At 31.9% G+C, this 144,179-nt stretch overlaps 9 protein-coding genes and 8 long non-coding RNA genes across 37 annotated transcripts; 9 read left to right on the top strand and 8 right to left on the bottom strand.

The window, feature by feature from the left end:
* The first annotated feature begins 1,051 nt into the window (after positions 1 to 1,051).
* Positions 1,052 to 8,081, top strand: LOC107370204 (protein amalgam). The gene is made up of 4 exons (XM_015938193.3): positions 1,052 to 2,174; positions 3,152 to 3,543; positions 3,976 to 4,171; positions 7,939 to 8,081. Exons 1-4 carry the CDS (start codon positions 1,463 to 1,465, stop codon positions 8,034 to 8,036), a joined length of 1,398 nt encoding a protein of 465 aa, XP_015793679.1. The 5' UTR covers positions 1,052 to 1,462; the 3' UTR covers positions 8,037 to 8,081.
* Positions 8,082 to 8,230: 149 nt separating this feature from the next.
* On the bottom strand, positions 8,231 to 11,124 carry LOC107370208 (cytochrome P450 3A8). Its single transcript, XM_015938196.3, has 5 exons — positions 10,658 to 11,124; positions 10,494 to 10,590; positions 9,714 to 10,269; positions 8,899 to 9,446; positions 8,231 to 8,487 (listed from the first exon to the last, which is right to left on the bottom strand). Exons 1-5 carry the CDS (start codon positions 10,873 to 10,875, stop codon positions 8,413 to 8,415), a joined length of 1,494 nt encoding a protein of 497 aa, XP_015793682.2. The 5' UTR covers positions 10,876 to 11,124; the 3' UTR covers positions 8,231 to 8,412.
* A 566-nt stretch (positions 11,125 to 11,690) lies between these two features.
* On the bottom strand, positions 11,691 to 12,412 carry LOC107370162 (uncharacterized). Its single transcript, XR_001570547.3, has 3 exons — positions 12,272 to 12,412; positions 12,032 to 12,094; positions 11,691 to 11,904 (listed from the first exon to the last, which is right to left on the bottom strand). It is a non-coding gene; the product is annotated as an uncharacterized LOC107370162 (long non-coding RNA).
* A 5,479-nt stretch (positions 12,413 to 17,891) lies between these two features.
* On the bottom strand, positions 17,892 to 20,797 carry LOC107370209 (cyclin-dependent kinase 16). The gene is made up of 5 exons (XM_015938197.3): positions 20,516 to 20,797; positions 20,007 to 20,101; positions 19,767 to 19,829; positions 19,141 to 19,656; positions 17,892 to 18,707 (listed from the first exon to the last, which is right to left on the bottom strand). Exons 1-5 carry the CDS (start codon positions 20,688 to 20,690, stop codon positions 18,417 to 18,419), a joined length of 1,140 nt encoding a protein of 379 aa, XP_015793683.1. The 5' UTR covers positions 20,691 to 20,797; the 3' UTR covers positions 17,892 to 18,416.
* A 15,460-nt stretch (positions 20,798 to 36,257) lies between these two features.
* On the top strand, positions 36,258 to 39,116 carry LOC107370159 (uncharacterized). Of its 2 annotated transcripts, none has more exons than XR_001570543.3 (4): positions 36,258 to 36,494; positions 36,570 to 37,060; positions 37,519 to 37,768; positions 38,005 to 39,116. It is a non-coding gene; the product is annotated as an uncharacterized LOC107370159 (long non-coding RNA). The 2 variants fall into 2 exon arrangements; XR_001570544.3 differs by having other exon boundaries at positions 36,268 to 36,494; positions 37,519 to 37,859; positions 38,005 to 38,873.
* A 2,253-nt stretch (positions 39,117 to 41,369) lies between these two features.
* Positions 41,370 to 43,070, top strand: LOC149094631 (uncharacterized). The gene is made up of 3 exons (XR_016198176.1): positions 41,370 to 41,617; positions 42,116 to 42,539; positions 42,917 to 43,070. It is a non-coding gene; the product is annotated as an uncharacterized LOC149094631 (long non-coding RNA).
* Positions 43,071 to 43,319: 249 nt separating this feature from the next.
* On the top strand, positions 43,320 to 48,633 carry LOC107370210 (uncharacterized). The gene is made up of 6 exons (XR_003083664.2): positions 43,320 to 43,826; positions 44,037 to 44,173; positions 44,337 to 44,395; positions 44,543 to 44,695; positions 46,793 to 47,022; positions 47,414 to 48,633. It is a non-coding gene; the product is annotated as an uncharacterized LOC107370210 (long non-coding RNA).
* A 592-nt stretch (positions 48,634 to 49,225) lies between these two features.
* Positions 49,226 to 55,784, bottom strand: LOC107370174 (putative fatty acyl-CoA reductase CG5065). 3 transcript variants are annotated; one of them, XM_015938164.3, is made up of 7 exons: positions 55,643 to 55,784; positions 54,551 to 54,929; positions 54,383 to 54,455; positions 53,170 to 53,276; positions 51,461 to 52,042; positions 51,105 to 51,362; positions 49,226 to 50,642 (listed from the first exon to the last, which is right to left on the bottom strand). In XM_015938164.3, the coding sequence occupies exons 1-7, from the start codon at positions 55,680 to 55,682 to the stop codon at positions 50,501 to 50,503; spliced, it is 1,581 nt and encodes a 526-aa protein (XP_015793650.2). In that variant the 5' UTR covers positions 55,683 to 55,784; the 3' UTR covers positions 49,226 to 50,500. The 3 variants fall into 3 exon arrangements, with proteins under 3 accessions (XP_015793650.2, XP_015793652.1, XP_015793651.1); XM_015938166.3 differs by lacking the exon at positions 55,643 to 55,784 and adding an exon at positions 55,371 to 55,492; XM_015938165.3 differs by lacking the exon at positions 55,643 to 55,784 and adding an exon at positions 55,092 to 55,428.
* Positions 55,626 to 61,141, top strand: LOC107370173 (uncharacterized). 2 transcript variants are annotated; one of them, XM_089267680.1, is made up of 4 exons: positions 55,626 to 55,729; positions 55,789 to 55,837; positions 58,462 to 58,518; positions 58,961 to 61,141. In XM_089267680.1, exon 4 carries the CDS (start codon positions 58,985 to 58,987, stop codon positions 60,854 to 60,856), a length of 1,872 nt encoding a protein of 623 aa, XP_089123806.1. In that variant the 5' UTR covers positions 55,626 to 55,729; positions 55,789 to 55,837; positions 58,462 to 58,518; positions 58,961 to 58,984; the 3' UTR covers positions 60,857 to 61,141. The 2 variants fall into 2 exon arrangements, with proteins under 2 accessions (XP_089123806.1, XP_089123804.1); XM_089267678.1 differs by lacking the exons at positions 55,626 to 55,729; positions 55,789 to 55,837 and having other exon boundaries at positions 58,281 to 58,518.
* LOC107370156 (fatty acyl-CoA reductase 1-like) lies at positions 56,207 to 58,183 on the bottom strand. The gene is made up of 2 exons (XM_015938141.3): positions 56,786 to 58,183; positions 56,207 to 56,688 (listed from the first exon to the last, which is right to left on the bottom strand). Exons 1-2 carry the CDS (start codon positions 57,340 to 57,342, stop codon positions 56,421 to 56,423), a joined length of 825 nt encoding a protein of 274 aa, XP_015793627.3. The 5' UTR covers positions 57,343 to 58,183; the 3' UTR covers positions 56,207 to 56,420.
* Positions 57,699 to 58,183, bottom strand: LOC149094630 (U6 snRNA-associated Sm-like protein LSm6). The gene has a single exon (XM_089267702.1). It carries the CDS (start codon positions 58,099 to 58,101, stop codon positions 57,865 to 57,867), a length of 237 nt encoding a protein of 78 aa, XP_089123828.1. The 5' UTR covers positions 58,102 to 58,183; the 3' UTR covers positions 57,699 to 57,864.
* A 488-nt stretch (positions 61,142 to 61,629) lies between the features above and the next one.
* Positions 61,630 to 124,841, bottom strand: LOC107370176 (G protein-coupled receptor dmsr-1). 2 transcript variants are annotated; one of them, XM_015938167.3, is made up of 4 exons: positions 124,241 to 124,841; positions 66,677 to 66,922; positions 65,571 to 65,721; positions 61,630 to 62,576 (listed from the first exon to the last, which is right to left on the bottom strand). In XM_015938167.3, the coding sequence occupies exons 1-4, from the start codon at positions 124,438 to 124,440 to the stop codon at positions 61,692 to 61,694; spliced, it is 1,482 nt and encodes a 493-aa protein (XP_015793653.1). In that variant the 5' UTR covers positions 124,441 to 124,841; the 3' UTR covers positions 61,630 to 61,691. The 2 variants fall into 2 exon arrangements, with proteins under 2 accessions (XP_015793653.1, XP_015793655.1); XM_015938169.3 differs by lacking the exon at positions 124,241 to 124,841 and adding an exon at positions 67,712 to 68,310.
* On the top strand, positions 63,500 to 66,683 carry LOC107370183 (uncharacterized). The gene is made up of 5 exons (XR_016198817.1): positions 63,500 to 63,629; positions 64,176 to 64,392; positions 65,191 to 65,826; positions 65,906 to 66,196; positions 66,339 to 66,683. It is a non-coding gene; the product is annotated as an uncharacterized LOC107370183 (long non-coding RNA).
* Positions 68,395 to 75,138, top strand: LOC107370177 (uncharacterized). 5 transcript variants are annotated; one of them, XR_016198814.1, is made up of 6 exons: positions 68,395 to 68,677; positions 68,753 to 69,434; positions 69,868 to 70,256; positions 70,428 to 70,660; positions 70,900 to 71,189; positions 71,271 to 75,138. It is a non-coding gene; the product is annotated as an uncharacterized LOC107370177 (long non-coding RNA). The 5 variants fall into 5 exon arrangements; XR_016198816.1 differs by having other exon boundaries at positions 68,396 to 68,677; positions 68,753 to 69,282; XR_016198815.1 differs by lacking the exon at positions 70,428 to 70,660 and adding an exon at positions 70,689 to 70,809 and having other exon boundaries at positions 68,398 to 68,677; positions 68,753 to 69,421; positions 69,868 to 70,242.
* On the bottom strand, positions 74,627 to 101,382 carry LOC107370181 (uncharacterized). 2 transcript variants are annotated; one of them, XR_016198763.1, is made up of 5 exons: positions 101,074 to 101,382; positions 94,495 to 100,351; positions 94,125 to 94,297; positions 90,477 to 93,649; positions 74,627 to 79,029 (listed from the first exon to the last, which is right to left on the bottom strand). It is a non-coding gene; the product is annotated as an uncharacterized LOC107370181 (long non-coding RNA). The 2 variants fall into 2 exon arrangements; XR_016198762.1 differs by having other exon boundaries at positions 94,495 to 99,388; positions 101,074 to 101,381.
* On the top strand, positions 95,340 to 99,868 carry LOC107370178 (uncharacterized). Of its 11 annotated transcripts, XR_016198810.1 has the most exons (8): positions 95,340 to 95,480; positions 95,623 to 95,857; positions 96,042 to 96,232; positions 96,328 to 96,964; positions 97,053 to 97,545; positions 97,698 to 98,125; positions 98,400 to 98,609; positions 98,860 to 99,868. It is a non-coding gene; the product is annotated as an uncharacterized LOC107370178 (long non-coding RNA). The 11 variants fall into 11 exon arrangements; XR_016198796.1 differs by lacking the exon at positions 97,053 to 97,545 and having other exon boundaries at positions 96,746 to 96,964; XR_016198794.1 differs by having other exon boundaries at positions 96,746 to 96,964; positions 97,053 to 98,125.
* Positions 124,842 to 125,232: 391 nt separating the features above from the next.
* PlexA (plexin A) lies at positions 125,233 to 143,557 on the top strand. Its single transcript, XM_015938185.3, has 6 exons — positions 125,233 to 127,813; positions 131,037 to 132,288; positions 132,984 to 134,155; positions 139,550 to 141,661; positions 142,413 to 142,487; positions 143,363 to 143,557. Exons 1-6 carry the CDS (start codon positions 126,374 to 126,376, stop codon positions 143,447 to 143,449), a joined length of 6,138 nt encoding a protein of 2,045 aa, XP_015793671.1. The 5' UTR covers positions 125,233 to 126,373; the 3' UTR covers positions 143,450 to 143,557.
* The last annotated feature ends 622 nt before the right edge of the window (positions 143,558 to 144,179 follow it).

Below are 144,179 nucleotides of genomic sequence, written 5' to 3'. Positions count from 1 at the left end.
ACAAGATACCAGACGATCCTCCACAATCATGTGAACCAAGCATTTTAAGGAGTGCTGGTGAAACGGCAGTTAATAAATTTTTGTGAAAACATCGGCTGGCTCCATCGGATGAATATAAACGACAATCTTCTGGAGACCTGGGTATGGATTTCAAGCAATGAGAGGGAATTTCCAGCCTTGTATACATAGCAGTATCCCAAGAATTTAATAGTTGAAGAACAGGTTGATATATATTTGGTTGAATATAAATGTATATATAAATATAAATATAGTCAAATATAATATAAAATATAAATACTTATTTTTAACAAATAAATGATATTAGCGAAAGGGAAAACATTCAAGTTGGACGAAGGTTAATAATAAAATAAGAAATACGAATCAAAAGATACTGAAAAAAAAGATGAATAGCATAAACAAATAGGAAAAAGCCTGGGTGGGAACTCAGGTTCAGTAGAAGAGAAGCGCTACATTCAAAAGAATAATATAACTCAATAATATCCTTGATAAAACCAATTAACAGCTTAACACTTATAATTCAACAGTAATAATTGTCTCTAAACAATAACTATAAGGAGTGAATTATATCACTATTTCCTATCCATACCATTTGGATTAATTAGACGCAATTACAAATTTAAGTTAACCCAAACCAGCTTAACCAATAAAACTAAAATTAACATAATTTGTGTGAAATTTCGTATTTAACAATTGCACAAGTCAACCAAAGCAACTGTACATCAGTCTAAATTGTTGAAACATTGTTGGCAGGAATTAAAACTCTTGTTTAAACATTAAATCTTGCTTTGAATTACAATTAATCCAATCGTATGATTACAATAAATGGTTAGTTTTTCCGTTTAAAGATGGAGCCATCTTCGATAAAAATGTAAATTTCATCTCAAACGGTTAATAGTTTGCAACGTCAATAGATGGCAATCTTGAATCAGTAATCGAATTGAAAATTGCTAATCTTTGGTAGTTTTCAGACAACTGCGCTTTACAATTACGTTTTACTTACAAAACTCAGCATCTTGTCTCAGTTTATATTTAAAAGTTAATTGACACAGTTAGGTCTAAGAACTAAGCTTTACCGGAATGACTCAAATAAAGTAATTATTTGTTTCTATTGATAGTGTCTTCTTTTTGTTTAACTGTAAAAATATTCACCAAATGCCTCTTGTTTGAGTTGGAGGAAAAATTGCAGAAAGTAAAAGTTGTGTGTTTCAATACTTTTACTTTGATCTCAACTTGTTTTACAACAACAGCCAACAACTTTAACAACAACATTATTCAACGTTACAACAAAGTGTATAAAGACTGGAATAATTATGATGTTTAAGTGAACCTTAAGAGTAAAAAGAAAAGGACAAAAAATTATATTTCAACAAATTTTTCTTACCTTCATATTCGTTTGTTTTTTTTCCATGAAAATTAGTTTCTACAACCTGATGTGATAACAATGCGTTATACTTCGGGATTATTTGTGACATTATTTGTTTACCTTTTAACCACACAATCAAGTGTAAATGGTTACCCAAATAAAAAAACCTCTTTACCTGAAACTGATACATTATCTGATGGCAGTCAAAGAGAAGAGCTTGCCAAAAATCTTCCGAAGATGAAAAGTACCCCTTCCACTAAAGCTGCGAATGAAGGTGATACTGTAACATTCCCATGTGAAGTTGAAGATCTGGGTAGTTTAAGTGTGGCCTGGAATAAGAGAAAGGCTTCAAAGTCGGCTTCAATTTTCTTAGGAGCTTTTCGTTTATTAAATGACGACAGGATTTACCTTGAGAAAAACAATTTAGTGATCAAAAATGTTAACGAAAGCGATTCAGGAACTTACACCTGTAAAGTATCTACCGATAAAGATATTTCAGTGGAACACATTCTCTTAGTCCATAGTGTACCCACCATTAAAGTTGAACCTGCCGATAAAGTGGTCGTTCTTACCAAAGGACAAACCTTACGATTAAAATGCAAATCTAGTGCCGAGCAAAAGCCAGATATTAAATGGGAAAAGGATAACAATAAGTTAACAACCGCCTCTAACAATCAAGATACATTGGAAATACCAAATGTATCTCGTGGTGATGCCGGTAAATACAAGTGTGTAGCCTACTCCTTTTATGGAAGTGTTAGCCAAGCAGAATTTGATGTTGCAGTTGAAGGTAAGATATGTTTTCATGAGAAAAAGTGAATTAAGAAAATAATGATCAGAGAATGGTGAAAATGGCCAACAACAACAAAACGTTTATCATTGAAACAGTAGTAGCAATCAAAAAAGGCTATCCAATTACCTTGCAACTCGCCAACTTTGATACCATGATTACCTTCATCATTGTTATCATTAGCAAGATGGTTTGATTAGACTGTTACTTACATTTTTTTACCCTCCAACTATTTTAGCCACCCTAATCGATTTAATTAAACTTATATCTCACCCTCTATCTCATGGTACATCTTGAACAGGCTTAGTCCGTCCCGTTCAATTATCATCACCATCAACATTAACATTATTACAACCTCTCTAATTTTTATGTGTTTTTTTGTTATCTACAAAAAAGTGCCTGTTCCTTGTCTTGGTTGCCTCAACCGTATTCAACTCACGACACCTTGAAATATATACATTTTTAGTGTAGTCTCTTTTTTTTCTGGTAAAATGGCCTAAACCAATTACCATTGAACTTTTTGTTTTCCTCTTTTTACCTACAGTTAACCGTTAGGGTCATTTAGCTTGGGTCAAAGGTGCAGTTGGGTAAAATTTTCACAGTATTGAATTATTTATTAGGCTTTACTTGAAAAGTGTTAAACTAAACAGAAACATAAAACTGAGTAACATTTTTATATTTCAAACAAAAACATAAATTAAACATATATAATATATATATACACGTTTATGTTTACAATTGTGCTCGATGATACTCCGATTTACTTGTAATTATTATGATTAATTGTTGTTACTGCCGTTATTATATTAAACCTCTGTTCATTATTACATTTCACGCAAAAAAGGCTGCAACTACCAGCCAAAGCCAATTGGTTTACTTGAATAGATTTCATGCCTGTTAAAACTAATTATATATACGTTTGTTTTTTTCTTCCATTTTTCATGTTTTCCATCTCATATTACTCCATTAATCAACAGAGGGCCCGGAAATTGAATTACCTGAACCAAATGTGTATACCGGTATTGGACAACAAGTAAAGCTTCGATGTAAAGTCCATGGAACACCAAAGCCAAGCGTTACTTGGGAAAACTCTAAAAATGGCCGATTACCGGGTGAATTTGATACACAAGAATATTTTGCTCTCGTAAATATACGAGAAGAATCTGATTTTGGTAAATACCGGTGTTCAGCTTCCAATCGATTTGACAAGGCAGTCGGTGAAATTGAAGTCTCTGGTCGTCCCTCCAAACCAATAATCTTGAACTCGGATGATGATTTTCCATCTTCAGGAGAGGAATTTGAATTGAAATATCAAGTTACATCCTATTCGCCAATAACTAAAATTATAGTCAGTTATCGTTATTCAAAGGTAAATGTCTTTCCAAGAGTGCTTGTCTCTCTCTGCTCATGTTTCACTGTAAATCAAACACGTCTTCTGTGTATATCCATGAAAACCCCTGAAAATAGCAAAACTTGCACAATGAGTAAATTAGGGCGTGGTCATCAACACAGCATGACATTGTTATCATGCTGACTTTAAGCTTTTGTACGCTATTTGTGTAAAAAAGCCTTTGTTTGCTCTTACTTTTTGTTTCTTTCCCTTTACAAACATCTTTACTCACTTTCTTCTCTTCTTTTTTTTCTCTACCTTTTTCTCTTTACCTTTCCTTCCATCATCATCATCATGGATCATCTGTCTTGCCATCATGACTTTTTCTTCTTCTCACCTTGATATTGTGTTTACACCATTTGGCTAAACAATTGGAAACTTGATTGAAAATTGGAAAACTGGAAAAAACAGAACTTGGACAAATTTTCCGACTGGAATACAACAGAGGTTAATGCCGGCGACTCTATTGGTCCAACTTATAATTTAAAGCATGTACTGTCAAATATGGAGCGAAATACCTATGAAGTTAAGGTTTATGCTGAAAACAAATATGGTCGTAGTGAAGGTAGCGATATACATTCAATTACAACGGATGGTGAAAAAGAACGTAAGTTTTTCTCTTTTTCAATTTCAGTCAAAATAAACCCAAAAGACAAACAAACAAACAAAATATTTTGCCATCTTTTTTGTTACTTTTTTGGAGTCACAACAAAAAAAAGTGTCTCTTGATGCAAACAAAAATTTAATTCATTTTTTTCAATTCGTTGAAGCAACACTGGGATAGGCTGAAAATGAAAGGCAGAAAAGGCCAGACAAATTATTGATTAGATTGTCCTTTTTTTGACACAACACTCTAAACAGTCCTTTGAGACTGTCCATTTAGCATTTACACATTTCCACTCTTCCCTCCTCTTCCTCCTCCTTCACCATCGCCTAACCCAAGACATAACTCTCAATATCCTTTGGTTGTTCACTTGGAACTAGGGCGATCAACTGATTGCTGGTTGAAGGTGACACCAGGAGGTAAAACCTAACAGGGGAAAGAAACCTGAGTCAGACACAATGCAAAAACATTGAAGATGACGAACAGAGTAAAAGGTAAGATTGATGAAAAAGCAAGAGTAAAACTCGAACAGGTTGTTACTTGGTTTCGATAGTGTTAAGGGCTGGGTTGAATGTTAAATATTGGGTTGGGCATAACCATTACTCTCTCTTTCCCCTCTGTCTATCTTTGGTTATTTATTTAATTAGATTGTACAAGTTAATTGTTAAATGGTTTCAAATGGGATTTGCCCTTTGGAGGCGATTTTTTCTTCTCTTCATTTATCTCTCGGTCTCTTTTTTTTTGCCTTCCTCGTCTATGATCACTGTTTTTTTAGCAGTCTGTATGTGTGGTGAGGCCCGTTGATAGTGGGTTGTTGAAGGAAAGGCAAAATGGACGCGGTGGGTGGTTTTATCTTCACTCTCTTTTCTTTCTTCCATAATAATGGTTATCATGTTAATGATATTGTCCTTTGAACTATCATTGAATCCCATTGCCTAGTGGCTATAGCATTTACCAGTTATTCATTTACAATTGTTATTCTTACAAAATACTCTTGAATCATTACGATTCTCATCATTAACATGTTTTGTTATGATTTGTTTCATTTTTTTGCTGCTCATCGATCCTCCATTTTTCAATGTAAACCCAAAATTGTTTCGTCTTTTTTTACATCGATTTATAGCCTTTACCTTTTCTGGTTCACTCTTTTAATGACTCCAATAAATTCAGTGTTTGCAGTCTATCATTATCATTACCAAGATTATCATTATGAAAATTATCATTTTTACCTTTTTTAAATGTTATTGAATGGGCGCGGAAATTATGTTGAGAATAACCTTTCAACATGATTTTTCACGATTTAACTCATTTTATGATATCTTGATTTTCTTGTTGACTTGTTTACCTTTACCTTTTATCATGAAATGTTATTGCAGCAAGAAAAACAAAACAATAATCTTAATGAATGATTCAATATTTATCTCAATTGAAGATTAGTTTTGCCTTTTTCATTTCCTTATATATTAAGATGAATAATGAGATAAACTACTTCATTTTTTTCATCAAACAATATAACTGATTAAGAAGCATTTTTAGGCCAAACTATCCTTGATTCAATTTTACACATTTTACCATTTTTCTACATGTAATTTCATCGTTCATTTGATCGACAGAATCTGACTCACTCTTCCTTATTATAACAATGAACTTTAATAATCTTGCAGTTGATTCAAACACTTTATCTTGATCATCTTTACTGTTTTTGTAGCTACTTTTCAATCTAATGGTTTTCATTTATCAAGATGGACATTGCGTGCTTAACATACACAGGAAATGATGTTACTCTATTGATCTAAATGTAGAGACAAGGGGAAAAAAGACTGAATATGATGATGAAGATGAAAAGTTACATTTAAAACAGTAAAGAGAGAGAGAGGAAAGTGAGTTACATATCTATTTATGGAATCCATTGCGAGTTATCTCAAGATAAATGCATTAAGAGTTAACATTTTGTCTAGAAATGCCTCAAAATTTATGGATATATTTTTATGTCAATGAGTTGTGTCTGTAATTTTTATGGAAAGCAGGAAAATTGATGACTGTTGGTTGATATAAAATTGACTCGACAATGAATTAGATGAACTTCAATCAAGATTGAAAAGTCAATGTCCTTAATCTTCTGTCTTTTTCATCCCTTTTCCCTCTCCTTCCACGCCCTGCTGTAAACACTGATACCTATCCATCTTTGTCTAACTCAGTCTTGTCCTCCTCCTCTCCTCATCTCATTCCCTAATCATCCTCATCATCGTCATCACCCTTCTTTAATCCTTTCCTATTTCCCATCCATTCCCTCGCTCTCTCTCTCTCTTGCGTGCAATATCATCCCAAAACAATGTATTAGACTAACCAGAAAATTTGAATTGAATCTAATTTTACAATCAACCCAATAAAGCCAACAATAAAATGGCCCAAACCACAAGCTTACAATGAACCAGAAAATGATGAGATATTTATACCTACTCTTTAAATAAAACCATATGTCTTTTCAAGGCATCAATCTTGTTACAACATCCATAATATCATCATTACAATCACTATTATAATATCACTATTATATTACTTACCTTTTATTAGTTATAAAAAGCAACATAATGTGCTCACCTAATTTGAGTAAAACCTAAATCGAATGTTTATCAACTCCTTAAAAGTGTTTCCCTAACATTGAATATAATTTTGGCGTATCATTTAAAACGTGAGTAAACATGGGCTCAATCCCACTTTATTATGATCCAGAGAGAGAAGCGAAGTGCAAAAAAGTGCGAAATAAGATTGATTATGAGAAATTTGCTTTCTTTTTTCTTTTGCTTCATGAAATGGTTATTAGTGGATTGGGTTGAAAATCAGGAGTCTCTCTGATTGAGTAACAAAAAATTGTTAAAAAACTAGCCAGGTCACAGTGGGGATTGAAATGAGGCTCCGCCCGAGAAATGGACGATTTTGTTGAGTTCAATGTCAGAAGTTTACAATTTTTGCCTGAGAAAATGCTGTGTAATCCCATTTAGAGTGACATCCTCTTGCTTTACTCTATCAGTCTCTCCCTCTTCATCTTCACCTTTCCTTTTCTTCCCATTGCATGACTTGTCACAGAATCTCGTACTTGCTTGTCATTCCATCACCTCCTCCTCCTCTCTCCCTTTTTCAAGACCTCTCATCCACATTACTGACTCATTCATTGAAAATTGAGAGGAAAAAGTGATCAACATGCTCTTCAAAATCTCTTTTTTTCTCTTCTTCTTCTTTGCTTTCTTACCTTTTCTTTAAAATCTCAAGCTTCTTTTTTTACCTTTTGTTATAAGAAGAACCTGTTTAACTTGTGCTTTAAGATGAGGACGAAAGATGAAGATAAGATTGAAGTGTTTTTTGGTCATCGATGAAAATCAATTGAAAATGTTCTTTTTCTTCTTTTCGCATTTTTAACCAACAAATTGTACTTTGACGATTTGTATTACAAGATTTTGATAAATCTTGACAATTTTGCTTTTTTTCTGTCCAATCGCCTTTTCCAGCCAGTTGTTGCACATTACATTGAAAGATGCAAAAGTAAATGTGAATTCACTTTATAACGTTAATTTCCCATTGAAATACTTCTAGCAAATAAAAGTGAATTGATTGAGGCCAACCACTTAGACATTATTTAACTAATTGACTATTCAGTTTGTTTGTTTTCATTGGGAAAAGTATAAGATCGAGTTTGTTTGCTCCAACCAGACAATCTATCGTTCACATCGTGATGATGATTTATTAATTGTTTTCATTTTTCTTTCTTCCAGATTGGAAAGCTGCAGGATCAAATTCCTATGGAACAAAATCAAGTATTTCCTTGATAACTTGTATGGTGATATTAATCACATTCTGCCTTTCAAGTTAATGTTTTTTTTTCATTCATTAAAATTATCATCACTTATAAAATTCACTCGTTATCGCTTATTCCATTATCGGACCTTCTATCCTAATTTCATTTCTCAAGAGCAAACCCAACCACAAAAGACAATTTAATAATATTCATATGATTCAATTTCAATCATCGCGTAAGAACATGAAAAATCGTAAAATCAAAGTCATGACATGAAAGGTTCATCAAATAATTTTAAATCGTTTGGAAGGAAAAGTTGAACAATTTATAAAAAAAAGATACATTTCGTTACATATTTTTGTCTATGGGTTAAGTATATTGTCAGGATATTTCATTATCTTACAGGCACATCTTGAGTAAATGATATTAAATATTTAATATAAATTGAAATTTACAATTTAATTGGACGGAGTATTATTTCTTTGGCTGTTGTAACCAATTGTCCTCGATAGTACTCGAGTTCATCCTGGTAAAGACAAAAATCAAAAACAAAAAGTTAGAAGCAGAAATTAAAATGTAAATTGAAGGAGAGACTTGAATAATTGATTAAATTGCAATTGATAGTCATTGGATTAAATTGTGAAGCCGACTGAAGCAACGGAAACCTTCTAATAGGATTAAATGTAATTGAGCTGATTAAAAAAACTGAGCATTTCTTAATTAAATTAATCATGTGCAATTGACTAACATTTTTAATGTGAAAAACAACATTGAGATGCCCAGATTCAATGGAAAGAGTGAAATTTGAGGAATCAGGATAAATTGATAACTGTGAGATTCTCAACGATTCTGTGTGTCTTTCATGCTATTAAGTTACTTTTCCCTAATCAAATTTGCAATCTATTGTAAACATAATCAAGTTGTAAGTGTAAATTACCTTTGCTTGGTCACTTGGAACGAATCTAAAGTTTCGGAAAATTTTGACCAAACATATTTTTATCTCCATGAAGGCAAACCTTGTCCCAATGCAGCTTCTTGGTCCATAAGCAAAAGGCAGGTAAGCAGTCAAGTTGTTTTCATCTTTAGATTCAGGCAAGAAACGTTCAGGTTTAAACTTTTCAGGTTCGGGAAAGTATTCAGGATCATGGTGCATTGCATGAACTGGAATGGTAATCAATTGTCCCGCTTTCAATTGGATACCACCGAGTTGACAGGGCTCTGCAGTGCGCCTTTCAACTCGAGGAACTGGCGGACAGAATCTCAAGATTTCCGAAACAACCGCATCAAGGTAGGGTAAACTTTTTATCTTATCCCAGTCTGAGCATTCTTCATCAGTCAGGGTTGACAATTCATCAATCAATTTCTCTTGAACCTCTTGATGCCGAGTAAGAGTATAAAGCAACATTGACAACGTGGTAGCCGTGGTATCATGGCCAGCAATCAGGAAAATCAATGCTTGATCAACAATCTCATCCAAAGTCAATTCTGTTGGATGAATGACAGAAAATTACAAGAAAATGATTAAAATTTTTTTTTTGCAAAAAAATAACAACTTCGAATGTGTTTTCAGTTTCAAGTTTAAAACCTCATTGATATCATATCTATTTTAGATATTTATTATATAATAACTCTTTGAAACCTGAATAGGAAACGGTTATTGAGGAAACTATTAACACGCGTCGATCATGAGTATTTATCATTTTCAAGTTCCTGGTAATGTTTGGTTTTCGTAAAAAAAATGTTCGAACTCACTTCTTTTTGCTAAATGTTCAGCTGCATCTGAATCAATTATTTCCGCATCTTGAAGTAACTTCACAAAGTCGACTCGATCTACCTGCAATTCGTGTCTCTTTGAGATTAGGTTGAGTATCAATTGACCGAAGTAGTTTAATGCCGAAGAGTCGAAAATGCTGAGATTAAAAAGAGATCCAATTGGAGCCATGGATGGACATTGAAAGGCTATCAATGATAACCAATTAATGTTGGTGTTGAACAGTTTTTTTGAGTTGGCGACCAGAGGGTTGTAAGGGTCACGTAAAGAGTCAACTTTGACACCGAAAGCACATGAGGAAAAGGTGTCAAGAGTAAATGAGAGTAGAAATGTTTTTACATCAATTGATTGGTTTTTAAGGGCAGCTTCACCAATGTTGTCAACCAAGGTGTCGACAGCTTCACTGATTTGACTTTGCATTCCTTTCAGTTTGGATGCGGTAAAGGTTGGACTGACTATGGACCGAACTCTCTTCCATTGTTCCAGTTTAAGTACAAATATACTTTTACCTCCAATTTGATTGATGCCACCATAAAACTGCACATTAAGATAATTACGATAGAAACAGATAAGCAAAGTTTCCATTTAATTTCATGAAACACACAATCATTCAATTATTTCAATCATCGGAAAAAAAAACATGGAAAAAAGCTTTTCATGAGAAGTCTCATCCCTTCAACAAGCTCTCCTGATCAAGGCTCATCGCACTGTGTTAAGGGTACACGCACCGACATTATGATTCACTAGTTCCTGGTACTTACTCTATGGTTTGGAAAAAGGTTGAATCTTTTAACCAGAATCTCTTTAACCAACTCGGCATCGCCACACATGAGGACAGGTTGAAGAAACTCATACATTCTGATAAAGGAAAGTTAAAGGTTTGTCATGACATTTTTGCTTTACAATTGAATTGATTTGTATTTACCCAACAACTCGTCCATATTTCTCGTAAGCCTGAGTATCGGATTCGTGGAAAGGTTTAGTCCAACGGTTCCATAAAGAGGCAACATCATTGGGTATTCCTTGACGCTGCCAATGAGTAAGCTTATAAATGAGCCAAGAAATGGCGGTTATAGCTATAAATAGCCAAAAGTTGACATCGTTTGATGCAAACGGTGAAGTTAACGAGGTTAAAAGAGTCATTTTGATGATTTTAAATTGACTCTGGTGGGCACAATTAGGCAAACAATTAATTTTATTAGAAAACAAAAGAAAAATTTGATTCCAATTTGGTTAAACCAGTAAAAAAAAGAAACTAAAAGAAACCAGAAAATGTGTTGTTTTGGTTAAAGTAGTTGGGTTACAGTAAAAACATATTGAAAATAGTCGAGTCTGGTTAATCCTTAGTTTGTCAACAGCGCAAGTGAAATTGATCAACACAATTAATGAGCTTGAATCAATTGACTTACAGATTATTAATAAACTCAATGATATAATTGACAATCATGATAATGATAATTACAGAGTGAAAATGAAAAAGAAGATGAATTTCATTGTATAAAGTCTAATCAGTTGATCAACATTTGCCTTCCCTTTTTGTTTCAATTGTTGATTGTAACACAGATTCAGTTTAATAAGAAACCATGAGAATCTTCTCAATGTTTTGTTAATGGCAATCAAGTTTCGTCTTTAAGATTCTTTTCGTCTTCATGATTTAAGTTGTAATTTGATATCAAAATATGAATTTCAATTTCAATTGTTTATCATTTTTATTGACCGACATTTTATTCAATAACAACTCGATTGGCAATGACTCCATTTTTTGATCAATTTTAACCTAAAAGTCAATCTTCATTTTGGGTTTTGTTTGGTAACCTTTTCAAGTGGATCCACTTGTTCAACTCAAATACTGATTAAAATATAACAATTAATTGATTGTTTTCTCATTATTATTGCTTGAACGTTTCTTTTATTTGATTAACCGATCATTGATCTTTAATAATTGTTACAGCTTTAAATTATTACCAAGCAAGTTTAATAGATTAATTGTAATACAAAAGCGTTTCAAGTTGTGCAGTACTTTTTTCAGGTTGGTTTGTTTGCCTTTTCATTACTTTTCAATATTGTCTTTGAATTTATAAATTCAATTTTAATCACAATCAAGAGATCTCGGTGTAAAATCTGTCTCCGATGAATGCTTGGAGGTCCTCTTGCCATTTGGAAAGGAAATATCTGAAAACGAAATTTTTCGGGTTCGAGTGCATAGTTAGAATAGGTAATCATTTTTTCTCTGAATTTTTTATTCTTTTTTTAATTTCAATGAACACTTTTGTTTTATTGTTATCCATTCAATTCTTACCTTAACATTATTTTGGCTCAAAAGATTCGCACAATGATCCATGTATTGCCTCAGATCTTGCTCCTGAAGGAAAGACAGAAAAGGTTTTTCAATGAATGACAAAAATGAACAAATGTTAATTTGGATGATAAAGGGACGCATAAAAGATTGATTTCGCTTGACACTCGAACAATTCATGTTTTCATTTTAAATTACAAGTAAAATATTAAAAGTATCAAAACATGGATATAAGCAACTAACCAGATACTCGAACACCAAGGTAAGAGTTTTATCAGTGTGTATGATATCGTGAAGTGTCACGATGTTATTGTGCTTCAATCCTCGTAGCAGAGAGACTTTGGTTGATTATATGTGAAAAGGTATCAATAAAAGAGAAAAGAATAGAGAGAAAAAGGTTTAGATATAAACAAAACGATGATACAGAATGAACGTGAATCAGATGAGGCCAGAACATAAAGCAGAGGGGAAAGGACAGAGAAATAAGTAAAGACAATAATGAGTTAAATAAACCAATAAGTTGAATTAAATGAGTAAAAAGACAACCGGATAAGTAGGACACGATTACAGTCTTAAGGTTTGACAAGAGCTACTTTTCAAGAAAAAAAAACTCAAAATGCTTTTCAACATTGACAAGATTATGGCTTTGATAAAATTGATACAATTGCACCAAAACAAGTAAATGCTATCATAAGTACAATGGGAAAAAAAGATTGAATCTTCAGCTACATTTTGCGTTCATTTTTGGTTCACAGACTTTACTAGAAGTTCAACAGACTTCATCTGATAATTTTAAACTTGGAAGCTGTGATAGCAAAAAAGCGCGAGTTAACAATTGAACTTAATCAAGGAACCAATCTGTTAATTGTTGGTTGTAAAACAAGACATTTAACAGGTTTTTCAATGATTATGAGAATTTGTTTGTTTTATCAAACAATTTGATGAAATTGTTTATTACCAACTTTGTAATCATGTAATCATCAGGAAGCAAGTTAATCTTCAAATGCTGTTGATATGCAAAACTATCAGTTTGTACTTACGATTAAACTGAAATGATAATATTCATCTTGAGACCAACGATTATCAATTTAATCGAAAAAATCTTTTTGATAATCATGAATGATTCAACTATCAATGTTCAAAACAAAATCATTTGAAAGTCAAATCTTTCAACTTGATTGGCGGACCTTTTACTAGCGATTACTCCATTAAAGATCGTTTGTCAAAAGCGTGATTTCGTTGTTCAAAGGTTTGTACATTTATCGTTTAATTGACTTTGATTACTTTGTTTATTCGTTGACATTTGATTAACCCCACTCTTAACCAGACTGATAATTCATTTTATGATGCTTTCATCTTATAAAATTATCCCTCACAAACTAATGTTAAATTGACTCGACAATCAAAGCAATGAAATAGTTCATTTTCATAATTAGACAAAAATTTGAGTTTAAAATATCGTTGAAATTAGCTTGCAGGCCTTTTGAGCCCGAATTCACGAAAAAAGCAAATCTTTGTCGATCATTAGTTTATGATTATTGTACAGCAAATTGGATTGACTGGCAAGTGTTGATCACGAAGATGATAAAGTTTATAATTAAAATTGATTTAATTTTAATAACTTTTCATGTTCTTCCAAGACATTTCAAGTGACATTTATTGCTCAAGCTGAGCAACGATACATGGTTTCAATCTTTACTTTCACCGTTAATCCAATAAGTTGATCAAGGTTGCCATTATCTTAATCTCAACATAAATCATGGTTATCATGAGAATCATATTAACAAGGTTACAGTTGGAACAATTGAAAATGAAAAGTTAAAACCAAAACGAATCATTGAATTGAACTGAAAAATTAAAAGTAATCAGTAATTCACAGAAAAAAGCTCTTGACAGGATTAAATGTAAATATATTTTTCATTGTTAATCAGATAAGATGATGATTTAAGTTGTATAAAGAGACACAAATACGAATAAAAAAGGGTTACTTTGTCATTCAGCATTACCATTAACCATTTATCCATATTATATTAACTTGTTAACCCTCAATGGAACCTCTCAAGTCTTGAAAAGCAAAGTAAAGATTATGATGATTTGTAACTTTCCAAACATGGTAATGTTTCCATGATTGTAACCTGAGAAGTTTCCGAAAACTTGAATAGTGTAAAATTGATGAAACAGTGTAAATGTTAACAAGAAATACAAAGTTGAATAATCAGGTAAAGAAAGGAAGAAAAAATGTTCCAATTCTTTATTCAATTTCTCATTTCATGATATCATGTATAATTATCATCACAGAATGTGAGTAAACAGTGAATGACGAAACTTGCCTTAGGGTTGAAGTGATGTTGATGATGCCACAAATTAAACACAGAATTTAATTTTTCTTTCATTTCTTTTTTTTCATTGGGTCGTAATAATTGCTCAAACTCAATACACTTTAATAATATTTCTCATCATTATTAGCCTTTAATCGTTTAGGAGAGTCTAAAGAAGATTAAATGTCTTTAAGGAGGAAAAGGTAAAGATGATGAGAATAATGATTACATTTGTATTGCGTGTGTAACCCATCTCATATTAATTATGATTAACACAGTTGTGTTAAATTGATAACCTTATTGACCTTGTGGGATAACCTTAAAGGTGATTTAATCAACAAATAACTCGAGAAACAATTGATCAACTTTTTTCGATTCAAGTCTTTTCCGTTTTTTAATCAAATTGTTATCAAACAATCATTGAGCGTACACAATGTCCTTTTCAATAAGAGCAACAATGAATCATGTTTTATCATCATAAAATCAGCTTTAACCGTCAAACGTTTACATCATAATCAATATCGATTTAATCAATTTCGCGTCAAAATAATAATGTAAATCCAATGAAATGACAGTTTAACTTGAGGTCGGTTAGGGCAGCTTTAGTGTTGAACTAGAATGGTGTTATCGGAAGGGAATCTTAGAGATCAAAGTAACGGTCGTTCAGTTTAGGCTACAATTGTGAAGATCACACTTTGTGAAAATGAGTGTTGAATGTTTTGGGTTCAAGTTTTGGTTAGTTTTAAGTGAATGTTTGATTTACATTTGGATGTTAGTCATCGTGAAATCATGAGTTTGCCTTGAAATTTCTTGCATAATTAAAGGATTGAAAGGATTCTTAAAATTTTGTTTTTAATTGAAATTTTAAACGCTAATCAAGAGTTTTAAGACTTTCAATTTTGATAAATTGTTGATTTAATCAAAAGAAAGTAAAGGTTTGGCTATTTCATTGATATTGATCAAAATGCGTTCAAATGATTCAAGAAATGTTATCATTTTAATCATGGCTTCAGCTTGAATCTCATCAAGTTTGAAGCTGAGTTTCAAAAAAAAATAACGAACCTTAAACTGTAATCTAAGGGAAAATTGTTAAGGTTGAATGAAATGTTGCACTTTAGCTTATCAACAAGCTAACATTGGTTCGTTTTGTAGGCTCAAAAGGTGAAATGAATGTTAATCTCTGTTCTCTGAATTAATTGAAATGATAATCGTTTTGGGTAAAAATGTAAAGAAACGCTTTAAAGCAAAAGCAAAACTTGAACCTCATTTTAGGCTCTTTTTTTGTTCGGGTGAATTGCTTCTGTTGTTACTTTGAATTTGCCTGTTTAACTGTTAACGTCCAAAATAAACACATAAATATGTTTGTTGGACGTTTTTTTGCTGCTTTTCCATCATGTTTTCATCCTCATCATTTGCAGCAACCAAAGAAGAGTAAGAAAAAACTGTGTAACTATGCTTTTCTCGGAAACAAAACAAGCCTATTTTCAAATGATATTTCGTGTAAGGTCATCATCCTTTGTAAAGTGAAAAAAGTCGAGTTTGTGGCAACATTTTTCAGATGAAAAGATCAGCAAGAGCATGATGATGTTTCAATAGAAGACAAAAAAAAGATGTGATTTACTGTTTCAAGATGAAAAGAAATATGAAAGAAAGAAAAGAATGAAAAGAAGAAAAAAAAGTTGATTCAATAGATGATGAGATTCATGTAACATGATTGCTTCAGAGCAAATTATGATGGATTGGGAGAGTTTCCCTTTTTTTCAAGTTTACTACTTTCTCATCAAATTAACACCTATTATCGTGCAATGATGATCAACATAAAGCCGACACTGAGCATTGTTCATGATGAAAGTGGAGAAGCTTCAACGATTCATTCAATTGGCAACATTTACCATTGTTTATCATCCATTGACTTTAGGCAAATTTGATTGCTAACCATTTAACCTTTAAGGTGATCCAACAGTTGACCTGTGCAGTTGCCGTGTTCAATCATCTTTTTTTACCCTCAAATGACCTTTCGCCAGTTAACTTGATATATATTTAAAGACGGGCCAAAGGTAAATGATGTAATTTGACAAATTTGTTTGACATTAATTTACTTTGCTTTTTAAAGCCGAGAAGATGAAGAAGTTGGCTAAAACTAAAAGGAAAAGCAATTTTAACGTTTTAAATGTTGACTTCATCTGCAAGTTCAACTTTTTTTTCCTGGCTTATCATCAACTTTATGCAAGGTAATCAGACTCGGAATTTAACCTTTAACCTTCCAGGTTTGGTGAGAAGAGTCAAAACGCTAGTTGGCCTTATCAAACATTGTGGACCATTTAATGAGAATGATGGTCAAGAGAAATGTAATTAACAGCAAGACAAACAGGGAAAAGATGAGCAAAGTTGACATTTTCAAATGCTTCTGATTAACTGCATTTTAACGCTTTGTACATTTAATTTTTATGCGTTGGTTGAACCTCTTTACCAACCTGACAAAGTCAAGGGTCTTGCATTAACTCACCTAATCTCTTGCCTCTTTATCTGGTAATTTATCTGCTTTTTTTCAATCAGATATATTCAAGCCAAAAGTGCAACTGATTTACTTTGTATCTTTGCCCAAGCAAATACACATCTTTATCCTCGCCATTCACCTCTTCATCTCACGATTTCATCAAAAACTATTGTTATTCCCATTGCTTATTGTTGTTCACCTCTTAATACTCTCATCACATTTGACTGGGAAAAGGTCCATACTTCAATTAAGTTATTTACTAATTGTTTCAATTAATCTGTAGGAATAGAGTTTAAAAGTTAAATTAAATTGAGTTACTTAACCAATTATTAGAATAAGGTTGGTAAGAAAAAGATGTTTTCAGCCTTAAAGGCATATTTCATTACAAAGTTACCAGAAAAAGAGGAAAACATTTGCAACTTTTGATCACTAATCAACTTGAAAAATCTTAACAAATCACAAATAAACATCTTCTTTTAACTTGAATTTTTCATTGTAAATTATCTGGTTAACAATCAACAAAGCAAATGATTAACGCATTCAAGTTAATTAGTTTTTTGTTAACCAGAAACAAATCAAGTTTAATGTTAAATGTTGCAGCAAATAAAAATGAAATAAAGTTTAATCTAACCGCCATCAAATTACAATTAAAATGCTTCAATAAAATGATGATCAAGACTTTAAATTAGTTAGTTAACAGGTTAAACAAAGAGTCAAAAACATATTGACTCGAGTCTGGTTAATCCTTAGTTTGTGAACACAATTAATGAGCTTGAATCAATTGACTATCATGATAAGGATGATGAGTGAAAATGAATTGTATGAAGTCTATCGATTGGCAATGAAACCATTTTTGATAAATTTTAACCTAAAAGTCAATCTTTATTTGGGTTTTGTTTGGTAACCTTTTCAAGTGGATCCACTTGTTCAACTCAAATACTGATTAAAATATAACAATTTATTGATTGTTTTCTCATAATTATTGCTTGAACGTTTCTTTTATTTGATTTACCGATCATTGATCTTTAATAATTGTTACAGCTTTAAATTATTACCAAGCAACTTTAATAGATTAATTGTAATACAAAAGCGTTTCAAGTTGTGCAGTACTTTTTTCAGGTTGGTTTGTTTGCCTTTTCATTACTTTTCAATATTGTCTTTGAATTTATAAATTCAATTTTAATCATTAAACCAATTACATTGATTATTAAATAAGCAAAATAATTTTGTTTCAAACAAATGAAATGGCAATCAAAAGTGAAATTGATTGTAAACATTTACAGTTTAAACGTAAAAATTGATGTCTCTTTTTTTTGAGGCTTTTTCTTGTCTTTTTATTTGTCATCATTGACGATCTTTGATGTTGCTGGAAATTAATTTTGGTTACAATTTGGTGAAATCAAAAAATAACATTAAAACTGGTAAAAGCTGCAAAAAGTTGCAGGAAAAATGAAGTATAAAATGAGAATATGATAATCTCTTGAAAAGTGGTGCATTCAGATAGTTAATGATGAAATGGAAAGTTCAAGTCACAATAAATCAGCTAAATTTGTTTTGTTGATTAGGATGGAATTTAATTGATTGTAGCAAGAGATAATTTAAATTTATTGAATTTACCATTCTTTGCAGATGAATTGTCGTCCTTCACTTTGAATTGTTGCGACTGTGACTGTGAGATTTTAATTTTACTATCCGATTGAGAGGTTTTAATGAATTTAGGTGTAGATGAATTGAAGCGTAATTTTATTCCCGGTATTGAAAGGATTGAATCAGTATCTTTTAATTCATGTACTTGTGGACCGAATGAATCAAAATACCTGTGCCTCATTGCGGCATCAGCTGTTATCCGAGAAGTTGGTTCGTACTGTAATTAATAAGAGATCAGGGAAAGAAGAAAACAATTGATTAATAAGGTTATCAGAATCAAGTAGCTAACAGAGTGAAATTGATTTGGGAAAAGCATTTCAACAATTTGATCAACAATTCAACTGTAAAGTCAACAACAACAATTTCGATTAAAATTTGTCGATCAATCGAAGTTATTTCAATTTGATCAAAATCTAGATTCTGAAGATTGAAAATTCATTAAAATCGTTGACTCATAAAAAATTGAAAACGATTACTAATCAAATAATGATCAACACTTTTAGATTATTGCAATTCACTTTTAAAAAATTTTGAAGTTCAAGAGTTCAAGTTTTCGCTCCTCAATAAATCAAGTTTTTGTTATTCAATGAATAATTAGCTCATGAAATAATCAAAGTCTAATTTGGTTAATGTAATGATTATATACGAACCTCTAAAAATTTGAAAAGCAGATCAAATCCATCGGCATCTAATCGACGGATTCTTTCCCCAAGAGATCTTTTATGATGAGAATACTTTATCCGCATGGAATCGGGTAATTCAATATTGGAGTTTACTTTAATATTTTGAAACAGTGAGTTCCATGTATCTTCACTTGGACTGCCCATTATTTTGAAAATTAAATTAAGCTGATGTTCAACATTATTACCCATAAACATGGGCTTGTCAGTAACCATTTCATGAAAGATACATCCAACTCCCCACATATCGATAGAGGTTGTATAATGTGTTGAACCTAAAAGGACGTCCGGTGGTCTATACCAAAGAGTTACCACTTCATTGGAGTAAGTTTTGGTTGGAACAGATTTTGCTCGCGCTAAACCGAAGTCGGCCAATTTAAGTTCACCTCTATCGTTGATTAAAAGATTTTGTGGCTTTAAATCTCGGTGTAAAATTTGTTTCCGATGAATGTATGAAAGTCCTCTTAATAGTTGGAAAAGAAAAATCTGAAAAGACGAAAATTGTTTTGGGTAATCAATTTTTTCTCTGCATTTTTTTATTCTTTTGTTAATTTGAATGAACACTTTTGTTTTATTGTTATCCATTCAATTCTTACCTTAACATTATTTTGGCTCAAAAGATTCGCACAATGATCCATGTATTGCCTCAGATCTTGCTCCTGAAGGAAAGACAGAAAAGGTTTTTCAATGAATGAGAAAAATGAACAAATGTTAATTTGGATGATAAAGGGACGCATAAAAGATTGATTTCGCTTGACACTCGAATAATTCATGTTTTCATTTTAAATTACAAGTAAATGATTAAAAGTATCAAAACATGGATATAAGCAACTAACCAGATACTCGAACACCAAGGTAAGAGTTTTATCAGTGTGTATGATATCGTGAAGTGTCACGATGTTATTGTGCTTCAATCCTCGTAGCAGAGAGACTTTGGTTGATTATATGTGAAAAGGTATCAATAAAAGAGAAAAGAATAGAGAGAAAAAGGTTTAGATATAAACAAAACGATGATACAGAATGAACGTGAATCAGATGAGGCCAGAACATAAAGCAGAGGGGAAAGGACAGAAAATGAGTAAAGACAATAATGAGTTAAATAAACCAATAAGTTGAATTGAATGAGTAAAAAGACAACCGGATAAGTAGGACACGATTACAGTCTTAAGGTTTGACAAGAGCTACTTTTCATGAAAAAAAACGCAAAATTGTTTTCAACATTGACAAGATTATGACTTTTAAATGTGATAAAGGTGATACAATCGTAGGTTTTGTTTGGCAACGAAAAGGGCCAAATACAGAATTGAATAGTTGAATAATTGGTTGGATAAAGGAAATTTCTTACCTTCTCTTATAGCAGTACAAGGTGTTCCCTCTTCATGTGCAAATCTAATCTCTTTGAGAGCAACCAAAGCACCATTTGCTCGGCTTTGTCCTTTATAAACAGTTGCATAGGTTCCTTCACCGAGTTTGGAGATTTTTAGGTAACTTTCTAATTTACCAAAACCTGGTTCACTCATTATAAAATATAAAATAAACAAGTAAATGACAAACAGATATAATACAAAAAAACAATAAACAAGATTTATAATAATAAAAATGTAATCACAGCTATCTTGTTCTTGTATAAGATATTACCAGCTGGTTAGCTGCACAGCCATCTGGTGAGACTTTTAGGCGACCCAAATAATCTAAAAGCATTCAATTTTAAACGTTATTTCATCTCTTTTCAACTGTTGGTTGTCATTTCAATTGAGTTTGCTGTTCAATTTTGACTGATTTGTGTAAACACATGGAAGCTAAAGAATTTTATGAAAAGGTTGGTTAAAAATGTAACGATTTGGTGAATGAATTTCAACAATTTGAACCAAATATGTTTAAGTAAATATCTAAAAGTGATTCTGGTTATTAGCTATTTATGGATGAAACCACTGGTTACCTTGCAAATCATGATACTTGAGTGATTATTAATTGGATATGAATTCGTGTCTTGTCTTTATTGTGCCATATGACATGACAGAAGTTGACTTTTGATGAACATCATCGGGTTATTTTGCATTATTATTGTGACAAGTAACTGATTAAATCGATATTGATTATGATGTTTGACGGTTAAAGCTGATTGCGATGATAAAACATTCATTGTTGCTCGCATTCAAATGGACATTATTCAATGTGTACAATGATTGACTCTTGTTTGATGATAACAATTTGATAAAAAGAAAAGCGGAAAAGAATTGATAAATGAAAAGTAATTGATTCTGATAACATTTTCCAGAAAAACAAACATCACAAAGAAACAGTTTAATCTTATTTTTCCAATCAAATGAGGAAAAAAAATTCCAAAATTTTTCAACTTTCGTTTCCTCACTTAAATCATGAATTAATTTTACAGCAACTCACATAAGAAGCATTTAAAAATAGAATCGATCAAATTTCAATAATTTGGTAAATAAATGCAAACAATCGTTTCGCATTTCAAGATCTTTTGTTTTTCTGGTTCTTTGTAAGGAAAGCTCTGGTTCATTCATTTATTTAGCTTGATATTTATGTTGATGTTACTGGCTTAAGAATCGGAAGTTATCATGATTTGAGTGATGCTACTGGCACAATGTTTCCGTTCTGTGAAGCATATGATTGGGACTAAAGAATCATGAATTTTTGATGTTATTAACTGATGAGTTCAATACTAGAAAAGTAAAAATGAAAGAATCTGGTTTTCACCCAAATTTTTGGGCTAAAGGTTACATTTGAAATCTCAATTTTCCGATACTTTAGCAGCTTCAGAAGCAAACCTTTCCGATCACCTTTCAGAAACTGTTATCAAACGATTATCACGATCAGTAATTGATGATTGTAGTTGATTCTGATAACATTTAAAGCACTTAATTACTGTTGAGATCCATTTTCACAACCTAAAGACTCGAGTCAAAGTTCAGTTTGTTTTTACTCAAATGTCATCGGATTATTTTGCATTATTATTGTACCAAGCAATTGATTAAACATGAAGCAACAGATGATTCATCGCATGAGACAATATTGTAAGTTGATTTCCTGGGAAATCTCGAGATGTTTTGATAAAAGTAAAAGTTTTTTGCTCATTTTTTGAACAACTTCAACATTTACTCAACAGTCTAACAGCTTGGATGATTCAATATCGCGTCATCAATTTTAGCTTTTTTTATGCTTATTTGAGATGGACGTCAAAAGGCCCACTGATCACAATGGCAACCTCTTTCGATGACTAATATTTATTCAATCATAATTCAAAGTCCATCTCAATTTATCAGCTCAATCAAAGCGTCAACCGACCGTCCATTTTTATACCGGATCACCTTTGACACACTAACCATGGTGACAACAATTATGACTAGAGTTGATTTGATGCTAATAAACATTGTGAGGCATGAAAAGCACGAAACATTTTATGAGTCAACCAAAAATATATTGTTTAACCATTCAAGTTTGTTAGCTTCATTCACTTGAATGATTATAAAAAAAGAGCTCATTTTGAGCCCAAAAAAGCTGTTTATTTTGCTGTTCAAAGATGTAATACTTTTTTTTAACAAGAAGCTGAATAAACTTTAGCTGTAAGGTAAACCTTGTGATGCCAACTGTTAAGCGTATCAAGTCATCTAGTCCTGGGCTTTGGGTAAAAATATATCGATAATCATTTGTCCATTTTGTGCTTGTTGCACGATAAATCACTTGAAACTAAGAGGCCAATGAGGCGTGTAAATGGTTTCCCTCGGCCCATTGGAACCACTAAACCAGTGGCGATCAAGATGATGAGCTAGCTCAAGATAACCTTAAAGAAGGGAAAACCTTATTCACCATCTTTAACATCATCTCCTAACCATCATCTCCTTACCTAGTTAATAGTTGATCATGATTAAGGTCCAAACATTTTTAATTAATAGCTCTACTTGCATTTTGTGGTGAAAAAAAAGAAGTCGAAGATGAAAGTTGAAACAAAGTTTTCATCTTTTCTTCATCTCTAGTCTTTCAAACAACTTATCAAAACCCTTAATTGTTGTCCATTGATGAAGCTTATTAAACGTTTATCATTTGAGAAATATTAATAGGCAGTTAGTGAAGGAAAAAGTTTATCAGAAGGAAAATAAATGACAGATTCAGTAGAGATGATGAGGATGAAAAATCGTGTTAAATCAGGTAAGACGATGATGATGCAGAGAGAAGGTAATTGATGAACATTTGGGAGGAGGAAAAGATGAAAATATTAAAAAGATGAGTTGTTTACTCAGAAAATGGAAAAGAAGAAATTTCATGGAGAAAAAGGTAAAAGTTATTTTGAATAATAAAATATGATAACAATAAAGATTAAGTTTATTATTTTCATGGTTACCCTAATATTTACCCGAATGTGATCCGCCCAATGAAATGAATTGCAACGTTTGTACGCTCATTTCATCGCCTTGAGCATTGGGTTCAGGATTATCATTATTCACCTCAAGATTATCATTATTGAGCTAAAACCTGTTCATCATCAAAAAATATTGTAAAATCAGGTTAACATTGTTACAAGGGTTTCAATTTCTTCATGGGTTTGGTTTTTTTTGTTTGAGCTTTTTTTCACCCAAAATTTGCTCCTTTTGTAACAGATAACTTTAATTGGTTTGAAAGTCTCTTGAGTCTAATGGAGCAAAATTTCAATATTTTGTTTTCACATTAAATTCACTTTTAAAATTGTTGATTAATTTTTCCGTTGATTGTGTTAATTGTTCACTTGTTTTTGTTTTCGTCTCAGAGTGTGCCTTAAGTGTGCCTCAGCTTCAACAATTAGCATACAGAAATCATTAACTGTTATAAATTAAGTTATTAATTAACAATTATTTTAATTTTGAAAACGATGAATAGCAATGGTTACAGGAAAGCTTTACGAGTGAGGTAATTGTTATTTACATTTTAAAGTGATTAATGCAATCGAGTTTATCCGGTTGATCGTGGTCTCATCTCAATATCATTCAACTGACTCGATGAAAGTTCTGGCTTCTGGTGGTCAGTTTCGATGATATAATTGACCCTAATAAACATGAGTTTTGATCAAAACTGTGTATGAAGGTTTTGAATCAATACTCAAAGCATGACCTAAAAGCTTGTCACTAAATAAGTTTCACTTTGTTAAACAATAAAGTTATTGTTAATAATTTTCAGATTCAACTATTGAATGATCAAAGAAGGATATCAAAAATGATCTAAGCTCAGAATTTTTTCAATCATATTTTTGGTGTTCTGAATTTAGTTGTGCTCAGAAGAATCAGCTTGCTTTAAAACCTATTAGTTGTTCAGCAATTGGAATATCTATGATAAATACAATGAAGTTTGAATCAATGTCTCTTCGGCAGGTTGCTTCTCTAGTCATTGTCTGACAATGTTTGAAAAACTGATTGACGACAAATTTTTCAGGTCAAAGTTTAGTTCAGTCCATCTTGAAAAATTATCGGTTCATTTGAAATTATTATTGTGATAATAAATTGAACTTGAGACTAATATGAATAATTGGTGGCTTAGTCGTGAAAATGTTGCTTTATAAGCTTTCCATTAATAGCATTATTATCACTAGTTTAATGACAGTTTATTCAGAGACTTGACTGTTCCGAGAGGCATTAGTGATCGGGTTATTTTCATTGTATTTTGTATTACATTTAAGTTGAAGCAACTTACAGCTTACTTTTTAGTGATAAGTAAAAATTTAATCTGATGAGTTGCATGACTCGAAACATTATCGATTAATTTTGAGCAAGAAACTGATATCAACTGTCCAAGTGCTTAAAAAATGATCATTAATTGGTGACTAGAATTGAGTTGATCAATATTACCTTGCCCTTTGAATACTCAAGACTGTTCCAACAAGCTGTTAAGACTGTAATTTGAGTGAAAACAGTCATTGGGTTGTCTCAAATCTTTCCTTGCTTTTAAAGTAACCAAACCCAAAAATTCCTGTATTGATCATAAGGTTATTTATCATTTTATTCAAAAGGTAATGACATAAAGATGTAAAGTTGCGTATAATCATTGGAATAATTTTTAACCATCAATTTGATAGCAAAAGTTAATCCAACTGTATTGATCTGAATGGTGCATAATCATGTAATCATTTGATTCCAATAAACATTTCACATGTATTACCAGAACCGCACTTGAAACGGTCAATTATTGGTAAAGACGGAAAAGTAGTTAACAAAATGGTCTGTAAAGATTGAAAATAAACTTGAATAATTCCCAATAATCACCTTTAATCATAATCATCAACATCAGAAGCTTTAATCTCTCCATGAGTTATTCCATAATCAAGTCAATCAAGTCTACAAAAAACGTTTCAATTGAAAAGCTAACCACTGGTTAAGTTGATCATTTTTAAGGATAAACTTTTTTCTTCTCATTTTACAGTTTTATTTTCAATGCTACACTTGGCTTTATCATCAACATCACAAGGCAACACACAGCAGGTAAACTGAATCACTAGAAGTTGATAACTTGCCCTTTGACCTCGGGTTCCATATGCTTTCCCAAAAACTGGTAATACTTGATACAAATAATTGAACCTGAAGACAACAATGAAGAAGAAAAAATAGTTTAAAGATAAACTCAATGGAACGGAAACTCGCGATTCCATCAACAAGTGCAACTTATTGTCCAAATTACATTTGCAATCTAAATGATAATCGCTGACCATTGACCTTAGAGGATCCATCTTGTCCAACCTTTTTTTGCTTCATTTGGGCTTTCACCAGTAACCACGCAAATTAGAAGTCAATAGTTGAATCTAAATAATAAGATGATAAAGATAACTGGAGAGTGTGATGATAGTGTATAATTGAAGAGACTAGTGACATTTTATCATTTCAATTGAATAATGAATGAAACTCAAGTTATCATGATAACACTCACACATCTTGTGCATCTTATTATGATGATAATAAACGAAATAATAACCTAACTCAACATGAGATCGCCATTGAACCTTATTATGCTCTGTGTGGGCTTGAGGATGGGAAGAGATGAAAAATGGTTTCAACTCAACTGGTCTACATTTTTCAACCTTTAACCCAGGTAGAGATGAAAAAAGGTATCATTCTGTTTTCACATAACTTGCAGAATAATTTCAACTTCATCTTTTTTTGCCTTTTCTTTGTTTCTCCTTTCATTGTGCAAACAAGGTAAACACAAAGTGTTAAAAAATAGACATTTCATGTTGATTCACTTGAAGTTTGTTTGAGATTAAATTAGTTGCTCAAGTAATCATTTACTTTCCCATCTTTACCTTTGATCATTATTTACACCTTTTTTTGCACTCTTCTTCGAGTAAGAGGTTTGACCTGATATAATTGAAGATGAACACCATGTAACAAGACGAACCAATCAACCTGAGAAAATTGTGATTCACCTTGATGGTCACTTTGCTTTTTGTTACCTTTGTTAGTCAATTGTTAACCTTTTTTTGTTGTCAGTGTATTTGTATTGTTATCGTGATTGGGTTGAATATGGTGATGAATATGAACGAATGATGAGATAAAAATAATGTGTACTGTTGAATGGCGTGGGTTGACATGTAAATAGACTTTAACTTCATATTGTTGCTCTTTTCATTTGTTTACCTGTTTTTCATTCAATTAATTATTACCTTATTTTTTGACCCTTTTTAACCAACAATTCAAGGTCAGACCTTGATATTGAGTAAAACATTGTTTACTCGGAAGTTGAGCTTGATAAGGTTCATTGTTGTCAACCAATGTGATAGCCTTTCAGTTGAGTGACACAAGGAAATTGCAATCAAATGAAAGCCACAAAAGTTTAACTGAATGGTGATTAAATTGATCAATTAAATGTTCTAAACACTGAATTCTATTCATTTTGCATTCATATTGTTCCAAGTAGACTGATGATATTTAACAATATTGACTTTTCACAGGCTGCTAACCACTGAAGATCATTTTATCTTTTCGCATTTCCATCACAAGAAGATGAATTTGCATAGTGAAATGATTGAGTGATGAGTTATCAATTTATAAATTACTGACCAGTTAACTGATTCTTTTCATGCGAAGGAGTGATTGAAAGTGGAAAATATTGTTCTTCTGTTGTCCAGCGGATAATACAGGGAAATCAGCATTATCCTTCTGATTACTAATGGCTAGGCTTTCATTTGTAAAATTACTCGATGAATGACAGCTTACTTGAAGGTTCAATGGACTGTTCATTGTAACTAGTGTGCTTTTTCAAACTCTTCATGGTCCAAATAGACTCATCAAGTGAACTTCTGTGTTCATTAATGGTGAGTGTTTATGCTGTTGAATAATTTTCCAAATAACACTCAACAATTGTGATAGAAACTCACATTGAGAATTTCAGGAAAAATCATATTCCAATCATTCTACCAATGAAACTGTTTCTTGTCACAGTAATATTGTCTTGTTGGTCCAGCATTTCGACAACCTTTCAATAAAGTTTAACGACGACTCATAGTTTTGCAGGTTAAATTGTTTTTAGCACCCAGACTTAAGATTGTTCACAATCTGAAATCAGTTTCAGTTTCACTCAACATTTCCAGCAATCCAAATCAATAAGGTTTTTGATCTTTCAGTTTCTCAATGTTGAAGCTTAAATCTTCACAATCTTGAGCTTTCTATTGATTTCACGATCATTAACTTTACAGACAAAAAACGATTGTTTTCAATTAAAACTCTGAAAACAATTCAATATCAGGATCGATGAATCTATTGATATTTCAGATGAAACTACTTCTGACTAATGAAAATCATTACAAGGTATCAACTACCTAAACCTAGAACTCAGTGGGTTTCAACCCAAATGGTTAAATTGTCTTCTATCAGAATAATCATGCAAAACGTTAACCTTTCCAAGAACTTGAAAAAATGTAAATCAACTTTGAACAATTGCTATTATTGAGTGAATATTTTTTCTGGTTCATATTTTCCATCCACTGGCTCATTGTGAATTTTGCTTCCTTACATCATGATTATCATTGGCAGAACACTTCTGGTTAATTTGGCGAAACAATAATTAAACAAATTTCAAGAAAATTTCTATTCTAACAGATAAATTAATCTTTTTCATGGTCAATTTAGCAAAGGGTAATTTACTTGATGATCATCTCTTCACAAGAAATGATCCTTTCTTCAACAGCCAATGTTTACCAGTTTCAAGACCACAGAGGAAGATGCAGTTTGTATGCAGTGAAAACCAATGAATCAACAATTAACAATTGAGGTATAATTCAATTAATTAACACATTCATTGAACTTTATTCTTATTAATTAAAGCGTTTCCTGTTTTACCAGCTTTCATGTTCACTATCATCATCAACAAATCTTGTAACTTTTCATCATTAACAGTCAACAAGTATCTATCAAACAATTGTTTCCTGTTCAACCATGTTCATTCAATAATCAAATTAAATTGATAATCTAACTGATCACTCAACTCGATGTTAATGAACGCGACCGAGAAACAAAAAACAAAAATACTCAACTTTTTTAATTCATTTAGCTTTTACCAATTAATTGTTGAAAAGCCAACCATTTAGTAATCAATTATTGTCCAGTTAATTATAGATATCGATATAATTGAAGCTCAAATTTGCTCTTTAATCAATCATTAAAGATTGATTATAATGATTACAAAGTTTAACCAAAGTTAATTAGATTTGGTCAAAGTAAAGTTTAAAACATTCATTGAGCTTGAACAATACAAAGTTAACAATGATGAAGACGGGAAAGAGGCTCTCATGGTTGTTGCTTTTAATGGGTTAAGACTGAGTTGCTCAAGTCAAAAGGCTAATGTCTCTTGGCTAACCAGGAAAGTGATCAAAATAGTTGAAGACGATGATGAAGACGATGATGAAAGTAATGGCGAGGACGTGAGTGTAACCTTTGAATCTATTTTGATGAGAATCGGTGAAAGTATGTTTTGAGCTTTAAACTGGAAACCAGCTTTTTCTCATCTTTCTTCTTCTTCTTCTTCTTCTTCACCATCATCATCTTCATTGTTCAACTGTTAAACACAATTCTGTTCAAACCGGTGGCAACTTCAACACACATACAGAAACACTTTTCTTGCCTAAGGGTAAAGATTGTGGTAAGCACAAGTAAATAATAACAATGATGATGATAATAATAACAGCAATAATAATGGATGGACGAATGTTGTGAATTGGGTTTTACCAATTCAGACTGTCCAGTTGCCGTTGTTGTCACCGTTTGCTGTTGGCCAACAAAAGAAAATTGAAATTTTTCTTCAAGCAAAAGAGCGACCAAGAAAAGAGTAAAGGTAAAAAGGTTAGAAAAAGGTAAAATTTTCTTTCTTCTTCTTGCCTTTTCTTCTTCCAACAAACCAAATTCAAACTGATTATAACCTTTATCATCTTCATCCTCGTCCTCTTCCTTTGCGGAAACTGAGTCTTAATATTGGCTTATACCTTTGCAGAGCGCAAAATAGATCACATTTTGACCCATTTTCAATTTAACACTCGCCATCATTGGTTAATAACAATCCTTTTTCACTTTGGTTTTACATCTTAATCTTGTCGCTTCCGACCATTCATCTTTGTCCCAACATTTGGAACCAAATTTTATGCCAAATTGTCAGTGTTTACAGTTAATTGTAATTGACTTTTACTTCAAACATTTTTCCAAATCAAAACTTTCGCTGTTTAACCATTCAATCTCAAGTGGTTTATTAAGATATTCAAGTTTATTTTTTTTAACCATTCGTTTGATTCCAATTGTTGCCTTATTCAAGTTTACCTTTTTTTATACTAAACACAAACGACTAAACCCAATGTTACCTTTACTCAGCATGAGCCTTTGAACTCATGAATCCGTGAATTAAACTCATTTCCAACAGAGTCTTTTTAACGTTTGAATCAATTTCCAATTGACTGATGCTTCAAATTTTTCCATTTTTTTCTGCTTTCAAACAACAAATCACCAATCCTTTTCGTGACTTGCTACTTCAATTGAAAACCTTTTCTCATGATAAATCATCTTCATCCTCATCTTTATCTTGATAATCACCATCATCATCAAGAGCATCATCATCATCATCATCAATAAAATCGCGCAATAAAAATGGTGAAAAATATATGATCAGATGATTGTTTAGAGAAGAAAGTAAATTGAAAAAAAATTGCACAAATTGATTGTCCAATAACCATTCAATGATTCAATATTGAAGACTATCATTTGCACCATTTCAATCTTTACCATGTTACCTTTATGAACTCACCCAAGGTTCACCAAGTGAAAGGCAACTTGAATAACCCAAGACTTGTTGTCTATCTTCTGTCTCTCATCATCCCACCCTGATCATTGAGGTTAATTGTTGCCTTGTTTCGCGATTAAATGAAAGTCTTTTTGCTGGTTAATAAACAATGAGGCCTTGTGAGTTTTGCATTACTATTTATTGTTTAAGGCCAATCATTTGATGAGAAGCAAGCGGATGATGATGATGAAAAGGGATAGACTTGATCCTCTACTCCCTCACATTGTAAGGTCAACAAACTTGTTGAATATCAAAGTGAGTTGAGCAAAAGCTTTAACGAGTGAAAATAATAATAAAAGTAAAGACAAAATGAAAAAAAAGAACCTAAAAAACCAGAAAAACCACAAAAATAACTTTTTTTCTTCTCTTTTATTTTCACTTTTCCTAATATTGAGGTTCATCAAAGTGAAGCTGCAAAAATTGAATTAACTTTACAATTGTCAGAGAAAATTTGATTACACTTTAAACAAAAAAACAAATTGCCAACCAAATTGTCTCAACATGAAAAAGCAACTTGCATGGACTTGGAAACTTGAGCTTTTTGAACTCGAATTTGGAATGAACGAAATGAGAAAACAATTCAATTGATTGCTGATTGTTTATATTGATGGGTGGATGACGATAAGATGTATTGATTGGAATTAGAAAATTATTTACAATTTTCTTCTCGTCTATTTGTCTTGACGATTCCCTGTTAAGTTTAACCATTAATCAGCTACTGAATCGTGAAATGTGTAAATGAAAGCTTCTTAAGAAGTGCTTTTCACTTGATAAACATTTCTTCTCGTTAACCTTACAGTCCAAGTTATTTGGTAAAGGTAAACAAGGTAAAGAGGAAAAAGGTAAAAGAAGTGAAAAAAGGAACGAAAAAAAGTGTTACAATCACGCAAAGGTAAACTTTGGGTCAACTGATTGTTTGAACATGAAATTACATCTTCATTTACACCAAACAACAACAAGAGTCTAATTAGATAATCACAGCTTGAGAATTTCAACTTTAAATCAACTTTTCAATAGACCAAAGTTGCCGTTGTTCAAAAGGTAAAAAGATGTTTGACTTTTGCAAAGAAATTCATTTTCTTGCAAACAATTCTTGACTTTTCTTCTTCTTCTTCTTCTGCAAACTTCATTTCTATTTTGCCTGCAATAATACAAATCCATTAATCATGTGAAAGTAAACAGAATATAAAAATACTAGAAAATCAAAATATCGTTCCAATATACAAATAGTTAGTAATAATGTTTATGCTTCGTTTTGTTGGCGAAAAGGTAATAAAACAAAATCCATCAACACAGTTTTAACCTTTTTTCACTTCTTCTTCTTGTTGTTCTCAACTTTCAAATTACCGTTTGGTTCCTTTAATCCATTCAGATTAGGATTGTTGATCATGATGAGAGGTTGAATGTGATGATAATTTATAAGATGCCTTTTTTAACTGGAAAAAAGAGTAAAAAAGTTAATTAGTAAATCAACGCCAAGAAGGTTATAATCACTTCTAATGGTTGAATATGATTAACTTTACCTCCTTTGGTTTGGGTAACCTTTAAATGGACTGCATCAGTGAACTTGTTATGTCTCTGATAACTTGTCATCTCTCTTTGTTATTTTTGCTTTAAAGCTTTACTTTTAACGCCCAAACTGTAAGATAATCATAATAATAATCATCATTCTTATAATTTCAGCTTATTTAACAGCGTTCAAACCACTTGGCCATTGGTTTTTTTACCCCAAAAAATCATTATTTAATGCTTAAGAAATCATAAAAAAAGTATAAGAAAAGAGCACAAACCAACCCAATCACCCTTAAGCAGATTTTCTTGGCGTTGTTTCAAGGTTTTATGCCTTTTCCTCATCATCATCATCATCTTTGGAGTAAGAGAGTGCAAGATGAGTTATTTCATTGAGAAGAGCAAAAAACATGGAATAAGATGCAGAAAAGGAAGAGAAGAGAGCTGAAGAAGAAGAAGAAGAAGAAGGAGATTGAACTTTTCACGGGCAATATTTTTACTCTCTTTTAAGCTAAATTTTGGGTGGGTTATGGCGATAGTTTTAGCGTATTTTTTGATGCGTAAAGAACGCGACATTGATGAAGATAGAGGCGCAAGAAGAAAAGGAAGAGAATAGAGAGGTGAGGAAGATAAGAGTTGAATTACTTGGAGTAATTATTAAGAAGATAATAATGATGATCAGGACAGAGACTAGGAACAATTTGATTTCATTAATAGCATTGGGATGATCTTTGAAGATGATGGTGAAGAGAATGAGGAGAATGAGAATGATCATTTTACTCCCACGGAGGTGAAAGAGAAGACTAAGAATGATGATGATGAAATTAGAGATGAAAATGAAGATGAAAATAAACATGAAAATAAAAATGAAGAAAAGTATTCAACGTGAAAAAAGGTCTCACTGTTTGTTACATTTGATGGGACAAAGTGAGTCGCTTAGCTTGAATGGCTAATGTCTTTTGGCTAACATTGAAAATCATCACACAATGATCATTATGACGATGAGGTTGATGATGACGAAGATGGTAATGGAGATGATGATGAGGAGGATGAGAATAATGAAATTAGAGATGAAAATGAGGATGAAAATAAAAATGAAAATGATAACAAAAATGAAGATTTCAATGAAAGGATTCAACGTGAAAAAAGGTCTCACAGTGTGTTGAATCTGATGGGACAAGGTAAGCCTCTTAGGTTGGAGTCTAATGTTTTTTGTGTAACATTGAAAATGATCATTATGATTATTATGACGATGATGTTGATTATGATGAAGACGGTTATGAAGATGAGGATGAGGAGGACGACAAGGAGGATGAAAATAGAGAGCAAAATGAGAGCAAAAATGAAGATGAAAATGAAAGGATTCCCCGTAAAAAAAGGTCTCACTGTTTGTTACATTTGATGGGACAAAGTGCATCTCTTGGGTTGAAGTCTAATGTCTTTTGGGTAACATTGAAAATGAATACAATGATCATTATGATCATTATGACGATTAGTATGATGATATTCATTAGTTTCAGTGATTGAATTGCAACAATTAAATTCTTTTCTTTAATCAATGTTTATCTTTAAAACTTATTTACCCCTTTTAATGATGTTTACCTTATTTTATCATTTCAAATTACTTTTAATTGAGAAACAGTTTTCTTATCAATTGATAATGACTGCAACAATTAAACTTCGTAAACAAGCTTTGATAATTGTTGTTTTTTCTCATTTTTCAAATCACAATTTCCTTTCAAACACATCAATCTAAATGGTTAATCAACTTTTCCAATTTCATTTTGTAATTGATATTTAGCTAATTGTTTCACTTAGGTTATTTGATCAAATCATTTTGAAATGCGATTTCATTTCAATCAATATTTCTCTTCTTCTTTTTTCTTCTCATCAATTTATTCTCACTTGATAAGCATTTTTTTTATTACTTTAATGGTTGACTTTTTCAAACTAAAATTATGACAACTCAATTCCACTCATTGAAATTACATGATAAAGTAAAATATTTTGCAGGTTGGGCATTTAATTACATTGTATGAACATTGAGTGAGTTTGTAAATGTCAATGTTAACTGTTGAATTGACTTTAAAATTGTAAATCAACAGACATTTTTAAGCTAATCAATCACAACTCAAACAAATCACAAGCAAATTCAACCATTTAAAGTATTATCAGTTGAGGTTAAAGAGCAAAATAAAGTTTATCAAATTAAGTTAATTACGCTAAAACCCAAGCTAATAATACTGTCCAAAATGGTGGTTAAACATGAATCAAATGAGATACTTTAACAAGTTGCATGCATTGAAACATGCAATACAAATGGCAGGTAATCATGAAGATTATCCGTAAGTTGATTAATAGTAATGAACAGTGTTTACAATGTAAAGTCAAAATAGACTGGACAAAAGAGAAGGCAAAAAAAGAGATATTTTCTTTGTTCAATTTCCATTCTCTTTTTGTTCAATTATTCAATGAAATTCATGGTTACAGACATTTAATATTTTGCCTTTGCTTTCGCTCAGATTTAATCATGAAAATTGTCTCATTTTAAAAGGCAAACAAACGGATAATTCACTTGAAATCATGAGTTATATGGTTGACAAAGATCCCATGAGAAGTAACTCATATTCATCTTCATTTTTAAGTTAATTTCCTTCTCCTGCCTCATCATCATTATTCAGTTTCAGTTTTTGTTTTCATCTTCAACTCGACTCTCCAACTACAATTAACTTTCATCTCATTGTAAACCTTTTGTGTTCACAAAACCCAAACATAAATGACAACTCTTGGTATAACCAGGAAAAGCTCAGCATTTGATGCCAAAAATATCTCTTCATCTTGATTCTCATTTTTCCTCTAATTTTTGGAGAAAATTTTCCTCCATTTTCCATTATTTAAAAACATTGAGAACAAAAAAATCAGGTAAAAATGTTGAGTGTCAATCCTGACAACCTCTTAATCTGATTGATTACAATTGAAACACTTTGATTCGTTGAACTTGAATCTAATCAAATTCTCATGGTACTTAATGTGGACACTAATTGTGCACAATCAGTCAAAAGATGAATCGATTTAAAAGATAACTTTTCTTGCTTTTATCGTCAGTATCAATACCTCAAAGGCTAATGTTTTATTGATCAAAGATCATCTTTGATATATTAGATTCATTATTATTTTAAGTCACAATCAACAATTAATTTACTTGTTTTGTCTTAGGTGTGGTTGCTGTTTAATTAGATTAAAAGGACGCCAAGCTAATTACATTATTCATTTTAATTGTAATATAATTATCATCCTTTTTTAATAGTAATTCATTGGAAATGGTAAACCCTAAAGGTTATTTGATAGTCAGCTTTTCTGGTTACAGCATTTTTCACATTCAAATGGCTTCAACTTGCGCTTTGTTTCTTTGGTTTTACCACTTATTGTTACATTGGCTATTTATTTCATTGGTGTCAGATTAATGACCTTTAATGGCTGATTAATTGTAATAATGATCACAATTTGACAGGAGACTGTAAAATTGTAATGATTAATGAGTCTGATTATCGGCTCTTTGAGAGGTTTCATGAAAAAACCTTTTTGTCTTCAATTTTCACCAACTTAATCCAATGTAAATACATATCAATATTGTATTTGTGTATTAAAATTGTATTATTAATTGTTATTAAACCTTGAACTTGATTGTAATACGCAAAAAAGGATCAACAGGCATTGGACAGTTACTCTGTAAATATTAACTCAAACCTAATGTGGACAAAATGTTTCCCTTTTTTGTGTGTGTTTACTCGTCTGTTGATTTAGTTAATAAGGTTGATCAAAGGTTGTTGTATTGTTATTACCATTGAACCTCTCAATAATGATTAAAATGTGCACCAGTGAAGGTTGAATTTGATTGATAACATGATAATCATGAGCAAGTAAATTGATAATTGGTAATTGAATATTAAATTCCGGAGTAATAACATAGTGAACTTGAATGGGTAAAAAAAGGGATAAATATATTCAATTATTTTCTTCCTTTTTTTGGGGTAAAGTAGGTTTTAGTTGTTATCATTATATCAATTTAAATTGATATTTAGGGAAATAATGGAAATCATAAAAAGAACGGAAATTATCTGTTGAACAGCATGGGAACAGTATTTGAATGATTGATTGATTGATTTACTTGTTCAATAAACTTGCCTCATACTGACCATTTCATAAAACGCGCTTCTTTCTGATTTAACCCGATTTTTCCCTCTCATTTTAATCTTTCCCCTTTACATGTGATTGTTCAAGACAATGTCCATTCTGGTAACATCTTGAATCAAGATGTTACCAATCAAGATTCTTGATTGGTTTTAATTAACATTGTTTATAATTAATATGATTCTAATTAAGTGTCTTTAATGTGATTCGTGTTAATTGGCTGTGTTAATTTACACTCATCTCTTAAATTAATTTTGTTCATCTGCCTTTGTTTTAGGTTAACCCAATCCTACAAAGCATGGCGAGTTACCAAAAGTGATGTAAGTTGAACAATTCATTGTCTGTAACCTTTTTTTAATTGATTTCTTGTTTTCTATTAATATCAATCGATTTAGAGTGATGTAAGGACAGTTCAACACATGAATCTTGGTGGATTCAAGAGTTGGTTATGATTTCGATTGGGACCTGTTGAATCTCTATTCATCCTATAAAGTCTGATTCGGTAACAAATGGTGCACTTGGAGTCATTTATCAACAGACTTTTGGCCCTAAGCAAAGAGATTTTCGAGTCCAAGATCAATTTATAATATTAATACTTGGTTTAGGTCCGTTGGAGAGTTGAAAAATGGTAGAAATATGAGATTAATGCTGATAAATTTATGCTGTTATCCCAATCTTAAATCTGTTTTGGTAACAAGGTGGGTTGAAGGAAATGGAGATAATCATGAGTGTCGTGTCATCGGCTGATTTTTCATTATAAATTTAATTTGAGACCAGAAAGAAAAACAGAATCACCTTAATTTTAATGTTTTGTTGGAAAATTTGGATGGATATTTGAAAATACAAAGTGATGGAGAGCATAGCCCTCTGTTCATCTCAATTGATAGTAAGTATTTACTGCGTATTTTGGGTAAGCAAAGTACAATTATTATTAAACTGTTCAACTTTGCCAAAGAATTAATATCTTTTTAATTGAAATGAATGCTAGTTCGACCCCATCACTATTTAAATCATTTGCATTTTTGTTTGTCTCTTGAATCAAATTGCCACTTTCAAGCTTTCACAAGCTTTTCAACAAAAAGGATTTACAAACCTGATAAAAATAAACACAAGACTTTCTCATTGAAGCCAAGTTTTTTCTCTTGCTTCCCATTCAATATGCGTAACATGATGATAAAAGTGATGATGATGGAAGTGGAGACAAAGTCAATAGTCTGATAAAAGCATCATCCCTTTTTATAACTACAGCATAAATATTCATGATCATCATCATCGTCTGAACATTTTTTTTGATTAACCTCAAAGGAGTAAAATAATCTTGTTCTTGTTTTTTTTGTCTTTCAGTGGAATCAGCAACAAACACAAAACGATGCCAAACCATATTTAATCATCATCAACATCATCATAATTCAATCAGCAATCATTAGCTAATCGGAACATCTTCACAGTGATTACAATCGTGTGATGAGAAACATTTCTGAATGCCTAATTTATGATAACTCAGCATTGAATTTCACTCCCAAAAATGTACTCCCTGTTTGTTTATTTTGGCGAGTTAAATTACAATTTCCAATGGATCATTATTAACATACAAGTAATTTATTGAGAATTGAAGTTTCAAATAGGAAACCATAGAGGAAACATTATCTGACTCAGAAATAGTTGAGATACTTTTTCATTACATGGTAATTAAAGTGTCTGAAACATTTGTTTGCCTCTAATTTCGCCTTTTTGAAGCCAAAATTTTCTTTATCATTGATAACAATCTCATTAATAATCATATTTTTCTCTCTCTCTCTCTCTCTCTTTTTGATGAAACCATTTTCACAGATCAAGCCAAGCCAATTTTATTACTGAATCAAGAATGAAACTTTTTCGGCTCATGTTTTTTACGTGTTTATCAATAAGCAAATTGTTGTGATTTGTTTTTGAAGGCTTTTCACTCAGATTGAGGGTAAATAAACATTAGTTTATTGCCTTTTCCTTCATCATCAACACCAACTATAATCATCTCCATCATAATCAACCTCATCTTGCATTTTACATTTCTAATAACTTAATCTAGCCAAGCAAATGATTCTGTGAAAAATCATTTTGTACAAACTTTTCGCAAATCTAGGTGAAAATGATGTGTCCAAGTTTACAAATAAAACTGTTGCTCGCGTGTTGATGTTTATTGTAGCTGAAGGAACACACGTAAAAAAAAGATGAACAACTAATCAACATTAAATTGTGATTAAACAGCACAAAATAGTAAAAATTGAAAGCAAAAAATCAACAAGCAAATTTTGCTCCTCTAAATGGTGACAACGACTGTGACAACGCTGCTGTTCCTGGTGATGCGTCTGATCATGATGATTATCATTCTTGTATCAACTGACATTGTTAATGTCAATTTATAAATGGTGACCCAAATAGTGATAAACATGAGTAGTTAAATACAAAGTGTATATCAAGCTAAGTTGCACTGTTTTTTGCCACTTTCAAATGACAACTTTACAACAGTTAGTCAAATATTAAGTGACATTACAAGCAATTTAACAATTCAAATGTCTTATCCAAGTAAATTGATTCCAAGTGAAAAAAATTATTTCTGTTAATCATGTTAATCTTTACCATGCACAAATGCCAATCAGACTTTATCAGTAATCATTTTGCTGCAAGAAAATAAAAAAGCTAAACAGAGAGCAAAAACCCAACTTTTTTTTCTGGTTCTTCATTTAACCCAGAAAATGATTTCACCTGATATAACTTTTTGTCTTATCAATTACAACTTGATTAACTAATTACACTACATTCAAGCTAATTGCTAGTGACTAACACTTCTAGGCTAACTCTAAAAATCCTAAATTTAGTGTAATTTAACCACCATTATGAATCAGTTTAACATTAAATTGTCATGAATTTCTCATGAACCTTTTGGGCCTAAAAGGTCAAACTTGACGTGCAAAAGTCAGGCTTTATTTGCGAACATTTTTTTTTCTCAAGAAAAATTTTCTATTACAAATTAAAATTAATTGTAAAAGCCATTTATGCAAATAAGAGCCTTTGGTTCATGTATTCATCTAATTTTGGAAAAATTGAATTTCCAAAATGAACATTCTCAGAGCAACTGTAGATGGACAACTTTGGAACCTCTTTTTATTAAACTTTCACAATTTGTTTCCATCATAACCCTCATGAAGATCATGATTATCATCAATGTTGATTGACAACATGAAAAGTTATGAGAGCAATTACATTTTCACTTCTCAGTTTTTATCTGAACAAATCATGAGTAATTAAGCCTCTCAATTATCAACATTTGGTATCTTTGGATTGACAGAAAAACAAGTTGATAATAAATATCATTTAATAATTCAATGATGATCATTACAATCATCAAAATAATTAAAAACAAAACTATTAACGTTAAATGAATGTGTTGGTCAAGGTAAAAAGAGTGGATAAAAAAAAGAGTGAAAAAGATGAGGAAGAAGAAAAAAAAGTGATGAAGATTGAACATTTCACTAACATTGAGTTAACTGCCAATCAATCCAATGAACCTGAAAAATGAGGATGATGATGAAAGTAACAATATTATTGATGAAAAATGGTTTTGATTAAAAAAAAGGCCGCAGGGAGAAGTGGTGAGAAAAGTTATTGTTTTTGAAATTTTTTTTTGTTTTCTTCTTCCTTCCAATAAGGACTGGTATTTAATGGTAAATGAATGTTTGGTGAAATATTTTTTTTGGTTACATTTTGATGAATTGGTTAACAAAGTGATGATGATGATGATAAACGGAAGTGAACAACTGTGAAGACGAAGACAGACAAAGTCATCCTCTATCAACAAACTTATCATTATAATCATCATCTCATCAACTTTACTGTTTTTGCCATAAAAATATCATCTAACCTTGGATTCAATTACTTTTATTCATAATGTTTTTTGTTCATTCATCATCATCATCATCATAGCTGTAACCATTTTCCCATCACCTAAGTGACTTTGTAGAAGCCGAAAGACACGAAAATTTCAACCTAAATAAGTCACTTTCACTGCATCAAGTGTAAGCACATCGAAGGCTTTGCTCAAGAAAAATTTCATTTTTTGTTTTCTCAGTAAAGTAAATGTTGCAAGGCCGAGGGACATCAAATGATCAACCTAGACGAGTCACTTTGTCCCATTGAATGTTGCTTACCAGGAGGCCTTTTCCACGTAAATTATTTCCACACTTCTCATCATTTTGATAATAAATGTCAATCTCGCCATGTTTTGCCATTGAGATGGTTCAAGTTTTTCCGCTCTATTCAAACTTCAAGTGTCGTTTTTGGGGCTCATTTTGAGAAATGGGTGAAGATGGAAATGATGAAAAGTGGGTGAGAAAATGGATGAATCCCTCTTCACTCTCTTTTCATTCCTTTTTTTAGGATCATTTTCTTTCCTCTGTAAATGTGTAATGTTTAGACGAGCTTTTTAATGTTCATTGTAATTCATTTTGTTTTTTTGCTTACACTTTGGACGCATTTTTTAACTTGAAAACCATACACTTAATATCACATTACGATGAGAGTTAGAGAGGCCAAAAGGCAAGATTAAGGATGAAGAGGATGAAATATGATGATAATGATTCAATCAATGAAGTGGACTTGAGCACCTTTATGATTATATTAAAGACCGGTAAAAATGGGAATCAAAAAGGTGGATAAAGTTAACTATCTTAAGTCAATATTGAAGATGATGATAAATGTGAAAGCAAAATGAATTATTACAATGTGAATCATCATCTTCTTCTTGCTTATTTCTCCTTGAAAATTCAACCAGATAAATGTTTCACCAGTTTCAACCAATAATTACACTTATAATTCATTTGTTTTAACTCTTAATCAAAACTATCAACTCTGTTATTTACATTTTTAGCGATTCCTTAAGAGCAACTTTCTTCTTTTTTCTCATCATAATTTTCAATTAGAACAGTTTCAGGCACTTTATCTCCTCCCTCTCAAGCCCCTTTGGTGATTTATTTTGTTTATTATTGATTTTTATTGAAGTTGCCTTTTCTCATCAAACCTGATTGAAAATTTATTTTAATTTTTCTTTAGTTTTTTACTCAAGAAAAAGCAATTGCTTCAATAGATGGCGTTGATCAATGAACAGTTTTTCTCATTTTTAGCTTCACTGGTGTCCTCTTGCGGTGAAATTATCCGTAACTTTGAATTGGGATTTTGATTAATTTTTTTATTGTTCAATAATTATTGATTTTATCATTTTATTTTTATCTTTTCTTCATTTTCTTTATTCCCAATGTTTATGTCTTGTTCAATTTTATTGTATTCCAAGGTGATTAATTGTTCTTACTTTTGTATTTCATGTGTTGCATTCATCTCTAAGAAAGGTCGGTTAGGAAATTGAAAGAACGATGAAAAGAAAAGCTTAAGTTGAAGAGTAACCGGTGGAAAGGTAATTTTTGGCTTTTTTTACCTGATGGATTAGTGGTTATAATTGGGTTTTATGGTTAAAATAAGCCTTGACCGTTGTATAAGAGGTTTGATAAAAGGAGGTTCGCTTGATTGAATAGTGTCTATGTGAGGTGACTGTAAGATGAGAAGAAAGGCAAAAGAAAGAGATGAGAAAGAAGCGAGTGAAAAATAATATTTATCTTCTGACGACACCAAAAGAGAAATGAAATGAGGAAGGAACAAAATAAAACAAAATTAGCGATTGCTATTTTGAACCAGTTTTGTCTATGCTGATATTTTGTTATTATTAATCTTAATAATGTAATAACAATAATGACAATACAACAGTTATTAATGTTGACCGCGTGTTCATTCTATTTAGTTAACAACAAAAGGCTACCAAATATGTTTTTTCCCAGCTTTTAATGCCAACAATAATATTCAATTTACCTATTTCCGTATTTCTCTTTTCTCCCTTTTAAACATATTGATCTGTTAGGTTACCAGACTGTACAATGGAAGTCCAAATTGACCTTTTGTTTTTGACTAAGGGACACAACAGGAAGGGTAAACGGACTTGAATTTACAATCGCCATTGGAAAAAATTGGAGTCAAACTGGAAAATAACATACAAACGGCGGAAGGGCAATAATAATGTGTTTATGTGTATACAAAATGATTAACAAATGGAGATCAAATAACGGTCAACTTTGGTCCATCAAGGATGAAAGGGAGAGAAAAGGTGATCCGTTAAAAACATGGTGAATCCCAAAAAAAGAAGAAGGAGGAAAATCAATTTCTGCCGAGCAAACTGTTGGATGAGGCCACTTTCTCTTCATCTTTTCATTTCAAGTTGTCGTCGACTTTATCCGCATCATTTTACATCAAAACTTGACCTTATAATGTCCCCAGGTCAAACATCGGTAAATAGATACTTGGTCCATCTGCCTTTTAGGAAAAGACAAAGACCATTGAATAAGCTTAACCTTCTCCTTTGCCTCTTTTTTTACCCTGTTATGTGAGTCTATATCATGGTCTTAGTCTAACCAAGTGAATCTCCCATGACGAGAAGAGAGGGTCTTCTCTGACCTTGTTTATAACTCTCTTATCTTCCTCATCTTCATTTTTTATCTCTTTGCTTTCTCCTTGCCTCCATTTTTTCATACAATTGCATACATTACTTTTAAAGGCATAATTTTTCCATTTTAATTTTCCCGCCTCAAAATTGGCAAAAAAACCTTTTTCTATTCAATATTTTTACATTTTTTTAATCTTCTTTTTCTGTTTTCCTTTTTTTCAGGCTCATCTTGATCTAACTTTCTCTCTTTCTCTCTCTCTCTTTACGCTGTTAGAGGCCAATTAGAGGTTAACATTTGATTGACAAGTAACACCAACATTGGAAGATGTTAATTTCATTTTCATCTCTCTTCATATGTTCACTTGAATCAGCAGAAAGCAGTGAACGAAGGTAGCACCAGAAGCTGATGCTGATGCTGATGATGACGATGATGAGCAACAATAACGACATACCAATGATCAGGATGGGAAAATGATGATTGGATATAAACATTAAACATAATCTTGAGTCTACAATTAGCCTCTCAAGAAAAAAAGAAGATAATGATTCCCTTGAGATACTTCTCTTTGCCAATACAACGTTCTCCAGCAGATAATAACAATCATCATCTAATTCATTCACATTACAAGTGGATAGCAAACTTAACCTTTAAAGGTAGAATAATTATGCATAGGAAATGGCAGCGATTAATTTATTAATTGCAATTGACAGAAATTCATTTTCTATGCATTTTGCATGCTTTTTAGTCCTGTTTTTACACAGGAAGATGAAGGAAAGTCCATTAGTTTTCACTGGGAAAACATCGTCAAAAATTGGTGAAAAACCATTCCTGTTATCGACACAAATCAAGATCGATAAAGATTGAATCAAGAAAGAGATAGGAAAGACATGAGATATACATTGGCATATCTTTGGGATACAAGTTATGACAGCATGGAAAATGGAAAGCCCTGAAAATTACAACCTGTTTTCTTGTTGTTACCTTCTGACAGCATTTCACTTTGATCATTCACTTGGACGTGCTAATTGACATGCAGTTAATAAAATAAGCACACGTTAGATGACACTATAAGCGCTTTAAAAACGTTGCTCGAAGGTTCAATTATTGTATCAATTTTGAAAATTGCTTAACGTAAGTTCAACTTTTGCATATTTTTAATGTTTTCAAAAGCAACTGTAGTCATGATTAATCCTTTACTTTGAGGTTGTTGTATCTGCATAAATTGCATTCCAAGTTTCATTGGAATTATGTCAAAATTTGATTCATTAATGACACCAAAAGCAATTACGATCAATTTGTAAATATTTTTAATTTTTTACTCTTTTTCTTCTTCCTTTTCAGCGTCAAATTGGGAAAAATTAGCTTTGATTGCAAACTAGACAAGTGATTATGGTTATGATTTCTGGCAAAGCTTACGAATGGATTCTAATCAAACTCGTTTTACTCTTTCCTGTGATCAAAGTCACGTAATAATCAAGGTAATCAAGCTTTGATGCTTGTGATTAACGAAATATTCATAAGCAAAAACAGTAAACTCAAGTGTTGAGTGTAATTTGATTCAACCTGAAATTAATTTTGAAATTAGCTACAAAATCTAGTAGAAAACTAATTTTAATTTCTCTCTACATTTTTTCATTTCAGAATTATCATGAAACGGGAAAATTGAAACAAACCTTGGAGATGATTGGAATAATTGTTGGGTAATAATAATCATACAATCAGAAGACAATTATTCAATAATCTGTATTAGCTTAAATTGCTTGACAGCTTTATGGCAATTCATGTCATTAAAATAAATTGAAATTCATTGATAATTATTAATTATCTTTTCTAATTTTTGCCCTCAGATAATCACCAATCAATGCGAGAATTAAAATCAATTGGAATTGAAAGAAACTGGTTAATCTATTTTTGTATTCATTTGTTTTTCTGGTTAAACATTTGGTTGTTACCAGATTTAGAGCCTTGAACCAGGAAGCTTTATTAACCTCTTTTCCAAGGTAATTTAAAACTTCCTTCTAGCCGTAAGCCAAATCAAATTATATTAACAATTTAACCTTACCAATTAACATTATTTTAAGGTTATTATTTAATTAGGGTTAGCGGTTAACAAAAACTAAAGATTACAATTGTCATCACACTATTATTCAAGCAATTATGAAAGTTTACTTTTTTGATTTACCATTAACCAGAAACAATTTAGTTTATTAATTGTTCCACCTGTCATTACAGAGACACAACAGAGAAGATCAATTATTTATAATTGATTAATACTTTACAATTAATTATTTATTTACCTTTTTGACTAACAATTACGATTTTCAATATTTTTCAAAAGTCAATCATCTTTGATGAGTTGCGTTGAAACAATAATAACGAAATCACCAAATCTTGATTGTTACGCTTATAATCAAAGGTTTATTTACTTAATTAGATTTTACTAGTTAATCTTTCCAATCAATTAAGTGTTTTAAGTAGGCCTTGAAGGACAGTTTATTTAATCATTAATCAAACAATCTCATTTGATTAAATATCGCTAATCGCATTGTTTACCAATATTTAATCAAAACACAAGCTTATTCAACAAAAACATATTAAAGTAATCAATATTACCATTAGTTTAAGTAACCGGGACAATTAAAGGCACACTTTGATGCACATTTAAAGTTACATTTTGAATAACAATTGATGAAAGTGAAATCAATTAATTGCAATTAAAAGTTAACCAAAAATTGCTTTACTGATATGAAAGATGAGATGAAAATTGTCAGTGAAAAGATGGGAAAGAAAAATGTTTATCAAGAAAAGGAAAAAACATCGATATCGATCCAGAAGAGAATAGAAAAGTTGCTAGTTCGACTTGATGATGAAGATTAAGATGAGGATGATTTGGATGAGGATGAAGATGAAAATGTGAAGATCGATGAATGCAAAGACTTTTGTTGCTTCATCTTAAAGGTCCAATGATAAATGCATTGAGGATGCTTACAAAGAGAGCAATGAAATGGTTCAATTTGGTTCCTCTACCAACATTCCGGCTCTTTTACGCTCTCATCTTCAGGAATCCATTTTTATTTTGCCAAACATAATCCGCGAAGATTTTCATCTCTTTTTTTCAGAATATTTCTTCTATCATTTTTCTCATCTTTTCTTCCCCTGATTTCTTTAAAGATATCATTGACCCATTTTTCAGATGCCTTTTTACTTGCCTTATCGCTGTCCATCTTTTGACCTCGCACTGGGAGTAAATGTATCACTCTAACTATGTTTACCTTCAGTCTTTCTCATCATCATTACTCTCAGCTTTTCCTCTTTTTTTCCTTTCATTTTCTTCATTTCTCTCTTCATTCATTTTCATCACATTTTCATCAACTTCATATTAACATCAATTGCCTTTTCTGGTCGCACTTTTACTGATTAACAAATGTCTCATTGATTATCACTTTCAATTGAAACATTGTTAGTCAACTTGGAAACATTTGAATGAACAATTTATGCTTTGGGTTTACCTTCAGTTTGTCTGTTAATCACTTTATGTTTCCATTAGAATCAATTGTCTTCAATCAGACACTATTTTAATCATTTGAAAGTCGTTCAGACCTTTGAGGTTAACAAATAGATCAATCTTTGGACTAATTAGATCAAATGTTTATAATTAACACATTTGCTACCCTTGACCTTGTTTTGGAATCAATTGGAAACAATCAAATTTAATGGATTAAAAAAGTCAATACAGTGAAACAATTTAAACGCGTAAATTGATGAAAAAAGGCGCATAAAAGTGAAATTGAAAGACAATCAAGCTCGGATACTTTAAAGAAACATAATTAACGGCAATTAATCAATGTGATTGCGATAATAAAGAGTAAACTTGACCTTAGCGAGTTTATCAGATCGGAAAGGTTACAAGCTTTGGTTAACTTTCCATTTGACTTTGACATTGTATTGAATGTTGGTTAACTTTTTTACTTTTTTTCAATTGATCATTGAATTGGACGAAATAGTCGCTTTTCAATGGCAATTAAAATTAGCAACACTAATTATCTTTTTATAATTAGACACAAAGAAATGATGAACGCTTCTTTTTTTTCTTCTAGCGTTAAAATTGATCTTAAATGACGATGGAAAGATTGATTATGGTTGACATTCAATGGGAAAGATAAATTCGCCAAACCTCTTATTGGTATTATTTTTGGAAATGCAAGTGGTCCATATGATTTGTGATTTAACATTGAGATTATGGTTGTAACCTCCATTGTAATTGCTATTGGTTATTATTCAATAATTAGACGATATTTGCCTAATTATGATTTATAATTTATAAATGGTAATGATAACTATCGTGAACAACATTTGCAAAATGGAAATATCATCTTTCAATTGTCACAGGCAACTTGACAAGAGACTTTAAGTATCTCTATCTTTGATTAACTAATCATTCAAGGGGTCCCATTTACAAGTAATACGGTTGATAGATATTTTGGGACTTTTTAGTGTTAATATCAATTGCAATTTAACTTGAAAAATTACAATTTAAAAGTAGAGAGCAAGAGAGAGAGGAAGGATGGCGAAGGAAAAATTTCCATGTTAATTGAATTGGAGGCTTTTTGAGGTTCAAAATGTTGCTTGCAAATGAATTTATTTTTTTCTCCTTCTTCTTTTTCTTCTTCTTTTCGTTCATCTTCTTCCTCAACTCATCATTCTCTTGGTGTTCAAAGCTTGGAGAAATGGTTGTCGTAATAAGATTTGTAGGAGGAACACGAAGACTCGTCAAGGCCAATGTTGGACCATTTTTGGAGAAGAGCCTAAAAATAAGAAATGGCTTGTATTTGAGGTTCCTTTCTTATTCACACCAATTGAACCACACATAACCAATTTGGTGAGTTATGTTCAACTGTTGGTGAGGTGATGAAGATGGGAATGTTGGCGAAATGGCTTAAGATAATCATGGAAAATAAGAACACAATTATAACAATAACAATTACAATTTATCCCGATAACACCAATCTGTTAACAGATATTACACAAAGATCTTTAAGAAGCCCTTAGCGCCATCTTTACGACCATCTCCAATATAACTGTTATTAACGTCAGATGGCGATGGTAAAAAACAATGGCTTTAACCGTTTAACCGATTACTAAGCTTTTGTTATGCTTTAAAATTGGGATTTTGCTGATCAGATTAGTGTTTAAATTCTGATCAACTGTTCATCTTATTCAGTTCAGTGCCATTTTTAGTGTCTAGCCTGGTTAATAGCTTATACAATGTCAAAAGAGTGTTTAATTAGAATTGTCAAAGAGTCGTAAAAGAATCAATGAAGTTTTCATTTTTAACTTGCCTTTACTCACCAGTTTCAGGTTACCCATCAATTAATTGGCTGCTCGCCCAAATTGTGTTACAACAACAATTGTAACAGTTTCCAGTCTTATCAGTCAACCATCTATGTTATTAAAACTTCCGGAATAATTTGAATTACATCTATTATCTAATCATGTTCACCATGTTTTTACCAGCAGAGCTTTTGGTGACTCTTTACCTTCATTTGGTGATGGAACCAAAGATTACAATGGAACCATCAACAGGAAATTTTATTAAGTTAACATGCAACAGACGTCCTTAATCAATACTTAATCAGTGCAATGTCTTATGATTGGTGAATTATGAATATTTGCCAATGTGATATCAAAAGACAAATGTGATTAAAATTGGAAGGTTTAATGTCTTGAGGTTCAACTTGCAATTCTCAAGCAATATTGCATACCAGTTGCCTCAAGTTTATCAGATTACTATTTACTTTCGCTGATTAGTGGCAACTTTCTAACTATTATAGCAGTAAATGTACCAATAACGAAGTGTAATAAATGTTATCTAATAATCTAACCGATAATTGTAACATATTCAAAATATTTGCCAATAAAACAAAAAATGTTATTACAATTGTAGTAAACCATTTAATCTGTTCAATTATCAGCAAAAAAAGCTATCTTTACCATCCTCAAATTGATTGTATCTTTACTTTCACTTGTATACACAATTAAGTAAACCGGTTTAATTGTAGCTTATCTAGTCTGTTAGGAAGTAAAATGTAAAGTGAATGGAAATTAACTATTTTGCTTAAATTATTAGCTAACTGATTCAACTTGCGTTTTTTAATCGTCCTTATGAAGGTTAATCTTTACCTAAACTCAGGGATTCCAGCTTTAACTTTCACCAATTGTTGGAAAAGGCAAGTTCCAAGTAATCAATCACACGTTGACTGATTAACAAAGTTGAAAGATGCTAATGAAGGTGGTGATTAAGATTAGAGTTATATTAATAGTTGTTGACCCCAACTATGGAAATAAATGATTCAAGTTAATTTTATGAGACAAATGTTGACTAATGAAGCTAAAAATATCTAATTCTGTATTCCAAATACAACTCAAGTTGATTCAACATTAGATGACAAAAACTGTGTCCAGAAATAAATCATTTAAATTGCAGTTATTTGCAAGGTAATGTTATATGTAATGTTTAATAAATTGGAAGATTATTGTTGACTTAATTTTATTTGTTTAAAGTTAACTTGATTACCTTGTAAAAGTTCAATAAAGATTTAATGGTGTTACAAGGTAATCTAACCTTGAAGGTTGGTGAGTTAATCAAGTGATTACTATTTTACAATTAAGCCTTTTAATCTTTTGTATATAAATTGTTTCAAGTGTTGTTATTGTTGTTGTGTTTTTTTGTCATCAAAAAATGGTTGAATAAACAAACCGACAAATCTCACAATATGGATTAACTTTCATTGTAACTTGATTAAGAAACAAGATTAACCAAGCGAAACAATGACAATACAATTAGTTATAATAAATGATTAAAGGCTTTAGGAAACAATTTGGATTGCAATGCAAAATAACTTAATAACATAAATCATGGATTAAATGAGTTAACATGACAAGCTTTAGATTAATGAAATGGTAAATACCAAACATTCTTGAAACGTTATCAAAACCTAATTTGTTAGGTTTTTAACAATTTAATTTGACTTTCAGGAGAGGTAAGACAGAAGATGGAATAACATTTTTAAAAGATTTAAGAAAAGATTCAGGATGAAGATGGGAAAAGCATGAGAATGATGATGAACAGAGGAAACAATGAAGAAATGGAAGATTGAAGAAAAGTGTTAAAATAAAATAAAATTCAAAATTAGAGTTGAGGTAATGAATGAAGGACAATGATTGTAGTTAAAATTCCCATTGCCGTAAATTGCAGGGAAATTTAAATATTAGATCTAAATAGTTGTAAAACATTGCGAAAAATTGAATCCCTGAAGGCATTGCGATAATTATCGGGCTAAATTTTGGTGAATATGGATTCGATTCTTTAGATTTTCTTTTGTTCGTCTTGGAAATTATATGATTTGCTTGTTAATTGTGCGTCTTTTCCAAGGACTTTGCTTATGGCCTGGTAATTACATGATGATTCAAGAAAATAGCAGGAAAAATGAGACTCGTCACTCCTGTCTTTACCAGTGTTTTAATTAAAACCACTCTTTGATTGGAACAACCAAGAAAAGGTTTTTTTTCTGCTTCTCTCACTGTTTGCGTGTTGTGATGATGTAAAAATGTTGAAATAAATGATTTAATAAAATAAATGACTTTTAAAATACAATCGACGATTTGATGGTAATGAAGCTTGGCGTAAATTGAATGGATTCCGTCAAAAGAACGAATTGATTGGCATTGATTTAGTTTTCACTTTTTTTGATAACTTGACATTTAACCGTAAACATCTTTAAATGGTTTCCCTCTATTCAAATTAATCAAACTGATCCTGGAGTCCATTTGAGGCTTAACTTGCGGACAATCTCAAGACTACGATGGAGAGATGATTTTTTGTTGAGTGATTGATAAGTCACGGTAACCAGTAATCCAAGTTTGAGCATTTGAGTGATCAGGTAAAGCCTGTGAAAGAAGAGAAAATAGAAAAAAAAGAAAGTTTATTTAGTGGACAGGTAAGCTTAGAAAGTGTAAGATGAGATGTTTGTTTTTTTTCACTGTTTACTTTCTCATTTCATTGTAGCATTGTAACCTTAGAATAACTTTGTACTTTAGGTAAAAAAATTCTTTACATGATTATGGTGATTATCATCAATTCGTTGTCAATTAGCGTGATTGTTAACATCTAATATGAACTTTCTTATGTCGAGTTGTTATTAATGGTTAGGAGCTGCAAGTTTCGAGGTTAACCTTATTATCAGATAATTCAATTTCTATTCTCTGCAGCTTCCAACCTTAAAAATTAGTATTATTTTTCAATGATAGAAAGAATGGAAGAAAAGGGAAAAAAATTCTCACCAGCTTTTTATTGCGTTATTATAGTGGTTACTTTTATAATATTTGGCCATAATATTGTGTTTATCTTACCTTTTGAGGTTTGCTCTTGCCTTAGGTAACGTTCGCGGTTCCTCTTTAAGAAGGTATTTCCTTACTCCAAGAACATAATTTTCAATATAGTCACACCAATTAATGGACTGAACGTCAATAGAAAATTTTTCAAAATCCTTCTGATTCAGTGATTGCATTAATTGTTTGAAATTTTCATTCTTAAATGTCCATTCGTTTGTGGTAAAGTATTCCAATGCATTCATGGCTCGATGCACTTTTTGGTAAACTTGATTTAAACTGTAAATGGAAAAGAAAAGTAAAATTTAAATAAGATTTGTGTTTATAGTTGAACGACTAGAATTAGGATAATGGATAATTTTAGGACAATAACATACATTGGCTTGTGTCCGGTCAATTTGAATAAAAGGTCTACAACGAAGGCGGGAATGTAATGCTCAAGAAGAAGGAAAAACTCATGGACAATCCTATTTGAATGGAATGAAGCACCAGGATATCGGAAAAGTTGTATGCTTGGATGCTTTATCAATAATCCATGTGAAATGTTTTGAAATGTATCCCAATTGATCGGGTTTAATGATCCTGATGTACAATTGATCACAGTGGTTCCCTTTTCAGCTTTATTTGCCACAAACCAGGCCGAAGTAATTAAAGTGTTGGCAACAATATCCACTGGTATCATATCACAAATTTTATCACCATGTACATGCATCGTCCGGAGTACACCTTTACCAGAAGATACAAGGAATCCTGATGGACCATTGTAATTATCAATCCAACCAGGAGTAGGATCCTTCCATGATGCGGTAATAATGGAAGGTCTAACTATGGCAATAGACATATTGTTTCCTTCTTGATACAATAAGTTCTCAGCTAAAGCCTTGGTATAATGATAACTGCTAGGTCGACCGTTGTAAAGTTGATCAGCGATCATCTCTAGTGTGTCATCATTCATCCATCTAAATATAAAGTAAAAAAGAATGAAATTAGTCAAAAAATCAAGGATAATATTACATTCAGAATAATGAGAAAATCACAGTTTGAATCTTATTAGTGTTATGAATTAACATTAGGCGAAAAAACAAAGCCAATGAAATCCATTGAATAAAAAAATCAAGATTGCATTTGTTAAATGGCCAAATTAGTTTGGAAGTTATAATTTTTCAAAATTTTTGATAAGCTTGATCTCAGTGCTTTCAGATTTTGAGGCAAAAAGATGCTCAATAATGTATTGGATCATGCAGAACTCATCGCCATAAAGAAGCAAATTGTCAGAAATAAAGGTTAATTTGATTGGCAATGCAAACCATTAAAAATTGTGATTTGCATTGTAAATTAATTTTTTACATCAATGATTGGAATAGCGAAAAAAAACATGATATATTGATGAATAACCATGAAAAAAGTTTTCCTAACCAAGGTTGAAAGATATTCTTACGTTTCTTTTTTTACTTGCTGTGCTACTTTAATTTAATTAAATGTGTTTGAGTGATTGACAAAAAAAACATATTTTTGTGTGATTACTGAACGAAGAAGGAAAAAAACAAAAAATTTCTTAAATTGAGTATTTTGAGGTTTCATCATGTGTGAAGGACAGTAGCACAAATTGAGGAAATAATAGGCCTGATAATGAAATAATGAAGATAAAATTATTCTAAATAAAATTTGTAACATTTTAAATGATGACGGTGGTGAAGCTGCTGGAGTGAGCAATGAACATGATGAATGATGGTAAGATAACTAGTGGACAGAAAATTTTGGAAATACTGAAAATCAGTATTCCAAGTTGAAGGTTTTCCTCTAATCGATGACCGTTTATATTGGAAATAAATAGACGAATGTCATGAAACAGAAGAAAAGCTAACAAGGAAAATTGGAATCGCAAGGAAAAAAACATTATCAAGAGTAATTGATGGATTAGAACCTTAATTATGGTTTAAATAAACGAAACCAATTGTGAGCTATGATTTAGAGGAATCATGTAGGCATTGAAAGTGATTGTTCAATTGTTGTTTATCGATGACGAAAGATTTCATTGTTTTGTTGTCTCTTATTGATTGTTAACAATTATTGAAATTATTCTTACTTGGAAATTTCAATCACTTTTTGAACAGCAACAGGTTCTAAATAGACTTTCTCTTGGATTCCTTGTTTAACAACGTTACAGTATGCTGTTGATACATGAACCAAAGCCTATGAAAAATGAAAAAAGAGATTAGTCGATTTAAATTGGAAGTAATTCAGGGAAAAAGATGGGACTGATAAGAAGTAAATTAGGAATATTGGGAACAAGAAATTTGTCCAACTAAAACCAGTTTTCTTGTTAATGGCCCAATGTTTACTGGCCTAATGTAAGTTGGTAAAATTTGAAAGAAAATCAATTGCACTTTAATCCGGAAAATTGGGAAAACACTGATTTAGGCGGTTTGATAGAGAGATCAGACTAGGTTAATCTGGTTTTTAAATCAGATCAAATCATTATTTGGTTGAATGATGGCTATCCAGATTATCAGTTATCAAGCTCAGAGAAAAATTGTTAGAGTAAGAAATAAAGATATTTCAATGATCCCACATGAACTTGGTAGGAGCCATTGGCATTTTTCAAGAAGAAAGACGAATTAAGTCAAAACTGGTTATTCGAAGCCGATGGAATGGAGATTCAAACGAGTAAAAGCAAAGGGTAAAAATAAATCTCTAAGAAAATTAGTTGCTAATCATTTTCTTTCAATTGACTTTCCATTCCCTTTTTAGGTTCTTTCCCAGTTCATGTTAAACTCATGAGCTAAAGTCGAAAAGATTAAGTTTGAATGGAAAATTTAATGTCCAAACTACACGAGACCTCTAATTGGATCGGTCTTCACATTAAATAAAAATGCTTTTGAAATGAAAAACTCAAACTGAAAATGGTCAGCTGAATTTTCACCTGACTTGTTGGATTTGTAAACATTTAATCCTTCAAACATCGACTTAAGCGTCTCTCACAGATATCGTGAACTGGGATTAAACATATTCCCAAATTGAACTATTGCCTTGCAAAATAACGCTTTTAAATTTAAAACGAGACAAGAAGTGAAAATCTTATCTGATTGGTAATATTGGCAACAGGCGAAAGGTAGATTCGAGATTGAGCGATTTGAAATTTTTGTGTGAACAGGCTGAGTAGATCACGGCTGATTGATAGAGTATAACTTATATAAAGTTTAAATGTAAATTGGTGTTATCGGTAAACAGTAAAATTGCTCATTTCACTTCATTCCTGCCATCAGCAATCAGTACCATGATGATGATTTCAAGCATACCTTAAGATTTTTGAGTTTATGGCACAACTGTAAAACACGATTGGTTCCATCTACATTGATGTTAATGGCTCGTCTGTTAAGATAAAAGAAAAGAGAATGATTTAGATGACCGTTCGATTATCAGAAAAGACTATGATGAAACATTGAATATATTGAAACTTCAATCACCTTAATGGTTCATCAAATCTAATGGTAGCAGCTGAGTGTATCACAATAGAAACATTTTCTATCACTTCTCTTTCCTCACTTGGATTACGAATTAGATTCAGATCCGAAGTTATGTCACCAGAAACTGACTTTACTTTGTTCAGTGATGAAATATTTTTACTCCTAATGGTGGCAAAAATCTCTGAATCGAGAAGCTCACGTAAACGAGATTGGGAATCCTGTCCTCCTCTGGGTCTCAACAGGACATAGATTGTTCTTATGGATGGACATTCCCTCAGTAACTTTTCAATTAACACTTTCCCCAGGAATCCAGTGGCACCGGTCACTAAAACAGATTGATCGTTGTAAAAATCCTCGATTGTTTGGCTCATGGTTAATCCTTCAATATGACAATTAGAAGAGAATGATTTAAAAACATGAAAAAAGTGAGTGGGGTTGTGATGAAGCGAGAAATGATTTCTCAAAGAATGGGTGGAAGAAATTGGTTGAGGCGTAAACTTGAACAAAAGACACTGCTAGATAAAATTGGATACAAAATTACTTCAACTTGTTAACCAATAGTCGATTAAAAGTAAAATTGGTAGACACAATCGAAAACTAAATAGAATATGAAAGAGAACGTTAGGAAAATAGAGAGAGAATTGCATATGAGAGAGTCAGAGAAAGGGAGAAAGTGCGAAATAAATGCAGAGTGAGAAAGATACAAGTTGTATGAAAGTAAATACTCGGTAACTCAAATTAAGGAACAGGTTCTGACGCTTATCCGTGAAACCAACATTTATTTATAAAATTGTGATATTGAGGTCAAAGCGGGACTCACTATTTTTAGATAAATACGATCAAAAACAAGTAAAAAGTTGTTTTTCTGTTCGCTGCGCGAGTTTGACGGAACTGACAGTAAAGGGTGCTGAGTAAAATTGAGCAAGAAAGTCTATAGATGGCGTTTGCGTTTAAATTTAAGCAAAAATTGGGATAATAGTTGATTAAGAAACATTGGGTTAATTTTTGATTCAAAGACAAATGGTGAGATTAGATGGAAGGAGGGAAAGGCAATAGACTTATTTGCAATATTGCTTTGTTTAATAAACTTACTTTGTACTTGATTGTTGTTTGCTTGTATTAGATATTTCATCCGAGAAGTTATCAACTCATGACAGAAAACGAGTCCGATTTTTGAAGGTAAAGTTTAACTCTGTGTTCAATGGATCTTACGGATTTTCGTTATTGTCTCCTTACAGTTTCACTTTGCTTGAGAATTTTTGTTTACCAATTACTGATGTCTAAAAGGTAAGTTAATTTATTTAAACCATCTTATCGATTGCTGACTAAATTAACTATCAATTATACTTTAAGTCACGATCACTGAGGACGCTTCTGGAAACATACGGTTTAACTTTTGACAATTACAGAAGTGATTCTCATAGGTTATATGAACCAACCAATAGAGGGCGCTACCAAAAATCTCTTTCTTTTTGTTTGTGGCTTAACTGACGGGTTCGAAGGAAAATTTTTACACAGTATTTAAGCTATGATTTGACTACATCTATGAAAAATAATCAGAGCTTTAAAGAAATTCATGCAACTGAGGAATTCAAGTAAATGGAGGCAGGGGAATTCAGAGTCCGTATTTGTAGCTATTAAATTTGGATGAAAAACTTTTTTGGTTTAGTTTGAGGGTTTATTGTTGTATTAGGAGTATGGGTAAAACTTTGTCTTTCAAGTAGACTAATAGGTTTGGTGAAAAATCTGGTGCCTAGAGATTTTCTTCAGAGAAACTTTTTAATTGTCTCAATTCGACTGATGGACTCAGTTTTAAATAATTAACCTATAAAATTAACAAAGTATCAACTCTCAACTCGAACGAAAGTCTTTACATGAGCTTAAAGGAAGGCTTCAGTGGCGAAAAATATGAACTCATGGAGGAGAATTGCCGAGTAGTCATGATCAGATGGTTTGCTTGTAAGGGTGCTACGTGAAAGAAATTACAATTATCTTGAACGTAGAATTTTTTTAAATCCTTCTGATCCAGAGATTGCATTAATTGTTTGAAATTTTCATTCTTAAATGTCCATTCGTTTGTGGTAAAGTATTCCAATGCATTCATGGCTCGATGCACTTTTTGGTAAACTTGATTTAAACTATAAATGGAAAAGAAAAGTAAATTTAAATAAGATTTGAGTTTATAGTTGAACGGCTGGAATTAGGATAATGGATAATTTTAGGACAATAACATACATTGGCTTGTGTCCGGTCAATTTGAATAAAAGGTCTACAACGAAGGCGGGAATGTAATGCTCAAGAAGAAGGAAAAACTCATGGACAATCCTATTTGAATGGAATGAAGCACCAGGATATCGGAAAAGTTGTATGCTTGGATGCTTAATCAATAATCCATGTGAAATGTTTTGAAATGTATCCCAATTGATCGGGTTTAATGATCCTGATGTACAATTGATCACAGTGGTTCCCTTTTCAGCTTTATTTGCCACAAACCAGGCCGAAGTAATTAAAGTGTTGGCAACAATATCCACTGGTATCATATCACAAATTTTATCACCATGTACATGCATCGTCCGGAGTACACCTTTACCAGAAGATACAAGGAATCCTGATGGACCATTGTAATTATCAATCCAACCAGGAGTAGGATCCTTCCATGAAGCAGTAATAATGGAAGGTCTAACTATGGCAATAGACATATTGTTTCCTTCTTGATACAATAAGTTTTCAGCTAAAGCCTTGGTATAATGATAACTGCTAGGTCGACCATTGTAAAGTTGATCAGCGATCATCTCTAGTGTGTCATCATTCACCCATCTAGTTTCATATCATTGTTTTGCTGTGTCTCTCTAATTGATTGTTACCAATTATTGAAATTATTCTTACTTGGAAATTTCCATCACTTTTTAAACAGCAACAAGCTCTAAATAGACTTTCTGTTGGATGCGTTTTTTATCAACATTACAGTATGCTGTTGATCAACATCGTACATCAACCAAAGTCTCAAGATTTTGAGTTTATGGCACAACTGTAAAACGCGATTGGTTCCATCTACATTGACTTTAATGGGTCGTCTTAATTGTTCATCAAATCTGATGGTAGCAGCTGAATGTATCACAATAAAGTTTAAGCGAAAATTGAGATAGAATTGTTGATTAGAATGACATTAGTTTATTAATAAACATTGGGTTAATTTCTTATACAAAGACAAATGGTGAGATTAGATGGAAAGAGAGAAAAGCAATAGACTGCTTACAAAAGATCCAAGAGCATTTAGTTTGCAGAATCTTTTTATGGAATTTAATATCGGCTCTTCACTTTCGTTTACTTGTACTGATGTAAAATACATTGTTGCCTCTGATGAAAGCATCGCCATACTTGTTTTTTAATTGACCGTTGACATATTCCTCAGTTTGCTCCAATGCAATATTCATATAACCATCGAGACTAGCCAAAACTCCTCTGTAATCAGCATCACTGTTCAACTTGACAACCACCGGTCGGCCAGTAATTTGCTTTAGGAAGTCACTAGGTGTTTGTTTTTTAACCATGATGATATTAATAAGGAAATCACAAATTATAAATGTCTTAATTTAAAACTAGATGAATTTATTGAAAAAGACGATAAAACCAGAGAATTAATGCTTACAAATAACTCAAATAACCACAAGATGGCGTAAATATTTAACTGTGCCATCTATTGGCTTCAAATAGACTAAAGTTTCATCATTTCTGTTTTAGCTGTTTACTAAAGATTGTGATAGCTTAATTAAACTTACTTGATTGTTTGCTTCAATTAGCTATTCCATCCGAGAAGTTATCAACTCATGACAGAAAAAGAGTCAAAGTTTCGAGCTTTTAAGTTTAATTCCGTGTTTAATGTATCTTGTTTTGTTATTGTCTCTTTACAGTTTCACTTTGCTTAAAAATTTTAATTGTTTGTTTACCAATTACTGATCTCTAAAGAGGTAAGTTAATTTATTTTTTCTATCTTATCGAATGCTGACTAAACTAACTATTAATATCTTCAATTTTAAGCCCCTACTACTAAGGATACTTCTATAAACACACTCTACGATCCAACTCTTGACACTTGAATTGTTGTCTCCGATATACAGATATGCAGATTAAATATTTTGTTATATTTTCATGATTAGAACTTGTTAGGATAATCCATGATCTCAATAAGTAGACCAATTAAGATTTTGAAGCATTTTTAATCGAAACTTTCGATTATATAAGCTTAATGTTACAAAAGACTATATAACACATTTATTTTACGCGCTATTTAGGTTGAGTCGCAGCTGTAACCGTAAAAGCGGGAAAATCTGTTGATATTCTTATTTTAATCTCATGTAAATCGTCTTATGAAGTTGTCTAATGTGTCAATCTTCGTCTGTTTTCACATAGGTGCAAATCAAAAGAATTGTTTTGATGGCTAAATATACGTATACTCCTCTGAAAGCTGTTTTGACTTCTAACAGCAAGTTTAACAACATTTATGGAGTAATCCGTAAATATCACGAACAAGGAGTTTACATCCGCGATGAAACTTATGATGCAATAAAAGTCAATTTTTCGACAACTTTCGATGAAATTTTCCCTCACATCAAGCCTGGAAACATTATCAGGATCCATCGTCTTATGACAACTGGAAATCAAGTGTATAGGTGTATTAAAAGTGGCGATATATTATTATTTTCTTCGTTTAAAGACAAAGATGCAGAATCATACAAAGTTCGTTTTGAAGCCAAAGAGCCTACTATTGAACAATCCGATTTCACTCGTGTTATCGAGCTTGAAAGCTGGTTAGCTGGAAAAATTTTGGAGGTTTCATTGGAAAATATTAGTATGCCAGGTTGGGTTGACATGGTCTGTAAAGTAATTGACATCAAGGATATTGCAAGCCACAGAGTCATTTTGATTGTTGCTGATGGGACTAAACCATTTCTAAAATACAACTGGTTCTCTCCAAATTGTGAACACTACGATGGTATCCCTATGGACCAGTTAGTTTGTATAACTGCGTGGGATCGTCATGCTGAAAAGGCTAGAAAATTGGAAAGAGGATCTTTTATTGCAATTTTTAATTTACAAATAGCCGAAGCAAAGATTCAGTCTGGTTTTTATGAACTTCATTTAAGAGGTGGTACCCATTACGGAAAAAGAATCAGAAATGTTAACTCGAACAGTATCCTTGGAGTCAGTTTTCAAGAAAGATTGAATATATCACATCCTGTTGCCTCAAATAACCCGATAAACGTTCCAAATACTCAGCCCAAAACTCAATCTAATACCCAGGCCAATGTTCAGTTTAATACACAGTCAAACACTCAATCTATTTCGCGGATAAATGCCCAATCTAATACACAGCCAAATGTCCATTCTAATACGCATTCTAATGTACAAACTATAGCAAAGCCAGTTGCCCAGTCTAGTACACAGTCGAATGTACAATCTAATACGCCAAATGTTCAGCCTAAATTAACTACTGTTATTGAAAAGATACAAGAATCATGTTCATCAATCAGTCCTTCTCATTCTACTCAGATCGTGAGTGATGCTGATCCCGCGATCAGCCTTTGTGAAATCTCCGATATTGGATCGTCTTTTTTAAATGATCATGATCCCTCAACTCATTCTACCTCTGACGACTCTGACCATTCAAAGCCTTTACCGTCTAAAAGAATGAAGCTTTCATGTCCCGTGAAATTTCCAGCGTGTGTACAATTTAAAAATCCTGAAGGACTATTTGGAATTAAAGAATATCTAGCTTTTGATAGCGATGAAAGATATTGTGTTAAAGCAAAAGTAAAAAGATATCTACCATCATCAAGAAAGGTCATCGATTTCATTAAACTAGTGTGTCCCAATTGTAATTATAAAGAATCGGCTTCTACCGAAGCTATCAACAAAATTAAAGCATCTTCAGAACTTCAAACTTCATTTCCATGTCCAGATTGCCGTTATAAAAATGAAAAGAGCCAACTGGTGGCTACATTTTGGATAAATCTGAGTTTAAAAGATACCGAAAGCTATGAAATTGCCGTTTCATTGACAAAACTGGATTTCAGATGTTTGTTGGGTGTCAGAGTGATATCAGTTTTGAACAGTATTGAAGAAGCAAACAAAATATTTGATTTTCTCGACTATGTCTGCCCATCAATAGATAATGATGAAGCAAGTGGATCAAAAGAACAAGATAATAGGCCATTTTTAAAATGGGTTATTCAACGCCAACCAGGAGAGCCCGGAATCAAATATGAATATCGCGTATTAACAGCATACCGCTTAGACGGTGAATGAAGCAATTTTTCAAAATTATTAGCTCAACATTTATCAATTATCATATATTGAATTCACACAATGTACACAATTGCGTTGTAGAAGAAAAAAACATTGCATTTTACAGATTTTTTAATTTTTTATAGACTTTTTGTGTTATTTTTTCGTGTTTACAGAGTGTTTATAAAAATATGTACCAAGCTTGTTTAGTAATCATAAATCAGTCATTTACAATGGACAGTGTTTATTGTACCAATCAATAATAAATTTCAATTCGGCGACCAATCCATCGAGGTCATCTATCCATACTTTCGTAATTCGTAGCTTTATTGATAAAATTGCGCGATTAAATCCTTTTCTCTTAACCTTAAACCGCTAGAGAAAAGAGGAAACTTTGTTTGCAGATTCATAATTTACATTTTTTTCATTATTCCATTATTCAACAATTTATATAACAGATTTAAGCTCTTAGGTTGAACAATCATCACTTTTAAATGATCATCTTTTTTTCAGGCATAAAGTGTGATTGACTTAAATAGTGGCTAAAAATAGTAATTAAAAATCAAGCAAGATAATAGTCGATCAATAAGCAAATAATAAAATCAGCATTTAAAATGATTACTTTGTCAGAACAATCATTGATTGATACCATCACAGGAAGATAATTACATTCCATCTTAAGTAACTGAATAACTGAAAAATATCTGTCAATCTTTTATGTATTATTCATAAATAAACATAATGATTGACGCAAAGCGAAAAAGAATTAAAGGAAAAAAATGAAGCAATGAAGCTAAAATTATAAATATTGATTGGAAACATAAATTAGCATCAACAAAGATTAATAATAATGGGACTAGACAAAGGTAACCTCACTTTTACCATTTCTGTAAATAACATGATTTGCTGATTTGTTTACAATTACATTGTGACGTGAAGCAAGAATATCGGTTTCTTCATTGTCACCAATTTGGCAAAATATTTTCCTAAATGTTATCCTAAATTGTCTTGACATTGTACAATAGAGAATAAAATTGATGGCACTGTTGATTAAAGCAAGTATGTCAAGTAGATCACCTAATGGTGAATAAACTGTTTGGAAGAAATTCTCGCCAAGGAAGACACTTAAAACAATTAATATTCCTCCGGGTAGCTCAGTGAGAAGGAAAATCAATAATACAGCAAGCAATAGACGGGTAGTCCTATCATGGGCTTGACTGGACTCATGATGATGGTTATGGTGGTGACTGTGGTGGTGGTGTTGATGTTGAGGTGATGGATTATTATGAGGATAATCTGGATGGAGAAGATGTTGTTGTTGTGACGAATTGGTTAGGTTATTATTATCTAGCTGGGATCCTGTGCTTGCTGAACCTCGTTTACTTTTATTGTTCATCTTTTTTGATTGGCATAATTCAATCTTATTTGTTGCTTCGTTAATTGTGCTTGCTGGATCACAGGCAGGTGAACAACTCCAACGTCTACTATCATTGGTATTATCATTGATTGTTGTTCCAGTTCCAGTGGCTGTTGGTGTCAATAGATCAGGCTTTGAATTATTGTTGTATGAAGAGCGAAGACGAGCTTTACGTTTATCTGCCTCAATCAGGATTTTAATTATTGCCAGGCTAAAATAAGTTAACAAAATACAAGGCACTAATTTTGTTCCTACGCTGAAAACCCAAAAGTTCAGATTCTTCAGGAACTTGTCGTTTTTAAGGGATAACTCGCTCCAATCGATCTGTAAATGTAAATAAATAAATAAAGACAAAACCAATTAGTCAAGCATAAAGTTGAACTTAAAGCATGATTATGAACTTAGATTTGAACCAAAGGAGAAACAAAAACACCAAATTACTATTAAAGTAAGATAGCGTATACAAATTATGGTTTTAAATTGTTACAAAGTAAATAGAAGTCTATAGATTAAATGTGAAAATATATTTCTTTTCATTTTATAATTTAACTCATTTCTTTCATTTTACTTGTTCACTGAGACAAAAACTTTGACAACCTTAAGGATATTGAATAAAAATACAAGAAAGCTCTTGAAGGAGATTCCTTTTAAAAAAAGTTTATAGTTATTTTTTTTCTCGTATCACTGAATAACTAGAGCCATGAGGAATTATATCATGATAAGAGGAGGTGGAAAAAAGTGAATTGTCAAGAGAAGCAGCGGGAAGAGAAGCACATAAATGAAGCTTTGAGGCCATGGAAATTGTGTTCCTTCTCAAGAGTCTACCAAGTTGAATCCATATAATACAATCAACTAATGATGAGAATCAAAGGTTCTTAGCAATGAATTAATTGGAGGAGCAGAGTTACCAGGATTTCAATACTTAAAGATCTTTTTCATCTTTAAGATTTTTTCCTTCCACTCGTTTAACCAAAAAGAAGGAAAGGAAATTTAGTTTTATTTTAAAGCCTCTTGAGATACACAGAATTAACCCTTAACTTTGGCAGGTATCAATGGTGTGAAGAAATGAAAGCTGCTGTGAAAGTGACGAAGAAATAGTTATAGATGAGATTTACAAACTAAACTTGATAAAAAATTTAAAAACAATTTCAATAATTTAACAAAATTTAAGAGTTTCACATGAACCGAGAAAAAAAGTATCGACTGATTCCTCACTATGCTTTGATTTTCCCTTCAAAGATGGCGCTTACCAAAAAAAACGGTAAACAAAGGAAAAATCGTTATTTTGTTTGATTCAATTTTTTTAATTTCATTATAAATGTTCATATCTACTAATGAATGTTCAGATTCAACCATTTGGATTATCTTTTTATGAAGGTATTTATCATGAGTATATTTGCTTTTTAACTACTGGATTAATTAACTTTACCTAACAAGTTTGTTTATTGATAACTTTCAATGAGATTATGTTTGTTAACGTAGTAAACAAAGCTGTTTTGGTTAATGACTTTCCCTTCCACTAATTGATACATTGTTCTTGCTGAATCAAAATGTATTGACCTTTTAATTGACCTTTAAACATGTTGTTACCTTAATTAGATTTACTGATATTATGCACATTGTGATTACTCCAAGTGTAAATGTAAATTAACTCAAAACTTGATTTAATTCAACTGAAGCTTGAGTAAGAGTAAATGTAATCTTTTCTCAGCATCAACATCATCAACCAAACTCTACACTTACTTAACTCAAGATTTAACTAATTGGCTTAATTTTTTAAGTTGTATGCTTGTTAAACCAACTATAATTTGATTGTCTTTATTTTTAATCCTCTTTTGTTTGTCTTCCTTTCTCCGCTTTCATCAATTAAACTCACTTATTTATTCATTGTACTAACTCTATGCATCTTTTGTCCTATTCCAGGTTTCCTTCAATGGCATTCAACTTGATCTGTTATTCCCTGAGAGTGACTGTTTTTTTCTTCATATCGTCAACATTTTTATCCCGAATCTCTATAATGGCCATGGAAGGTTCAGATAATGATGATAAATAATGGTAACAAAACAAGATAAAGGAAAACAGAAAAGAGAATTCATTTTCCAATTTTGGTTTCTTTTTTGGCAACTTATTACATGTGCATGTAAGTTGCTATTTTGTTTATTTGCTTTTTCACTATTCCGTTAATAATTCTGTAAACTTGTTGCTTGAAATATTTTCATTCTTATTCATTCAATTCTTTGTGAATAACAAAATTTTCATCTCTCTGCCATTTCTATCAGTTTGCTTTCATGATTATGCAGGTATTATTTGCTCAACCCTCTGTTAACTGTGTCTTATTGTTTTTGAGTTCAATCCTTGTTTTCCTTGAGAGTCTTTTGCATTACTCGATCTTCATTGATTTTAATTTTCATTAAAATTATCAAATTCTATGCCAGAATGAAAAAAAGTTTGCTTAAAGTAACGGATCGAAACCAGGCAGAGCATTGAATTAGAGTTATTGGCCAGAGATGATAACAAAATAGATTGGAAAATTTCATCTTCAGCACCAAAAAATAGCGGAGAAGGGACTTCACTCAACAGTAAAATCAATCCTCTCAAATTGAATTGTTGATTGTGAATGATCAACAATAAATATTTGAAAAAATTGACATCAACCGAGAGCTTGAAGTTCATACAATCAGTAAAATTCAAATCATTATCGTTATTTAATTATTCTGATTGAAAGTTCAAAAAACTTTCAAAAGTTTTCAATAGGATTTTATTCAAACTGCAAGAAAATTGAAAAAGTCCTTTCTATAGAAATTCAATGTTAAAATTCTGGTTATTATGTTCTGATGGAATAATTAAATAACGGGAAATCTCAGTTATACTCAATCTATATGAATCAATTTACGTTACAGCTTATTAATCTGTAAATTTTTCTTCTGTATCTTTTCAGGCTGAAAGATGTCAATCCCTTTCCATTCATCTCTTTATTAATTGCCTTTTACTACAAATGGTAATTCACAAGTCAAGGATTTCAATTTAAGGATCACTTTCAATGCTCTTCAAGGCATTTGACGTTATGACAACCACCTGTTTTCATCTATCGATTGAAATATGCTAACCTTAAATCAATTTCCTTGATTGATTTTCAACAAATTTTCAGAACCTGGAAAAGTAGACTAAAATGACTGGATTGAAGCGAATTATCTAATCAAATTGAATGGCTGGATTAAGTTTCTATGCAAATGCAATTCCTCAGTTTCCACGGATTGACTCAAAGATTCAATTTTTGGATGCAATCCTGGAATCAAACCACAATTAACTCCGACTTACCCGATAATAAATACCAATTGTATCTTCGACGGGTGAAATGGTGAAGGAAAGGTACATTGGGATACAAAATATTGGAACTATCAAGTAGATAGAAATGATGGAGATAATAGCGCTTCTCATTGTAAACCAAGTTCTGCTTCGTGTTGGATAACTGTTCCATTAAGCCATTGACCAATGTTGCAAATTATGGACCAGACCAGGAGGAAAATCACAAATATATAAGAGAAATGAGAAAAGAAATGTTTCATATTAAAAGGTAAATCTTTTAAACATTTAACTGAGTTCAATAATATTTTAATATTTTAGTAATTCTTTTATTGATTTCTCTTTTTTAGATATTACATTTGGTGATATTTTTGCTGCTCAGTTTGTTGGTCTTTTCTGTCAAACCAAAATGGCCTTTGAATGTTCCTCAATTGTTGTCTTATTTTATCGTTTCTGGTAATAGTTTGGTCCATTACATCTTAATACTCAACTCTAATGTCCTGATACACAAATCTATTTCGTCGTAACCAAACATGTTTAAAAAAACTTTGCCAGGCTTAACTCATATATTAATGTCTAACATAATCAGTTAAACCTTTCAATTTGTTTAAGAGAAAATATAATTTGTACACAAAAAAAGGGTAAGTTTTTCATTAATTGTATATGCTTCAGATATTTTCATTGCTTTTTTTCATTCTCTTTACATTATCTAACATATTGTAATAAGACTAATTGTTTATTTTAATTCTTTTCTCTTTTCCTATTTGTTTCTATTTGTTGTAGTCTTTTCAACCTTATTTCATGTTATCCTACGCATGGTTTATCTGTCTGTTTTTAGACGAAATGGTGTTATATTGGAATGGTAAATTGTGAATCATAAAATTAATGGTATTAATAAAGATGATAATGATGTTTACTTTTCACACTAATGATAAATCTTCCAAGAAAGCAAAAAAAGATAATTGTCAATTTGTGATTATTTTGGGAAAACCAGTTTGTTGGATTTTGCTGAATTGAACTGATTCCAGAATTACCAGACATTGATAAACATGGAACACAATGGACACTATTTGTTTTGTTTTGTATCGAGATGAAGGTTTATATCATTTGGAAAGTCTCACCTGACGGATAAAAGCCTCCAAACTGCTAGAAGAATGGTTAACCATGTTGATATAGAATGAAAAACAACGCTAAAATGAGCATGAAAAAATGTAAAAACTGTCCACGGATAGGAATACAATTCAGTTGGCGGTTGCTCATGGCGTATATGATTGTGAATTGAAAATGGTATATAATCAACCATAACCAGCATATCAGCAACAGCTAAACCTGTTAGAATGGCATTTGTTGGTGAAACCATATTTTTCCTGTTTCCAGATGAATAAATATAAGGAATAAAGCAAAAAAAGATCAAATTAATGGGCTGATAAGAGCATAAACGGGTTCAAGTAAACAACACATGCTAATAACAATGCAACTTAATCATTGTAACAATTTAGTAAATTAATATTTCATGTTACAGATTGGAATCATTGATTCTTTTTCTCTGACTCTCTCTTCCCATGAAATATGATATTAACCAATCTTGTCACAATTGTTCAAATCTTTATTGATTATCAAATGCCATTTTGTTCATTTCAACACTGTAAATAGACAAAGTGAACCAATTCTGATTCTTCAGCTATTGTCCAATCATTATCCAAAATATTAATCAATACAAAAGAAGATTTTTTCACAGGCTAATTATTTGCTCAATTGTTTTGCCAATTGTAACAAGATATTACAATTTACACATTTCCCATTGTAAATACATTAAAGTTGATTAACCTCTCTTGAATAACAAATGGTGTGAAATGCATCTCGATTGGTCGTGAAAATGCTAAATAATTATTGAATCAGTATAACGTTTCAATTTTAACGTCTCATGTTCGGGAAGAATCAGTAAAAATATAAACAAATGCTTAGTTGTTGAGTCAATTTGGCAATTTCATGTTAGGATTTTGACATTCTCTTTCGATCAAGTTAAATGTTTGATTAGTTTAACCTTTCATTTGTTAAATTAAATTTTTAACTCAATTCTATTCCATGTTGATAACGATTAACTTTTATTTTCTCAGGGTTATATAATTTCTTTTCTTCTTTCCACTGTACATTACCTCATAAGGTTGTTCAATAAGGTGAAGTTTGCCGGAAATTAGTTTTCTTCATTCATTGATTCAGTGTTTGAAGGTGAATTGGATTGTAATAGATGATGATGATTCAACGGTGAACTTTTGTCTCGATCATCTTCAACAAATCATGATTCTCTCGGGTAAAATTGTGATTGTCTGTTAAACAGATGAACATCAAAACATGTACATTTTTGTTTCTTCCTTGTACAGTTGTATTTTGTATTATTTCATGTTTTATGATGGCAATCAATAAGCATTAGAATGATGATTTACTTGGTTAGGTATTAACTGATGTTTAACCGATTTGATTGACACTTGTTTTACTCTCAATCCACAATTGTTATTAGTTGAAACCACATTCACAGGAAAAGTAAATCAACAATATATCTAATAGCAAATATAAATTAAGATTCTGATGAAATTAACTAGATCAATCATGGTAATTATTGTAATATTCACATTGATAGTTGGTTCAACAAAGCTTTGATCACTAATTATTTATTCAAACATTAAAGATGCATAATTAATTGCATTAAAAATGTCTTGAAGCAAAAACACAGCTTCCAATCTTTTCTTCTAGATGGCTCTTGTTTAAAACAAAAAAGCTTAACGGTCATTAGCAAACTCTTTCTTTGGCTCTTTCTCTTTCTTAACCCAATTGCGACTGAATTTGCTATTAGTGTTTTAAATTGTGTTTCTTGAATACCATTAATCAACTTTAACGATGTCACTTAAAATGACCTGAAATGACTGTTCGACCATGTTGATCAAACATTGTTTTGAATAACATCAAAGACATAAACAATCTTTCATTTTAAAATCGTTTCACTTGAATTGTCACAGTTATTTTATAACTGATTCTGTTGACAATTTTAACTCAATATTAAATGTTCCCATTGAGATAATTCAATTCGGTTGAGTGAAGTTCAACAGTTAAAAGATCAATTTGAGGTAAGAGAAAGAACTAAACTGATTATTCTGACTTCCATAATCTAATGTAACGCTTTTTTTGTTGCCTTTTTCTAGTTTTTGGTTGCTTTAACCTTTTCCTTTTGCATTACAAGTTGCAAATCGGACCAGACTGGGAATCTTTGTTGTTGATGGTGGCCCTTCAAATCCTATTAATTAACTTTAATTGATTAAACAGATTGTCAATCTCATTGTTGATTAGTATCATCATCACCACTATCAACATGGTAAAAAATAGAAACAGTTTGAAAGAAGTAATCTTGAATTAAAGTTGGCAAGATCAACTGTAAATGCTGGACATTGAAGGAATCATTCTGCCTCCTGTCATCAATCAACTTAAGAGATTTACTTTTTGTTTTGATTCCATAGTTACAGTGGTTATACTAGTAATTACAATCAAAAATAATTTTGACCAGTCAACTAAAGATTATCAAGAAATACAAGCCAAAAAAAGCAGAAGGTGGAGTAACAAGAAAGAAAGGGTAAAGAAACGGAAAATGAAAACAAACTGGATATTTTTTGTGTGACCAAATGAAAGTTTACAAACAAAAATGGACAGCAGTAAAAAAAATTTGATCTAAAAAAAGGTGAAAGTGTTATTGGAAAGTGATGGAAATATTATCACAAGATGAAGAAAGAATATAGCAGCTTGAGATTGACACGTTTTTGTTGGTAAAAAAACTTGAGACTGAATTAGATCAAAAGCATCATAAAGCTCATACCAAGGTTTCATATTTTGGTCTCTTTCATCCTAAAACACTTTTCTCTCTCTGAATTTCTCTTATGAACAATCATTTTTTTTCTCTCTCTTAACCTATTATATGTTCATCACCTTCTCATTCACTTTCTATCAACTAACCTAACCTACAAATCTCCTTTCTTGGCAAGTTTAAAAGTTGCTGCTATTTTTTTTCTATCATTCAGCATGTCGAGGGAAAGAGTGAGAAAAAAATGACAATAAGCTGTAAAAATCTCAATCGATTCTGGAAAATATTTTCTTCTTCAAATCGCATCTTTTTTCCCTGTTTCTTAAGCCTGAATGTCAACTGTCTAATAGTGTTGCTAAGCATAACTTGAAAAAAATGAAATCATTTCAGTGCTCTCTTCAATTTCCAAAATCATCATTCAAGCATTATATTATAGCAATTTAATGTTTCTTTTTTTCTCAATAGGATTTCAATTTACTCCGTGTTAAATTGTAAACTCGTATGTTGATGGAAACGCAAAGCTAAACTGAAGAAGCAACAGAAATATGGAATGAAATCAAAGAGAAGTAACCTGTAACAAAAGTTTGGTTAAGGATTCACAAAGATGAAAGGAAAGATGAAACACGATGAATCAAAAATTGAGAAAGCAAGTTCACTGAAAGGCTCGACTTATCAATCATCGATTGAGGAAAAGTTAACCAAGTTCAGGCCACAGGCTAAATCTTGAAGAACCTTTTCATTCAATGTTCGCTGCATAATATCAACTGATTTGAAAATCATTTTGCATGTAAAACCAGAATCGAGACTGAATATATAGTTACAGATGCAAAAAACAGATAAGTAAGTGAGTGAAGGTAAGAATCTGACAAGTGATGATTGAATATGTGATTTTGCATGATTTTTTACTTTAACCTTTCTTTTCATTCATCCTTCATCGTTTCATCTTTTTATACTTTTTCACCTTTTCACCTATTTTCCCATTTACCATTGGAAATTGGATTGGATACAATTTGCAATCAAATTAGATTACGATGAAATTGGATAACATGTAAAGGTTTATTTGCCACCAAAAATCGACCTCTCAAAATTTGTAATAACCTTGATTTTATGAAAGGCCAAAAACGCTGTTAACTAGACTTGTAGATCGCTAGACTATTTTCAGCAGCGTTTTCAAATTTTGAGATGGGCGATTTTCGATGACAGACAAACCTTTAAAAAGACTTATTGATTTAGGTTTTACTCTATCAACCTGTTCAAGGTAAAAGTTGATTGCTTATTCATTTCAGTTTTTACCTTCTTTTGGATGGAAAAAATGATCAATTAATGGTTTTCCAAGTTAGCCAAATATAAAAAAAATTGAGTCTGAGAGAGGGAAAAAGAGCTGATAAGTGAATTACATATTGGCCAGTTAGTTGACCATGAATTAATGAATTACTAGTTTCAATTCCTTTGACAATTATCTGGACCTTTTCTCTTTTTTTATCACTTTTCTTGCAGCCAGTTTATGAGGTATCATTAGAGAGTTGATTTGAATCTTCAATTGGTGTCTATAACATGCAAATCAATTTTTGATTTCATGAATGGAAAGATGGACTACAATTAGCATGATAAACACTGTTCTCTTCAATTAACCAACCCTCATTTTGGTAACCAATTTAATAGTAACCGTTACACCGGATGAATCTATTATATATGGAATAGTCATCAGATAATTTTAAGCATCTTTCATGGAAAGAAAATTGGAATCAAATCATTTATTGACAAAGTTATTGAATGGAAAAGACTGGGTAAGGAAAGGAAGACTGATTTTATGATAAAAATGAGAAATGAAAGTTAACAATTTTTTTTCTTCAATTGATTATTTACAGTTGTTCGAGATGTCGGAAGATGGACAAAAAGAGCAAAACTTGATCTTTATTTTATTTTACTTGTGAAAGGCTTTCCTGATGATGTGGATAGTGCAAACTCAAGTACACTGAGGGAAGGACAAGAAAAGCATGAAAACAGTTTAGACATTGATCATGATGAAAAACTCATGATGATGGTGATGACAAATGAAATACAACAACTTGAATGCCTTGTTGATTCATTGGATCCATCGACCAATCAAGTGGAAAATTAATCCATTCTACCTGGGTTGGTCTTTTCAATGACCCTGTCACCCTCGACAAACAAAAATTTGACGACATTTATTTACATTTAATCATTGATCCAGGAGAAGGAAACAAGGAAGAAGAGGAGAAAATTTCGGACGAAAAAAAAGGATAAAATAGAGGAAAATATGAGACAAGACAAGAAAATGATGGCAACAAGAATAACTGAAAAAATTGGACAAAGGAGAGTTTACACAAGAAAAAAGGTTACAAAAGTTTCATCAACCGTAATGGAAACAGCTTATCAAGACACAAAATAATCAATTAACGAAAAAGATTCCAGCACTATTATTAGCATCATCATCTCCATCATCATCCATTATTATCATTATTCACTTTTACAGTGTTTTAAAAAGTACATAAATGATGTTAACAAAATGGCAGCCACCAAGAGAAGCAAAGAGAAAGAAAAAAAAGAACAGAAAAGCTTTGGTATTCAGATCAATAAACATCCTAGATATGACCCAGGAACAGGGAAAAAAGGCAAATGGTGGGAACTACGTCAAGATCAACTTCATGAAAGATTAACATAATCAAAATATTCCAACTGATGAAATGGGGATTCATTTCATACAATTTGAACAAAATTATATATTAATATGCGTGTCAGTTGGCAAGTGTTTGATTACTCTTGAATGTGAAATCGCCGTTCATAATAAGTAAATATTTACAAAGATATTTGCGCTTTTATGGTTACTCCATGAAGGATTAAATTTGAAAAGCTTTCTTGTGTCTCATCATCTTTAACATCAACAACATCTTAAATGATTGTCACACTTGCAACCCATTCAATTGGTTTTTATCAGATGGATTCAAGAATCTCTATTTCAACCGATTCAACATATAAATGTCTTTTTTTGCCCTCTTGATTTGGATTTTTATTCAATTGCAACATTTACTCTATTACATCTTCAAATCGGTGATTTATAATCGATGTTGTGAATGGACATTACAATAAGCTGATTGTTAACCTTATTATAACCCTTCTCTCGTCTCAAATCATTATTCGCTATTTATTAACTATCCATTGGCAATTCCTGACAATTAAACTCATTGGCTTAATCCCTGAGCAATTAATTTCCATTGGGAATATTAACTCTATTTATCAGATTCACATTCTGCAGTGAATTTAGGTAGAGAAACAAGTGGAATAAAAACATGCCAGTTAACTTGATCAGAGAGGAATCAAAGGATAAGACTGAAGAGTTGTTGATAAATAAATTTTGACCATCAATTTAAAGACAAAAATGGATATAATGGTCACTTGGAAAACATTGAGGGCCCAAAGACTCTACTTAAAACAGCTATTAAAGCTTTTCTTCCCTTGGAATGTTAAATAATTCAGAGAATCATCAATGGTACATGTTGAATTACCAAGCATTGGATGGAAAAGAATCAAATTAAATCAATTGTGATTGTGTAAACTGTTTAAACTTTTACTTTTAACCAGCCAAGGTTAATGTAATCTAAGCTATTTCAACGAGTTGACGACGAAAGCCAAATAATAAAAGTAAACAGAATCAAAATATCTGACAATGAAGTAGAAAAAGAAAGAATAAGATGATGACTGGAGAAGATGTTCAACAAGAATAAAAAGAAAATGAAGAAACGAAATGATGATCATGATGATGCTGATGAATCAAATGGAGAAAAGGCGCAAAAGTACAAAGAAATGATAGAAACAAGTAAACAGAAAGAAGTGAATTTAATATCAATAAATCGGAAGTTGTCAAATGAAACAACTACATCAATCAATAATGATCTTGAAAAAAAAATTGTATGGATGAACAGAAAGTAAACATGAAACATATATTGGATTGTTACTTTGATTACATGGATCAAGAGAAACTGAAAGCTGATTTAAGAGCACACAAAATAACATTTGAACAAGCTTAAATTAACCTAAAAAACAGCAACACACACACACACATGGACAAAAAAATGGCGAGGAAACAAAAAATGCCACTTAAATTGATCAGATATCTTATCATGGTAAAGCTAAATGTCACGTAAATTGTTACCTTGAACAACAACAACAAGAACGACAAAAAATTGAGTCTAATTAAAATGTATCACTGGTTGGATGTTAACTTATGGAGAGTCACTCATATCATTGATAAATATCATGTTTCACTGGATTTCGAGAGGCAAAAATAATTAAATGGAAACAAAATAATTGTATTAATAATTTAATGCGCTTTTCCTGTCCACTGTTGTCAATCAATCCCATGGAGAGTTTAAAATTGGCGCAAATATGTATTAACCAATGGTATAAATGAATGTAGCCAATGTTGACATGATGATGGTTTGGCGATGTTTCCACTGATTTTGTGACAACTGCAATGGTTACAGTGTTTTATGTTGGAAAGAAGTGACGTACATTAATGATAATCAATTAAATAATTTTGTTAGTCAATACCTTGTTAACGTAACTCTGATTATCGTCAAATGGAAATGTTAAAAGATTCATTAACTTGGATTGAGGAAGAAAAGGTTTTACTTGTGAATCTCGACAAAACCATCTTGTAATACATGTTTCAACACACTCCATGTATTATTAGATCTACTTGCATCTTCACAAAAGCCTAATATTAATTACAATTTAATTTCGCTGATTACGTTTAACCTGGATAACTTTGCCTGCCATTGATCATCACCATTAATAAGGTGTAAATTGGTGGACACCATTTGATCCAGTCAACCATTGCCTACCATCATTACAAGTACATTTTTTAGCTGATTTGTTTGCTTCTTGACATCTTTAGAGTTGTTTATTTTCAACAATCCATCCAGGTTAAAACCATAAATATCCTTTTCTCGGAAACTCAAAATATTGATCCAATCATCAAACCAGCATAAAAATGGTCATCACCATTTAATCAGCTGTTGACATCTCTTCAATTATTGTACACCTTTCAACTTCACTAAATCAATTTGGGTCAAAGTTACACCTTTTTTCTCCTGCTTCAAAAATATTACAAGTTTACTCAACAATCTTAATCAATCAAACAGCAATCAACCATGCTGGGACCAATGAAACATAATTACCGGATAATCAATGAAAGCGCCTCTGAATCTGTTGATTGTTAAATTTATTGAAGGAAACTGAGATGAACTCAAAGCAATACACTGAAAGTTTGGAGCATGTTAATGACAGGATTGCAATTACAGAAAATTATTCTAATTTTGTCAACATCACCATCAAAGTTGAAACAATCTTATTATTTAAATGATTAGCAATTAAGTGACAATAACCATTAAGCCACAATTTGAGATGTCGATTGTTGATGATAAAAAAAGCCATTCCTTTCAAATAATTAACCAATTGATTAGCACCAAAATGTATGGATAAGCAAAGCCGAATGGATCCTAATCAGCAGACACAACAAAGGAAAATTAGAAAAATTTCAAATTAACATGAAATGGAACATTATTATTATGCTAATTATTTGATTAAAATTGTCTTTTCTTGTGCCAATCTTTACAATAAGCCAACCACTGAATTTTCAATGGAAAAACAAACAGAATAAAATGTAAACATTAATTTCTCAATGAATAAATTAACAATTCATTATTAGTCTAATCAGTTTGACTTTAGAATAAATTATCGAAATAAAACAGTTAATGTAACACTATTAATAAACTTCTGGTACAATTGATTGATTTCCGATTCAATCAATAGCTGAATCAGCTCTTAATCAGTCAATACAAAGTTGCATTTCAAATGTTGATTCTTAAAATGAAAAATCAATGAAAACAATTCAAGAGGTTGCATAATTTTTATCTGAAAAAGATTGACAATTGAAGTTGAAAATTTGAATTGTTTCTTTCCTACAATTGAATGCTTAAAAGGACGTTAATCATCTTAATCATATTTAAAGATATAATATAAAATTCAAAAGCTCAATGCTCTGTAAATTGATAATTGTACTTGAATCTTCAAATTTTCAACTGAAAAATCATTTTCCCATTAGGCCTGAAGCAAAATCAGATGTAATCCTTTACAAGTTAACAAAATGGTGAAATTCAACATTTAATAACAGTTAAAATGTTGAAACTATTGGAGTATTTAAAATGATAGAGAAGTGACTAAAGCAACAATTAACTAATTACCATTACATTTGTACTCCTTGAATGATCATTTTCTTAAGGAAACTTGAAAATGTTGTTATAAATCTTAAAATTCAAGTCATGAACTTATTCTTTTCATGTTGTAACCTTGTTGTTATCATTTTACCTGAAAATTTGTAACATAATCACAATTGTAGAGCAAAAAGCAAGGCAAAAATGAGACAAAAATTCAGAATCTTTTCAAGTTTTCAAGATGAAGTTACAAATAATGGTAAATTGATCTTTTAAGAAGCCTCAATGTAATGATGGATTTATTAATTTAATGACAACAATTTTAAATTTTTGCTGAATATCAATGAGAATTGATGAAAAATGGAAACATCTATTCCCTGAAAATGACTCAATCTACTCGCAATCTGAAGCTAAAATTGTCGAGACGGAATTGCATTCTTTTAATCAAGTCAAGTCGCAGCTTTACTTGAAGCTATCAAATGACTGAAGAATCATGAAGAAGATTCATTCGTTCAATTGAAATGTTTTCATATTGGTTATGATTTATGTTTCATGTTTCAAACCTTTACTCTTTATTATTGCCTCAACTTCACTGTTTACAGTATCTTTTTGAGTTTCTGGTTAAACACAATTTCCTTGTTTACAGTTGATCTTGTCATCATATCATGTCATTCAACAGTTATTAGCCATGATAATGTACAGATAAATATGAACAATAATTTAGTAAAGCCTGAGTTTTCATTTGAAAGGCAAAAATTTGATTCACAATAAAGATTTCATGGCTTAAAATAACCTCACAGCTTACAGTCAAATTAAAGTAGATTCAATTGATGAAAGTGCCATTGTCTGCCATTACAATGAAGAAAGATAATTAAAGCCTTTTGGCTATCAAATAATTTCAAATTATGAACAACAAAAGCAATTCTATTCTTATTCTTGTAAACTGTTTCCAAGTAATGAGATAATTTGTCAATTTTGGATAATAAATAACACTAGACGAATAATCTGGTAAAAGCTTGAAAATGTTTCAAATTAAAAAAAAAATACCAGACAAAATGTACTCAAATGAACCCAAAAACCTAAACATCTTATCAAGATATTTGAGAAGCCCAAAAAATCCCAAAACTGTAAACATGTTTTCAAAAAATAGTTGACTTATGAACGTTTAACCGGCTTGAAGAGACTTTAAAGTGAGTAGAGATTGAAATGGTGAATTGATATTCCTTGAAATAAACAGAGAAAAAAGTGATTTCCAGAAAATATTGTTGGTCCTTTTATTAACTATTAAATATTAATATAAAGGGCAATTGTTTATAATTTGAAAAAGTGGCCAACAAAGAGTTGAGGCAAAAAGTGGTTCACTTGTATCATATATTTACCATGAAAAGCTCATCAATCAAGGTTGACAGTTAATTTTGCTTTCACTGAAGAAGAAACAAAATATCAGATGAAACAAAAGACAACAACGATAGACGAAAGCAATCAACGATTCTAACAAGCTCATTGAAAAGTAAATGAAGAAAGTGTAAATTGTTGGATTAGGAGCATTTTAAAAGCTGAAATGACCAGAAAATTGAGCAAACATGAGTCTATTATAACCGGTAAAAGGTGTTAACCAGTTGATAGTTATCAGGTTAAGGGAAAGGCAATGAATGTCAAAAATTAACTTTCAGTTGTTAACAAAAAACTGGTTGAAAACAGTTTACTTGGTTAAAGATGATCAAGATGATGGAAGATGAAGGGAAAGGGAAATGCGATTCCATCAATCAACTAGAGTTTACCTTTTATTTTGTATTATTATTTGGTAATATTTTCCTAATAATATTATTATTGCCATTAATATGTTCACTTGTTTCCATCTTGTTGTTCCTATTTCATCCTGTTTCATTGAAACGTTACACGTTACAACATTCATCTGTATTTTACACATCAACAGGGAATGAAGTGAAAATAATTTAACCATATTTATCATTTATATTTCAGTCTAATGTACTTTTTATTAGTCCGAATCAACAAGATGAACAATCGTAAGTTTATTACTTTTCTTTTGCTTCTATTTTTATTCTCACAACATTATTCCTTGTTATTTAACTTGGATTTTTTTCTCTCCATGTCTTTCAATTCACTTTACAGATTAACCTAAAACAGAGTTTCAAATGTTAAGGCTTATAATGATAATTTTATTTGCAAAATTTTTTCCCACTTCTATTATTATATTATTATATCTTGAAGGTAAAGTTGAAACTCCAAGTGGTTATTTGGTATTGACTTGGCTTTTATATTTGTCAGATTTTAATTAAGGTTAAATGTATTATAATATTTGTGTGTATAATGATTATGAACAAGGCCGAGAGTAACAACCAGTTATTATTGTTAACGTTATTATTATCAGTGATATTACCATTTGTTTGGATTGTTGTTGGTATTAGATCACAATTGGGAGTTACAATTGAGAAATTGAGTTTTCATATCATGTATTCAACTAATAATAAGGTGAAATGTGAGCAAATATTGAAAGATTATCGTTTTAATGTTGCCCATTTGTATGTTGCGCCTTTTTTAATTATCAAAAGCAAAACAGGGATGGAGCTTGATTAGGCGCCTTGCCATAAACGGCAGCCATTGTTTTAACCGGTTTTTCACTTTCATTGTTTTTCATTTTTTAAGACTTGTTTTGTGTTAATTGTTTTCATCGATTCATGGGATTGTTGATGATAATTATTATAATTAATGTTTCTGGTTAGTAATGTTGTGATATTGACAACTGTGTACTGAACTTTGCACCTAATCTTTTTGGTAAACCTTTTTTGTGCTTGCTTTTTGTGTCTCTAGTTTTTTATCTCGACTTGTGCTTTTGGTTTTTACGTTTTTTTTAACGGAATTAACTGTGTTCTTGTGATCAATATTGACAATTTATTTGTGATTTTGGTTTGATTAAAAGATAATCTGTTTTCAGGATTACTTTATGTACATTTAGATAATGATTAGGTTTGACATAAAGAATAGTTGATTAAACCTAACATTATTCGGATCACATATTATTTTGGGTTTTGTTTTTATACTTTTTCAACAACTTTCATCATCTTAACCTTTCTCACCTCATCAATCAATTATCATCAGATTATTATCAAAATAAGGTTAAGATATGATAAAAATATAAGTGTTTCCTCCACCATCATTCCCATCATCATTCCCTTCATCATTCCCATCTTCATCTTCATCCCCATCCCCATCCTCATTTTGCAATCAATAAGCCTCAACCTGTTAGTATTACTAATCATAATGGTGATGATGATCTACTTCATCATCTAACCTGATTATTTATGTGTAAATGTTACTCTCAATTATTTACAATCAATCATATTATTTCTATTACACTTTTTGCTTTATCCTTTGTAAGGTAGAGTTACCCAAGATTAATTTTAAAATCATTTATTTATGTTAGGTTAAGTATTTCAATACTTTTCATTTTTCAATTTTTTATTAATCCCTATTAATGACGTATTTATATTGTTTATGGTTGTCACAGTTATATAGTCAAGGAGACTATGTCAGCTTTCTTTCCTTTTCCTTACAATTGTCCCTATTTCCTTCCGTATTTTTTAGTATAAATAACTGGACAACATGGTCATTAATTATGTTAAGTTATTATGAACATCATAGTTTTCAAACTAAAGCCTTATTACACTCAAGTTTAATATTTGACCAATGTGATACGCTTTACTCTAACTAGTTCATCTTTTCTTAATTTCATTTCTTATGTTTAATAAAGTATTTCTGTTTAAGTAAAACTCTGTGTTTTCCCTAATTGAGTATTCCAATACTCTGAGTTAATTGCTGAGACAATTAAAGTAGTGAACTACTTCTGACCTCTATGCTGTTAGTCTGTCCTTCAAGTTTGACATTCCTGCTCGACGAAGAGATTCTAACCCTCCTGTTTGTGCTGCTTCTTCTTGTATATGTTACATTGAGTACTGTTGGTGCAGTTAGCTCTTTCCTGATTTAATAGTATTTCAATACTTGGTGGTGGTGCATTAGTCTCATCAGATTCTTCCTCATTTTGATCTTTCATATCAGCCCGAAAGACTCATTAGATTCTTCCTCATTTTGATCTTTCCTAATCTTTCCTGGCCAAGATACAAAGATTCCAGAGGCTAAAATAAGCTGTTGAGAAGTGCTTAGTCTAAAGTTTAAGTACGCCAAGTAATAGTGCAGTTAGAGCTTTGGAAAGCTAATTGTTTAAAGATTGACCAAAGTGACTAGTATTTCAATACTGTTGGTCATAAAGTCCTGACTAATCTCAAGTGAAAGACAAAGACTTTGGTTAACCGTGATTAAAAGATTGTAATCTTAGAAGAAGTTAAAGTCAATTTATTTTACAACTTTATTTAAACTTGTATCGATTTGCAAGGTGATCCTAAAAGAACCTGAAATACTCAGGATTTGAAAGGCTGAGTTAGTCTTCTGAAAAGTTAATAAAGAATTTCAATTCTAAGTTCTGATTTAATTGTGCTGAATGATCCCAACTACCTTTCAAATGGCGACCTTGGCAGGATTGCCATGTGATACTTACGAGTTTGAGTATTGTTTCAACCTGATCGTTAGCAATTTAAAAAATCTGGACTCAAAAGCAATGAGTAAATTCCTGACGAAGTGGAAAATCAATTTTATTGACAATCCTGAAGTTATTAAGACTCAATTTTTTGATGCTGTAGCAACCTTGTTTGCTTTAACTAACTTTCCTACGGTAACTCAAGAAATTATGGAATCGACTGAAGTCGATCATCTTGACCAGATAAAAATCCCTCAATGGGTCGAAGAATTCAGAAGTGAAGGTATTCCTGAAGCCGATATCAGGCAAATTGTGATCAAAGTTGGTGTTGCACCAAAGCATATGAAGCTCACTCCTGAGGCTTCTATTAAAAGATTAGCCATTGGCTCGCCAGCTAAACGGGTGCTAACTCAAACTTTGAAAGAGTGGAAACAGAGTGATGTAGCGACAACATCGAAAATCAAAGTCAGACCTGATGTTGATGTAGACGATTTGATTGCTTCAGATTATGAAGATACTTTATCTCATATAATTGACGATGATAAAGAAATGAACCGTGAAACTGATAGAAATCAGTTACGTGACCGAAGTCACAGAAGATCCAATGTACGCAGATCAAGTGTGCGAGAATCTCGAAAATCTACCGATGATGAAGACGATGAAAGTGATTCAGATATTCACCGACGCAGATCATATCCGAAATGTAAACCAAAGTTACCAGTTCTACCAACTTTCAATCAAGGGATGGATGCTTGGGGATGGTTACAAGCGGTTAAACGCAATCTTCAGATTGAACGATGTCACGATGATGACAAATTATATGTCCTGCAAAAGGCTATGGCCTATGAATTTCTGCCATTCGCTAAAGAATTAGATCAAGAGAGACACACTAGTAAAAGTTATATTGCTGCTTTGGAACGTGCATTAAGAAATCCTGCTTGTCTTGCTCAGGCAACAGCCGAATTCCATTCGTTAAAATGGAACTACGATATGCACCCAAATGACTTTTTCAAAAAGTTAGAAGATATGGTGGTTAAGATTAAGGGAGAACCATCAAAAGCTGAATTTATTCAGGATGTGCTGTTAAGAATTCCTACGGAATTGAGAGACACTCTCATACGATCCAGATCAACAAAAAGTTTTGAAACTTTGAAAGCTGCAATGGTAGATGATTACTACATTGAGCTTAGGAAAAAATCTGAGAAGAAGAGTGTGGATAAAACTGTGGACTCTTTCAGACGAGATGAAAAACGAGATGATAAGAAGAATTTCAATTCTTATTCAAGAGGAGATAGAAGTGTAACAAAGCAACCGTTTAGATGTTACAACTGTAACAGAATTGGACATTCATCACGAGATTGTAGAATGCCAAAGAGAAGTAATTCTGATTCAAATCAGACCGAGAAAAGTAATTTTCAACCAGCTCAGTTGAGAATGCAAAATCAACCAACGTTTGGACGTAATCAAACTACTCAACCGACTGCCTCAACTTCAAAAGAAAGTGCTAACATGGTAAAAGAAATCGATCGTAATCGAATCCTACCAAAGGCTCCAGTTAATGATTTTGTTTTCATGGCGAATGAAGATGTTAAACCCGATGATGAATATGTTGAATTGATAACCAAAATTGATGATACAGTTAGAAATTTTCCAACTGTAAGACTTACAATGTGTTATCCGAATCGAGAAGTTATCAAAACTGGTGATGTGTTAATTGACACAGGAGCGAGTACGGCATGCATAGATTACAATCTAGCTCAACAATTGAAAGCTTATGTCCTTTCCTCGAATGTAGCAGTTAAAGGAATTATTGGAGGAAGTTTTCAACCAGTTGAAGGTGCTGCCTACGCGATAATGAAGCATCCTAAAATGCTAGCTGCTAAAGTTATCAAGTTCCAGGTAATGAGAAATTTGGAACCAGTAATGGTATTTGGAAACAGGTTTACTGATGTATTTTTTACTGGAATGGTTAACTATGGTGGATATTATCAAGTTAATCTTAAGGAATCAATTAATGGAGAATGGTTAAGCCCGGAGTTATTATTTCGATTTTGTACTGCCGAGGAATCTTACAAATTGATTGAACAACCTGAAACTACAATCAACACGATGAGAGAAGCTCAAAAGTTAGCTCAAACTTTATCCGAATTACCTAAGTCACCATGGTATGAAGAGGAGTTAACTCCTCCAGTGAATTTGAAGCAAGAAATTGAACGCCAGAATTACATGAATGAAATGTGTTTAGCAAAGGAGTTTGATAACATATTTCCTGTTTATTTGCATGTTGAGCAAAGAGATTTAACTTTGGCTGAAAGATTAATGAAACGAATGGATGTAAGTTTATCAACGGATAAACGTAAGGAAATGTTAAGCATTTTAATGCTATTTCCTGAGGTATTCAGTCAACACAAAGGAGATCTTGGATTGGTGCCATGGGAGAGATGGCCAATTACGATCAATATGGAAGGTAATGAAGTTCCATACCAGAAACCTTATCCTTGCACAAGAGATAAACGTTTGGAGTATCAGAAAATCATTTCTGAATTGTTGGATAATGATATCATCGAAGATGCTAGTCAGGCTGAAGGAGGTTCGCCTGCAATGCTAATTGGAAAACCTGATGGGTCTTTTAGATTGTTAAATGATTTACGAGCTGTAAATAGATTAACAAAAGTTGTGTATCATCCGATGCCACGAATCGATGATTGCTTGGAAGCAATCCGTGGTGCAAAGTTTTTCAACATGTTTGATTTATACCAAGGGTATTTTCAAATAGAGATTCCGCCGTCAGAAAGAAGTAAAACAGTGTTCGTTACACCAGACGGAAAGTACCAATATAAAAGGTTACCAATGGGGTTAGCCTGTGCACCATTTGAATTTCAGAGACTTATGAATGCAGTCTTACATGGATTAAATTATGTTGAATGTCTAGGTTATTTTGATGACATTCCGGTGATTGGAAAAAGTTGGAATGAATTGCTGAATAATACTAAGCTAGTCTTAGAACGATTGAGAGATTGGAATCTCAAGGTGAAAACTGACAAATGTCGATTTGGAGTTACAGAGTTAATCTTGTTAGGACATTTGGTCAATGGTGAAGGAATCAGACCTGATCCAGATAAAGTTGCAGCGTTGAAACGCTTACCGTATCCAACTTCAGTTAGACAACTTCAATCTCAACTAGGTTGTTATAACTATTTTGCGCGTTATATTCCTAACTTTTCAAAGTTAGCTGCTCCATTATACAGATTGGTATCAAAAGAAAGAAAATTTAAAATGTTACGACAAGACCATGAAGCTTTGGATAAATTGAAAAATTCATTAATTGAAACGACGATGTTGGTACATTTTGATCCGAACATGCGAAAAAAGATTAGTGTGGATGCAAGTGATATTGCCTGTGGAGGTATATTACTACAAGAAGATGAAACTCAAGAAGTTCCTGAAGGATTTCAATCCTTACGAGATGTTCCAATTGAGAAAGTGAAGCATTGGAAACCTCTCTATTTCTTTTCTCAACGTATTGCCAAACATCAAGAAAGCTATTCAGTAAGTGAGAAAGAATGCTTAAGTGTTCTGATTGCGATCAGAAAATTCCGTCATTATTTGGATGGAGAAGAGTTTCTAATCGAAACTGACCATCATGCATTGTGTCAACTTCCAAAATTGAAATTCAAAAATCAAAGATTAGAACGATGGACAATAATCCTATCCAGTTATAAGTTTAAAGTCGTTTACACGAAAGGAGAATCTCACGGACCAGACTGTCTGTCCAGATATCAAAACGAATGGGAACACCGAAAACAATTAGATCCTGAAGCCGAGTACATTGAAAATTTGTTCCTTATCGAGTGCAAGAATAGTTTTGATAAACGAGAAATTCAAGAATCAGTTGAAAATGATTTTGGTGAAATGAAATTGATTAATTCACCTTTAAACAAAAGTTTATTAAGCCATGTCTATCATTACCAGACAGATGAAAATTGGAAAGTTAATTTAATAGAACATCAGCAAGAAGACGAAGAAATCAGAGAAACTATCAATGAATTGATTAATGAACCTAACTCTAAGAAGCATGAAAAATTTGTATTTATCAACAATCTGTTATTTCGGAAACCAACAATTGGCCACGATTTCAATCGTGTTGTGATTAATGCTAAACTGTTACCTAAACTGTTTGAAGAAGAACATTGTTCACCAATTGGAGGTCACTTCGGAATAGAAAAAACTTATCTTCAAATTTCAAGGAGATTTTGGATGCCATTACTCTATGATAAAGTTAAAGAGTTATGTCAAAATTGTGATAAATGCTATGTTGGCAAGTCTACCAATTGTACCTACTCAGAACCAACTCTAAAACCAATTCCTGAAACTGTTTTAGACCGTCTCGAAATGGACGCTCAAGGTCCAATAACATTTAAACAAGGTGCAAAGAAAGTGATTCTAGTATTGATAGATACTCTATCAAGATTTGTGTACGCTCGATTATTTCCTAATCAAAGTTCTCAATATGTCATCAAGTTTCTTGATGAGTACTTCAGTTTGTATGGATTTCCTTCCACTATCCAAACTGACCGAGGGAGAAACTTTTTATCAACCGATGTTTGCAAACATCTAAAGTCTGTTGGAATCAAACACGAGATTTCAAATGCCTATCATCCTCAAAGTCAGGGGATTGTAGAAAGAGTAAATAGGACTTTAGCCGAAAGAATAAGAACATCAATAATTGGAGAGGAGATAATTGATTTAAAAACATCTTTGGAAGATGCCTTGATAGCAATCAATGGTTCTGTTCACAAGATACACAGATTCACTCCATATTTTCTGGTTTATGGAAGACAAATGAAAAAGCCGATAGATCTACAATTAGAGTTAGCCGTCTCAACATCTCAGCCTGTTGAAGAGTGCAGAAAATTAGCTAGAGATAGACTAATTAAACAACAACTTTACTATCAAGATAGATTGCAATCTATGACAAAGAGAAATCCTTATGTCATTGGAAGTTTGTGCTATGTAAAGAATAGTGGACCCTCAGTGGGAACAACTAAAAAGTTGGTTGCAAAGTTTTCTGGCCCTTACATTGTCATAAGTGTCAGAAATGGATCTGCCTTACTCTTAAATCCTGATACTAAAGAAAGATTTACGACTAATCTTGAACTCACCAAACCTCATGTTGGTGTAATTCCTAACGAGCTGAAAGATTTGAGAGATGAAGTAATTAGAAATGCTGAAACTAATGGATTTGAAACAAGTTATGCCGATGACTTAGAGCATTTTAATGCTGATGAAAATGAGTTTGAAAACTCAATTACTGTTAATGTGCCAAGTGATCTGGGTAATGAGAATAATGTTGCTAGTGACTCTGAACACTCAACAATTGCCGATAATGAATATTATGCGAGATTAAATGAAAAGAGAAAGAAGAAAAGAGGAAGATATAAAACCGCTAACAGAGAAGTTATGCGAAACGAAATTCTTAATAATTCAAATGATGAATTACACGGTCCAGTAACAAGACAAAGAAGAATTGTGCCTGTCTTCTTAATTCAAATTAAGATAATTGTTGTTGAGAAAAGCTTTGCAAAGCTTGGAAGTGGAAGAAGTAAAACCAACCACTTAAGCTTGAAAAAGCCTGATAATATTGAAACTAATCTTAAAAATTTGTTAAGTTTTAAAACTTGCGCTAATTGTCACTTAGCTAAATTAATCGCCAATGGTAACTATGGATCTTTGTTACCAAAGAAGAAGAAAGAGATTTGCTCGTCACTTTTACTTTTGCCTCCATTGTCTTTAGTTGACTATTTGGTCAAAGTTAATTTTTCGCTTTTTTCAACCAATTTAATTAAGAATTTCAATTCTTCAGTTCAAATTAGTTCTGAATTTCCTTATTCCTCTGATCAAGTTACTGATTCTAATTATCTGTGTTTAATTGAGTTCGATTCTTCATCGAAAAAGTACTTTACCCCGAAAGTCTCAGACTCAAAAACCGTTAACTCAACTTTGAGTAACCTTGTGAGCTTTTCTAAGCTAAATTTTGAACTCTGGTGGTTTAGTGATTTGAACAATTTGATTAACTTTAAACGATTTTGTGATCAGCTAAATTGTGATTTAGTGCTGTGCCTGTATAGCAGAATTCCAATTCTCAAAATGTCTGCACCTGTGCCTGATTTGATTGAATCTACAGATTCTCAAGGTTTGGATCAACCTAACAGTCAACCTGACTCACATAACTCTGAACAAACCGTTCAAACTTCCAGTGACAGTGAAGTTCAAATTCCTCCTACAGTTGAAAATGACAATGAAGTTAATGATGGTTGGGGAAATTTCGACCTCACACCTCAACAGAAATCGTCTTTAGACGACAATGAATTCAACTGGCCTAATGACGAGAATAATGATGTTCAGAAACGTGATATTTTTGACATTGATTTGGAAAATACTGATGCTCGCTATGCTTCGTTTCATGTTCATGATCCGTTGCCTAAACGTACTGCTCTTGGACTTGCTACGTTTAACACCAAAGAAAAGGATACTTCTCCTTATCCTCCACCAGATCCAGCTCAAAAGCGATTTAATACGATGTTTCCTGCACCTCGTCCTCCAACTGAAGAAGAGCGACATGATTTCAATAAACTTGAATTTTTTGAAAAAGCACATGAGGATGTGAAAAAAGATATGGAAAAGGCTGATCGAGAACGTCTTTGGTATGAGTCTTTTATTCGTGAAAAGATTCAATATAATGTTTTTGAAACTAATCTTGACAACGTCAACTTCACTAAACTTTACAAAGGTTTAAGTGCCGGTCAAGTGGTTCATGTTGAATTAGCTCGATTCAAAAACCTGATAACATGCAACCTTTGCGAGCAGATTTCAATCTTGCCTAAGATGTGCTCTAAATGTACTAAACCATATTGTATTACATGTATCCGGTGGTTGCAAGGACTTCCATCCGATTTGGGTTTAGAAAAGGTAAAAAGTTTGGATCAATTTCTATGCGTAAACCAAGTCTGCCTGATTTCAATTGAAAAGAATGGTTATCCTAAATACAAGCCTATTGAAAGTAAAGAGATATGCCGATTTTATGATGAAGCTGAATTCAAGTGCATTCATTTGTTTTGTAATGCTAAGCTCAAAGTCTTTCACTTAGCTCACCATTATCATAGCTGTAAAAGAGGTCCAATTGACTTTAAATTTGATAAAACTCTTCAACTGACTTTTATCTCTGGACCAATTCGAGAGCAATTGAATGCTAAGCCGATTTCAATCGCATCTTTGTTGCCTGCTCACGTTAAGAAACAAGAAGTTCCGATTTCGATCCCTCAAATGTGGCATCAAAAGGCTATGGTGTATGCCTTCCTGATTCAAAAACGACAACAAGATCCTGATAGCATTACTCCAATTCAGATGAGAACTGCTGCTAAATTCAAGTTAGGTTATTGGAATAACCATGAACGATCAAAAGATCCTACAGCTCCAATATGTGAAGCTGAACAATTTGCTTTACAATTGGGATTCCCAAGTTGTTCTGAGGTAGCCATACCTGAAGCTAAACCGAGATGGCCTATGACACCTTGCCGTCAAGTTCCTGAATATCTCTTGAAAGAGTCTGCTAATTGGCGACGTTGGAATAAGTATATCGATCCTATTCCTGATGATTTGTCTGAATCTTCATCTGTTATGCTTTATGCCCTTGATGTTGAAGATCCTGAGTCACCCTTTGTAAGAGTGAATCCATTTGAACGTCTAAGTCCTGCTGAAGCTGAAGAAGCTCGAGAAGAGTTGGCCCGATATTTTCCTTCTTGTTTTAACCCTAAATCAATTTATAAGGAACCGACGCCTAAGACTCAGAATGAATGGACAATTCACTGCGTTCGTAAACGCCGAAAGCAACTTCGCTTTGCCTTTGAAAATCGCCCTCAACCTAATATTCCGCAAGTCTTAGAAGAGCATATGAAGCTGATTAATGAATTCTCTGAAACCTGTCCTGATAAGAATTTGATCTTTGCCATTAACATGTTTTATGTCAGTATTCGAGAAGATAGAAAGTTACGTCCTAGACCCTGTTGGATCGTCATCATTGATGGAAACTCTGAAGTAGTTTATGAGACTTTTGTGAAATTCAAGGAGATTGATTATACTTGTAAGGAATTTCATGGACTAACTACAAAAGATCTACAACACGCTCGACCGTTAAATACTGTAAGAGATCAAGTACTGAAGTACTTAGTCTGTGCCAAGAAGATCATTGGACATGGTTTGATCAACCAATTTGGAGCTCTTGGTTTAGGAACTTTTGAGATCAAACATTTACATCCTAAACTTCGTGAAATAACAAACTTTTATTCGCCCTACTTTGAATCGCCAATGAATCTACAATCGATTGCATTCCTGTGGTTATGTGGTTATACCTTACCAGCATTATCTCACTCACCTGTGGTTGAAGCCGTCACTGCCTTACGCTTATATTATCTACAATGGCAAGCAATTGAGAGGAAAGCTTCTGAATTCAACGGAATTCATAATGAGAACCAAGCCTCAACCTGTGCTAATAAAATTACTTCTGCTCTCTTGTTTGAATTTGATGAAGGAATCCGAAAAGGATTGTGCAAATGGCCTGAAATTTGGTGGTCTAACCCAAGGTTACGAAGATTTCCTAAATATGATGAACATTGTATTGAACCATCAAAGTTCATTATCAAAAGTAATGATGAAAAGGAAATGTGCAAACCTGATGCCAGAAGGACTCAAGACCCTCAGTCTAACTCAAAGAAAACAAGATTTATTCAAGCTTTTAAAGCTGCTACAAGTTGTTTTCAACGATCTGAATTGAGCGATGTGGAGGAAGAGTCAAGCGATCCGAAAAGTCCCAATCAACCTTCAAGTCCAACAACTTCGAAGAATTTAAATTCTGGTGAATCTGATGAATCGAAAGTTTCTGGTGAAGCTGCAGATAAAGCTACAAATACTTCGCCCATAGAGAAGCAAAGATCTCAATCCGTTTAATTAAGTAAACCTAACAAGCCAAGGAGAATGAATTTTTTGAAAGTTTTCTGAATCTAGTTTTTTTGTTTTTGAAACTTCTTGTGCTCTCTGAAATGATTGTAAAATTAAACTTAGGGATCTTGATCATAAGTCAGGGGATATGTAAGGTAGAGTTACCCAAGATTAATTTTAAAATCATTTATTTATGTTAGGTTAAGTATTTCAATACTTTTCATTTTTCAATTTTTTATTAATCCCTATTAATGACGTATTTATATTGTTTATGGTTGTCACAGTTATATAGTCAAGGAGACTATGTCAGCTTTCTTTCCTTTTCCTTACAATTGTCCCTATTTCCTTCCGTATTTTTTAGTATAAATAACTGGACAACATGGTCATTAATTATGTTAAGTTATTATGAACATCATAGTTTTCAAACTAAAGCCTTATTACACTCAAGTTTAATATTTGACCAATGTGATACGCTTTACTCTAACTAGTTCATCTTTTCTTAATTTCATTTCTTATGTTTAATAAAGTATTTCTGTTTAAGTAAAACTCTGTGTTTTCCCTAATTGAGTATTCCAATACTCTGAGTTAATTGCTGAGACAATTAAAGTAGTGAACTACTTCTGACCTCTATGCTGTTAGTCTGTCCTTCAAGTTTGACATTCCTGCTCGACGAAGAGATTCTAACCCTCCTGTTTGTGCTGCTTCTTCTTGTATATGTTACATTGAGTACTGTTGGTGCAGTTAGCTCTTTCCTGATTTAATAGTATTTCAATACTTGGTGGTGGTGCATTAGTCTCATCAGATTCTTCCTCATTTTGATCTTTCATATCAGCCCGAAAGACTCATTAGATTCTTCCTCATTTTGATCTTTCCTAATCTTTCCTGGCCAAGATACAAAGATTCCAGAGGCTAAAATAAGCTGTTGAGAAGTGCTTAGTCTAAAGTTTAAGTACGCCAAGTAATAGTGCAGTTAGAGCTTTGGAAAGCTAATTGTTTAAAGATTGACCAAAGTGACTAGTATTTCAATACTGTTGGTCATAAAGTCCTGACTAATCTCAAGTGAAAGACAAAGACTTTGGTTAACCGTGATTAAAAGATTGTAATCTTAGAAGAAGTTAAAGTCAATTTATTTTACAACTTTATTTAAACTTGTATCGATTTGCAAGGTGATCCTAAAAGAACCTGAAATACTCAGGATTTGAAAGGCTGAGTTAGTCTTCTGAAAAGTTAATAAAGAATTTCAATTCTAAGTTCTGATTTAATTGTGCTGAATGATCCCAACTACCTTTCACCTTAAACCTAGTTCTAACCATTTCTCGATACAATAAAAACCTTATCGTTATCCATTACTACCTTTTGTTTTTTCCTTTGTGCATTCAGTTATACAGATCACTGATTATATTTTGATTCTTTTTCCCTTCTTGATTTACCAAAACTATTATGGGTGACTTTATGTACAACTGGTTAGGCTAATAGTGAAAGAGTCAAACTATTACTATTCAGTTAAACAGTTTGTTGACTATTAATGAAAGTTTAGTTCCATATTCACAATATTTATGCATACAACTCATCATTTCCTAATTGTTTTTTGCTGTTACAGTTTGTCCAGGACTAAAGATGGTTTTAATCAACAGAGTCAAATAATCATTTATCAATAAGAATCAAAACCGAAATGGATTCACTGATGGGATCAACAATGATTACGATAATTTACCTCGGTGGATTCACAATTTCTCTGGCCAAAAGTAGCAACCTTAACCTGGATCATTTTGCTGTTGCTGTTTATATTGATAAATCAAGACTTCACCCAGATTTATATTTATATGAATGATCATCAGATTAATCTCAGACTGTGGAGCAACTCGGATATTGTGATTTTAACTACCGATGGTTAATCATCTTAAATGTCAATGGTAATTTGAATGGAGATCAAAGTTAAAGGATTTGAAAGCAATGCAATTACTTTTGCAGCTTCCTTTTATAATCGCGTGGACCCAAAAAAGGCTGGAAAATTTTGATGCAATCGAGAAGTGAAAAATCAATTTGAAGTTGAAAGTTGAGAGTTAATTCTTATTAAACAATAATATCAAATTGATAGGCAACTTTAACAATGAAATCTTGACCATTCACTCATGATTGTTTGTGAAATAACAATTCACAATAAAGAGGCGAGAAGAAGGAAAAAAGCAAAGTAGCCTTTGGTTATTTACTTGAGCCATCAAAGGTTATCAAAAATCAATTTAATTCTTGGTGATTCTCACAATGTAAAAAGTTATTTTTATCATGCTCATGATGAAGCAAGAAAAGATAAAAATTGTTTCCAATCAACACTAGCAAACTATGATTAACATTGGCAAATAATAATAGTAATGGCAAGTGTTGATAAAAACTGGTGAATTCAATTTTTCATTAAAAGATGAACTGAAAGAAGGAAAAGAGGAAAAAAGCAAAGATGATTGCACTTTTTTTACTGGAAAATGTTTCATCAACCATCTCAATAATTGTTTCATTAACTATAATTTAGCTTTAAAAACAATTTAAGTTTCACCAAGTGGATCCAGCATCTGGTTGAAAAGGTAACAAAAAATGGTTCAAGATTGAGGAAAAAGTAAAAGTAAAAATTACAACAAAATTAACCAACAGTTAAATTATTAAATAAAACTGTTCATTTTTTACTGTCATTTTACATTGGATTGAAGCTTGTTAGATTGATCAAGTTAATCACAAAATTGAATAAAGAAGATAATTTTGCCATTTTTACACTTTTCTCATTAAGCTTTGTTATTGTTCATTCAGTGTGATTGGGTTAAAAAATTGATTCACATTTTTTACCTCATTATTTAACAATTAATGTTTTATGGTAAAAGTGTTTGCCAGCTTAATTGAATACCAAAAATTAAACAATCAACACGCAATCAATTTTTCTAATGAAAATTATTCGTCAGAGACATGCATTCATTTGTTCATTTCATTGAGTTCATAACTAACGTTTTGGTAAATTCAATTTTTAATCAACGTAAGCAGTTCAATTATTAGTTTAAATATTCAATTTTGATTATAGTTTGACGTGATTCAAACAGAATGAGAAATTAAATTTGCTATTCTTTATGTTGCACCATTTAGGAATTGATTCCCAGCTTGCTTTGTATGGCAACAGTTTAAATGAACAATATTTTTTGTAGGAAATACTCTGGTCATGATAATAATTCATTATTCAATTTAATTGGTGATTGAACTTGCCTTTTGTTTGTTTTCACTCAAACTAACTGAATTAGGTTTTAATGGTTAATTTAATGATGAACAGTTTAACCCAAATTAGATTTCAATTTACTGCTGTTTCCCTGGTAATTGAATCTGTTTGCGACAGTAAATGTCTTTTAAAGTTATCTCTTTTTTACACTTTTTTTTGTTTAACTGGTTTGATTGAAATGATCAATTGTTAATTGTTTTTCCAATTCAATTTCAATATGATAATTTTGTTCTTTGTTATTGAGTCCATAGTGTGAATGATAATCATCAAGGATATTCAAAGAGCATGCAAGAGAAGGCAACAGTTTACCTTGCGGTTATTGTCTGTAAATGATTAATTAACATTTTTACCTTAATCAAGATTACAAGCTACATTACATAATTTAGTTTCACCAGAAGAGAAGCAAGATTGTTGTATATTAGATTGGTAGTTGATTAAATGGTTAACTTGCCGGCAGTCGATACCATTCACCATGATGTTAGTGTTGTTGACAGTGAACAATTTTAACATCAATATTCATCTCGACTGGATTGATTTGAGCAATTTAAGAGCAATTATTGCTCGGTTTAGATCAAATCATTTAAGGAGATGAACAATTGTCTAGATTGTTTGACTGGATATCCAGTTGAACCATCTTTGACAATTTAATATACAGATTGGGATTCCTAAATTTGGGTTGACGGTTTGGGTATGAAAATCTGTTTGCTAGACGTTCCGAGAATTGATACTGACTAGACTTATTTTTGTCAACAAGCAACTCAATGAATTGGTTGAGCAGTAAAAATTTAGTCCAAATTGTTTACTCTAATTAAGCTATCCTTAGATTAATACTTCTTCAGGGTAATCAATTCAATTTCAAATGATGATATTGTTTTTCCTTTGACTTTTTCTTCTTTTCTCCTCTCCTGTAAATAGTTGCTTGTTGATGTTGATAATGATGATCTGTTTTCTGTCAACAATTGAACATAAGCAAACAACTGGTACAACTGCTATAATCAATTCATCCAGCTAACCATGTAACAATGAATTTTATACTGCATCAAATTATTGCATGACAAAAATTCAGAAGACTCCACTTCTATTCGTATTCCTCCTCTTGAATTTTCTTCCCTTCTTAGTAACTCTCTTTTGGTAGCCTTTGTTTTCCTCTGGTTTTGCCTTCGATTTACGATATATCCTCTTTTACTTCATCTGTTTTTCATCCTTTACACGTTCCTAGGCACAATAAAGAAGTGAGAAGATAAATGTATATAAAAAAAAGGTTTGCTATTAATGGTGAAATGGGAGGGATGAAAAGGGAAAGTTTTAGTGCAACAGACGAAATAAAAAGAGAAAAAAAGGAGAAAAAAGAGAAAAATGCATAAAAATGTGAAGCAACAAGGAATTCATGATAATGTTTTCAAAAAGATCTGAGGAAAAGACGTTTGCTCAAGAGGATTTCAATACTATTTTTTTGAAAGGTAACCTTTTATTTTGTTTATCAGATCAACTCTTTACTGTACTCTTCCCTCATATCATTCAATTCAGCTATCTTTACCATCTGATATTGCTTTTTCTTGCTCTATTATTATTATTATTAGAAAAGGATTGAATCTGAATGTCAATTGATTTATATTTACGTCCTCAGATAATGTAATATGTGGTAATGGGAATAGAAAAGTGAAAAATATTGTCCCGTCGAGAAGCCCACCTTTTAAATACTGATCAAGTCTAGTTTATAAGCTTAATGCTTCTTTTCAATAACTTTTTTTTTGCTCTCCAAATAATCATTTTTCTTTGCTTGGCCAATCTTTTTGCCTCAATTAACGTTGTTCAGGCAATCCTTTTATCAAGAAAATCAATTAGAGTACATGATGATTATTCCTATTGTAAAATGGAGAGAGAAAGAAAAAAAATAAAGCGAAGAAAAGAGGATAAAGTTTGATTGCTAATAGAAAGTATTGAGTAGACAGTTTGGTATAAAGGCAAATTATGCAGAAGATAATACAAAAGATATGTATTAACAGCTAAACATTCAGGGATGTCTGAGATTTGGATGAATAAAACAGAAATTGACTTACGTAGTTGGTGGAAGAGTTTATCACCATTGTAAAGATCAAGTTACAATCATTTGGTTGACATTAAAATTGATGAACAATCCTAATTGATGAACTGCAATGTCATTAACCTACATTAAAATGTGGCTTTTTTCAAGGGTAAAACAAAAGGAGGAGGCATTGAAACCAGAAATAAAGCAAACTGTGAATTACTGAGACAATTTAATTGTTTCTTTCGGAATAACCAAGATAGATTGTTAGATTCATCAAAATATAATTATTTTCACCATAATTATTTAAACAAATTAATTAATCAATTTATAAACCAGACACAACTGTGAGAGAAGTCAATTTTAAAATGCAAAAATTAGTGAAAACTAGGGATGGCAGGAAAAGATCGAGTACTCGAAAGATCGATCTTTGAGGGCTGCGAGCCGAGCAAAAATCGAGCTATTGAACTTACAATCTGATTGAGATCGACCTTAAAAAAATTCGAGTACTCGAGAAAGATCGACCGGGTTAAAAATTACATAAAATAACCCAAAAATTGATAAATTTTTGATGATTTTGTTTTTCACTCAATCATTTCAGTCAGCAGTTGTACAGAAAATCAAAACATTGGAAGATCGATCCTGGATCGACCTCTGAGTCGATCTTTTTATTTTGGTCGATCTTGGGCTCGATCTTTTAATTTTTTTCGATCCGAAGATCGAGCTTGAAAATCGCCGATCCTGCCATCCCTAGTGAAAACAAGAAGCTGTTTAAACAACGGTTAAGACTATTTTAACTGTAAAATTAGTGTAAATAGGATTAAAAGTGTTGATACCGAAACCAGTATTTGAATGACTGGATCCAAATAAAAGTTACAAGTGCTTGCTTCATTAATTCAAATGTTTAACTCCAAGAATTGAATTATTTCATTGTATTTTATAAGTATTTAAATGTTAGTTCATTAAGATCAAATTAAATTTTATTTAATTTGTCATTTCATCGTCAACATTATCTACAGTGTAAGTGTAAAGTCCATTGGCTTGTGTTGCCTGGTTTACATGGAGCACATTGCTAGGGATTGGCAAATTGTAAATAATATCAAATATGTTATTTATATTTGGATTTTTGATTTATTATGATAACTTTGTTTCCGTCATCTAGAAGACAATAATGTTTCTCTCTGTGTGCTATATGGTGTGTTCCAGGAAATAGGCATCCAATCTAAAAAAGCTAAACTGTAAACGAAAAGCTCTTTATTTAAGCTTTCAACTTTTAACCGATTCACTACAATCAAGTGGAAAACAAAACATCAATAACAATTCGTTTTCCAATTGCATAATATCTTTGAGTAATATTTTTTCTTCATACCAGAACAACTCAAAGTAATCATTTCCAGGTAAGAAGTGTCTATTATTTTTATCTTTATTTCCCTTTATACAATTCTTCTATTAATAGTATTTACACACTTACATTCGTGTATTTTCAGAATTCAAATGACATTCAGTCATTTTGAATACTTTATTTTTCTTCTGGAAATAATTTTTCTTTTTTATCACATTTTTCTTACCTTTCATCAACAGGGTTACCCTGTCAAACCTGTCAAAATTGGTTTTATAATGGTAAAGTTATCAAGTAAAGGCATAAAAAAAAGATGATTGATTACTTGGATGGTCAACTGTATATAAAGACTTACATAAAAAGAAGCATTAGAGGAAGTTCATCAAAGGCCAATACAAATTCAAGTGTTGAAGGTACTTCATTAACCTGAAAGGTAATATTTTTAAATTATCTACTTAATCATATCCAAAAGGTATAACCATTTCATTAAAAACAGTCAACCATCTAAATTGTCCTCTCATTTTCCAGTGTCAACGAAAAGAGCGCGCCTTTTAAAACATCTACAATTTACTTACGATTCAGATTCTTTAATAATATTGTCTCCAATTTTTTCGTCAATTAATGACATTAAAATTGGAAAATATAAATCCAATTTTACACCTTTAGTTAATTGTTTACCATTGAATTTAGACTCAACTTGATGGGAAGAAAATTGTAAAATTGTTTTCCAAAAAAACTTTTTTTTATTTTCCAAAGATGGTGCCGTTATCGATCGCATGTTTATCATAGTTACTGTTTAATTGATCCTAATTTTTTTCAATTAGGATCACATTAAAACGACTTTCTTTTTGTGTTGAAGCAAGATAACGAGAAAGCTATTATTAGTAAATATATTATTCAGTAATTCCATTACTAATATTCTCTTCTTTTTTCTCATTCCTTACAGTTTTACACGAAAAAAACCTACTTGTTTGCTGTCAGAGTTTTGGGTGATGTATTAATTTTGGCCTTAAGACTTTTTTATCTGGATTGCTATCTGGAAATCCATTTTCGTCTACATAACCACAGAGATTAACTTGGTGGATCAAAGAGCGAAAGTATTATTATTATGATTATTATTGACTAATCATTTCGACACATTCACTTGTTCATCAAGGATTAAATGGTAATGTAACTAAATATTAAAAAAGATCTACAGCTTTAAGGTATATACAAATTATTAAAGGCAGCTACATACACACACACATATATAGATGTACACAGAGACTAAAATGGCAGCAAATGGATCCACGTTTAACCAGATTGTCGAAACAAATTAAGACTAATGATAGTCTAATTAGTTAATAATTCGCTAATGGAAAAGCTGATTCTTCAGTTGAGCTTGCAGTTATCAACAATATTAATATACATCAAGACTTGAAGCAAAAGGGTTACTCTTTTGTTGTGTGTTGGATTGTAAGGATAAAAGAGTCCAAAATGCAAAAAGATGGAAAGTGAATGAAACAAGAACATGTAATGTTTAAATAGCTCTCTTGGGTCATATTTTTTCAAAAGAGTAACTAACATTTACTCAATTTTGCCTTCTTAACAGCGTTTGTAGCTACATTGTTATTGAAAAACAAAGCGCAAAAATTGTTTCCTTCAACATTGTTGATTGTTTTTTGCTGCTGCTTCTGCTGCTCACCTGTTTCATTCAAAATTCACATTCACAATTCAACCTAAGCTACCAGTTATTAACAGTTAATAGTATTTATTTCATTTACTATTACATTATTACCATCCTTTGAATCTTTTTCCGTCATTATTACAACTTTTCATCTCATAATTTTCCACTTTCTCTCTTCATTCTCATCTAAATTATTAATTTCATTTCATTTTTCATTTACATTTTCTTCTAGATTCTGGTTACATCAATGCAAGTTGATCAAGGAAAAGCACGATGTTGGATTCCACTCCTTTACAATACAACCCACACAAAGCTAATTTAAAGTTTCAACACTCTCTAATTAAATCAAATCAACTCATTTCAATCATCTCTAACAAGTCAACAACAGCAGTAATGGCCAATAAACCTAATGTTTCCCCATCAAAATCAACATCTTTCAATATAATGAATTTCATTGTTTTTTTGTTTCTTCAAGACTGGAAACTCTGTACAACTGATCATCATCATCTTCAACATTATCCTTTTGCTTTTCTACTTTTGTATTTTTCAACATCAACCTCTACATTACAAGCAATAATGATAACTTTCAAGGAAAACTTCAGTCTATAAACCAATCATCTGATCATCATTAAATTGTCCCTTTCAAGAATCAAACTAAAAGTAAGTAAAATCTAAAAGTATGAAAAGGTAAATGTGTAACATGAAAAAGACAGAAAAAAGGCCAATTCCATTGGAATATCAGTTTGTTCAGAGATTGCTGTGATCAACCTGCAATCCATACATTTTTTTGAAGACAGCCTTGCTAATAACAAGGCATCTATTATGTCCTATTATCTGTTTCCGTCTTGACTTTGTTCATTTTTACCATGAAGTAAAAAAATTGAAGGTTAACAAGGTTTTCTCTGAATTATTTTCTTCTTCTCTTTCCTCACAGTTACTCTAATCATATGTTACATTACCACATACACACGATTGTCCACCATGAAGCAATTAAGATTGAACCACAAGAAAAGGGTTACCTTTATTTTCCCTCTCAATGCATTTGTTAAATTGGAAACGAGTCGATTCTTTCATTGATCCATCAAAACTCACCGAGGACAACATTAAAATCAACAATCGTCTAATTAAAGGATAAATAAACGAGGTAACAATCGGTAAACCAAATGCAATCAAGTAAACATTTCCTATTTAAAACCTTAATTGTAACTTTCATCTAATTTGACTTTTTCTTCCTCATTTGCCTTCTAAATATTCATCTTTTGATTTCCAGTTTTAACCTTTCCAGAAATTCAGACAATGATAGAAACACTAATTTGTTTCATTTTAACCTAACTGATCATTTTACATCATTCTTTGTATGATTTACTAATTGAGTTCTCTATTTGTTTTCACAGGATGATGATGTATTTGGGTTCCATGGTTATATACGTTCATCATTCATCACTTGAGACTGCAGATTAATGTCTTGTAATTTCATTGGTTTCGTCTGGTTCTTATTGGGAATCCATTGAAAGCTTGTTTTCCTTTCCTTTTCCAACAAAAATATGATTATGATCAATAATGATTTCAACTGATGATGGATTTTGAAAAATGAAGTTAAGCCTAAATATCGAGACTTATTTATCATCAAAATAACCAAGCAAACTGAACCAATGGCTTATCAAAGCTGGCTTTTTTTCATGGCGATACAAGGAAAAAAATATCTCACTGGTTCTGATTTTACAGATAAATCATTAGAAGAGGGAAGACAAAACAAAGTGTACGGATTGATTTGATCAAGATGTTGACCAGAGGCTGACCATTCAATGAAAGTTGAGGATAACCAGTAATGAGGAGGAAGCAAACCATTGCCATGGAAAGAAACACCATTGAGCCAGAATCATTTAAATTTCACGTAAAATGGGATCCAAGGAAAACAAACATCTGAATTGATAAAACAATTTAGTTTAGACATTATTTCAACAAATAAGAGTCACAATTTTGCTTATTTCAACATAAAATAACAAGATTGTTGAAGAATCAACTTTAAAAATATTGCCAATAACGAAAAGGTTGAGCCAGGAAAAAAACGGTGCAAAAACTGTCTATAAACATTGATGTTATTGATTATTCTCAGTTGACTTGTTACACTAATTGTCTGTTTGTCTATCCTCGTTATTGAGTCAAAATCATGGTGATTAGCTCAGCATATTGAACTTAAAAAATGTTACATGATAAACAATGTAAACGAGCTGTTGAACAAAAAGAACGACGAAAGATGATAAACAAAGCATTTCAATTTTGGGTCATTTTTTGCGAGTTTAAGCACAACATTGAATGATGGTAAAATCAATGAAACAAAAAATGTTACCAAATAATGAAAATAAGCTCAAAGTAAACAGTAAATCATAATTTAAATATTGATCCACATCAAAGTCTATTTGTATTGTTAATTAGAAGTCACAATTAGGATGAAAAAATGGTGAAAAAAGCCAATTACTGAATCTTCATTTGATGAAATTTGGGTGAACTTTGAAAATGCTGCAAGAAATGGATTAACTAATCAAACTGTATTCATTTAATCAGGTTACAAATAAATTAAAGGTTAATTGAGATGAAAAAGAGTGGAACAGTAAATATGAAAAGGTAAATATTAAATGGTGAAAATGTTAATAGAAAAATGACTTTTTCTTCTCTCTTTCTCTTTGCTGTTGATCCTGAAATTCATAACATTATCATGTTTAATCATCATGTTTTGATCATTATCTTTTTTCACTTTTCATTTTCTTGCTTCTTTGATTGACATGTTTTCATAAACTTGATTAACATCTAATGATATGAAGGCTGGGATGAAGAGAGTGAACTGTTTCCCAGTTTTGTTAAACTTGAGCCTCCCAAAAGGATTCCCTGTTAAACATTGATAAACTTGAAATAATATTAAGTGTTTTTTTTCTTGTTAAACTTTCATGATGTTGAGGGTGAAAAGAGTGGAAACAAAATGAACTATCCTGAACCTTAAATCTGAAAGGATAGACAAAAGTCGGTAAAGAAATGAAGGAAAAAATAAAGTAAAATGAAAAGGTAAAGAATTGAAGATTTAAAGCATTTGATTACCAGTCAGATTAACATGACAATACATATTATTAGTAGCATTTTTTCAATGTGAAAGTAACGAGAAAACTGAAATTTGGTATCAAACTTTACCATCTTTTGTTGACAATGTTTCAATGTCGAACTCTTGAATCTTTTCAACTGTTCAATTATTTGTTGGATAAAAAAAGGTAATACAAAATGATTTCATTGTTGGTTAATAGTTGTAACTCAATTAGAACGGCAGGTTTTCTTTTTGCCCAATTACATTTTGGTCTAATGTTACAATTGAAAGCAATTCATTTTGACCTTTTCATATAGAATCGAAAAAGGCAGCTTAATGAAAATTGAATTGTTTTGAACAAGAGAATTGAAAAAATGCTCATTAAACTGTATAAATCATTGATTCAAGAATCGATCAAAAATTTAATGACAACAAATAGGTAAATATCCATAAATGAAGGACAAAAGGACAAAATAGTCAAGAAAAATTCAGAAATGACTACTGAAGCTAACAGAATACTAAAAAATCACTTTACCTGAGTGTTGGACTCTCCGAATTTCAAAATTACAGTTGATTTTAAAATCATTATGACCAGCATTTAAGGCCTTAGTTTGAAAACGGTAATATTGCTGGTTACAAGTGAACCGACTTTACACTGGAGTAAAGATATTTTCTAGAAGCACAGTTGACTGTTTTTCACGAGAACCAAGCAGAAATGAGAAGAAGATCGATTCGATTTCTAAATATTAACAATATTAGAAGTGATCTTAACCAATTTTCGTAGACAATTAAAATTTTAAAATTGCTGAATAACCAAGGAAAGTGTTGATTAAAGGAAACAAAGAGTAAATCGGTTGCTATGAGAGCCACTCTTGAAGCGCGATTATTAAATCTTTAATTTATTTGTGACACATTTTGTAAATTAATAAAGTGATCCTTGCTTATTGATTATGAACAGTTTGCTTCTCAGCTATTTCCATGAAGCGATTTCTTCTTTAACTCAGTTCATTTAAAGTTTAAGATTCATGGTATATGCTGAACCATCACCACTTAACAGTTAATAATGATCACTGAACAAAATCTTATCCCTAACAATTGAAATGTTTTAAATCGTCTTTAAACGCTTCATTTTGCAATTTTTTTTGATTCGACAAGGAAAGTGTGTTTAAAAATTCATTTTATGCACAAGTGTTCAACTCTGAAAATATGGCATCTAAGCTAACATTTTCCAGTTGAATTCCCATTCACACCTCATTTATTATGAGCACAAGAACTGAATTTTTTGACAATATTTTCAGATCGCCAATTTCCAAATGTTCATTTCTTTGAATGCTGTCAAGTTACGAATCCGTTTTGCTCATCAAACATCCAACTTTGAACCTTATTTTCGCTGTTGAAGAAAAACCAACAAAAAGATATTCACTGAAATGATAGCATTTTGATACAATTCACAAATGTACAATTTAAAAATTGAGCAGACAGCAAAAAAAGTCTATTCAATTTGAAGAGAACCCAAAATTTTCCTAAAAAACTTGCACCAACCTTCGAACCAATAAAAGACAATCTTCGACCATCGAATTAAAGAGCCTCAAAGAAAGGTCAAGAAATGCTCAACTAAAGCAAATCCCATTTTCCAAGTGATTTAAATTGCTAAAATTGCTGATCGACTCTTCAACTATTAAAACACAAACAATGTAAACCCAAATTGTCTCGAAATGATTAAATCAATATTCTTAATTTGAGAATATTGAAATTTCATGAGAAAACTTGATTATCTTGAAACTTGTGAACCTTTTATCCAATGTTAAGAAAAAAAATCAGTTTTTAATCGGTTTATTGAATTTCAATTTTTCCCTCAATTCATCTTGAAAGTGCCATTTTTTGTTCAACTTTTTTCCAACTTTTCCATCTTTTCCCATCTTCATCCTCATCAGCAATTTCACTCTTAATGTGATCCTTTTCATCCTATTTTGTTATTATTTATGCTTCACTGATGTTCATGTAAAGGTATGATTTAGCCTCGGGTTCCTATCAAATTGGATTAGAAGAGAAAAAAAGAAAAAGTTCTTTTAGTTTGCTGAGACTAAAAAGCGAATCAAATCTCAAGATTATCTTCAACATCAGCAGAGTTCATTTTCATGTTCAGCGAAAAAAACTCAAAACAAAAAGAAGTGAATATTAATGGAAAAGAATGTTGAAAAATAAATTAACTTTGATTCCATGTTCAACTGAATTTCCAATTAAAAAGTAAAATCAATTTCAAGTCATGGTCAATGAAGTAACCTAATTGACTGTGTTCAAGTTATTAATATTTAGCAAAAGTGAAAGTTGTCAGAACTGTTATCAATATTGCCCTTTAATAACCATTTTAAGATACTTTTTCACTCCCAGTCGACTCAGTTGGTAATATTATTTGCAGCTAATTAAACTAATTGGTTTGTCAAATCATTTTTTCCCTGTTAATTTGATCCAGTTTTAGAGTGTTTTTCACTTCAATTAGTAATTATTATCAACTAAACTATTATATTAAAAAAAGGTTGTTATTGTCGTGCATTCATTTGACGACAAGTTCATTGAAAGGTTTAAACTTTACTGTTCACTGTTTCTATTCATGTTTGATTTCATGAAAAATATTCATCATGATGAGTTGCTATTTAATTAGTTAATTTATTCATTCCATTGTTTCACTGTTTTCTTGTTTTTTTTCGTCAAAATCAACGTTTTACCTACACATTTGTTTATCGGTTGAAGGTTGAAGTAAATTGGTTCAATCAATGCTACTGTTGAACTGAATTTTGAGAAGATCAATTAAAGCTCATGGGAACAAGTTTCCTGTCGTGAAAACCAAAGTACCAAAGTTTTACATCTTTTCTTCCAACGAAATTAAGCTAATTTTCAAGTGATAAATGAATTTTCAACGAATTTTCCTTCAATTCGAAGTTAATTTCCCTTTTAAAATCGAATCAAAGCAAAGAGATTTCTCAATTTCTCAAAGAGAATCAACTCGAATTGGAAAAGCAAAAATAATGACGAATTGTTTGAAGAAAATTTTCGTTCGAATATTCATGAAAATTTGTTTGGAATTTTTCATTTAGAACTTGAAAAAGAAAACTTTTGAACTTTTGAAAGCAAAAATTCCAATCGAACCAAAGTTTCGAAAATCGTTGGTTCATTTACGGATGAAGTACTGAAGTAAAGTGTAAACAAGAAATGGAATTTGTTATTCAGTGTTTTATTGAGAAATTTTTAGTTGAACTGAGAGACAAAGTCGATGTTGAATCGTTTGAATTTCGAAATTTTTCGTTCATTAAATGTTCGATAACGAAAGTGTTGAAATTTCCTTTGGAAAATGATTTTGAAGGAAAACTGATGAACATGAAAATTACTCGAAACTAAAGGAGCTTTTAAACAATTTAGCAAAATCAATTGACTTGACATGCAATAAACTGATTGGATTGAACAGAGAAGAAAAGATTGGAAAGATTGTGAAACTTTCGAATTACAACTTGAGATATTCTGATAATGAAGATTCTGAATGCTTAGAGTTAGCGTGTTTCTCCAATTCTTGAAATTCTTTTTTCCCCTGAAAAATTGTTCAATATTTTTTGTTGAAAATAATTGTCCAAGTTGACATGAGAAAGTGATTCAATTGCAATATTGAAAAACGCAATCAATTTGGTTTAAACTTTTCAATCAATGTTTTTCCATCTGAAAATGAATGGACGAGAAAAAGGTTTTGAAAAGATGAAAACTATTACTTGGAACTTGTTATCCGTTAAAGTGAAAAATGAGTTATTTCTCACTTTTATATCAGTGTAAAGGTTACAAAGGCACGGCTAAAGCCTGAGGTTTTTTGTTTCGATCAACGATCAAGATTAAAGAGAGAAAATGTAAAATTATTCATGAGACTCACAAGTTAACATGTCAATTGAAAAGAATAAGCTTTAATACTTTCATCTTTTCACTTTTATTCTTCTTCTTTTCTTTCCCTCTATCATTCACTCAAATTATTATTTTTGATGCCCTTTAGGCACAAATAACCTTATATGAAAAGGGATAAAGCTAAAGCTAAAAAGAATGAGCAAAGGTGAACGAAAAAGAAAAAAAAGAAATCTCTTAAATTCTGTAACATTGAGCAGCAAAAAGTAAAGCAAAAGAAACAGTTTAACTGGGAGTGAGAAATTCCCTGTTCAATTTCAATTTCCATTATGCATTATAAAACATTCAAAACAAGGTTATATTTTTCCGTGCAAAAGGCAACCTCAGGCATCGAGAATCTGGTCAACATTTTTCACGCTCAGCCTTTTATCAAACTTTTTGAACGATTTTTTTTTCTCTTCTGAAATTCCAAGTTTTATTCAGAATGTCTCGAGTCTGAATTTCAATTTTTGCATTCGATGAAGATTTCGAAAGGTTTAGTCTGATTGTTATCAATGAGATTCAAGAGTTTGAAGGATTAAAATCGTTAGGTGAATGAGGAAAGGTAATTGTGATTTTACCTTGTTCAACTCTTATCAACAGTTTCAATCCGTTTCTTGCTTCATGCAAATCACTTGTTCATCTTGAGCTTATCTCAACTTTTCGAGCACTTAGTCTGCACATTTGATTGCATAAAGATAGTTTATTTACTCTCAAGTGTATTAACAACATTAACATAACCTTTTGTTATTCACTTTCTTAATTTAATTTAATTTAATCTAATTTTACTTATACTTTTGCTTCCCTTTTTCAGGGTTTAATCTTATTCTTTTTTTCCAAGTCAACTTAAACTTAATTATCGATTTCAATTTTCAATGTTTTAATGAAAAGGCAAAGGCATTGATTCAAGTTTGGGTTTTGAGTGGTTGAAAGGCAGCACAGAGTAAAACATGTTCATTGAAATGCTAATAAAGTGACTGAACAGAAAGGAAAAGTTATGAAAATGTTGGAGTGAAAAATGTCATTTATTTTGTGAAAAGAAATTCATTAAATCAAATTTTCAAATCTTAATCCAACTTCAACTGTCAAAAACATGTCGCAGTATTGTACGATAAACATTCCCAAGTTTCCTCGAAATTCATTGTCAAGAATTGAGCAGTAAAATCGAGTTTCAGATAAAAACATTTTCAGCTGCAAACATGATAAAAGTGAAGAGAACAATTCCACTGAAACTTGATCAACTGATTAACTTTCATAAGTCGTCGAAACAAACTTGTACAACTATTTGATTCAATCTCGATACCCAAGCCGATGACTCTTCTGGTTAGACTCAACTAAGTTACAAGCCTGAACTGCTCGCATTCAACAGGCTACTAGCTCAATAGCCTTGTGACTTTTATCAGTAAAATATAAGAGAAGATCATTTAGACGAGAAAATTTTTCTGATTACTCGATAATACCAACTGTCTATTCTGGTTTCTTTATGCGATTCCCTGTCTTTTCACTCCACACTCGTGAGATCATCCATGGCATAAATGTGATGCAACTTGAATAACCTGAGAGATGATTGGTTGACTTATAAATATGAACTTTTCACGCAAAGGAGGAAAGCGTTGGCTTTCAAGTAAAACTTGACTGCATCTTTTAAAGCAAAAGGTTAACCCACAAAAAGGGAAAAAGTTTCAGTCTTCAAACTATAACCTGGAAGCTTGAAAAAAGGTTCACAAAATTGAAAGGTTGGACCCAAAAAAGGCTTCAACTCCTGATAACTTGAATGTTACACTTTTATCACATTTACCATTCACTTTGCAATATCTTTATCTGTACCATCAACTTTGATCCAACCCTTGACTAACAAGTAGTAACTTGACAGTTATTGATCTACAAATATGCACCTTTCCATGATATTCAATTGAATAAACATGATGAGAAGAGAAGGAAAAAAATGATAAGACAATTCATTTACTTGACGGTTCATTGGGTGCAAGTTTCCATCATCCATCACCAATAATTTCACCTCTCAACATTTAATCGTAAATTTTTCTGGTTCCATGTTTACACCAAGCATCCAAGTCTTTGACATAATTAGTGAGTGTAAAGATTTTCAGTTGAATAAATTTTCTCTCAACTTTGCCTGTTAATTTAATTTTAAACATTCTTACGAACAGAACTGGGAATCACTTGGATGAACAAGTGTCACCATATTGACCCTGGAACCATGACCTTTGAGGAAAGAAAATGCTGAAAAATGAAGCAACTGTTGAGCTTATCTGCATTCTTCATATTGTCAACTTGTCTGTACTTGACTGTTGTTCAGTGTTCTGTAACATTCTTACCCTGTAACATGGAAAAAAGCAGATGAACAAAAAGAGTGATAATCTTATTCTTGAGCAATACTCTTCACTTTAGCCAATGATACTTTTTTCACCTTCAATATCATCACCAAGAATCAATCTCACACTGAATACATCTTCATTGAAGTACATTGATTCAACACCTCATGAATAGCCAGACGAGAAAAATGTTATAAATAAAAATAAGTGGAAAGAGAGTAAAAAAGTGATAACAATAAGAACAACAGTTTTTTTTATCAGAATAAGAATATGATGAGAAAATATTAATACAATTCAGAGTTGCTTTTATTCCGAGCATTCAGCTCATTCTAATATCTATTATTTAAAATGATATTATCAGGCAACTTGGAGTGAAAAAATATCAATTTATTGTGAGGCTTGCAATGAAAAGGAAGCAAAATAATGTAACAACCCATTGAAAAGAGAAATGTGATTTGCATGATCTTTTCTTTCACAAGGAAAAAGGAAAAAAAAGTTCATTCTTCGATTTTCTCGATAATTGATCATTTTTCCAATTCAACATCCTACATGAACATACACTTTTACTAATCACAATTTGAACATTTAAATGTTGTAACATCCCAAAAGGATTAAATAACAGCCTACGCCAAGTTGAATTGTAAAGTTAAAGACTCAACCAAATATCTATTTATCTGGGAATAAAGTTTTTTCACATGAAATTCTGGCAAACTGCCTGTTGCTCAACTATGAAAGAATTTTTTTCGTCAAAAATCAATAAGTTAACAGTGACCAAGATTTGGTGTAAAGCCAACAAATTGTTGCTTATCATTGTTATCCTCTTATTCAATCCAAAATTTTTGACTTAATATTTTTCTCATTCAAAAGTGAAAAGTCAACTTGGCGTTTCCATCTTTACTCCCGTCTAATAAAGACAGATTATGTTCGGTCGATCGATCGAACCGAAGCTGAAGCAAAGAACAGCTCGAATCGAGATTATTGAATGAATGAATCGGCTAAAGAAAATGTTGTATTCTTATTCAAAATTGAGATTGATTATTCAGAACAATATCTGAATAATCATTTTTGTCGTTCTTTTCATTGGCATCATTTCACCTGATAAATCCTAATAGGTTCAATCAATAAACGATGAAACTTGGTATCAACCCTGAGGGATTTTTGTTCATTCGTGTTCCTTTTATTCATTTGAATTCCCTGTGAGTTTAATGATGAAAAAAAAGTGAAACAAGGAAGAAAAATTTGTACGAAATCGATATAATCGATCAAATTTCGATCTGATTTGGTTACTTCATCATCAGTAGTTAAAGAAAAAAACAAAACAAAAGTCAAAATCAGATGAACAATTAAATGTTTCTCTTTCCATCGATTTTCGAGAAAAAATTGAAAATTTCAAAACTTGCAACCAGAAAATAATTTCCAGAGTTTAATAGAAGCTTAATTGATAGAAAATTTTGTTTCATTGAAAATGATTTCGAGTGAAAAAAGGTGTGAAAATCGATAAATCTTAATCAATGAACAGAGGTGGAAAAAAATGGCAAAACATTTCAATTCAATTTTCATAATCACAGCATTTTTATTCTGAGGAAGAAAAAAAGTCTAAAGTAACAAAATTCCGTGATTTATTTCAACTTGTGACAGGAAAAAATGTCAACAGTTATGCTAAGTAATTGCTCATGGTAATTCAGTTGAGCCAATAAAAGAGAAAATTATTCAGCGAAAAAAAAAGTTTAATATTCACCAAAAGTTCACCTATCGATATATTATAATAAATAAAATTGAAGGGAAGACAAAGTTTGACTTGAAGTTACATATTGAAGAAGCATGGTTTGAGTACACTTGAGCAACAGGAAAATGTGAAGCCAGGGAAGTGATGAAGATATTGATGATAAAGATGATTATAGAGATGAAAGGAAATGTTAAATTGAGTAAGAATATTGGTTTACACTGTTAGGTAACATTCTTGGTTCAATTATCGACTTGAATTTTGTTTCATCATGAATATATTGTCTGCCTAATTGTAGCTAATGAATATTCATTTTGTCAGATTTTCTTCGTGCTTCTCTCTGTTGGTTTATTCAAATGCGAATCTCATTGAGATTTTCCCCTTTCCAATTTTCTCCACAAAAAATGGCCTAATTATTTTACTAAGCGCCCACAAGATTCACAATTAGATCAATAACTGAGAGATCAAAATTAGAAGCTCCATTTGTTACCTTACGTTAGATGATTGAAGATGCAAACTTATCGAAATGTTTTCGTTCGTGATTCTTGTATAATTACTTCAAATATGCTCGAACCACTAGAAGAAAACTTTCGTATTTTTTCGAGAATCAGGAATTGCTTTTTGAAACTCATCCATTCATTTCAGGCAACAATATTTGTCGCAATGCTGATCACCGCTTGACTCGGTTAATCAATTGAAGCTTCACTTTGAACTTATGGACGATTTACTTTGACTGTAAACATGATCATAATTCATCAATTATCTCGAGGAACCATTAGGCAAACAACGAAACATCTAACATTGTCTCAAATTACGGACTCTGAGCTAATTAAAATCATCAATCAGATAACAATTATTACTGATGAGTGACAATGAATGCTTCACTTGACTCTTTGTTCATTATCAGTGTTTTAGTTGTAAACTTGAAAGGGAATCGCTTCGATGTTTAACATGAAAAAAATGAAAAGAGAATGAGAAAAAATTGAAAAACGAAAAGAAAAATTAAAATAAAGTTTTTATCTTTGAAAAACCAGAAGCTGAATGATGCTTTTCATGGTGATGACAAAGGAATTGATGAAACAAAAAGACAAATAATCGGATGAAAGGTTAAAATGAATACAGAAAAGTGTTGCAAGTGTTAACAAGTGAAACACCTTTTACCTAGTGGAGTGTAAATGGGTCAAGATCATTGATTCATGGTTGACCTGAACTGTTGAATATTTTGATACAAAGAGTAATCAATGAATCAGATTAAAGTAATGAGCAAATTGAAAGGCGAACCACGAAAAGAAAAAAAATGCAAATCAATCGATTGACCAAACAAACGAATTGAAGCAAACTAAATAATATGGATACGAGTTGATTCATGAAGTAAAAAAGTGAAGATAACAATTTCGTCAGACCATTAATTCAAAATATCACAGAATTGATTGCAATGAGCAAGTGATTTAGAAAATTTATATACAACAGAACTCTCAATGAATCTGAAAGATGCCATTTCAATGTTAAAAATTGAAAGTTAAAAGCATTTCTTAAAGTCAATAAAATGTTTCAAGCTCAACCAGTTTCAGACACTTTTGCAAACATTTCAAGTTTCCTCACAAAATCACTTTTTCAATGGGAAAATTATTCAAAATGTAAACATTTAAACTGTCAATATCATGTTCGAGGGTAAAACAGAATTGACTAAAGATTGTTCAGACTCAGTGCCAATGGAATGCTTTCAACAAACTTATCAATCGCAATTAAAGGAACGAAAAAAACCAAAATCTATAAAATAATTTTCGAACAGCAAAAAATTTCGACTCAATTTTCGAGCTTAATTTTGCCTGAAACATTCAAATTGAAAATCCTCTTTAAATAGCCGACAGAGAAGTTTCGTTGTTTGACAAGAATTTTCATGATCGCCAAAGGAAGGAATGATTATCAAGCTGAGAATTGGATAATTTATTGATCGTTGATTTGATGAAGAATCAGAAGGGAATCAAGATCAATATTAAAAGTTTTGCTGAAAAGACAGAATATGGAAAGGTCAAGATGAAAGATTTTTTCGATTTCGTTTTATTCAATTTTCGCAACTAACTTATCGAATATGAATTTGTAATAATGTTAACTTATGGTAACACTTTTCATGATTGATCTTTAATTCTCAATGGAAGTCTCGGATTGCAATTTGCTTTCAATTGATGTAGAAAATTGTTGATCCAATAAAAAAGTTTTCATTTGAGTTTCATTTTTCAGTGAACACTTTCCATCCATGTAAATGTAATCATTTTAATGGGGATTAATTCAATGTGAGGCTAAAATTTGATATGTAAGTTAATTATGAAAGAAGAGTGAAGTTATGATGGAAACAGTTAATGATGTTATTAAAATGGTCACTTTACTTGTCTCATTGAATATCAATGTTTCATCCACTTTCAAGCCTTTCCTTCCAACGAGCAAAAAAACTAAAAAGAGCTGATCGATAATTGTATTAAATATCGAGTTAGTTAAAAGCAAAAAGCTAGTTGATTGACCGTTGGAGAGTTGAGTATAAAATTGATGATGAAAATGAGTGTTGGTGAGTCGAAAGATAAAGTGATTAGATGATGAGAATGGTTGATGATGCTGATAGATTGATGGATCAAATGTTCAGTTGAAAAAAAAGATAATGATGTTTGTTGTGATGAGGAAGTAGTGCCAGAGAGAGAGAGATGAAGGAAATGAAGAGATGAACATGGTTAAAGTAACCGGCATCTTGATCATGACCATAACAATCATCGTTGACCAATCATTGTTTGCACCTCAATTGGTAAAGTTGATCATCATTACGATTGTGATAAGTGAGAAGCGTAAAGAAGGGAAAGAGAAGAAAATGGAGAAAAGATGACAAGTTCATTATTATCATGATTATCATGATGGTAACCATAATAATATCAACATCCGATTAACTCATAATATGATAAACATGAAACATTCTTTTCTCTCTTCCATTAATAATGATCGCCATTCAATATGGAATCAGCATCCGATTGCATCATTAAGTAAAGATCAAATTTTCATACAATTTTATCACCTTCAAGTTCAACATGTTGAAGAAATTCAGATCCAATCAGGAATCTCGACCTTTTTCTCTTCGAACTTCTTTTCTTAAAAATTGTGTTTAAATGATAACTTGAATAAACTTTTGTAACGATTTATGTTTCTGTCTAATTGAATTATATTCAGAAGAAAGTTTTTCTTGTTTTTATTGTAATCTTTTTAATTGCTTAAGGAAAATCTTTGGATTTTCAGTTTATTAAAGTTTCATTTTGAATAGTTTGAACATTTATTATTGAACTTTCTACTTTCATTGATAACTTTTGTTGGATTGTGAGAAAATCCCTGAAGAAAAACTTTTACGATTGACTTTAGCTTTTCACATTTTGTGATACTTTGTTTGACAAACAAAAGTATTCAAAAGAATAGCTTCAATGATATTGAGAGTTGAATTTACAGCTATTATTTGCTGACGAACTCATCAAGTTTCTGGTTATAAATTAGGTTTACATAAATGCAATATTAAGTGGGCGTAAAGGTCATTTAAGTTGACCAGCTTCAATAGTAAACGTGAATAAAATATTGAAATATGAAGTTTGCATATGAAGTCAAAAATACTCCAAGCATTCAAAATGTCTACACTTTCCAAGCATAAATATTGCTAAATCAATGTTTTTCTTGTTCTCACTTTCGCTCGAGATTCCAACGAAGCGATCAAAAGAAGAGCTAAATTATTCGTGTTTGTTCTTCGTAATCATATGCAATACACAGATTTTAATTACTCGGGACTGAATGTAAAATTTCTGTCAATCAATAGTTAAACAATAAAATAAATCGAAAATCAATCTTTTGTTGAATCAAGAGATCCTTTCGTGCAGTTAATTCAATTTAATATTTATATCATATTAGGGCCAATCTATGGTTTGTCAATCTTTTCGGAGTTTAGAGTTTCAATCTTTGCAAAAATTTCTTTTTTAATCGTTCGTTTGATTGAACGTTTAACTTTGATCGAAAATCAATTCGAAACGATTGTATGGTAGGAGCTAGCTGCGTCTATTCGGACAAGTATCAATTTGTTATTCTTATCCAAGAAATGACTTTTGCAAATATTTCATCTGGAAATTTATATTCAGAAAGACTAAACATGAAATTTTCCAACAATTATTTTTGTAAAGAAATGAATCTTAATGATTTTTAAGTTAAGGTTAATAGCTTTAGGTTTATCATGAAGCATATAAATGCATATAATTTAGCAGATTCTAGGTTAAGATGATTAAGGTTATAAAATGAAAAACGCATTTCCTAAAAGACATGAAGTTTTATTTGAATAAGATGATTATTAATGTAATAAAAATGAACTTGCAAGATTTATTCAAATATTAATCACACTGAAAGCAGACAAAGTTAATAATAATGCCAGAAAGTTTAAATTTAACTTTCATGTAAAGTTTATAAAGGAATGATCGATGGACAAGATTGTTTGGACGCTACAGTGCAACTAACCAAGTACATTTTGCAATGAAAGCGAAAGCTTTAAACAAAGAACAAATTTAGTCAATACAAATCACGAGAACCAGGAAATACTTTAATATTTTGCTAATTAAAAATTGTAGGAGGATATAAAGCATTTCATTGAATAGTCATCACTTTATTAGCAGCTATTAAACTGCTTTTATTGCTTCAATCGGAATAAAAGGAAACGATGAAATGTGCAACGAACGTTGAAACGATCAGGTTCAAGCAATAACGATCAAAAATGCTCACGAAATCGACTCAATCTCTGACTTTAATCAATCTTTTGTCATTCAATTGCTTTTGATCTGTTCAGTTCAATTCGATTTACTTTAGCAAGAATACAATGAGAAGTTATTATATTAATGACGATATTTCTCAGCATTACATTGCACAAATGGATTCACTTGCGATTCGAACTGTTCAAGTCTCCACTCTTAGTCCAGAGTCAAAAGTTTTACTCTTTGATTGTCTAATTGCAAACCGCTATTTGCAATTTGATCTCAAAAGTCATAAAGATCAAAGCAATCTATTTAACTTTGAATATGTTCAATCTTAGAAGAAAAAGTCTAATTGTTGAATATTGGTGTCCAGTGTACCAACCATTCTCAATCGAATGTTTGGAGATGTTGATTTTGGTTTACTAACGTTTCTCCTTGCTCTCAAACGACTGCTTTTGAGCTATTGATTTGCTTAATCCAATTTAAATTTTTTAAGATGAGAATGAGAATGAAAGTGAACGCAAAACTTATAACGAAACAGAAAAGTTTTCCCTGGTTTTGCATTGCAATGAACGGAATCTTGTCTTCAAAAGGCAAGTTATCTCTGCAGATTGAACAGTTTAATCGTAAGACTTGAAAGCAGTTCTAAGAAGACTTGCTTTCTGATGCTTAGTTTCAATGTATTCTCAGTTCGTTTTGTGCAGCAATTTATACTTTTTGCAAGTTGTATAAGTTAAAAAGGACTTTATGGTCTCTTCATTTCATGATGTCTTTTCACATTAATATGGCTTTAAATATTTCAATGAAACTCATTTTTTTCATTGGTCATTCTTGGTCTTTCCTCTACAAAATCTGGTCCATTCTTCTTCTAGTAATTTACTTGAAAAGAAAACTTGTATTAAGAATGTTTTCTTCTTCCAGATCCACCTACATGATGATAATTGAGGTAATTTATTTCATGTTTGCCTCATTTACAATCAGTGTTAACATGAAGGTGACACTTTGTTGTTGTCCCTGCAGAGGAGTTGCTATTCAGCCAGTGTTTATGTCAGTTCATGATTCAAAATGATTGAGATCCTTTTTCTGGTAACATGTAAATGAGATGAATAAAGGTTGGTGCAGAGCTTGTTTTCATAACAGGAAAGCAAATAAAAGAAGAGAAAGAGAATTGAAGATGAAAGTTCTGAAAGTGAAGTTTAAATTGATATTAAATGTGTGCTATCATCAAATGCTATTTAAGATGAAGTACTGAGCGAATAAAAAAAAGAAATGAAGAAAATTGAAAGAAAAGTGAAAAATTTCTTCTTCTCCAAAACATCAACTTCCAAGCAACTCACCTTTTCAATAATGAAACAGATATTCATAGGAAATGATTAACTTTGACTGTTTGACAATTGAATCAATTGTAATACAAAGTTTACACAAATTGATTGCCGTTAATGTCGATACAAAACATCACGATACATCTTTATTTGTTTCATTTAATGTCAATCAATTGTAAAAAACAATTACAGTGAAATGAAGCAAAAACAAGGACAAAAGGAAATGCAAGTTGAAATGGTCAAACCAGAGAATGTCATTTTCATGATCATTTTCCTCATTCCATGACAAGTATTCAGAAATTACTGTAACCATGATTATACCATTTAAGGTTGTGTCACTTGTTAACCATCTATACACATTTAGAAACATTGAATGGCGAAAATATCTCATTCCTTTCATTCCCTGTTATCATCATTCATACACATTTGACAAACTTTCCAAGTTATAAAAGGTTCTTCTTCGCCTTCCAACATTCACCTCAACATCAATCATAACTTTGAAATAAATACTTATATTAATAGAAAAGTATTTCAATAGTAACGAAATCAAGATTCAAGCGAATTCTTCTTTCTCTCATTTTCACCTTTAAATGAATTGTCTGATGTGACAGCTTCAAACTTCTTAATCGATCTCAGAATTATGAAGCTTTTGATCGCATGTCAACTCTTGAATATTGATTAGCATTTGCTTTCAATGGAATTTTGGACAAAATTTGATTTTCTTTTGCTACTCGAAGTGACATCAAGATGAACGAACTTGGAATTTAACTTTAAGATTGTTTACAGTTGAACTGTTATAATTTGATTAAGTTGCAATCGGTTAAACGCTAGAGTCTACAATATTAAAAGTCTGTGAATGGGAAAAATGCAACTTTCACTTAACAGTTTGTCTTCATTTTTGGTCTCATTTTTCAGAATTTTCCAGTTATTGTTGCCTTCTTACCTGAGGAGACAAAAGAAACCCGATTAAATCTGATTATTGTGAGAATCAAATTTCATTTTGAGTTTATTTTTCCCTGTTCTTTGATTCAGTAAAAGCGAAACAAGAGAAGAAACAATTTTCATTTTGATTCAATGATATTGCATCTTTTTGTTTCATTTCATGTAAACACTGAAAATGAAAGAAACGCAAAAAGAGTGAAAACATGAATATAAATATTATCATGCATTATTGATTCATTTTAAACGCTATTTGAATGTGAAATTGAATTAACTTAATTTCTGTTGATTTTTGCTCTTTTTTCTCTTCGAGCATTTTTTCACAACTTTCCAGTTGCATGACTTTAAACTTGTAACCTAAATAAGATGAAACATTAATCAAAAGCTGCAAAAAACGAAGAGAATGCAAACGAATTCTGTGAAACCAGAAATTTTCATTTTAAAGTTTTCCAACATTCTTTCAGCAAAGAATTAGCTATTCATGAGATTTACATTGATTTTACAAAATCGAATGGAACCAAACTTGAAGCTTCAATTTCTGTTGATACGCAATGTGAGACTTGAACGAACATTTGTCGTTGCAACTGATGTTGGAAAACATTGAATGTCATTTTCTTTGAATAACATGAAAAGAGTTTTCATGATGAGAACTTGAAGATTAATGAAAACAAGTGGAAATTCATGGTTATTGTAATTTATTTTTCATTGATTACCAGAAAAGGTAAATAATATTGATACAATAGTAATAATGTTTGGAATGAAGTAAATGTATGAAAGGGAAAAAGAAGGAAAAACTTTTTTCGTTTCTTTTTCTATCAACTTATTTCTTTTGTTAGTCAAATTGGACTTTTTTCTCATACAGTTTTCCCAAAGTAAAATTCATAGAGTAAAATGTAATAACAAATAGTATAAATAAAATTCCCAACCCTTTTAGTCTCTTGTGATGCTTGTTTCTTTGCTTTTTCATCTTCTGTTAAAGTCTTGAGACTTTTTTTCAACCTACAATTTCAATGTTGAATATTTTATGCTCTCGGTGCGACTGAATTGACAATACTATGACTTTACTATCAGATAAATTAAATTTCATTTGCAAAAAAAGAAAAGTAAAAAATTCAATTTTCAAATGGAAAATGCTTTTCTTCCTTTTACAGTTCAAACACTTGTAGACCAACACTTCGAATGAAACTAAACTCGTTAGGTTTCCAATCCGTTTAGGTCAAAAAGAATGGACTTTCAGACTTCTAATGAGAGAATCACTTATCGATATTGTCCTCCCTTGGACACTTCAAGTCTCATCAGGATCATTTCGCTGAAACTCGATGATCTTTTGAGAAACGATTCATTCTTCATTCGTTTTCTTTTTTTCGACTTTTTTCTGTTTGATTTCATTCGAAGGAAAAAGTTTCTTTTTTTACGATTCTGTGTTCGTCTCTGAGTGTTTTGGCGATTGATATCAATTGAAATGTCAGTAACATTGAGTTAATTGACGGGTGATTGAAATGGTTGAATATTTAATCAGTTGCTTGATTCTTTGATAATATTTAGTGAACATTAATCTTATCATTTTACTCCCAATAACAGGGAGTTTAATTTTTATTGTTTTGTTGAACTTTGATTTTAAAATACTTTTGAAACATTTAAATACTAATTTGTTTCTTCTAAAAATAAGGTAATTACATGAAACATTTAAATTTTAAAAATAAACCAAAGGAAAGCGTAAAAGAGCAAAAAATGTTCAAATCGTTGAGATGAAAATAAACATTTTTGGTGATGAACAAGCAAAGATGTAAAAACGATTCACAGTGAAAATAATCCTTCCTTTTGCTTCAACTAAACCTCACTTTTCACTAATAATTGGACTGATTGTAATGTAATTGAGGCAAGACTGGATTTGCTTTCAACACTTTCTTTTGCATTTTTGGTTAACATGTAAACAGTTTTTATTTATGAAAAAAATGTTTTTTACTTGCAGGTAATTCATTTTAACCATTCATTTGCAATACCAGGAAACCAGAAAAGTCGAAGAGCTTCAAATGAAAACATTGAAAAACACGTTTTAAGTAAACATTGACAAAAGTCGATTCGTCAATGGTTTCACAGGCAGTTGCAGGAAGGGACATGAAAAGTATATTGAAACCACTTTCGAACAAGTTTTGTTGGATCTTTTGATCAAGTTACTCGAGCTGTATTTGAAAGGTTCAAATCGTTAAAAAACGATGAATCGAATATCGGATTGAGAACAATGGAGATAATACAGAAAATTGGTCTCATCAATGAATATCTTGATCGACTGAAATCAAGAAAAAGCAAATTCTTTGGCATTTACGTTCTATTATATGAAAGATCAAGACTCAATGGAAACGACCAATTGCGAGTTTCTCTTGTACTTCTCTGATTGATTCGTCAGAACGTTTTGAAACACCAAAACCTAATAACACTCAAAAGTGGCCTTTTCTCTGGAATTGTTCATGTTCTTTGGACAATTAAAACACAATAAACTACACTTTTAGTAAACTTCAAATGCATTCAGCATTTAGTGTTGATTTAGAGTCGTTATTAGCAGACATTTGGTTATAACTCAATAAACAGATATAAATAGACGTCGGAAGTAATTAATTGAAATTGCTTGGGAAGACAATTGAACTATTTTTGTCTATCAAATAAAATATAAAATTTTTATTATCCAAGCTCATGGTTAATTAACAAATGTTAGGAAACCTTGTTCGTTGAAAATTCAGTCTGGTTTGCTTCAATTATCATCTGAAAAGTTGCATAAATTTAAAACCTTTTCTTGGTACAAAAACTAGTCATTTAAGCATAAAAATGACATTTAGTTGATGTTTTCCCTTAAAATAGTAACACATAAAAATGCAAAACTCAAGTTAAGGAAAACTGAAAGACTCGAATAGACAACTTTTCGAATCCCAAATCTAATGGAACAATAATCTAATAATCAATCGATTGTCAAGATTCAATGAAGCAAAATATTGTTTGATTCAAACGTTTATTGAACCATTGAAACAGTTAGTGAACCCATTTAAGCTGAAACGAGTGTTATTTGCCTAAACAAAAGCGCTTGTGTTCAATTAAACAAAAGTCCCAATTAGCCAATACAAGATACAAAGGAAATCTATCGAATGACAAATTTTAATGTAAAATAAACATGCAAAATCGACAATTGAAAAGCTCCAGGCTAAACAAAAGTTTTATTCAAAAGAAAACATTGGAAGCAAAGCTTGGAAACGATACAATTTAATGTCCAAATTGAATGATTAATTTTAAAGGCAAACACAAAAGTCTTCATCACTCATCAATTCGCTAATTTCATTACAAATCTTTCTGATAAATACATTGGAACCCTCGGATTGATTCGATTTACACACAAACAGTCAACCATTCAGTTATCTAGCGATTTGATCAATAAACAAGCGAAAATCATCATCGACTCCAACGATCTTCACAAGAGATTGAATCGAAACTCTGTTTTCCATCAACACACAAAATGAAGAGCATAAGACTTCGAATTGAAAATATAATTCGATACTTTATTTGCAAAATTTAAAAGTTAATTTACACAAAACATTTAAACGAAATTTCCACAAAGAAATTCTGCTATTCTTCAATCAAGCTGACGATTCCAGCATTTCAAGAAGCTTTTGATCATTATCGCTCTTGCTGTCGATTCTTTTCGTAATTTTGTATTTTGAATTTTCCATTATAATTTTAGCAAAATTTAATTTCCAATTTACTGAAAGTCGAAATGCTTTTCTCTACAAAATGGAAACTTTGACTTTACTAAAAGACTGGCTAATCTGAGCATTAAATATTCCAATTGGAAAGGAAAGCAATGTTCAAATTTCCAAGTTTTATCCGATAAAGGTTGACTTGAAAAGCAGCTTGTTTAAGCGAAAAGCATTTCCATGAAAATTTTACATTTCATTTTCTTGTTCATTCCAATGATGGAAATTGGTTTGTTTATTTTATCTATCACAATGAGACTCGTGAGTTGAATCAAAAATAACAATACTTTTTTTCCCTCTCAACTCTGGATTATCGAAATAATGGGAATGCAAAAATACTAATAACGATTCGAATGGGAAAAAACGAGAATAAAAAACTTTACTAAACTCTGTTTACTCAAACTTGCATTACATTTTGTACTCTTTATTCACTCTTGCAGCCTAATAGTACATGAGACAATTGAATTAGTTATAACAATAATTTATAATTTTGCTTTCAATTTGTGTGCCAAAAGTCTCGGTACTCAATCAACTGCAGATAATGTAAGCTAATGAACAATAATACAGATTGAATTGCATGATTGGAATGAGCTGTTGAAGCCTGAAGCATTTCAACCAATTTCACCATTTCAATGCCTTCGTACCTTTTCAATTTTACAACTTGTGATATTCATCAGAACTCTTTTGTAATCATTGTTATAATTAGATGCTAATAAATCAAACTTCTCTTCGACTTGTTCCTTTCATCATGAACAGTAAATATATTCACGATTATATTTAGAAATTGAAATATCATTGAAATTGTTATCACAATATATTTTAATTAGAAATGTGATGAAAGTTTTGCCCTGTTTTTTTGCCTTCCTTCCAATGTTTACTCAGAAAATGGTTTTTACGGGAAAACTCGAGTTTCTGGCAACAAAGAAACATTGAAAACACTGAATAAACAACAAAATGTAACCTAATTAGTGGCAATGAATTGATAACACGATGAATGAATGGGTTTTTGGGATAAAAAATGGTTCAAATTATTCATGTAATAACTTGCATGTTGATTGATTGTTTACTTTTGTTTACTTTGGATTACATTTCAATTGATTGTACAAAAAAATGTTTCGCTTTTTATTTTCCACATTTTAAATATCAATCATTTTTCCATGCAAAAACTCTATTTTTGAATATCTTTCTCGAACTCTACTTCATCTATAAAAAGTTTAATATTATTCATGTTTTGCTTTTCATATGATTGAGTGCAAAGGTTGACTAATTATTTGCAAAATTGAATGAAAAGTTATACATTATTGGAACGTTGATAGAGCGAAATGGAAAATGAATCTTTGATCTTTGATTTGATCTCTTTATGTTATGTATTACATTTGAATGGGATGCATCTAAAAGAGAAGCCAAATGCCAAAGCTGAAGAGCTGGACCAGTTTAACTAAAGTCAAAAATCGAATTTCTTCTTCATTGATCGCGTCCATATGCTTAACCTGGATTGATAAAATCATTGAACTAACCCAAATTATTAGAAATATCGTCTTTTATGATTGGAAAACTCATTTTCTCTCAAAAATGAATCAATTTTATTGAATAGTCAATCCAGACTAATGAATTCGAACTACCGTTCATCTTCGATTTTAAGTCTAAAGATCATTATCCGAGTTGTCATTATCTGTTTTGAATTAGCTATTTTTGCACGTATCCTAAAAAGTGAAAGGTTATACATCACAAAGGGATGATGGGACACCTAGAATAATCAAAATCTAATCATCCGAGCACAGCAAAGCGATGCAAAGATTTTTACTTGTCTTAGCCATTTTGCGAATTCTTTTTTTCGAATTCTTGAGAGAAAACCATCGAATTCGCGTTGCACTTGATATATCATGGTTAAATATCGGGACGATGATTGGATGGACAAATCGTGTTGATTTAAATTCAACTTTCGCTTCATTTACAGACAACTTGTGTAATATCTCGGCAATTTCAATGCCAATGCAATACATTATGAACAAATTTCGATTGTGAGGTTTTTAAAGATCGAACCCCTCTAGTTTTGTCTCCAAACCGCATCTCTATACCAAGTTTAACAGCTGTATCTTTTTGATTTTGGTTTTGACATTGTCTCTTCAAGATGCTGGAATAAATATCGATAAAATGCCAGATAACTGCTTATTAAAACAACCCACAGGTTTTTGAACATTGCATTTTGTTCTTCGTCAGAAAACTCGATTGCAAGAAATCAGAAAGTTAATTTTGAATACGGGTGACCCAAGAAAATCTTCGATAACTAGTCATAGTTTTTGGTTTTTATACGCATAATGCATTCGCTACATGTGTGTCTCTATCATGTAACATCATAACTCAAAGAGACCGAGTCAAAATAAAATTCTAACACAACTAGTCGATATCACTTTAACATTTATACGAGCTCATTCGGCGAAAGTTGCAAGAATTGAAGCGAAAACTATCAGTTGAAATGTCACCTATTGTACCGAAACCATTGACGCTAGTCAGGGTTCAGTTCATTGGAGGGCTCTAATTGTCGATAAAGCTTGCAAGCTTTTGATAATCAGTAAACAATCAATTAGAATCGTTTGAAAATTTTCCAAAACTGATTCCTTCAGTTAACTGAATTCAGAAGTCAGGCAAATGTTGAGTTATTAGTTGGAAATTTGTCTACCGAATAAACTATCATGATTCAAGTTAATGCATAAACTTGAATCAGATAATGTTTTAAGTTAAGACTATTACAGTGAATGAAAAGTTTGTATCAAGATTTGGTTGAACATTATATTCTTATCGAGAATAAGATTTTTCTCTGTTTCTTCTTTTCTTTTCTTCTTCAAATTGTATTTTTCATGATTTGATTAGTTAACTTGACTGAACTTTTTGCTCTTGTTTACCATTATTCAACTCTTAATCAGATTGAGTTGAAATCGCAAAGAAAATATTCAATATTTTTCCATGCAAACTCGACATTTTCAGTTTAAATAATTCATTACCAATAAGCTTATTGCTCTTTATTATCATCATTATCAATGTATTAAAAGTGAAGAAAAGGAAAACTATTTTTTCGTCTTTACCATTTTTCTTTTTACAGGTTCATCCAGTTTCATGATTACATGACAATGTTGAGATTAATGTTGAATTAAATCAGATTTATTCCCAAGAAGAAGTGAAAAAATGAAAAGAAAAGTTTTACTTTTGAAAATCACAGTTGTAAAGATGAACAATTGCAAAGACTTTGATTGAAGATTTTCGTGTTTTTATGTTTGTTTCATGCTTTTTTCTGATTACATTTCAAGTGCAATATTCAAATGGGAAAACTATAAGATATTTCAAGACTAAAGACATTGGAATAATGATAACTCATGTAAGAAATGAACTAAAAAAAGTAAACGTAAAACAACATATTTCATTGAACTAATCTGACAAGGTTAACAAGCATAAATACTCAAGATAAATATCATCATTAATTTGTATTATCACGAGTTTAACATTCAAATTGTCAAAATGAAAGTTCATATTAAAGAGTTTATCAATTATCGGATTTGGCACAAAAAACATTTCGAGTCATTTCGAGATGAAAGAGCAAATTCCATTACATGAAACAGAAATGGTTTTAGAATCGTTTTTGTCTGAAACATTCGATTACAAGCTGAGTTTCAACCCTTTATTGTTCATCGAGTCTTCGACGTTTTTCGTTGAGTTCTCAGTGATTTTCGAATCAACTCTTTCGACTTGTTTTCTGTTCTTTTTCCAGAAACTTTTTCGCCTGATTAATTGATCTAAATGATCGATTATCGAAGCTAGTTTTGATCAAGATTGACGAAAGTTTGATTGATTTTTTTCTCTGTTTAATCTTTTGTTTCAATTCCATGAAATGTGTTGTTCATTTTTCATTTTTCTTGATATTCCAATGAACCAAATCGACATTTAGATGGCATTTCATGATAGGAATTTATGGATAAGTCAAAAACTCTGATGAATTTTTTACCCTTTTCCTTTGCGAGCTCAGTTTTAGTTCGAAAAGTAAATCGCTTGGATTTTCCGTTGAACATAATTCCTTGCTTGATCATGAACTGGATGAACAGATTATCATGAATCAAATTTTCTTAAAAACTGAAATTCTCAATCGATTTCATTCTTAATTCCCATATTTTTAATCAAATGAAACAACAAAAATTTCAGAAAAGTTCAGAAAAACGAACAAAAAAATCCTCGGATGTGAAAATTATTAGCATTTTGTTCAGACACATGAATAATTGTTAATAAAAATGTATCGAGTTGAGATTTTTGGTGATAAAAAGATTTCAATAGAAGTTCGTAAATTCCAAGTTGGGAATTGGGAAAGGATTGAATTTTCATGGCAATATTTGACTTTGAACATTTGATTGATTCTTTTTTCTGTTCAGAACTTTACATCGATGAATGTTTTGTCTCGTCAACAAAAGTTTAATGGTTACTTTATAACGATTTATCGTTGGCAAATAGACAATTGAAGTGGCTAAATGAGCAAATATTTGATTAAACGTTTAATGAGAAGAGAAACAAATGGAAATATTAAAGAACGAAAATGGTAAACATTTTCATGGAAACTTGATTCATTGAAGAATCCATGAATTTAACAAAAGATGAAACATAATAACATGGTTAGTTCAAGTTTCTTTGAACCGGAAAACGATTATCATTATTAATATGAGAAGATTAATTTCCGGTTAATAACAAAGGTGCAAGGAATGGCGTCAATGATGCAAATTGACTGATTGAACAATCTTGTGTTTTATTCATTTTTTTCATGGTAAAGTTCATTGATTGAAATCGATTTGTTTCTAAATCGACTTTGGATTAATGATGATATTATGTCATGAGCTTTGAATCGGTTTTTACTTTGAATTGATTATTTCATGGGAATAAGATGAGAGACTTTTATTGTTGCATTGTTATCAGTTCACATTGAGTAATGAACTTACCTTGTAAGGACGATAATGTTGAGTACATTGGCAACTAAACCGAAAAGGCAAACAACCAAACTCAGGTAACCATGGATTGGAGCATAAAATTCCTTGAAATTAAAGAATATCGTTTCAGTAAAAGTTTCATTGAAATCCAGGTATGAGGATGGATAATCCGAGTAATTAAGAAAAGGTGATTCCGACAATGGTTTATCCATTTGGCTAGAGTATGACAATTGTTAATCGACACAGATTAAAGGTGATTTTATCGACACTTTGAAAACACTCATTGAACGGTTGAACATTTTTTTTCGTTTTTTTCAATTCTTTTTCACTTTTCACCTATTTTTTAGTCAATTCATGCAATTCATTTGGCGACAATCACAATTTTTAAACTTGATTCATTTCGTTTAATTACATTTCCAATGGTGATTATGATGATTAGTTTGATGATGGAGAGATTTTCATTAGTTAATTAACTTTTTCATGGAAAATTGTTTCTTGTTCATTTTTTGTGTTCAATTCATTGCAACGAAAACTCAGTTTGGACAGTTTGGTTTTTCGCTGTTTTACATTAACTTGATCAATGCTGCTCACATTATTGACACTCTCACAACTAAAGTTACTAACTTTATACACTTGAACCAACTAATATCATAACTCCTTGCTTTCAATTTTAAGTGCAATTCCCTGGATTGGTCTGCCATCTATTGACTTTGAACTCTACTATCAACTTGTTACAAGTGAAGCTAACAGTTGTGCTGCCATCTAGTGTGGATCGAAAAGGGATAATCGATTAGTTAGATGCATCGATTATAATCGATTTTTTAGACTTTTTCGGTGCGATTTGAACGTTCGAATTTTCCCACTTTTTCGCTCTTTCTTTTCCTCTTTGTAATCTTTCTCGTCTTTCTGTTGCTGCATCAGCAATGCTGATATTAAAAATCGATCGTTTGAGAAAAATCGATTAAAATCGTTCGAAAGATTTTACTGCCATCTGTTAGAACAGCTATTAGCTAATACATGCTTAAACACTTCTTGTTTTTGTTTTGATTTCTTGCACTTATAATTATCAAAGATCCATAGTTGATTACATCAATTTGATTGTTCGATTGCTCATTCAATATTGTTTATTTTTATGGATAAATGATAATATACTGACTCATGACATAAGATTGAATAACGAGCTGCTGTTAACGGTAGAATGAAAACCAAAAAACTGGTAATTCTGGTAATTTTTTGGTTCTCAACCTTTTTTTGTCTGTCACCGATTAACAAATTCACATAGGTGTACCTGACTTTTTCTTAACCTGAATTTAACTAAAAAATTCCAGAAAATTCAACTCTTATCATTGCTTCCTTTCTTGCTAATTATTAATCATTAGAGTTGGATTTCCTTTTAAAGGTTGATGATTCTATTGGCTATTAATATCTCTATGAGATTTTATTGCTAATTAATCGTACCATTAGTGTGAATATATTTAGATGCGTTCAATTGATGAATACTTTTCTTCAAATCTGATTCTGGTTCCACCAAAATTGGTTCAAAACTGTAAATGTTTTTGAATCATTCCGATCGTTAATGGTTACATTTGGTTTTGTTAGATGTCACTAACGGCTCAAGTATTAATGGGTGTGGTAACCAGAAGCTTAGAAGCAAAGAGAAAAGAGCAAAAGCTGGCAACAAGATGAGATTAAATGTTTAGTGAGAAGCCATCAACATGATCTCAACTTTAGATGGCAGCTTAAATTGATATGAAATTTGGGTTTCATCAATTTTCTATTACTGTTTATAAATTGTGTGCTCATTAGGATTTAATTTCTATATTTTATTATTATAATCGACTCATCATGGAAACATTATGCCATCTAATTGTGTAAACAGGATAATCAGTTGTTTTTAATTGTTACATTACCAGTTTTCCCTTTTTGTGTCTAGCAGTTACGCCATCTTAAAGAGTCTTCTGGTTTTCCCTGTTGATGGCTATTCTTTCTCTCTTTTTATGCTCTGTTTTTATCATTTGACAGTGGAAATGGAATCAATATTTACCTTTCTTTTTTAGTTTTCAATTGAATCACTTTTTTTAATCATGTATCAATGGTGATATTAATTTTATCAATATCTCTCTTTGTGTCAACCTGTGTCAATCAATGAGCCTTCTTCATCAAGTTTACAGCCGTTTCAACCAACAGGATCATCTTTACCAGGATCCTGATCCTTACCACCATCCACCAGATAAACAGCATCACAAGCACTATAAACACCAGAAGACGGATCATATTGATCAGTCTTCATCCAATCAACATTATCGTCATCAAAAGTATCATCATCCACATAATCAGCGACATGACCTTTGTCATCATCACCCTCATAAGTCTAGCAAACCATCTACATCTACTTTAAATAACCATCATCTGCATAATCATTGTCGCCATTTTCAACCATTAATTTTCATGTTTTCTCTTGTATATATTGTGATTATTTTCTCAACTAGGCTTGTTTTATTTGTAGATTGTCAACCTAGAACAATACCAGCAACCAATAGTTCTTATGCCGCTTTTGAGGATGTAAATAATATTAAATTTAATCATTTAACCGTCAATGATTATACTGGTCAAGTTTATATTGGAGCTGTTAATAGGATATACCAGCTCAACTCTAATTTACGTCTTGAAACCTCTGTAGAGATGGGACCCCGACCTGATTCAGCTGAATGTCCAGTTACCCGTAATTGTCCAGGTATCCGTTTAAAGCCAACAAACTATTGGAATAAAGCTCTTGTCATTGATTATCCTAAAAGTCAACTAATTTCCTGTGGCAGTCTGTTTCAAGGTGTATGCTCAGTCCATAGATCAGAAAACATTTCCATACACGAGACACCAGCAAATGAATCTGTGGTGGCCAACAATGCGACCGCTTCTACGGTTGCCTTTATCGCACCCGGACCTTCAAGTCTAACTCGAATGCATGTTCTCTATGTTGGTGTTTCCTACACTGGCAATGGTCCTTATGGTTCAGATGTGCCCACAGTTTCAAGTCGATCCCTAGACTCATCCAACATGTTTCTTGTCGCTGCCACCGGTGTAACAACAGGAACCCGTTTACTGGTAAACTCGTTGGCTCGAGATCGTTATCCCATAAGCTATGTTTACGGTTTCTCTTACCAAGGCTTCTCATATTTTGTCACATTTCAAAAGAAAACCAGCGAATCACCGAAACCCTTTATATCTAAACTTGTTCGCATCTGTCAAAAAGATCTCCATTATTATTCTTACACTGAAGTTCCCTTGGTCTGTAAATCTGATGAACATGATTATAATTTGGCCCAAGCAGCTTACGTTGGAAATCCTGGTTCCGAACTGGCTGTTTCATTGGGCATCACTGCCCAGGATAAAGTTTTATTTGTAGTTTTTGCCAAATCACTGGATAAAGGTGATGTTTACAATCAACCCGATACTAAATCAGCTCTCTGTGTTTATGCCTTATCCGCTGTCCATCGGAAATTCACTCAAAATATTCAACATTGTTTCAATGGAAACGGAAACCAAGGACTTGATTTTGTCAATCCAACCAAAGATTGTGAACTAACTGTAAGTCTTATCCACTCCTAATCTTGTTTATGCCCGTTTATCCTCATTTTTCTTCCTATTCTCATATTCTTCCTTGATTATCCTCTATCTCTCTCATTTCCAATCATAGTTTGCTTTACGCTTTCTTTACCTTTTTGCTCTATTTGCTTTTCAATGTTTGCAAAAAGCAAGCACCAAATTTTTACTTTAGTTTCCCTTATTCTTTCTTCCTCTTCTTCCATCCTCTTTCGTCGGTCAGTGTGTTTGTTGACCGACAATTATCACAGCAACCAAACACTAACCAAACCAACAACGACAACCCAGCTTTGAGCCATATGTTTGTAAACCCAAATTATTGACATTCAATAATGATTAAAAAAATATGCTAAAGGATGCAGATTATCCTTGTAAAAAGTCTCATTCCTCTTCTCGCATTTCGCTCTGGGTGTGCTTTCTAGACCCGTAAAAAAGAGCCTGAAAAACATTGACTCTTTTTTTACCCAACATAACCTTTTCCCTTTCCTCATTCTTTCTCTTACCAGTTTTATCTTTCTCTATGGGGCTTCTTATTCTCATCTTTCCATCCTCCTCATCTCATCGTCATTTCTCTTTCCCATGAAGATACATTAGATAGTTTCACCATTTAAACCATTAACTTTTACCAACAACTTTCAGTGGCCAGGCACTTTCACTCGACACCAAATTTATTTCATTTCAAATCTTCACAATCTACTGAAATTAAAAATCAACTCGAATAGATATAATTTTCATTATCAAACGCTGAACATTTCCGTTTATTTAACCCAAACTATTAATTTCAATTTAATTTTCCTGTGGCAATAAAGCCATTTGTCTTCATCTGCAAATAGTTTCTTCATTCATCTTTTTACGCTCCTCAGTAATGTCCCTCTTTTGCGTCCTCTTTTCTCGTCCTCAACATTCAATATTTTAAGACTTTAATCATTTTCCTTTTCTCATGTTTTCCTTTAAATTTAACGCGTCAATCAGTTTTGCCCTTTATTGCTATTTACCGAGAACAACTTTGATTTATTAAATGCATTTCTTTTTACAGTATCGTTAACTTGATTGTCTTGCTTACCATTTCTTATTCCTCTACTTTTTCACTTTGATTTTTCTTCATTTTTTTCTTCTCTTCTTCCCTTCTTCCTCAATAATATTCAGGTTGTTAGTTTGCATTATTATGCTTTTTACTGCTTCATGTATGTAATCAATTTAACTGTATCGTTATCCTGAATTCAATGATTGCTTTCCTAAATCATTTGCCTTTCCTTTTAATAGATTTTTGCCATTTTCGTTTTTTTCGCTTCTTCTGTTTCACCTTTCTATATTATATCATTATTGCCATGAAATGAAACAAAGATGCTCTCAATTAACACCGGAAAAATTGTTGCCAAAAAACAGTAACTCACTAACTTTAGTAATTTGCTATTAACTATCCGCATCATCATCATAATCATCACCATTCCTTTGCAAGTATACAAAGTATTTATGCTATTACTCCCTGTGTATGTGCAAAGGTGTAAATTGATCAATTGATCTTTAATTATCTCTTAATGGTTTTTATGCTCTTTTACGTTCAACTTTACGTTACAAAAAGAGCCTTAAGAAGTGCTCTTACTGTTCCATTTAGTACAATCAATTCTCAAGATATTCAACTTTATTTAGTTAGGTTAATAAGATTTTTACATAACAAGGTTAACCCATTGTTTGTCATTATTCAACTTGTTACTGTTTGTACCAGAATAACCAGAAACTGTATTGCAAGATCTAATGTGATGAAGAAAAAATCAAAGACAATTACAGTTAATGCTATAAAATTAGTTTGCTATTAGACTTTCATTGTAACATTTAATGTTTACCAGAAAATGAAGAGAAACAAAAACCCAAAAAATAGATTGAATCGCAACTTGGGTGAAGTTGAACAACAAATTTGAGAAATTTTCAAGGAACGATCATGAAATGTCAAAATTAGTTTGTTGGTAAATAATGATAAAGTGATAATAGTTTTTCAATGTTTTGTTTCATCTTTGGAAATGATTCTTTTGTTTTAAATGAAGTTTTTGTTGAAAAGTTGATGTTGGGTTTCACTCGTATTTCATAGTCAGTAATTATCTTTCAATGTCCAGGGTTTTCATCATATCGACCCTTCTACTTGGTCAATACTGATTGAATTTAATTACTTACAAGGATCACATTAAGCTTTACTTTTACCTCCATCAAACTCCATCTTCACTCTCATCTTCTTCCTCCTTTTCTCTCTTTTATTTTCATTGCTTTTACTTTTTTTCATCATTTCTCTTCCATTTACTCTGCAACCTTTTTCCTCCAATCTCGTGTAATCTTTCATCCAAGAGAAAGATGAAACCTTCTCTAGGGAAGAAAAAGAAGATGAAAGTAATCAAAAAGAAGACGATGAAGATGATGAAAATGAAGTTGGAATGGAAGAGAGAGAGAAAGAGAAGAAAAAAGTAGCAAGAAAATGAATAAAAGAAACTCCAAGCTTAGAGATTTATTTGCCTAAAAATGATGAAAGTTACAAGAAACATTATGATCTATTTTCATGATTATGATGAACTTGATCATCTTTGCCTTTTCTTTTCTTCCCTTTTCCAATGTTGAAACTAGGAAATGAATAAAAGCATTATCAGCTCTCTCCTTCATGAGACTTTTTAAAGGTTTACCTTCACGGAACGAGAAAAACATCAGAAAAGGATGATGAGGATGAAAACAGAAGTTGAAATGAAATTTCCTTCTTCACAATTCTTAGCTATTTTTTTATTGATCCTCCATGACTTATATATTTTACTCCATTTTCATTGTACATGTTACTCCATTTCATAAATGTCACCATCGATAATAATCACTGATGTCTCTTTCTAATTCACTTTCTTTTCTTCTCTTGTCTTCTCATTATCTTCATCCTTTTACCATCCAATTATTTTGGCTGCCTTTTTGACTGTTTTCCCATTTCATTATTTGCTTCAAATAATGTTCAACTTAATCCATCTACGAATTGCTTTTCACTCAACTTCATGCCATTGTTTTGGGTTACCACAAATACCACTTCTAACCGGACATTAACTTTTACTCATCACTTGTGATATTACCTTCATGACATTATTGTGGTTCATGATAATGTTGAAACCTCTTTTTTTGCCATTTGATGGATCATCATTTAATCTGCAAAATTTGCATCACTTTGATTCCTAATCATGATTAACAGCAAGTGCAAATAAATGATGATTTCTGTGGATTAGATGTAAACACTCCTCTTGGTGGAACCATGCCCATTGAAGCTTCACCAGCTATCACTTATCACAATGTGCTGCTTACCTCGGTTGCAGCCACCTCAACTCATGATTATACGGTTGCCTTTTTGGGCACCTCAACGGGTTACCTTAAGAAGACGGTTGTTGAAACAGTTACCTCGGCCTTTGAATATGCGACTTTACTCATTGATGAAGGAAGTGCCATTAATAGTGACATGCTTTTCTCATCAACCAATAAAAATTATCTTTATGTGATGACAGAGAAAAGGGTTACCATGCTTAAAGTTCAAGAGTGTCAAATTTATCGAACCTGTTCAGAGTGTTTGGGTGCTCGTGATCCCTACTGTGGTTGGTGTTCATTGGAAAATAAATGCTCTCTGAGAAGTGATTGTGCTGAAGCTGCAGCCGATCCACTCTACTGGTTATCCTACAAGTCGGGCAAGTGTACAACCATTACCCACGTCAGTCCAGCTCAACTTCAACGAACCACAACCCGAACATTGGGACTCTTTATCGACAATTTACCCGCCTTGGATGGACAATTTTTTTGTGCTTTCACTGCATTCGGTAAAACTCGGATAACCAATGCAACACGTTCAGTTCATGGTATCAACTGTCCAACTCCACCAACCGATACTTTACCTCAAATACCTCCTGGAAGTCACCATTTTACTGCTAAACTTTCCGTTCGAATGAAAACTGGACCCGATTTTGTAGCAACCAATTTTACCTTTTACGATTGCAGCTCCTACCTAAGCTGTACTCAATGTGTTTCCTCACCTTTTCCCTGTGATTGGTGTGTCGGTGGTCACCGGTGTACTCATGATACAGGGGAAAACTGTCGAAATGACATTCTTGTCACTGGACTTCGATCCATTGGTCCAAGTATACGTTCTGGTCCTGGATTTTGTCCTCGAGTCAATGCTACCTCTGCCATCTCTAGTGAAGTGTTGGCACCTTCTGGCAGTTCCCAACGAATCCAAGTAAAGGTTGAAAATATTCCACAATTTATCGTTTCAACTCGCTTCATCTGTCAGTTCAATATTGAGGGACGTGTTAAACAAGTTCCTGCTCAGCTTCTTGGTGATACAATTTATTGTGATCAAATGAAATTCCAATACTCAACAAATGCTCCCAACATAACGGCTGCCTTTGCAGTCATCTGGGATGGAGCAAAGCCACTCGATAATCCACAAAATATTCACGGTAAGTCGATTTAATCTAATCCCAAAAAACCCAGACAACCTTTTACATTCATTAATTATTATAGATTATAATCAACATGAAAATTATACCCTCATTACCATCATCTTTTCAACATTCCCTCAACATTGTCATCGTTAAACAAAAAGAGCTTTGATTCATGTCTATTTTGAATAACTGTCGCTTCCAGTTGCCATTTATCAACTCAGTTTACCCAAAATATTTACATTTTTGTACCGTTCACATTCTGTGTGTCTTTAGGGCGTCAGTTAACTGTACGACAAGCTGTCAAGAGAAGAGGCAAAATCATGCATAAACTGTAAAGGCACGCACCCTTAAACGCAACCACGAGTTATATCACAAATTACCTTAATCTTTCCCTAATCTTTGATCTTGTCTCATGAAAAGAATCTCTTTGAGAGAAAAAGAGAAACAAAAAATTCTTCCCTTTTTTCACTCTTTCTCTCGTTGATTATAAACGTTAATAATAATGATGTAGATTCACAGAAAAGACCAACCTTAAAATGAAAGTTTCCCCATGTTATTGACCTGGCCCTACCTTTTTTCGTGCCATTCCTCTTAATTGAAGTCTATCCAAGGATGAACATTGTCTTAATAACATATATTTTTTTCTCTCTTTTCTCTCTTCTCTTAATTATTACTTTTCGATTAAATCATCATTGGTCCATAAACAACAGTCATTGTCTATCAATGTCAAGGAATGGCTGATAATTGTGGCATGTGCCTGGAGTTGCCTGATAAATACAACTGTGGCTGGTGCCATGATCAGTGTGATGTTGAAGAGAAGTGCACTGAACGCGCCAAAGACAACCAATTGGCTTGGCTTAATAAACAGCAAACTTGCCCTGATCCACAGATCGTCGACTTTTTCCCTAAATCGGGTCCATGGGAAGGTGGGACCAATATCACCATTGAGGGCATCAATTTGGGTCGAAACTTTGAGGACATTGGAAATGGTGTTCATGTTGCCCATGAACAGAATGGTGTTACCATTGGATTAATTAATTGTGTTCCCTTCAAGGAGCGTTATGTGAAAACATCTAGAATCACTTGTCAAATTCGTGAGCCCAACATAACCCGGGTCATGGCCAATTCAATTGCTGGACCTGTGGTGGTTAAAGTTCAAAATGATTACACGGCAAAGTCGAGTGAATATTTTCACTTTGTGTCTCCTCTTATAACATCCATTGATCCCATTTCGGGCCCCAAATCGGGTGGAACTCGACTCAAGATTTGGGGTCTCCACATGAATGCCGGTTCTTCCGTTTCAGCCTACCTTGGTGATCTTCCTTGTGAGGTCATTTCTCGTGATCAAAATCTTGTAGAGTGCATGACTTCGGCTCGAGTTGAACCCGGTGAGGAACGGGTTCGTGTCAAGTTTGACTATGGAGTGAGAACCTTTGAATCATATCATTTCTCGTATGTTCCCGATCCAACCATATCAACCGTTGAATCTGGTTCAGGTCAAAAGTATGTTCCAAAAGGTATTCCATCGGGTGGAATTCGTATTTTTGTTAAAGGAACTCACCTTAAATCTGTTCGCAATCCAATGCTCTACGTTGAAGTGGACGGTGTTAAATATAATAGTACGTGTGTCGCTGAAACTGATGCCGACATGAAGTGTAAAAGTCCATCTGTTCCATTGGATAAGATTAAATTTTCCGATTCAGATGATTATCTTGAGCTTCATTATGGGTTCATCATGGATGCAGTTCCTTCCGTCATGGATTTAACCAAACGCCGTTACAATCCATTCACCAAATTTCGCATGTTCCGTAATCCAGAATATCATAACTTCAATGAACCAAAGAGGATCAAATATTACAAATCAGACTACTTAACTATTAATGTAAGTAAAAAACTTTTCTTCTTCTTCTTCTTCTTTTCTTCTTCACTTCATCTTCTCCTGCTTCAAGATTATCCGTCACGCAGGTTTACTCACCCTTCTCTCACCCTCCCCTGGTTCAGTGTTTTAATTCATTTAATGTAACCAAAAATGTTGATTGCATGAAAAACAGGGAGAAAGAGTGAATCATTTTTCCACTTCTTCCACTTAACCATTTCATGTGCATTTGCTGTTAGATAACATTAAGGTAAAATGAGACACAATGAGGCTTGATGAGGATTCTCATTATCTTAAGATTAAAGTAAGAGTATTATCATCATCATCATCAACAACAACAGCAGTTGCATTAAGAATACAGATTCACCAAAAAAAGGGTAAAGAAAAGGTTAAATGTGAATTAGAAGCTATTAACTTTATTAAGATAGCTTCAGTTTGAAACCTTGAAACTCTCAGATTTTATCGTAAACTCTTATTTATATGTCACTCTAAATGCATTCACTTGCATTTCTATAGTTTCTTAGCACTTTTTACCATTCATTTCCCTTCTTGATCCTTCCCTCATCCTCTCCTACTTACCCTTCAATCCTGCAAGAGTTTTAATTAGATTTGTGCTATTGAATAGGTCATCATGATTCCTTAAACTCAATTCTTTCTGTTTACTTTTCCAGTTAACAAATTATCAAATTATTTTCGATAAACAAATTATATCCGTAAATGATGGCAAACCTTGTTTGTTACCTTCCTGCCTTCAATCCTTTTACCTTCAGTAGCAATTGTAAAGAGTACTTGATGACTTTGAAAAAGCATCCGAATGTTGATATTGTCAGATGAAAGTATAAAGACAAACAAACAAACCTTTTCTGTTACCTTTTGTCAACTTAATGTCATCTTTTCGTTTTTTACCTTCTTTTCATCTAAAGTGATAACTAAGGATGAAAGGTGTATAATGGTCCAATGATAGCAACTTTTCATCCTTTCAAATATTAAATGAAAAAGTTTCTTCTTCATCCTTTTTTATCTTCAACTCTTTACTCTTCATTGGGCTTTCCATGAATTCAACATTTCTTTCATAATCTTTATCATCTTTCTCATCCTTCCTATTCCTGCGTCGCCTTATATCAAAGTGATTATTTATTTATTAGAAATGAAATAAATAGCTGTTGAGATTGCATGAGTTGAATAAGTTTCATTAAATGAATGGAGGTTGATATTGAGACAACAATGAGAAATGGTGAAAAATTGTGAACACTTGAATCGTTTTTACTTGTTAACAGTCAATTATGACAAAACTATTAACGTTTCCCTAACAATAACTTTTCATTGATTAAACGTTTACCTTTTATCAAAGTTGTGATTTAATATTTGCTCTCTTATTAGCTTATTCATGCAATTCAATTTGAAATGATCAATACTCGTGAGAAGATGTTAATTGTTGTGAATGGTAAATCAATTGAATGTTTGCTTCGTTTGGTCAGTGTAACAGTCTAACAATGGCTATTATTAATTTGACCAATCAAGTAACAAAATCAATTTGTGACTTTACCTTTTTCAACTTGAACTCTCTTGACCAACATGAGTGTCTCCCATAAGATTTAAGTAAATAACTGTAACAATTTAATTTTCATTGTTCCAACAATTCCAACATGATTAAATCTATTCACTCATCATTACCATTCAACCCATTTTTATCTGCAAACAATCCCAATTCAATCCAATTAACATCAATCCTTTTTGTCCTTTTCCTTCCAATTTATTCCTTCCTCCTCCTCCTCCATCTTTCCATCCTCATCCTCCTTTACATCATCAAACCCGATCCTCAGTCTTGACTTTTTTTCCTTAATATGAAAGTTCTGTAAATGATGGCTTTTTATTATTAACCAAAATGATTAAAAACATCTGATAACCATTTCTTCAACATTGAATATTCCTTAATCACAATTAAATGTGTTGAATCAAAAATTAGTGGGCATTGATTTATGTCACTTAAAGTACTAACAAATTCATAAGATTCCTCTGTTAGGGTGGCAAAAATGTTATCACTTATTCACTTGCCTTTTCACTTGCCACCATCATGATTGAATTGTGAGAATACTTTTTCCATCTCTTAATTGAAAAATATAATATATTATGCTGTGCAAAGTGAAAGATATTTTCATCATAATTTTCACTCATTCAACTTGCTCTTCAGGACATATCATTTTGCATTCCCATACTTCATTACTTATGCCTTTTCCCTTCTTCCTTCAACATTTTACTCTGTCTCCTTCATTTCTTTTCTTACCTTTTCTTTTCTTCTTCCCTTCACCATCATTATCTCCATCCTCATCATCATCATTATCATTTCTCCATATTATTATCAAAAGTAGAAAAAAAGGAAAAAAAGAAGAAGAAAAAATTCTGTTTATCCTAAATTTCGTTGAAATTTATTTCTTTTCAAGAAGAAGATTTTTTTCTTCTAGTTTGGGTTAACTCAATACTTGATCCTTCTCTTGATGCTTGTTCATGAAAAATTGTTACTCATGGATCCACACATGAGATGAATGAATTTCAAAGGGAATCAAGCCTTGCGGCCATTTTATCCAAATGAAGAAAAAAGATACGCCCAATTCATAATCAATATTTTGCTTCTCTCAAACCTGCCAATCTCCTTTTCTCATCTTCTTCTCATCCTCTCATCTTTTATGTCTATCCTCAATAATCTTGTAAGATTATACAGTTTGATGTTAAGTATCATGCATGTTATATTAAATATTTCATTTTGTTTCTTCTTGCAAAGGAAAGAAACAAGAAAAGCGATTCTGATTCATGATGGCCAAAGAGTAAAATGTTCATCTGTTTTTGTTTCCTTGTAAACCTCTTGAAATGCTATTATCTTTATGTTAACATGCTAATATAATGATGACCATTTTGCATTTATTGCCCTTTACAGACTTTCCCATTTCTGCCATTTCTTCCCCATCTTGAGCCATTTCCTCTCCCACTCTTGTTCACTCTCACTTGATCACTTTGATCCATCTTTAATTACATTTACCCTTTGTCTTGATTTGATTGATGACTAAACCTGATTCAATGTAATTTGCCCTTTGTTATTCAATCGTCAATCGTTTAAACAATTTTTACAATTGCAAAAGATTCCAATTGATTTCAATTTCAAATTTGATTGATTTTCTTGATCGATATACTTTTCCCTTTTGTTTCCTAAATGATTATACAAAATGATGAAAACAAATATCTTTTTATATTCATTTTCATCATTTCCATGTTTGCAATTGAAACAAAAAAAAAGTTCCATTACAGGCTTATCTGTGTCATTAATTTTTCCAATTTAACCTCATCATTTGTAATTTTTTGATTATCCCTTTCAATTCCCTGTTAACACATTTTACATTCATAAGCTTGGAACAGCTTTAGTCATTTTCTCATTAACCATGTAAATCAAGAACCACTGATAGTTACGCCTCTTTGTAACAACCTTATTAATCTTACCTAAAGAGTGCTCAAGGGAAAGCACAGAAACTTGTAAAATGATGATCCAGGATGAGAGGAAAAGGCAGTGAAAACGCAAGAAAATCGATTAAATTTTATTATTATTGCCAATTGAATAATTCATTGCAACTCTCATGTTAATTATTTGGCGTACTTTTATACAAAGGTTGATGGCTTTTCTCATTTTACATGAGAAACAGTTTCATTGCAATTGTCCAATTGTTTTCATTTCTCTGTCAATCTCTGACGATCTCATGTAATATTGTCACTGAGATATTGAAACAAATATTGTTGGATTGACACAAAAAGCAACCAAAAACAAATGAAACTCTGTTGGGCGAAAAAAAGAAAAAATCAATTCTCTAATTCAGCCTTACATCTTTACTGTGTTTTGTTTTTCAATCTCATTCAGTTTCATTCAGTTTCATTCAGCATTTTTCTGGTTACTTTTTTGTTTGTTTGTTTGTTCACTTTTCTTACCTTTTTTGTTGTTGTATATTATTCTTGTAAGATGAAAATGATGATAACTCGGATGAGGAAGAAAAAAGGAGAATTGAAAGAGAAAAGGGAAAAAATTTTTATTCCATTTTGATTGCCATTGATCAATTGTAATGTGCTCCTAGGATTTGCTTTGATTGAGGGTTTGGAGAGCAGATAAAGAAGCCAGTTGAAGAGAAAGGATCGTGAAGATAAAGAGAGACAGAGGATGAGAAAAAAAGGAAAGATGAAAGGAATGAAGAAGATGCTAAGTTAAATTGATAGATTCACCAGAAAAAAAAGAAACCAAGAGAAGTGTTTTTCAACTTTCTTTAAGGTTGTTATTTCCTTACAATGTGATTACAATGAAAGGAAAAATAGTCGACAAGGAAAAACTTTCTAGACTTGCTTTTCACACATAACAAATATATATATTACGAGTGTGTATTTGATTGTACAAGGAAGCAAAAATTTGGAGAAGAAAAAAATGGAACCAGAAAAAAGTATAACATGTATTTCATCTTTCAAGTTTACTTTTCGTTTTTCATCTTCTCTCATCTTCATTCTTGCCATTCTTACTCTTCTCAACAATTTTCCTATTTTTTATTCCATTACAATGTTCATGCCTTTTCGTCTCTTGAACAACCTTCCAAGTTTCAGGGTTTGGTTCATCTTTTTTCTTCTTCCCTCTGGTTAATCTGTGACTCACAGACATTATTTGATTGTTAATCATTTATGTTGCATTCACTTTGTTCACTCGACTCATTTATTTTGATAATTTGACCGCAATTCACTTCAACATTTTCAGTCCGAGTTGGTCAATTTCAACTCCATTTACTAATCGCTAACTGTTTTTTTGTTGTGCTGTTAAATGAGTTGAAGATTAAGGAATCAAAATGATGGCCATTTATAATATACAAATATGATCTATGTGCACAATATCATTATTACCCTTTAGGCAGTTGAGATTAAATTGCTCTTTAGGTTACAAAGTTGATTAAGTTGAGTCTTGCTGGAAAAGTGATCTTGAAAAAAATGATTACTTCAAATTATTGAGGTTAATTTAGGCTAATCTGTTGAATCCTGGTATCATGATTATTGTCTTGCTTGCTCACTGAACGTGTCTTGCTTAATTAAGAAATTATTTTTTTCTCAAAAAGCAATTTCATTCTAAATGTTTCATTGTTATCATTAAATTTTCATGATTTTAAAAATAATCATATTCTCATGCAAACATGAAAAGTGGAAGAAAAGTGTAACCCAAATTGTCGTGAAATGTTGTTTCTTCACCTTTCAGTGTTGAACCATTTAACCAAGTATAAAACATTTGGCTGAAAACACGCTCATTATGGAACAACAATTTAGCATTTCAATTAAAATTTTTGACAATTAATTTTTGCTTTTTTTGTTTCTCTCATTATCCGCTTTTTTCAGGGTAAAAATCTTGACCGAGCCTCACAAGAAGCTGATGTTGTTGTTAAAATAGGTTCAAAATATTGTGATGTTACAAGTTTATCACGATCTCAATTAACCTGTCGCCCACCAACCTCTCAGCCTCCCGCCATGAGAGCCAACGGTGAATCGGATGATGGTGCCATACCGGATGTTGTGGTCATGGTCGGTGATACCCTCAACTATACAATAGGTAAACTTAGCTATGAACGTCCACCTTCACCCGATGCCAACCTACCCAAGCCTGTGGTCATTGCCGTCATCATTGGCACCTGTATACTGATTGTCATTGTTATAGTCATTCTCATTGCCTACAAGCGTAAATCAACTGAATCTAATCGGGTTCTTCGATCAATGCAAGAACAAATGGATGTTCTTGAACTTCGCGTGGCCTCCGAGTGTAAGGAAGCCTTTGCCGAACTTCAAACTGAAATGACTGATTTAACGGGTGAAATGACGGCCACTCGAATACCTTTTCACGAGTATCGTATTTATGCGATCAAAGTTTTATTTCCCAATGACAATGAGCATCCAGTTTTACGCGACATGGACCTTGATCCTGTGAGACGTGCTTCTATCGAGAAAGGCCTTAAATCTTTTGGACAATTGATTATGAACAAAACTTTTCTACTTCTCTTTATTCGAACCCTTGAATCTAATCGCAACTTTTCAATGAGAGATCGAGTCAATGTTGCCTCTTACATTATGGTTGCTCTTCAAGGTAAAATGGAGTATTGTACAGACATATTGAAGACTCTTTTAGCCGATCTCATTGAACGCTGTATGGAGGGTAAAAGTCATCCCAAGTTGCTTTTACGGCGAACCGAATCGGTGGCCGAGAAAATGTTATCCTCTTGGTTTACCTTTTTATTGTACAAATTTCTTCGCGAGTGCGCTGGTGAACCTTTATATCTACTTTATCGAGCAATTAAACAACAGGTTGACAAGGGTCCAGTTGATGCAATAACCAGTGAAGCTCGGTACAGTTTGTCCGAGGAAAAGTTGATTCGACAATCAATTGAATATAAACCGTTAACAGTTTATGTGGTAATGTCTAGTCAATCGGTTAACCAATATGTTTCCGGTATTGATCAGATTATTGGTCAAGGGGAAAACATTGAGATTCCAGTAAAAGTTCTTGATTGTGATACAATAACTCAAATTAAAGAGAAATGTCTCGATGCCATCTATCGTAATGTACCCTACTCGTTGAGACCCTCTAAAGATGATCTTGACCTTGAATGGCGTACAGGTCAAAGTGGACGTTTAATACTTTCAGATGAGGATGCAACATCCAAGTTTGACGGTGAATGGAAACGTGTCAATACTCTTGCTCATTATCGAGTCTCGGATGGAGCCTCGTTAAGTTTAGTGCCTAGACAAAGTTCAATGTACAATTTGCCCATTCTTTCCGAGAAAATGGACAAACACAAATATGAAACTTTAAACTTTGGCGGTTACAACAAAACCTGTTCACCGCCACTTTCCAGGGCAACCTCACCTCTTAACCATGATCTTGAAAATGGTTACAAAATTTGGCACTTGGTTCGTCACCATGACAGTGAACAGAATAAAGATGAACGCAATAATCGCCTTGTAACGGAAATTTATTTAACCCGTTTACTTTCAACCAAGGGAACCCTGCAAAAGTTTGTCGACGATCTTTTCGAGACAATATTTTCCATAGCAAACCGAGGTTCTGCTCTTCCATTGGCCATTAAATACATGTTTGACTTTCTCGATGATCAAGCCATTAACCATGGAATCACTGATCTGGAAACTGTTCACACCTGGAAATCAAATAGTTTACCTTTACGATTTTGGGTCAATTTAATTAAAAATCCCAACTTTGTGTTTGACATTAACAAGAGCAACATAGTCGACTCTTGCCTGTCCGTTGTAGCTCAAACCTTTATGGATGCCTGCTCTAAATCGGATCATCGGTTGGGCAAAGATTCACCCTCAAGTAAACTTCTGTACGCCAAAGATATACCAATCTACAAGGATTGGGTTGAATCGTATTATCAAAACATCAAAATGATGCCTGCAATTAGTGATCAAGATATGAATTCAATGTTAGCCCAAGAATCAAGGGTAAGTTTACAATCAATTAATGTTGATTAGTTTCTCCAATGATTGCCTTCAATACACGCCTCGGTTAAACAACAAATTGCTTTGTTTCCTCAAAGCAGCCCTTTGCTTATCCCCAGAGTTTCACTGGAATTACTCTTCTCGGTGAAACCTTTCTGTCAGTTTACCTTTTTTTGTGTTAGACTCATTTCATCCATCAGTTGAAAAATTATTTTTCATTATTCGCTTTCATTTATCATGCATTCTTCCCTTCCACTTGGATTATGTTTTCAGACAGGAAAGCTCAAGTTTGATAGTCGTTTGTGAAAATACTTTAAACTGTTTGGTTAATCAAACAACTATTTGCATCGGTAAATATACTTCAGCCATTTCTCCATGAAAGGGATAAATGTTTCTACTGGAAATGAAGATTCCATTTATTGCTCTCGATAATTGCATTATTTTCAAGCTGACATGGAAAATGAATTTCTTTTTTTCTTTGCAAATTTACTTTTAAATTTTTACTATTGATTTTTGGTTTGCTTTTTTTCCTCATTAAGTTGGTTGTTCTTTCAAATGATGAATAAATTTTTCTCCAACAGCTTTTTCCCAAGAATGAGATTCTTTAAGGTTGACAAAAAGCATCGTTAGTTAAAGTGTGCTCAATGTTATTATTGAAGGCAATCAATCTACTCTGTTGACTTGTTTCTCATCATTGATTTAGTCAACTATTAATAACATTTCTTGTTTATTCATTTCTCTCTCTCGTTTACAGCTCCATGCTCATGAATTCAATACAAATGTAGCTTTACAAGAACTTTACAACTTCGCAGTCAAATATAACGACCAGGTAAGAATTTTAATCCAATTTATTGCACATTGAAAGGTAAAAAAAGAAGGCCATAATAAAGAACATCAAAAAAAGAGATTAAATTATCATCAGTTTCATCAACCATTAGGATTGTAAAAAAAGGTAGCCAAACGGGTGAAGGTAAGGCAAGAATAAAAAAGATAACTTGAGGAGGATCCAAACTTTGTATGGGCAAATTGCCTAAAATTTATCGCCGCCGAAACCAGTTGAATAACCATGAAAACCAGTTGCATGATCTACCAAAAGTTTAACATTTCTGTCACTATTTGTTAGTACATAAAAGGACTAAAATTTCAAAAATACAATGCACAAAGAAGGTGAAATATGAATTAATCAATCTTCTGAACAAACCAATTCGAGTAAACGATTCGCTTATCAAAAGATTTTCATCATTTTTCAAAATTCAATTATTTCTTCATTCAAATCAAACAATGTTTCAAAAATCGCTATTCAAATGCGAAAGATTAGGGTTAGTGGAATGGGTCTAAAGACAATTTCAGGGAAAATGGTTTGAAGAAGTAAATTGAAAGAATTGAATTTTCGGTCGATCGAACCTTTGTTCCTTTCGATCTTCAAATTTTACTTGCATTTCTTTGCCATTTTATTTTCGACTTTTAGTATCGATTCTTATTGGTTTATCATGAAATTTGGTTTCTGGTTTTCAAGGTATTTCGGTTGTAAATTGGGTAAACTTGTATTGAGATGTTTGAGCTTTTCAGCAACTTGAGTCTCACCTACTGATGATGACCTTTAATGATGCCCATTGATGTTTCTGGCCCAAATATGTCAATCTATAATTTACTGAAGACAAAAATTTCTAATGTTTTCTCTTTGCATTTTTCTTCCATTTTCAGCTAATGTTGACTTTACAAGAAGATGAATTTTCCGTCAACCACAAACTTGCCTACAGACTGGACCAAGTTCATGCAATGATATCATAATCATCATCATTTCCATCAATCATGTCTCTCTCTCTCTCTCTCTCTCTATCTCACTGTGTATTTACATTTGACTAAAAAATACAAGCGAAAAGTTATTTATGTTAAAAACTGTTTTCAACCTTTTCTTTCACAAAAAGTGTCAATAGTTTCATTTTCACCATCCTTCAAGCCTGAAACTCAGTTCACATTGATATTAACTTTCACTTATCCAATGGCATATATTGAGTCGAGTAAATTATCCTGTAAACTTGTGAGAAAAAAAAGTGAAACATTCAAGTGCGATTAAAATCTTAACCGGAAAGTTAATTTCAGTTGATGAAGACTTTACAAAAGGCAAACCAATAACCGGTTATTTTGTTTATGAGATGATAATAATGATAACGTTTTGTTCACAAAACAAGGAAAAAAAAGTTATCATCATTTCACCATCAACATCATTAGCCACTTTCAATTTCAGTTCATTGGTTAATCTCATTGGCAAGAGAAGCAAAAAACGAAAAGAAAAAAGTTACAAAAAAAAATCTCATTTTTCCAAGAGCTTTTAGCTGATTCAAGATGAACTGAACAACTTTTATTTCTGTTGATGAATAACATCTTCATCTTTCCTCTCTCACGATTTACCTTTCATTCATCTTGCAATTTGTTTTCTCGTTGCCATTACCAAATGATAATTACAATGGTGAGGACATTAAAAAGGGCATTTATGCACATGATGATGATAGCAATATGA

The sequence above is a fragment of the Tetranychus urticae genome, chromosome 1, assembly GCF_039701765.1.
Source record: "Tetranychus urticae isolate SD_2017Ah chromosome 1, NJAU_TeUrti_SD_1.0, whole genome shotgun sequence".
In the NCBI taxonomy this organism is placed as follows: domain Eukaryota; kingdom Metazoa; phylum Arthropoda; class Arachnida; order Trombidiformes; family Tetranychidae; genus Tetranychus; species Tetranychus urticae.
The sequence above is the reverse complement of the archived record's forward strand: the minus strand, read 5'-3'. Positions and strand labels throughout refer to the sequence as shown.

Bases quoted from the DNA above. Each gene is read 5' to 3' on its own strand.
- PlexA (XM_015938185.3), top strand. From the start codon at position 126,374: ATGAGCCTTCTTCATCAAGTTTACAGCCGTTTCAACCAACAGGATCAT. The intron at 132,289-132,983 runs GTAAGTCGATTT...CATAAACAACAG, and splicing joins TAATCCACAAAATATTCACG to TCATTGTCTATCAATGTCAA. The intron at 141,662-142,412 runs GTAAGTTTACAA...TCTCGTTTACAG, and splicing joins TGTTAGCCCAAGAATCAAGG to CTCCATGCTCATGAATTCAA.
- LOC107370209 (XM_015938197.3), bottom strand. From the start codon at position 20,690: ATGAGTGAACCAGGTTTTGGTAAATTAGAAAGTTACCTAAAAATCTCC. The intron at 20,102-20,515 runs GTAAGAAATTTC...AATCAACCAAAG, and splicing joins TTGTACTGCTATAAGAGAAG to TCTCTCTGCTACGAGGATTG. The intron at 18,708-19,140 runs GTTCGTATATAA...TATTAATTACAG, and splicing joins TGCTTTTCAAATTTTTAGAG to TACGAACCAACTTCTCGGAT.
- LOC107370156 (XM_015938141.3), bottom strand. From the start codon at position 57,342: ATGATCGCTGATCAACTTTACAATGGTCGACCTAGCAGTTATCATTAT. The intron at 56,689-56,785 runs GTATGTTATTGT...TTCCATTTATAG, and splicing joins TTGACCGGACACAAGCCAAT to TTTAAATCAAGTTTACCAAA.
- LOC107370208 (XM_015938196.3), bottom strand. From the start codon at position 10,875: ATGACTCTTTTAACCTCGTTAACTTCACCGTTTGCATCAAACGATGTC. The intron at 9,447-9,713 runs GTGAGTTCGAAC...TTCATCCAACAG, and splicing joins TGAACATTTAGCAAAAAGAA to AATTGACTTTGGATGAGATT. The intron at 8,488-8,898 runs GTAATTTACACT...TGTCTTTACCAG, and splicing joins TTCCAAGTGACCAAGCAAAG to GATGAACTCGAGTACTATCG.
- LOC107370174 (XM_015938164.3), bottom strand. From the start codon at position 55,682: ATGAAATATCTAATACAAGCAAACAACAATCAAGTACAAA. The intron at 54,456-54,550 runs GTGATTGAAGTT...TTATCTTAACAG, and splicing joins AGATTTGATGAACCATTAAG to ACGAGCCATTAACATCAATG. The intron at 53,277-54,382 runs GTATGCTTGAAA...CATTTTTCATAG, and splicing joins ATAAACTCAAAAATCTTAAG to GCTTTGGTTCATGTATCAAC.
- LOC107370173 (XM_089267680.1), top strand. From the start codon at position 58,985: ATGGCTAAATATACGTATACTCCTCTGAAAGCTGTTTTGACTTCTAAC.
- LOC107370204 (XM_015938193.3), top strand. From the start codon at position 1,463: ATGCGTTATACTTCGGGATTATTTGTGACATTATTTGTTTACCTTTTA. The intron at 3,544-3,975 runs GTAAATGTCTTT...TGGAAAAAACAG, and splicing joins TCAGTTATCGTTATTCAAAG to AACTTGGACAAATTTTCCGA. The intron at 4,172-7,938 runs GTAAGTTTTTCT...TCTTTCTTCCAG, and splicing joins AACGGATGGTGAAAAAGAAC to ATTGGAAAGCTGCAGGATCA.
- LOC149094630 (XM_089267702.1), bottom strand. From the start codon at position 58,101: ATGGTTAAAAAACAAACACCTAGTGACTTCCTAAAGCAAATTACTGGC.
- LOC107370176 (XM_015938167.3), bottom strand. From the start codon at position 124,440: ATGGATAAACCATTGTCGGAATCACCTTTTCTTAATTACTCGGATTAT. The intron at 66,923-124,240 runs GTAAGTTCATTA...ATCTGGAAACAG, and splicing joins AACATTATCGTCCTTACAAG to GAAAAATATGGTTTCACCAA. The intron at 62,577-65,570 runs GTAAGTCGGAGT...TTACATTTACAG, and splicing joins CAATTGGTATTTATTATCGG to ATCGATTGGAGCGAGTTATC.